At 37.7% G+C, this 144,179-nt stretch overlaps 5 protein-coding genes and 2 non-coding genes across 8 annotated transcripts; 2 read left to right on the top strand and 5 right to left on the bottom strand.

The window, feature by feature from the left end:
• The first annotated feature begins 4,047 nt into the window (after positions 1–4,047).
• LOC127983933 (PWWP domain-containing DNA repair factor 3A-like) lies at positions 4,048–5,840 on the top strand. Its single transcript, XM_052586336.1, has 4 exons — positions 4,048–4,831; positions 5,105–5,243; positions 5,462–5,550; positions 5,671–5,840. The coding sequence occupies exons 1-4, from the start codon at positions 4,794–4,796 to the stop codon at positions 5,759–5,761; spliced, it is 357 nt and encodes a 118-aa protein (XP_052442296.1). The 5' UTR covers positions 4,048–4,793; the 3' UTR covers positions 5,762–5,840.
• A 26,265-nt stretch (positions 5,841–32,105) lies between these two features.
• Positions 32,106–36,670, bottom strand: LOC127983931 (claudin-20-like). Its single transcript, XM_052586335.1, has 2 exons — positions 35,546–36,670; positions 32,106–35,030 (listed from the first exon to the last, which is right to left on the bottom strand). The coding sequence occupies exon 2, from the start codon at positions 34,901–34,903 to the stop codon at positions 34,028–34,030; it is 876 nt and encodes a 291-aa protein (XP_052442295.1). The 5' UTR covers positions 34,904–35,030; positions 35,546–36,670; the 3' UTR covers positions 32,106–34,027.
• A 7,383-nt stretch (positions 36,671–44,053) lies between these two features.
• Positions 44,054–83,297, bottom strand: LOC127983930 (rho guanine nucleotide exchange factor TIAM2-like). Of its 2 annotated transcripts, none has more exons than XM_052586333.1 (26): positions 83,132–83,297; positions 67,489–67,699; positions 66,205–67,323; positions 65,209–65,644; positions 64,917–65,089; positions 64,598–64,822; positions 64,051–64,236; positions 63,758–63,907; positions 60,672–60,731; positions 58,550–58,720; positions 58,203–58,307; positions 57,976–58,054; positions 57,534–57,623; positions 57,046–57,276; positions 55,123–55,202; positions 51,071–51,247; positions 50,901–50,969; positions 50,694–50,819; positions 50,243–50,351; positions 49,391–49,570; positions 49,159–49,277; positions 48,942–49,050; positions 48,783–48,838; positions 48,056–48,146; positions 47,465–47,552; positions 44,054–45,899 (listed from the first exon to the last, which is right to left on the bottom strand). In XM_052586333.1, exons 3-26 carry the CDS (start codon positions 67,315–67,317, stop codon positions 45,362–45,364), a joined length of 4,761 nt encoding a protein of 1,586 aa, XP_052442293.1. In that variant the 5' UTR covers positions 67,318–67,323; positions 67,489–67,699; positions 83,132–83,297; the 3' UTR covers positions 44,054–45,361. The 2 variants fall into 2 exon arrangements, with proteins under 2 accessions (XP_052442293.1, XP_052442294.1); XM_052586334.1 differs by having other exon boundaries at positions 58,550–58,717; positions 83,132–83,295.
• An 8,911-nt stretch (positions 83,298–92,208) lies between these two features.
• Positions 92,209–134,447, bottom strand: LOC127983543 (connector enhancer of kinase suppressor of ras 3). The gene is made up of 24 exons (XM_052585733.1): positions 134,260–134,447; positions 125,746–125,909; positions 119,092–119,294; positions 117,593–117,680; positions 115,933–115,974; positions 114,911–115,030; positions 114,766–114,825; positions 114,541–114,609; positions 112,943–113,089; positions 110,900–111,009; positions 109,533–109,720; positions 109,060–109,146; positions 107,356–107,645; positions 104,560–104,664; positions 104,301–104,375; positions 101,392–101,428; positions 100,992–101,161; positions 99,845–99,918; positions 98,098–98,169; positions 96,905–96,966; positions 96,677–96,771; positions 96,143–96,299; positions 95,869–96,050; positions 92,209–93,169 (listed from the first exon to the last, which is right to left on the bottom strand). The coding sequence occupies exons 1-24, from the start codon at positions 134,309–134,311 to the stop codon at positions 92,921–92,923; spliced, it is 2,898 nt and encodes a 965-aa protein (XP_052441693.1). The 5' UTR covers positions 134,312–134,447; the 3' UTR covers positions 92,209–92,920.
• Positions 134,448–135,940: 1,493 nt separating this feature from the next.
• On the bottom strand, positions 135,941–136,055 carry LOC127984609 (U5 spliceosomal RNA). The gene has a single exon (XR_008160628.1). It is a non-coding gene; the product is annotated as a U5 spliceosomal RNA (small nuclear RNA).
• A 441-nt stretch (positions 136,056–136,496) lies between these two features.
• Positions 136,497–136,612, bottom strand: LOC127984606 (U5 spliceosomal RNA). The gene has a single exon (XR_008160625.1). It is a non-coding gene; the product is annotated as a U5 spliceosomal RNA (small nuclear RNA).
• Positions 136,613–139,683: 3,071 nt separating this feature from the next.
• On the top strand, positions 139,684–143,924 carry LOC127983841 (uncharacterized protein C1orf198 homolog). Its single transcript, XM_052586198.1, has 4 exons — positions 139,684–140,032; positions 140,884–140,934; positions 141,022–141,552; positions 142,280–143,924. Exons 1-4 carry the CDS (start codon positions 139,745–139,747, stop codon positions 142,334–142,336), a joined length of 927 nt encoding a protein of 308 aa, XP_052442158.1. The 5' UTR covers positions 139,684–139,744; the 3' UTR covers positions 142,337–143,924.
• The last annotated feature ends 255 nt before the right edge of the window (positions 143,925–144,179 follow it).

The raw sequence follows: 144,179 nt of genomic DNA, 5'->3' as shown, positions 1-144,179 counted from the left end.
GGATACTTAAATCGGCGGAGTCATCGTTCTCCAAGTCCTGCTCATGTGCGTTTCCAGTCTCCTTCACATGTTCATCAGCGCCAGGGAAACTATCAGTAGTTGACAATGAGGGCCAATTGCCAACTGCTACTGACACCAGGCCCATTGGTAATGTTGTCGAGCATCATGTAACTTCAGACTCTGGTCAGGCCATGACACAAAATGTGGAACTTGTTATAGAAGACACAGTAGTGCATGCATTTTTTGATACTGGTGCTGATGTTTCGCTTATCAGTGAAGATTTCAGAATGTCTACTCCTACCTTGCGTCAAAGACCCTTGGTGAAACTGTTTATACCTCTAACATCCATTTCTGGTGACACTTTAGATTCAGTGGGTACATTGTCAGCGAATGTCACTTTGGGAAAGCATACAGTGTCACATTCATTTCAAGTAATCAGAAATTGCTCCAAAGCACTTGTACTTGGTTGGGACTTTTTGTCTATGCACAAAATTGTGATTAACATGCAGAACATGTCTTTTCAGCTAGGTGAGGACATATCCTTTATGGGTGTAGATAAGCATTCCCTTAAACTTGTAGATGTGACTGTGTGTACCACTACGATGGTTCCTGCTTTGTCAGAGGCTGTAATCACTGCAAAACTTGCATCACCCTACACAGGTTTGCAGCCAAATGGCTACACAGGTGTGTTTGAGCCTTACTATCATGAAGATTCTAAGATAGGGTTTGCATGGACTGTGACAAAAGCAGATAAGGGTTCAGTTTATGTGAAGGTGGTCAATCCCTCTGCAGATGACATTTCTCTGTACTGTGGTACTCCAATTGGTATGTTCCATTTCATTTCTAAGAGCGATCAGGATGGTTTTGTGATCATTGAGAAAAATGTGAACAATGTAAATGCTCAAAATGTGTTTGTGTCAAGTGAAGTGTCAAAGCCCGAGACACATGTACTAACAGATCTCTCTAATACTGAGCTACACAGCATAAGAATCTGACAGATTTGCTAACCTCTTTTTCCGATGTTTTCAGTCAGCATGATCAGGACTACGGTAGAACCAGCTTGGTTTCCCACAAAATCAGGACCGTAGATGATACTCCAAATTCCCAGCGAGCCTACAGGACTTCTCCTGCTCTCAAGGCAGAAATTCACCTTTAGGTAGAAAAAATCAAAGCACAAGATATACTAGAGGATAGTGATAGTCCTTGGTCAAGTCCTGTAGTAATGGTGAGAAAGAAAGACAATACCTACAGATTTTGCGTTGACTATCGCAAATTGATTTATCTAACCATTACTGATGCGCACCCGCTACCTCGAATAGACGATAGTCTTGATGCTTTATCAGGGTCTCATTATTTTTCTACCATGGACATGTCTTCGGGTTATTGGCAGGTAGAATTAGATCCAAATGACAGGAAAAAGACAGCCTTTACCACAGGAGATGGCTTGTATCATTTCAAAGTGATGCCTATGGGCCTGAAAAATAGTCCGCCCACGTTTTAAAGGCTAATGGAGCTAGTCCTTAGAGGGCTGCATTGGACAAAGTGTGTCATTTATTTGGATGAGATCATTTGTATGGGTAAAGATTTTGAGGATCACATGAAAAACCTCACAGACATCTTGACCAGGTTCAGGGAAGCAGGTCTCAAACTTAACCCTGCAAAGTGTCATTTTTGCGAGGCATCTGTAACGTACATGGGTCATGTTGTCTCAAAGGATGGGCTGTCTCTTGATCCAGCTCATAGTGAGAAAGTAAGAGATTGGCCAACTCCAAAATCAGCTACTGAGGTGCAAGAATTTTTGGGCTTGTGTAGCTATTATAGGCGTTTCGTACGAGACGATGCCTTTAAGGCTCAATCTTTACACCGACTAACCCACAAAGATGTGCGTTTTGAGTGGACCAATGAGTGTTCACTAGCCTTTCAGCAACTAAAAGATGCTCTGACATCTCCGCTTGTCATGGCATTCCCTCATTTTGATCAGCCGTTTACATTGAGTACAGATGCGTCTAATATAGCTATTGGTGCTGTCCTGTCTCAAACTCAAGATGGCAAAGAGCGAGTTGTTGCATACGCTAGTCATGTACTTACCTCGACTGAACGAAAATGGTCCACTTATAACAAAGAACTGGGCAATTGTTTGGTCATTCAGACATTTCCGTCACTACTTGAGTAACAGCCCTTTTACAATTGTCACCGATCACAAACCTCTTGTTGGCCTGAGAAAATTTGATATTGATCCCACGGGACGTAGAGGTCGGGGGGTTTTGGAGCTTGATCCGTATGAATGGGTGATCATCCACAAAGATGGCAAGAGCCACACTAATGCGGATGCTATGTCTCGTATTCCTGTAGATTCATCCACGAATTCGACACCTCTCACACAGACAGTATCTATTCAAACAGATTACTTGCCCCTCACTTCTCAGACTGATGATTTTGTTGGTGTAAATGGTACAGAAATTCAGCCTAAGGTCGAGTCACAAATTTGTCTGACCGAATGTGAAATCGATGACGGTTTGTCTGAGTCTACTGTGCAGATGCTGTGTACCTCTTTGGGTGAGGAGGACAAGGACATTACATACTATCAGAAAACAGATGCTTTGCTCTCACAGGTCTCTAGTTGGGTTGAAAATCATAGGAGGCCCAATCTTAGAGTAAAGTAAAGGAGAAATTGAGACAACTTTGGTGGCAGGTTCCCTGTATGGTATTGAAGGGTGGAGTCTTGTGTCGTACAGCCTGTAGTGCTCCAGGTAAACCTCAAACTTATCAGGTGGTTATTCCTGATGTTCTTATTCAGGCCACATTACACTATTTGCATGGTGATCCCTGTTCTGGACACTACAGTGCTGAACGTACGCTGAAGAGAGCTCAGAGTTTGTGTTTTTGGCCAGGAATGAGAAGTGCCATTGAACAGCATTGTGAGTCGTGTGAAGCTTGTGAATCTCGGAAAAAGCCTGTTCCTCAGCGAAGGGCACCTCTTCAGTCTATTAGTACTGTACGACCTTTTCAGTTTGTGTGTACTGATATCACAGAACTGCCTGTCACTTCCTGTGGTAACAGGTATGTGTTGGTGGTGCAAGATCACTTTACAAAATACGTCAACGCATATCCTATGGGGGACCAAACAGCCGGTACAGTGGCACGGTTGTTGTGTGACCAGTACATACCTGAACACGGTGTTCCAGAGGAATTGTTCTCTGATCAGGGACGTCAGTTTGAGTCAGAGATTTTGCAGGACATCTGTAAGAGATTAAACATTAGTAAAAAGAGAACTACACCTTACCATCCTCGTGGTAACGGAATGGTAGAACGGTTCAATAGAACACTGAAGGATCAGTTAGCGAAGGTTTTTTTCAGAGTGGTGGTGAATAGGACCAGTACTTATCTGCAGTTGTACTGTCATTTAATGCTACACCTCATTCTAGTACCGGGTACTCGCCGTTCTTCTTGGCCCATGGTCGTGAACCTCGTTTACCAGCACACATGTACCTTGATTCTCCATCAGATGGAGCCGTAAACACTCCGCAGACTTATGGTTCAGCTCTAGTCAAACGTATGGAAACTGTGTTTCGAGAAGTGCTTAACACTAGTGCAGATCAGAGACTTAAGCGTGAGTACTACTTTAATAGGTATGAGAAATTCAGACCCTTTAAAGTGGGTGATCTGGTGTGGATGAATGATCCAACCACACAGAGAAAGAAACTTGAGCCAAAATGGACAGGACCATATCGGGTGCTTACGGTGGACATGGCAGGTATTCTTTACACAGTGCTGAATGTGAGAAATGTAAAGGCAGAACCTAAGGTAGTTCACTATGAACGTTTGAAGCCCTACAGGTCTAAGTGGACAGAACCAGCACTTACTGCTGCATGGGATGGTCAAGATAAGGACGAAAGGGTTCAGGAGTTGAAACCATTTTACACAGCTTTATCTGGCTCAATCCCTTTGTCATCAGGAGGGCTGTGGGTTGGTGAAAAGGAGGCTCCTGTACTCTCTTCTGTTCCTCATGTACGTAGGCCTTCAGGTCGCATAGCGCAAGTTTATGAAGGTATTTTTGATTCAAATTAACTGAGCACCTGTGGCAGTGCGATTTGTAGTTGTAGAGAAAAGCCACACATGTGTATCAGTAAATTTGAAGTCACAGAGTGAAATGTTTTAAGAGTTGCAAACCTGTAGCCTTTTTTTCTCTCCCACAAATACAACACAACAGTTACACCTTCTCAAATTCTTCATTGCAGGTGCACAAATCCTATTCTACAAATCACACATTTAGAAACTCGTACGCTCACATTTTTGAAACAATTGCTGCAGTGAATGTGGTGCAAAACGCATTTACACACCCGCATCAAGAAATGTGCAGTCGTGGAGAAATGTTGAACATCCGCAAATCAGTACGTGAATTCATCAAATGAGAGTTGCACACTTGTAGAATATTTTCTCAGAATGTCTTGTATATTTTTCTAACACAAACACAAAGTACATAACTACAGCTTCTTGAATCTGCTGCGATGAAGCTCAAACACTGTTTTTTCGCTTTCAAGCGACAAGTTTCGCGCTCTCCCTTTTGCACCGAGATATTTGGTTCAAAAGTGATTTGTGCATCTGTAGAGGTAGTGGGCGGGACTGTTTAGAGATTACAGAATTTCAGCCAATCAGAAGAGCTACTGAGCCAGTAGATATACGCCCCAAGCAGTTTTACGCCCCTGTTGTTCCTCATGCGTCCAGTAGGGGAAGGCAGTATATTAGTATATGAGCCCAGTCATTTATAAGAACAGCAGACCATATCTATATGTATGATAGCAGCAGACCTTCTTGAAGCGATACGGATGAGGTATGTTAAATAATCTGCTAAAGTACTTGTTGTTGATTGTATTGTGTAATGATGCAACATTTATTATTTATAAAAGATTGATCAATTAAATAAGAAAGAATAGCGATATCAATTCAAAAGATGGATCAGTTTATTTCGAGAGGCAAAAGTACTTGATTGAGTCAGATGTTCTGTCTGACTCAAACTTAACTAACCACAGTCTATCATCAATGGACAAAAAAAAAAAAAAAAAAAAAAAAAAAACAATCAAAGTGACTTGACACTTTTTCCAAGTGTTCCATCAATATTGTTCATTGAAGATCAGGAGCGAATTGATGTTATCTACACTCAGATGACTTCAATTTTGGATGGCACACCTACACACACCCACAGTGACCAGATCAGATTCATTATGGATGTCCCTTTTCCAGAGGTATGGTCTTGTGTGTTAGTTGTGCTCTGCATGGTGTCATATTCACATTGTTTTTAATGTCAAATAGTTTATCCATAATGTTAGATAATTTCTATAAAATAATAGTTTTGTGCTTAATATAGAAAAGGAACTTTTTTATACTGGATTTTGTTGTAAAAAAAAAAAAAAGCAAAATGATGCTTGGCTTATTTGGGCTGTGATAAATCTTTCTCTGGTAGTCCATCATCTGTGCTCTTGCTGTTGTGAAAGATGTGTCCATCTTGGGGGCTGAGGAGAAATTCCTTCGAGGACCTGTCATTGACGCAAGGTACTGTAAGGATCCTATAAAGGAAAAAAAAAATTGAAACATGACATCCTGCCATTATTTATAAATAACCATTGTTTTCTACCACTATGCAACTTTTGCTTTTTTATTTATTTTTATCAGTGAGTGGGATCACTTTGACCGCAGGATAAAGAAACAATTAAAGAAGAGTGGCAAACCATTGGAGAGTCATCTACAGGAGTCATGCTGTTAAGAAATAACCAAGTCATGGTGTTAATAAATTTTTTTTGTGAACAACAATATTGTCTTTCTTTTAAATGACCCTTGGAACTTTAGAAAATTGTTAAATTGTGTTGGTCTTCATAAAATGCTATGTAGAACATGTTCTGTTGCTGTATAACGAGCAATTGTGAATTGTAAAGCAAATATTTCATTTAGGATCCATATGATTACACAGTACTGTATGTCTAATGGCCTGAATATGGTTAATATCTAAATATAACTTAATATAAATTCACAACATCATATATCAGTCAATCTCTGTATATAAAAACAGTTTATAAATATATATAAATAATACATTTTACAGTAGGTCATAGGTCTGCAGCCTCCCCCTACTGGACGCATGAGGAACAACAGGGGCGTAAAACTGCTTGGGGCGTATATCTACTGGCTCAGTAGCTCTTCTGATTGGCTGAAATTCTGTAATCTCTAAACAGTCCCGCCCACTACCTCTACAGATGCACAAATCACTTTTGAACCAAATATCTCGGTGCAAAAGGGAGAGCGCGAAACTTGTCGCTTGAAAGCGAAAAAACAGTGTTTGAGCTTCATCGCAGCAGATTCAAGAAGCTGTAGTTATGTACTTTGTGTTTGTGTTAGAAAAATATACAAGACATTCTGAGAAAATATTCTACAAGTGTGCAACTCTCATTTGATGAATTCACGTACTGATTTGCGGATGTTCAACATTTCTCCACGACTGCACATTTCTTGATGCGGGTGTGTAAATGCGTTTTGCACCACATTCACTGCAGCAATTGTTTCAAAAATGTGAGCGTACGAGTTTCTAAATGTGTGATTTGTAGAATAGGATTTGTGCACCTGCAATGAAGAATTTGAGAAGGTGTAACTGTTGTGTTGTGTTTGTGGGAGAGAAAAAAAGGCTACAGGTTTGCAACTCTTAAAACATTTCACTCTGTGACTTCAAATTTACTGATACACATGTGTGGCTTTTCTCTACAACTACAAATCGCACTGCCACAGGTGCTCAGTTAATTTGAATCAAAAATACCTTCATACAAGTTCCTCATGCTGTGCAGCAGCCACCTCAGTTGGTTGAACATACAGTACCTCATCAGTAGGTGGGGAACCTTTGTCAAAATGTGTAGTCACTCGTTCAGGGCGTGTTATTAAAAGGCCTAGAAAGTTTTCTTGTTAAAATAAATGAATGAATAAAAATTGTGCATAAATTGTACTTTTGTTATTGGTTTGAAGTTTGCTGTTTTACAATGTACAAACACTTTTTGATCTTTGATCAATAGAAAGTTCAGAAGAACAGCATTTATTTTGAAATAGAAATCTTTTGAAAAATTATTGCTTTATCATCACTTTTGATCAATTCAAAGTGAAGTGAAGTGACATTCAGCCAAGTGTGGTGACAAATACTCAAAATTTGTGCTCCGCATTTAACCCATCCAAAGTGCACACACACAGCAGTGAACACACACACACCGTGAACACACTCCCGGAGCAGCCGTGCCCGGGGAGCAGTGGTGATGCTGCCCTGAGATTCGAACCCACAAAAGAGTCCTTGCTAAATATAATTGTTCATTTCTATAATTTATTTCCCAAAAAACTCAAATTATATTGACTCTAAGCTTTTGAATGATATAGTGTATTATGTTGCAAAAGCTTTTTATTTCACATAAATGCTGATCTTTGGATCCTTATAGCTATTTAAAAACTTATTTAATATAGTTATTAAAAAGTTATTTTATATATACAAATATTTCACAATATTACTGTTTTTGCTGTACTTTGGATCAAATAGATATCTTACAGTTCAAAAACTGTTGATTGGTAGGCTATATAAATTACAGAAATGTTTGTATGTGAATGAATGTGTTTGCATGTGGCAGCCTGCTTAAACATGTCCAAGTCAGTTGTGTTGAAGGAGTCTTGACCACACTTGAATCTGTTTTTGAACTGGTTTGGCGACTTTAATGAGCGGTCTGTATGCAGGCATTAGCATGACAGTGATCTGAGGCTCCGAGGTGGGGGAGGGGGAGGGCTTTGTAAGCTCCTCTCTGTGTGGTGTAAACAAAGTCCAAAATGTTAATACCTCGTGTTGGAAAGTTAATGTGTTGGTGTATTTTTGGAAACACATTCTTTAGGTCAGCATGGTTGAAATCCCCAGCTATGATGAGAAAAGCATCGGGGTGTGCTGTCTGCTGCTCACTGATGTGCTGGTACAGTTCATTTAGTGCGTCGTTCCTGTTGCTGATGATGTTGAACTGGGGAATGTACACCGAAATGAGCAGTATAGCAGTATATTCCCTCGGCATTGACGCTGCAGGTTTTTCCTCCCGCGACAAGAGCTCTGTCCGCTCGATAGCACGTCAGCTGGTCGAGCTGAATAGCCCCATCTAGAACGCTGTTGCTGAACCATGTTTCCGTGAACACAAAAACAAAACCTTCTCTTACAGTCCTCTGAGTTGAACGTAGTAATCGAATGTAGTCCAGTTTATTGTCCAACGAGCGTACGTTAGCCAGTACGATGGTGGGGATAGATGGCTTGTGTGGGTTAGCCTTTAGCCTAGCCCGGATACCTCCGTGTTTACCCCTCATCTGCTTCCTCTCACACTGCTTGTGGCGCCTCCGCTGTGGGCGAGATGCAGTAGTGGGTGTCGGTGATGGTGAAGGCCTCCGTAGCAGACCGAGATCCCGCAGCTGTTCCGCGTGCGCAGAGTTTAACTGTAAAAATGTGGTTCTGCCGACATCAAGCAGAAACTCGCGACTGTATTTGCGCTTACAGACAGGTAGACGCGACGACGATGTACAAAAACACTGCGACTCACAAGACAAAAAACACGAAAACACCGTTCTGTCGGGACAGAGAGAAGCCGCTGCGTGTGGACACGCCGCCATCTTGGTTAAGCCAAAGATCTTATTTCTTTTGAACAAAACAATTTCAGAAATGTCATGTTTTAGATTGTAGGTCATCTTGTACCCCGTTAAGGACAAAGCTAACCAGCAAAACTTGAAATCAAAAGCCTCCTAAATGTTACAAATGTTTGCACCATAATTGTAGTGATTAACATTTCTTGTTATTTCTGCTTCAAATATCCCACCATACTCTGTAGTCTGAGCCTGTCAAGGGCTAATGGCAATGGCAGATACGTTACTAATTAGTTTCAAGGAAAATCATTTTCTTTTTTGTTTGTTTGCCAAATAACCCTTTGTCCGCCCCCGTAACCCCCAACCCCCGGAAAAAAGTTCAGGCTCAGGAATTATTTTTAACCTCGATAATATCACAGGTTTTCATTAAAATAAATGTCATTCTAAATTGCTACTCTGGAAAAAAGTTATACTGTAAAAAGTATATCCACCTTTTTCTGAGCGTGGAAGTGTCTCCTGACTGGAAACATATTTTCCGAGCCAATAATATAATGTTAAACCTATGAATTTTAAAAAGCACATGGCACCATAGTTTCATCACATTATTTTATTATTTCACACACAGTATTTTAACTTAAGATCTGCAAGCCATGCATACGGCGGCAGACACAGTAAGTTACTCAAAACAAGTATTTTACAAGAAATCCTTACGCTTTTCCCATACTGGGGCAGCCAACAACTATATTTAGTTAAATGGAAAATTTTAAATTCAGTCTATAATTTTTACCCCGTTTTAACTTGTATTTCTGAACATAAGAGCACCCAAATAGAAGTTAAAATCCATCATGGCGCTGCTTAATGGCTACTAAGGAAAAAGGTGGATAAATTAAATTCAATTCATACTAAGTATAGTTTAAATCCATTAACATTTAGTGCAAAATCGCTCAAGACATTCTGAAATAAAATTATAAGTAAACTTCATTTGGAGTACTACTTGTGTGCACAATGGACATTTCTTAATATGAAATGTTGTAATATGACTATTGATGAGTATTGTACGGTCTTTTATATTAATATTAAGTATAATATATATAAATATAAATATATTTACTAATTGCATGGTATTTTTATTGCTTATATAAATATGTAAATGTATTTGTAATACTTAGCATGAAATAAATGTATTTCAAATACATCTTAGTATTTATTTTTCACTAGGCTCTACTTTTAGTAGCAAGCAAGTCTTGAGTCAAGTCTGTTAAAGGATTTTTAGGCTGCATTAATTAGGTAAACCAGAACATTAACACTTCCCATAACACCTGATGTACTTGTTACATCATTAGAGGAATGGCATCTGCGCTAATATTAGTCTGTTACAAGACCACAAAAAAAACAAAAACAAAAAAACAGATGATTCCTCTGCACAATCTGACTTTGCTGCAGCCTGGAATTGAACTGCTGGTTTCGACTGGTCAGAGGAGAACTGGTCCCCCAACTGAGCCTGGTTTCTCCCAAGGTTTTGTCTCCATTCTGTCAGTGATGGAGTTTCGGTTCCTTGCCGCTGTCGCCTGTGGCTTGCTTAGTTGGGGTCACTTCATCTACAGCGATATCGTTGATTTGATTGCAAAGATACAATTTAATCTGAACAGAGATGACATCACTGAATTCAATGATGAACTGCCTTCAACTGTTATTTTGCATTATTGACAAACTATTTTACTAATTAATGTTGTTCAGTTGCTTTGACGCAATGTATTTTGTTTAAAGCGCCGTATAAATAAAGGTGACCTGACTTGTCTTGAGACTGCAGGATCCCCTGACATTATTTGTGACCATTTTAACTCTTAAATCATAATAATGCATCCTATTCCACACCGTTACTTTTACAGGAATTATTATACAATAGATACAGCATGAACAATGTATATTTTAAACAATACCATACAGATTTTGTTTTCAGCTTTTGAGAATAAAATTAGTAATTAAAGCTATTTAACATAACGTGTATGTCTGTGTACTTTTTATATATTTTAAATCAATGCTGATTATTAGAATGCTGTAATAAATGAATTGGTGTACTTGAGCTTTTTATGCATTCATTACATTTGAGTACATTTAAGTACAGTACAGCTCTGAAAACACTGCTTGTGAATAATGTGATATTGTAAACTTTCATCTGAATACATTAAATAAGTGTTTGATAAATATTGCTTTGCACTTTCTTTCCGACCCCACTTTTTATTGAACTGTAAAAAATATTGTGTGATTTGTTTTGCTTTCAGTTAAAAATATTTGACAATATCAAAGTTGATATTTTATGAGGATTTATTTTTGGTGTTTTTGTCGATACAGGACAGTACAGAACAGTACAGAAAGGGCACAAGGGGGAGAGAGTGGAGGGGATGGCGTCAGAAAGGACCCCGAGCTGGGACAATTTCAAGGATCACCTGAAGTACAGCCACACTATATACACGAGGCTGCTGGTTCTAACATTTTAGGGTCCCCTTCAGTAGAAATCACATTCTGCATTCCCTGTTGTAAAAAAGTCTGGGGGGGGGGTTCCCCTTGTTAGAACACCCCCCACCACCACGGGGTGCCCCCTCTCACGCTCGGCCCTTGGAATCGTCCTAACAGTCCCTCCCCATACGGCGCCCATGGTGGCAGGATCCCTTCTCAGACTGTTCAACACATTTTCACTGCACAGATGTACAATTCTTTTGTCATGAGACACATGAGTAAAACATTTTTTTACAGAAACTATAGTTTTCCACCAAAATAAGAGATCAGCTGGTTTTAGTCATAAAAGTACAAGGGTTTCTCTTTTTTTGTGCAAGTGCTGCACAAAATATACATATTATTTTACAGAAACCTTTAAATATTATTGTGTTTTGATTGTTCTTCTACAGGTTTTTAACAATACATCCATGCATAAACACTGCGAAAATAAAGTTTGGGATTATTTTCATCTGTTTTATACAGTATGTTTCGAAAATAAAACTGCAATTTTACAATTTTGAGCATGTGGTAGTTTATTAAAGTTGATTGTCAAGCCATTGCTGCCAGTCATTTGATTTTTAACGTTTATAATGTAGTGTTTATCACAATGTAAACTAGGCTATAATTGGATGTACAGTTGTATTTACACATGGTGAAAGGTACAACAGTGAAAAAATGTTGATTCACTTTGCAAAATCAACACCTAATTCAACGTTAATCCAACCCTTACGAAAAGAGGGCTATAAGTATACTTCTTTTAAACTAAGAATAGGAAAATATGTTTTTATTTACTTTTTATGTACTTCTCAGAAATGGGCTTTACATTCTCCTCAGAAATATACTTAAAAGACATTTTAGTATACTTATAAAAATTCTAAATATATTTGAGCAATACTCCTAGAAACCGTGTTTTCATTATTATACGGTAGAGGGCGCTAGTACACATCTTCTGCACAGAATAAAAAAAACAAAAAAACAATTGAAGAGCAAAAAAGAAACAACAGATACTAACATATGTAATCTAACACTCGATCATCTGACACGAAACCGCATCAAAACTGTAACGTTATGGAACAAAATGTTGACCGATGAAGAGGTAATAATTAAGTCAAGCTTTGGTGTGTAGATCGACTCCATCTACGTTTTGATTCATTCTGAATCCAATTAATAGTCTTTTCTTTTTATGTTCAGATATTCATAATATATACAAATTCAAACCTAAATAGGGACAGTAGTATACTTAAAGTATGATGTAAAGTTCACTTATAGAAAACTTATGAGTATACTTGCAGTATGAAACTACTAAACCAGTCGTTTACTGAGACTATATTTCAAAGTGTACAAAATATTTAATTAGTAAACTATCAGTAAACCTATAAGTTCACTTTTAGTATAATTGCAGTACAAACTACAAACATAAAGGTTAAACTAGTTGTGTACTCAAAGTTTGCTACCGTTATATTTAAAGTATACTTTTATATACTGGAATGTGGACCAATTTAGTTTAAGTATTGAAACAGTCCACAATTTCAACAATTAAACAACGTCACAATATCATGTTTGTAAAATCAAAAGGTAATTCAACGTTGATTCAACCATGGTATCTGATGTTGTTTCAAAGTTGAAATGCTGTCTGGGTTAATTATTGACTATTTGAAAAATTTAGCACCATCATATTTGCTAAAATGATGATTGTAACATATTTAACAATATAAATAGAATAGCAAGCACAATCATTAATATCTATCTATGTACAATATATATGTTTTATTTGATGTATTAATATTATTTTTATTACACCCTGAGCAGTGACCTGGAATGCATACTTGATCTAACAAAAGGCATTTAATGAAAACATGAAACAGTTCATTAGTTTAATGTAGCTATTTGTCTTACTGAAGGCTTAAAAAATGTTTTATCAGCTGAAAGTAAACAGCTGGGAACAATATTGTAAATATGGTAGCTTCAACAATGAACTGAAGAGCTGACTCTTACAATCGTGGTCAGTTCCGCCCTTTAGTGGACTCGATCTTCACGATTCACTGCATTTTCTACTCACAAAGCCTGGTCAGATTTTACATTAAAAATCGATAAACATGCATTAAATTGTGTCATTTAAATGATAAAAATTCAGTACTGTATAAACAAATTTAGAACCTCATTCAGAACCATGTATTTCACAAACAATTATATATATATTTATATACATTATTTTGTATATAAATATATATATATTCCTCTCTAAGTATGTGTCACGGACAGAAGAGAGAGACAACAGGTGATTCAGGTAAGTAGAGGTTTAATGAGAAATAGGCAGGAATTACATGATCGGGAACTGAGAACAGATGGTGGCAGGCAAGCTGGGTGATCAGACGGTGGGTATTCAGATGATACTAGCGAGGTTTAGGCAGTAGAGTCGTTGTTTCTCTGACGAGACCAGACAGAGAGTGACAGGAGCTGAGGGCTTATGAAGAGGTAGTGGTGATCAGGTGCAGGTGCGGTGACTTCAATAATCAGGTGATAATGAGCGGATGGGAGGAGTCGGGTGATCGGACTCTGATGGTGTGGCAGGTGTTACTGGTGGTTCCGTGACAGTACCCCCCCCTCTACGGGCGGCTCCTGACGCCCGCGCTACACGTCGACGGGGTCGGCCTCGACCTCTCGGCGCAGGGCGGTTAGGGTGGGAGTTGTGGAACTGGGTGAGGAGGGATGGGTCCAGGATGTCGTCCCTAGGGACCCAAGAACGTTCTTCGGGGCCATATCCCTCCCAGTCTACTAGATATTCTAGGCGACGGCCCCGCCGACGGGAATCCAGGATATCCTGCACACGGTGAATTGACTCTTCTACAGCAATTTCTGGAGGAGGGGGTACGTCCACACCATCAGGTCCTGGGGAAGGAGAAACAAGAGGGTCAGTGAAGGGTTTCAATAGTGAGACATGAAATGATGGTGCGATCCGGTAGTGTGAGGGAAGGTGAAGACGATAGGTGACCTCGTTGACCTGCCTCTCGATAGTGAAGGGACCTATGTATCGGGGACTCAGCTTACGACAGGGTAGGCGAAGACGGATGTCTCTGGTGGAGAGCCAGACCTTTTGACCCGGTTGGTACTGGGGTGTATCTCTCCTCTTGGTGTTGGCCTGGCTCTGGTGTCTTTGCACTGCCCGTTGGAGATGGACGTGTGCTGAGTCCCATACCCTCTCACTCGCTTCGAACCAGGTGTTGACCGCTGGGACTTCTGACGGCTCTCCCGACCAGGGGAAGAGAGGAGGCTGGTACCCGAGTATGCATTGAAATGGTGTTAAACCGGTGGTGTCTTGGCGTAGCGAATTCTGTGCATACTCGGCCCATGGGAGGTAGCGGCTCCAGCTTCCTTGGTTCTGGTGGCAGTAGGTTCGTAGGTACCTTCCGATCTCTTGAATCTTGCGCTCAGTCTGACCGTTGGATTTGGGATGGTACCCTGAAGATAGGCTGACTGAGACTCCGAGTAACCTGAAGAAAGCATGCCAGACTCGGGAGATGAATTGGGGACCTCTGTCTGATACAATGTCTTCTGGTAGACCAAAGTGACGGAATACTTGGTGGAATAGTAGGTTGGCAGTCTCAAAGGCAGTGGGAAGACCCTTTAAGGGGATGAGCTTACATGCTTTGGAGAAGCGGTCGACCACGACTAGGATGCTGGTGTGAGAATCTGAAGGTGGGAGATCAGTCATGAAATCTACGCCCAGATGGGACCAGGGACGACGTGGTATGGATAGTGGTTTCAGCTTCCCTTCGGGGAGTCGTCGTGGGGTATTGGAGATGGCACAGACTGAGCACCCACGAACGTACTGAGAGACATCCTGCGCGATGGAGGGCCACCAGAACCGGTTACGAAGGAGTGAGAGGGTTCGGTGGCTGCCTGGATGTCCAGAGCCCGGAGACGTGTGAACTAAGTCCATGAGGGGATAGGCGTAGAGAAGATGGAACGTAAGTCTTTCCCTCAGGACCTCCCGGCGGAGCTGGCTCGGAGCGGGTGGCTTCCCGGATACGATCTTCAATGGCCCATTCGATGGGACTGACAATGACGGCTGGAGGGAGTACAGTTTCAGGAGGTGATAATTCGGGTTCAGGTGCATGAAGACGGGAGAGAGCATCGGCTTTGAGATTTTTGTCTCCCGGTCGATAGGTTACTCGAAAATTGAAACGAGTGAAGAAGAGGGCCCATCGGGCTTGACGAGGATTTAGACGTTTGGCTTCCTGAAGATATTGGAGGTTACGGTGGTCCGTAATGACCTCGACTTGATGGTGTGCTCCCTCTAACCAGTGTCTCCATTCCTCGAAAGCCATCTTTATAGCCAGCAGTTCCCGATTACCAATGTCGTAATTACGCTCCTCCGGGGACAGTTTCTTGGAATAGAAGGCGCATGGATGGAGTACTGGAGGCTTCCCCTGCTGTTGAGATAGTATTGCTCCCACTCCAGTCGATGAGGCGTCCACTTCGACCACGAAGGGGAGGTCTGGGTTGGGAAGGATCAGGATGGGAGCTGAACAGAAGGCGTTCTTCAGTTTCTGGAAAGCTTGGATGGCAGTTGGGTTCCAGGACAGAGACTTGGGCCGACCCTTAAGGAGGGAGGTGAGAGGTGAACTGATGATACTGTATTGATGGATGAAACGACGGTAGAAGTTTGCGAATCCTAGGAATCTCTGGAGGTCCTTGACGGTGGTAGGTTGCGGCCAGTCTTTGATGGTGTCCACCTTCCTCCGGTCCATTTGGATTCCCTGTGGGCTGATGATGTAGCCGAGGAAGTGAACCGTGGTACAGTGGAACTCACATTTCTCCAACTTAAGGAACAATTGATGATCTCGGAGTTTTGCAGGACTTGACAGACATGGTGGTGGTGTTCAGATAGGTTCTCGGAGAAGATTAAGATGTCATCAATATAAACGATCACGAATTTGGTCAGGAACTCACGGAACACTTCATTCATGAAGGCTTGGAAAACAGATGGGGAGTTGGACAGCCCATACGGCATAACGAGATATTCATAGTGGCCAGATGGAGTAATGAACGCGGTCTTCCACTCATCGCCTCTTCGGATGCGTATGAGATTATATGCACTTCTGAGGTCCAATTTGGTGAAGATTTTGGCTCCGCGAAGTTGTTCCAGAGCAGTCGGTACCAGAGGAAGGGGATAGCGGAATTTGACCGTTTGTTCGTTGAGTGCCCGGTAGTCAATGCACGGCCTCAAGCCTCCGTCCTTCTTACCCACAAAGAAGAAGCTGGATGCAGCAGGGGAAGTAGATGGTCGAATGAACCGCTGTTGTAGGGCTTCCTTGATGTACTCCTCCATGGCCCTCTGCTCCGGGATGGACAGTGGGTAGATCCGACCCTTGGGTAAGGTGGCTCCAGGCAGCAGGTCAATGGCACAGTCCCATGGCCGATGAGGTGGTAGCTGTGTCGCTTGTTGCTTGCTGAATACATCCTGGAACGCCCGGTACTCAAGGGGAACCTCTGCTAGGTGGTTGGATTCTGGACTTTCGATCGACGTGGAGTGAAGGTGAAGACGAGAGGAAGAAGGGGATTCATCCGGAGCAGGTTTCCGACTGCAGATCTTGATGACGGGTTGTAGACAGGATAAGGAGCAGGATTCGCCCCATTGCGTAATTTCGCCTGTGGTCCAGTTGACTCGCGGCGAGTGTTCGGACATCCACGGGCGTCCCAGGATGATATCTACGGTGGACCCCTCCAGCACCAGAAATGTAATCTCCTCCCGATGAAGACATCCAATGCGGAGTGAGACAATGGGGGATTGATGACAGATTTGACCACGGCCCAGCGGTTTACCCAAGATGGTATGGATCTCTAACTTCTTCGTAATCCTTCTCCTCGGGAGGTTGAGCCTCTTGAGGAGTTCGTGGGAGATGAAGTTCCCTGAGGAGCCGGTGTCAATGAGGGCATGCGCTGAAACGGAGTGGAAACGGGTCACTAGCATGACTGAGGTACGGGATAAGGGAGATATCATGGGAGGAATCTGGATTGTACTCACCGCTGGGCGTGGTGGTCGTACTGGGCACTGCAGGCGGAGATGTCCTTCGGAACCACAGTAGAGGCAGAGACCATTGTGAATGCGTCGTTGACGTTCTACTGCAGTGAGATGGTAGGAGTCTACTTGCATGGGTTCTGGTGCTGGAAGGTCTGTAGATGGTGTGGGAGGCAGAGGTTGCACAGCGGATTGATCCAGATCACATGCGGTGAGACGTTGAGAGATGCAAATGGTACGCTGAATAAGGTTCTCTAAGCCGACGACATCATCATAAACGGCCACTTGATGGCGGATGGCAGGATTCAATCCATGACGAAAGCAGGTGATAAGCGCAGTTTCATTCCATCCACAGTTGGCGGCTAGAGTGCGGAAACGTAAAGCGTACTCACTCGTGGTCATCTTTCCTTGACGAAGGCGGTACAACTGATCATGAATGGAGAGAGCGGCAGTGTTGAGGCCAAAGACTTCCTTGAAATGGGTGGTGAAAGCTTCCCATGAACGAGTGAGGGGGCCATTCGCTTCCCAGATAGACTGGGCCCATTGGAGGGCGGAACCTGAGAGGAGGGAGATCAAATAGGCGATTTTAGTACGATCCGTAGGGAAAGCATGTACCTGCATCTCAAAATAGAGCGAACACTGTAGAAGAAATCCGCTGCAACCCTCTGCCTCGCCGGTGTATGTTGCAGGTCGGGCCATGGGACTGTGAGAGGCAGGTATTGAAGGAGAGTGAAAACGTGGTGGATCGCCCGCTTGCGCCAACTCGGGGAGAGAGACTCGTGGAGGGTTCTCTTCCAATTCAGCGCCATGTTGCATTTTGTTGGTCTGGTCTTCTGTCACGGACAGAAGAGAGAGACAACAGGTGATTCAGGTAAGTAGAGGTTTAATGAGAAATAGGCAGGAATTACGTGATCGGGAACTGAGAACAGATGGTGGCAGGCAAGCTGGGTGATCAGACGGTGGGTATTCAGATGATACTAGCGAGGTTTAGGCAGTAGAGTCGTTGTTTCTCTGACGACTCTGACAGGAGCTGAGGGCTTATGAAGAGGTAGTGGTGATCAGGTGCAGGTGCGGTGACTTCAATAATCAGGTGATAATGAGCGGATGGGAGGAGTCGGGTGATCGGACTCTGATGGTGTGGCAGGTGTTACTGGTGGTTCCGTGACAGTATGTCAGCTGCCAATCATACAAAGGCACTTTTTGCTTTATTGTATTTTAATTATCCATATCAAATAGAAAATCCAGTGAGAAACATAAGAAGAATATGTTTTTCCTATTATTATTATTATTATTATTATTATTATTTCATATAAATTACCCACTGGAAATAAGCCTGGGGCAGGCACCCCAAAAATAATCTATATTGCCTTAAAGTGTTGATAGATGTGAGTTGTCATTGATAAATAAATAATTGCAACATTTAGATTTTATTTTTTATTATACATACAATCATATTAAATCAATTCAAACACAATACACATGAATACTAAATATTTAAATATTCTGTTAAACATATGAATATACTACATAAATGCTTTAAGCCTGGCCCCAGTTGTTGATCTCTGATTTTGCTCGCCATGCACTCCCTTTTTTCTGGAGGTGACCAGCTCACACCTACATTGTCCTGTTGAAGGAACAGACATGATGTTGTAACACTAAGCAGATTAATGAGTGATTCTTTAAGAAAATCTAAAGATATATTGCTTCTACCATTTCAGTATGTGAGATATTTATGAATTGAAAAGGATATGATACGCATCCCAGACTTCTGAAAATAGAAGCTTTAGTGCTTTAGTTAAGTCAGTGTAAAACTGTGGGATAGAAGGGACTAACCATCTTCAGGGTGAGCTGGGACATGAGCTGTGGGGCTTGATGGTTCTGCTTACACAGTTTAGGCTTCAGTGGCACCTTGTCGATTTCCACACAGAGTATTTTTTGTGGAGGCTCACACACATCTATATTGTCCTGCTGAAGAAAGGGACACAACCATGTAATGCTACACAGGTTTAAGGAGTGCTTCTTAAATCCAAAGATATATCTTTCTATCATTTCGAAATATAAGTCATGAGATTTTAAATAAATGACCTACAGTAGATAACTTAGTAGCTTAGGTGAAGACTGAAGACTTAAATCTGAGAATAAGTAAAAATCAGAAATGGAAAGAACTTACTGATGCCATCTGCTGCCTCCGCTGTCTCTGCTGCTGTCTCCACTGCTCCCTCCGCTTCTGCTTCTGCTGCTCTGTGATTCTTGGATTTGCTCTCAGTCGTGGGGAGCTTCTGGTCACAAGGACTCCCCGTAAGGTCCCAGAATACACAGGTGCCACTTTTGAGGTCCTGGAGGACATATGTAGTCCTTCAGTGGAAGAGATAGGCATGCTCAGTTGCTCAGCAAGCCTCCGTTTTCCTGCCTTCATGGTTTTGGTGGGTACTGCTGCTTCCTTCAGACACCCAGTGGGCAGTGGAGAACTGGAGAGCACTCCTGATCCCTGTGAGGTCCCGGTATGAACAGGGTTCCTGTCAGGTAAAGGTGCTTCCTTTGGGGACTTGGAAGACATGGGTTTACCATCTGCAGGAGAGGCTTGAGGCTTCTGGAGCAGTTCCTTCCTCAGTGGCTCTGATATTTTGAGCCTTTGCCTCTCTGCAGTCTTTATGAGCACAGGTGCTCCCTTCTCAGAAGAGGCTCTGGGTGACACCTGAAGCAGCTCCTGCTTTAACAGCTCAGGCGTCTTGAGCCTCTGCCTCTCCTGGGTTTTTTGGGGCACGAGTTCACCCTTCACAGATGAGGCTCGGCGTGAAAGCTGCAGCAGCTCCTGCCTAAGCCGCTCAGGTATCTTGAGCCTCTGCTTCTCCTGGATCTTTTGAGGCACAGGTGCTCCCTTTTCAGAAGAGGCTCTAGATGACACCTGCAGCAGCTCCTGCTTTAATGGCTCAGGCATCTTGAGCCTCTGCTTTTCCTGAGTCTTTTGGGGCACAAGTTCTTCCTTCACTGATGAGGCTCGGTAAGACAACTGCAGCAGCTCCTGCCTCAGCGGCTCAGGGATTTTTAGCCTTTGCCTCTCCGGGGTCTTGTTGGGTACAGGTGCTCCCTTGTGAGAAGAGGCTTGGGGCTTCTTCTGCTGTAGCTCCTGCCTTAGTGGCTCAGGTGTACTTAAGTTTTGCACCTTTGAGGCAGGCACAGGTTCTCTCTGTAGAGACTTTGTAGGAACTGGTGGTCCCTGTGGGCACCCAGCAGGCACAGTTGATCCCAGTTCATTGGCGGCCTGTAGCAGGTGCTGCCTCAGATGCTCAGGGATCCTGATTTTTCCACGTTGTTGGGACCGAGTGGGCACAGGATGTTCCTGGGGGGAGTCACCAGGCACAGGTGGTCCCTGAGGCTTCTTCTGTCTCCATGCTTGCCTCACCTGCTTAGTGGTCTTCATTGAATTCCCATACTCAGCCTTCTCAGACCCAGCAAGCACAGGTGGTCCCTGAGGCTTCTTCGGTCTCCACTCTTGCCTCACCTGCTTAGTGGTCTTCATTGAATTCCCATACTCAGCCTTCTCAGACCCAGCAAGCACAGGTGGTCCCTGAGGCTTCTTCTGCCTCCACTTCCTCTGTTGCTCCGTGGTCTTGAGCTCTGCATCTGAGAATCCTGAGTGCTGAGAATCAGCCTTCTCCGATGCATTGTTGAAGACCAGAGATGAGGTGTGGTCCCTCTTTTCAGCAAAGGCAGGCACAGGTGCTCCCTTTAAGGACCTGGGAGGCATGGGTGTACTCTGTGTCTTCTTCTGCCACCAAGGTTCCTTGGTATTCAGTGTTGATTCTGAGAAGCCTGAGTGAGGGAACCTGAGTGAGGTGAGGTCCCCATATTCAGGCTCCTCAGATATAGGAGAGGAGACCTCCATAATTGCCCACCACCGTCCTGCAGCGAGTGCAGTGGTGAGCTCATCTGAGAGCTCAGAAGATGAGGACTGCACTGCACTCTCAGGAAAACTGATGGGGATGGTTGACATAGTCATTTTGATGTGTGATACAATAGTGAAAGATGATCAAAGAAATGAACAATACTGCCTTTATCTGTAAAACTCTGTTGCAGAAAAGAGAAAGGCAAGAGATATATGATAGTACACATTTAAGAGCCTGGAAGTTGATGTTAGTTCTTTTTCTTTTACAGGTACAGCTTTACAGTGTATGTCCATGCACAGTGGGGGTCCACAAGTGGAGTTTTTATTAATATTATTTTACCAATTAATGTGCATAACTCAGATGCTTATATTGTAAATGTATATCTTCTTCTGGTCATTGTAAGAGATATCTATTAAACTTAGAGGGTTAAAGCTTTCATTATCAGCTTTCAGAATTTATCATAATAAAGGATGGGTGGATTGAGTTTCTCACATAGACAAGATAACTACATATCTCTATATTAATGAATAAATGATTAAAATGGTCATAGTATTTGTTCCTTTGATTTACTGCAAAATGTTACTCAACTATATGTTAGAAAAATATATTATTACTCAAATCGGTCATAGCTTCCATCATTATTAATTTCCATATCAGCCAACATAAAAATTTCCAATTAGACCTCCAGTGTGTAGCACACCTGTTTATCAAAAGCATATTTTTCTCCAAGTTATGAAAATTGTGTAGAAAAAATCTAATTCAGATGTAAAGAATATACTCACGATCATTCGCCAAAACTCGCTACAAATGCAAGATCCATCTGCACTCATATTTATAGACTACTCACCGAACGTTCTATGGAATGCAGCGATCATTATGACGTAATAATTGACCACACCCACTGGTCTCATTGGCTGAAAATTCTCTTGAAAAGACACATCTGCTATAAATATTAAAATTATTACAAACCATTATAGAAATAAATGTTTATTTAAAAAGATAGCTTCATTTATTGCAAAAATGAATACAATAACTTACAGTAAACTCTGCAAATGAGGTGATTTTAGGTCAAGGTTTTGGCTGTCAGGCAAAGATGCCCTTTATCAGTATGACCGCTCCAGGTGACTTCACAGGTTAATGGCAGCTTGACGTCATTCTTCTTGCATGATTTATTTAATTACTGACTATTTTTTAAAAAATAGCACCGTCATATTTGCAAGAATGAAGATTGTAACATTTATCTTTAACAATATAAAAATAGCAAGCATAACAATTAATATTTATGTACAATGTGTATTTTTTTTTTTTGATGTACATTTTATTTGATGTATTATTATTATTATTACTACTGCTATTTTTGTTATTATATACATTTATTATGAATGTGAGTTGTTCATAATAAATCAGGAAAAATACCAAAATCCTACCACTGCACAAATTGATAACGGCCAAATGCTTCGCACTTTTACTCACTCAGTGTTGAGAGCTGTTTTAGTGTATGACTGCTGTTTGACTGGGAGAGAACACACTCAACGTTAAAAACTAAGAAAATCGCTACCCAACACACGATTTTGGCATTAATGGTCAACGAGGACAGTAAAAAGATTAAAACAGGATGAGAAGATATAATAATATTGTGTAATCTAACCAACAGCACCTTGTAGCTAGCAAACAGCTATTAACATAACAAGTTAGCGAAAACAGCCTTTTGTTATGTTCATTTTTTAATAGCTTGACATGGTTGCTCACGTTGGAAGTGTTACATATAGTTAGGCCGTATTACATACAAAAATATAATTTCGAAACGTGTTATATTTTTACACATAATTAATCTGCGTTTTTGAACGATTCGACTGATGAACGGTCACTCACTCATTAAAGCAGAAGTGACTCATTGCCGCCTACTAACTCTTTCGATTATCTAATGTATAATATATTTTATTGAAATCAATTCACAGTTATGCTGCAAGAATTTGAGAAAAGATTGTGCATACCTTTGACAAGGTTATAAGACGTACAAGCTTTGAACATCTGTGACCCTGGACCACAAAACCAGTCATAAGGGTTATTAATTAAGATTCTTTAAATCTTATTTAAAGGGGTGAAATGCTCGTTTTCACTCAATATCCTGTTAATCTTGAGTACCTATAGAGTAGTACTGCATCCTTCATAACTCCAAAAAGTCTTTAGTTTTATTATATTCATAAGAGAAAGATAGTCTGTACCGATTTTTCCCGGAAAAACACGACCGGCTGGAGGCGTGACGTGTGGGCGGAGCTAAAGAATCACGAGCGCGAATAGGCTTTTGAATAGAGCGTTTGGAAGCTGTGACATTACCATGAGGAAAAAAACCATCATCCAAAACAAACCATGGCTTACTGTCAGATTCAGCCGTTTATTTATGATCCAGAATCAGATCCCGAGGCTGAAACTGAATGAGAACAGCAGCAGCAACGACTCGCTCCGAGCGGGGCTCGAACCCGGGTCTCCGATGGGAGGCGGACGCACTAACAAGGAGGCAGAGATATTTGAAGCAATTTACTCACCGCCTGCGGTTCCAACACACGATCGTGACCCTTTTTCGTTGGGATTGCATCATCCTTAAAAAATAAACGATACGCAAATCCGTCGTCAAACTGGGCCTTGTTTGTAAAACAAGCATTTTCGAAATGCAGGGGAACAAACACTTGCACAACTCCGTTGATGCTCTGTAAAAATAAACTCCATCCACTGGTCCCTTAATCCTGTATTTTTTTTGGTAATCTGCAGGGTTGTCTTGCCCTGGCAACCTAAAACACACTTCTTTTGTGACATTTCGCGATGCTCTCGCTCTGATCAGTGAAGTCTGTTGTGCTCTCAGTGCTCTGCTATACGGGAGCGCGCACTCTTCCGGCAGAAGTGCCTCAGGACCCATATAAGGAAATTCTGCTCCATCTAACGTCACACAGCGCCATACTTCAAAAAAAACTTTCAGAAACTTGTGACAAACGGAAGGAGCATTTTGGGAACAAAAATACTCCTGCAAACGTACAACTTAATTTTTGAAACTTTGTCCATGTTTATCATGGGAATCCAACTCTTTAACAGTGTAAAAAACTCAGTATGCATGAAATAGCATTTCACCCCCCCTTTAAATTTGAAGTTCTTAGCAATGCATATTACTAATAAAATATTACGTTTTGATATATTTACGATAGGAAATTTGGAAAAATATCTTCATGGAACATGATCTTTACTTAATATACTAATGATTTTTGGCATAAAAGAAAAATCTATAATTTTGACCAATACAATGTTTTGTTGGCTATTGTTAAATATACCAGTGCTACCTGTGACTGGTTTTGTTGTCCAGGGTCATATATATGAATAGAAAAACAGAAAATTATCCAAAACAGAAATAATGAACAGACAATAAAGCAGTTCTGACTGTACTGACGGATGATGTATGGGCCAGGTATGTAATCATGCATAGAAATAGCCTGATATCCTCGTGTGTTTTTAGTTTTCTCCTCTCTGTCTTATGATATTTTCTCTGGGGTTTATAGTGTTCTCTGAAATCTCCAAGAAAAAATAAATGACCTCTCAGTAGATTTGTTGAGCTAGTTTACTGTTTTACAATATATACAGTATACAGTGATTTTAAAACAGTGACAACATCTTAGGCATCAAGATAGCTTAGGTTATTTCACTCTATAGGAAAAGTCACAGTTCAAAACAACAGACTGTGACGGTAACAGGTTTGAAGAGAGAATAAGTGAAAATTCTGCATGTTGTCCTAAATTATAAAAAAGAAGAAAAAACACACACACCGTAAACACAATAGTTTTATTAAATACTTAATATCACAATACGTCAGTGGAAGCAGGTTCAGTTAGCGTTAGGTTTTTCATATAATCCATTTAAATGCTAATGAACAGTGATGTTGGTTAATATTCTGATTAAAACAAACATTTATTAAAAATTAAAATGGTTTACAGTTTCTTAAGAGTGCCTTTTAACAATATATGTAACATTAAATGCCCACAAACAGGCATCACTTACTTAATATAATGTAATTTTTGTTTAAATTTTATCGACAAAAGAGACATATAATTAAGTTATCAAATAGTTCTTGAGTTTGATTTATTGGTCTTAATGTAAACTCATCTGAAACTAAGTATCTGTTGTTGTTATTTTTTTTAATCAGAAAGCTTTATCAGCAGTAGAAAGTAAACATGCTGATATTTTTGGTTATTGGTCTTGATGTAGTTTGTCATGTTCACAGTGAACTGAAGATCACAGTCAGTTACGTCCTCTAGTGGATTCATCTGCACACAGTACAGTCTTGAAGCAAGATTGATCAAGAAACAAGTTACACGAGACTGAAGGTACATCTTCTCTTGTACTTGCAAGGTCAACTTTGTCAAGGAAAACCCTTTTAAGTAGGGTAAGATGATCTGAGATTTCCATCTAGCGTCATATTTACGTAGAAAAAAAGCTATTTAAAAAGCAGTGGAGCTTTGTTATCTGCTCAGAGTAATCACTTCATCTCCATAAAAACAATATGATCGCCATATTTTTTTAAAGTCCTGTTCACACATGATCTCTTATGACGATAATTTACTAGTAAAGACCGTATGTGTGAAAGGGGCTAAACTCTTCCTCTGAAGTCTTCATCTGGGAAAACTCACTTGATTTGTAATGTAAATCATTTAAACCAATGCAAACACAGGAGAATACATCAACATATTTCTAAATATGCAATTTATTGTACATCGTGATTTCAAAGCAAAAGTTTCTGACTTAGCATGAAGCCAAATATTAAAATTAAATGAATTTAAAGGTCTAGGAATCACATGAAACATCACCAGGCTGTGGTGCCATCTGCAGTTATTTGTTATATTACAGTGTTGTTCAATAAAACCATGTGGCCTACTTAGTTTTGAAACTGTTTTATTCGAGGCCAATTATTATTGCCTCGTTGTTACTTTATAAATATAGTTATATTAAAGTCTTTTTTCCACTTTATTTGTATTACAAAAAAATATCAGATTGCTCACTTGTCAAAAGAATCAGATTACTTGATTAGCAAAATAAGCATTAGTTAAGCACTAGATTAGTTAAAACATTTCAAAATACAACTGCATTGTTTTACTTTTTGTGATTAAAAGACAAATATTTTGTCATTTGAAAGTTTCTTGAAGTATTAAAACATTGTCTTTTTCTAGTGAACCAAGTATCTGCATTTTGCTAAGTGTATTGTCACCCCCCTAGTGTGTATGAGCATGATAAAGCTCATAATTTTTCAAGTGTATGACATAGCATTTCATTTTTAGGTCAATCATATATTCATGAAAAAATAAATCCGTTTTGAAAAGAAAAGGATAACTTTGCCATAGTTTCCTTTCAAAAGTTAAAGTTGCCACAGTCATTGCATTCTTTGCATGTGATGCACTTTATTTTTACCATTTAGTTTTATTAGTTCATTTATTATTTATAACAATATTTTATATTAATTTCCTAATATTTAATTTACCATTATTTCCTCAACAAAACAATTTTAGAAATGTCATGTTTTAGATTGTTAACGCCGATAATATCACAGGTTTTCTTTAAAATAAATGTCATTCTAAATTGCTCCTCTAGAAAAAAGTTATAAAAAGTATATCCACCTTTTTCTGAGCATGGAAGTATCTCCAGACTGGAAACCAAGCCAATAATATGATGTTAAACCTATGAATTTTAAAAAGCACATGGCACCATAGTTTCATCACATTATTTTATTATTTCACACAATTTTAACTTAAGATCTGCAAGTCATGCATACGGCGCAAAAAATAGTATTTTACAGGAAATCCTTACGCTTATTCCCGTACTGTGGCAGCCAACAACTATATTTAGTTAAATGGAAAATTTTAAATTCAGTCTATGATTTTTACCCCGTTTTAACATGTATTTCTGAACATGAGATCACCCAAACAGAAGTTAAAATCTATCATGGCGCTGCTTACCGTCTACTAAGCAAAAAGGTGGACAAATTTAATTTAATTCATACTAAGTATAGTTTAAATCCATTAACATTTACTGAAAAATCGCTTAATATGAATGTGTTGTAATATGACTATTGATGAGTATTGTACGATCTTTGAATAATAGTGGCCTATAAAATGCGAGATATTTAAAGAGTTGCCTATCTGAAGTACACTTGCATTTTAGCACAATGAAATATACTTCAGTATATCTTTAGGTTGACTTCAACACTACAATTAAAGTGCATTAATTTTAGTTGTTCCAATTTACTAATTGCAGGGTATTTTTATTGCTTATATAAATATGTAACATGTAATATATATAATATATATAATAAATATGTAATATGTAATAATATACTTAGCATGAAATAAATGTATTTCAAATACATCTGTATTTATTTTTCACTAGGCTTGCAAGTCTTGAGACTGCAGGATCCCCTAACATTATTAGTGACCATAATTCTTAAATCATAATAATGCATCCTATTCCACACCGTTACTTTTACAGGAATTATTATATAATAGATACAGCATGAACATTGTATATTTTAAACAATACCATCCAGATTTTGTTTTCAGCTTTTGAGAATAAAATGAGTAATTAATCCTCTTGAAAGTATCGATGCTTCATGGTCTGTCTTCTCTTCCTTACTGATTTAATGAACCATTTACAGCTTCAGTGTACTGACTGTAAGCACTTGTACCCGCATGGCTTAATTTTTGAGGGGAAAAAAAATAAGTTATTGGCTGAAACAACCTGGTTTCCAGCAAAAACACGTGTTGGAGACATACACGTGCACTGTATGTAGTCAGTTATATTTTATATAAGAGGTGTCACTTTTTATTAATGTTGGTTTCAAATACTAGTTCTAAGCATCATTTCTGTTCTAGACTCATTCTCCTCTGTTTTAGTTTTTGGTGTTAGTTGCTGCCCATAACATTAAAGCAATAGATGAAAACGGAGGGAAAACTGTCACATGGTGGCAGAATACACGCAGGAATTGATTCTGTTATTGCCTGCAGGGAAGTCAAACTCCATTTGTCATCATGTCAAGTTGAGCTCTAAAAATACACCACTTCAACATGGCACACCTGCAAAGTGACCCCTTTTAAATGTGCTCGATCATTTAGCTGATTATGGGAGACAGATGGAGAAGCCTTTGTGTTCAGCCTCGCTGGAGCACCGCTCATATGCAGCCCGTCTGAAATAACAGCGCTTCAGGAGGCTCGCCAGCGGCAGAGCTCCACTGCTTGATAACTTGTGTTTGCTTTGTTTAGGTTCAAGCTGGTTGGCCTAAAAAAATACTATAAATGGCCAATAAATAAATCGATAATTCAATAATTCAATCAGTTCAGCAATTAAACTACTGATTGAGCTATTGATGTTTCAATCAAACATTTAGACATAAAAACAAATGTTTTTTTTTCTTCACATCTTTGTTGTAATGTGGTAATTTGTGATAATTTACTGATCTTAACCCTTTTTTTCTTTGCATTTATAATTTTTTTCATAAAGGAACCTTTGGCTTTGATGGTATGCATGCAGGTTTATATAAAACAATGAAAACAACAAGATTTGAATAATAACAGAGCAGGATGCATGTATGAACAAATGGCACTATAAATATCACTTCAAAATCTTTTTACATTTTCATTCATTTAATTATTAAATAATTTGATGATCACTTTTATTGCTGTGAGCATAATGGTACAATGCAGTAAAATGATGATTTAAATAAAAAAATATGTGCTGTATCATATTCAATACACACTAAGAATAGTTTATATAGTGTGTGTGTTTGTCAGGGTTCGTACAAGGTGCTTAAAGTGCTTGAAGTACTTGAATTTGACTTTTTGAAATTTAAGTCCTGGAAAACCCTTGAAAACAGTCATATTAATGACGAGGTAATTGAAAAGTGCTTGAATTATTTAAAGGCAATATTTATGAATTTACAAAGCAATTTTGAAGTGTATATTTTTTTTTCTATAAAACAAAATTAACGCTCAAAATTAACACCTCAGCCCATCCCCCTCCTTCTACCCGCCTTATACGTTAACTCGCTCGTTCTGACATCACTTACCTGGAGCACATTTACGAAATGGTAAAGAGTAAGACGAAGAAATGCCGGGGAAGTGTAAATTTAATCCAGCTTGGCTGGAAAAGGAGCCATATAAAAATTGGCTTCTTGAAGACCCTAAAAGTGTGCATCGTGCACATTGTAAAATATGCCGCAAATCCCTCGAGATTTCAAACATGGGCGAATCGGCACTGAAGAGTCACATGCAAGGGGAGCGTCATGTCAGTGCAGTTGCACGCACTGGACCACCATCCGTCCGAGAATATTTCACCCCAACAGTCACAGTGCAACAGGTAAGCATTTTATTTTTGTGATTAATATTTTCAGTTTAAGTAAAGCACCATCCGTTTTTTTCTGGCACTCTTTGGTTTGGTTATAGCATATGATCATGCTCTCATTCAAGTGTTTTTCAAGCGCGATAAGAGCCAAAGTAGAAATCAATTCGGTTCTGAAGAAGCGCTGTCTGAAGAGGCATTCTTTGCTGCTCACACGTACACCGAGAGAAAGGCCGCTTCTCCTCAGACAGTGCGCACCAGTACCGCATTGATTACCTGAGGACGAAACATAAAATTGTCAAAATGACAATTTTGGGGAGTATCCTCACAAGCACAGTCTTAAATGAGTTTCAAAGACTTAAATGAAGGTCAAGAGCTGGAAGAAAACCGGATTTGTGTCAGATCCGCGAAATGTGCGTCAGGTCTTAAAGAGACAGCTGTCTAATAAACCCACTGCTGTCAGTCTCAATGTTAATCAAAAGAAAAAGAGAAAATCACTTGCTGCTCATGATTGAATAACATTTGAAGCTTTAATAAGGATAAATCTATATTTTAATAAATGTATTTGTCATGACCATGTCACAGTTAAAACTTTTACGTTTTTTTTTTCTACAACATTAAAACGTATGCATTTCACAAAGATTTTTTTGTGCTCGAAGTAACTTTAATATACATTATGTAATAAGTTGTATACTGTATTTTGAATACCCTGTATCTGCAATTTGAGTGATAAACAATTTTTACAATATAAACAATAGTTTTAGTGCAAGCAAGTCATTAGAATAAATTTAAATAATTACTTTGTAACTGTTACAACCAACACTGCATGCTTGCTAGATTGCCATGACTGAATAAATTTGGTGTAATTTTATTTGTACATCTTTTGCAGAACCGTAAACCTTGTGGAACATCTGGAGAAGAGAACTGAATAAGAAGTTTATGTCCTCTTTGGATGTGCTCTTTTAATGCACAGAGTACCGTGACTTTCATGTTCTCATACTTAGAGTTGCCACAGTCATTGAATACTTTAATGTGCTGTACCTTATTTGTACCATCTTGTTTAATTTTTATTCATCTATTTTCCTTTTTTAGAATTTAAAGTAAATAAAGTATATGTTTGATAAGTGAGACCTCTGATTGTAGTCCTTGAAAATCCCCAAAATAGTGCTTGAAAAGTCCTGGAAAGTCCTGGAATTTCATTATACAGTATCTGTACGAACCCGGGTTTGTGTGCTTGTGCGTGTGTGTGTGTGTGTGTGTGTGTGTGTGTGTGCGTGTGTAAGAAATAGTAAGTAAGCATGGGTTGCTTAAATCAGGTGAATATAGATTTTTAAATTAAGCAAAAAATAAAGCCTAAAAAAAACTAAACAAATAAATATATATATATATATATATATATATATATATATATATATATATATATATTAGAGTTGCAGTAACTTATAAAAAATGTGATCAAAAATGAGATACAGTATGTGACTTTGAAGAGTAACAGTAAATGCTGATTTCTTGTGATCTTTTTAAGTATGAAACATTGAAATTGGATGGATCTCATTCATGGAAATTGCCATGTAAGAAGAATAAAGACATAGATTAGGAACATGAATATGTCACTGTTGCTGATCCCACGAGCTCATGAACACAATGCGGCACAGCTTCTGTTCTTGAGATGAGTCTCTTACTCTGAGCATTTGAATTGTAGAATCATTTTCAGTGTCGTGATCGAGAATAAACAATGTCTCCATCTGTGTAAACAAAGCACATGTAAAGTAGCAGATGAATATGACCGCTGATTTAACCTTAGTGTGTGGTGTGTGAAGTGTGCCTGGCTTAATGATGAATGCTGAGTGTAAAAGTGGCTGCGCTGTGTGATGGGCAGTCAGCTGTGTAAATGGAGCTTATTTGATGCTTCGATTCACTCACGGAGGTGTATGCAGATTCTCATTTGGACAGGCCTGACTCCTGGCCGACACAGTCAACCAAGACACCTCGTACCACACACCCCCATTATGAAGAGGCGTTTGAGGTCAGATCACGAACTCACAACAAAGAGAGGGAATGATGTGAAATAGAGGAGCCAGTTGTACAAAAAGTAATTGATGTGAGCATTAGCTCAGAAAGGGCAGAAATTAGAGAACAGAGTGTTACACTTGTGTATCCCAGAGTCAAACAAACATACATGTTCTGCTGCAGTGTACAGGCATGTGCTTTAATTGGATTTGATAGTTTCACATCATTACTGGCCATGCATCAGTTTATAAATCCACTAAATGAAGCCCTTCTGTCAAGCCAAAATAGAAAATTCAAAATGACAAATTAACACACAGCAACATTCAATGTAGTCAACAATCGCTGTGTCATGATGAAGAGTCTTCTCCGTCATTAGTATTTCTCCATCTTTATCTCTCAAAAATAATGTACATGTGCTGATATAGACACACTCCTGGAGCTACATTCACACAACAAACCAAACCCAATTTTTCATTTTTGTGCAGTTGTCCACATTACTTTTTGCATGTGACCTGGACTGAATAGGTGACTCCTATGGAAAACACTGGAAAACCTGGCATGTTCATCATAACATCAACACATTTTATAATATAGATTAAAAATAATATTTTGCTAATTTTATAGGACATTAGAAGAGTTTTGATTTCTATTAACATCAAAATAGCTAATATATATATATATATATATATGGGGGGGAGGATAAAAATACCATTTACATACAAAAATATGCAAGAGAGGAGTTGAAGATGTCTGAATCGATGTCATAGTTATACAATGACTATATTAATAAGAAAAACCCATATGTCACATGATCAAAATAAGATTTGGGCAACATTCAACTTCATTGTGAACATAGCCAACTGTTTACAGTACAGTTCAAAAGTCTGAGACCATAATGGAATTTTGAGATTTTTTTTTTTTTATTGAAAATAAAAATATTAAACATCAGAACAAAAAACCAGGGAAGGAATATTTATTCTTCACTATTTATAAATAAGTGATACGTGATCAGACATTCAAATTTACACTTAAGTTGTTATGATGGTATAATTTGTTGATATAATTTGATTTAATTTATAATGGAAAATATATTAATTTAGAAAATAATGCGAAACAACGTAATTTTCACCATTGGTCTTGGATTTTTGGACCCCAATAACTATATCAAGCTTACAGCACATGTACAAGACATGGACCATTTGCACTTTGTTTAAAAAATGGTCTTGTTGCTCTCTTTCATTGTCACTTTCAACCATTGTTTCAGTTTCTAAAGCATTCTGTACATGCGTATCAAACACAAAGAGCAGTATGTGTGCTTATTTGTGAGACAGAAATGAAAGGCACAGAGAGTCTTGTTGTGGCATTCCTCAGGAGACAATAAGAGCCCTTGACCATCGTTACAACAGAAACAGCACACACAATGACACTTAGCATTAGACCGAGTCAGATGAGGTACATTATATCAAACATTGCTGTCAGCATTTACTGACTCTCTGAAAAAATACATTCCTCGGCTTGACTGTAAGTGAAAAAAGCTTAGCGATCAGAAAACACTGCAGATGGTTTGAGTGAATTGAGATGCAGACCAAAGGTGTAATTGTTGCCCAGCGGGGGAGTCTGAAGCCATCGCTGAAATTTCTGTCACCTTGTTTCTACTTTTCGACAAAAGTGTGAACAGCGTGTTACTGCGTCCTGTTTGCCCTAGAACCGGACCGACTGCACTTCCTGCAGGCACGACTCACTGATGCACAGCATCATGATGATTGGGTGCAAGCCCCCTTCACCCTTCTAGCAGGAGTACGAGGGAGGGAAGGAAAGCTTATGTGTGTGTGTGTGTATCTGTGCCTGCTCGCAATAAATGAGCACTGTGCACCCATCCGTAGCGAACCTAATGGAAAAGCAAAGAGCATCATTACCTCAGACGATCTCTGGCGCTGTGCCTCCCCCCATCACCATTATTTGAAAAATATGGACTGGACATGTCAAAATCCCTTTTCTGAAGGACACGCACCATTTAATGGACAGCTGATGGGGTGAAGCGTCCTCAGGTGCAAGCTTGATTATCCCGTTCACAACTGGCACAAAAAAAGCTTTTTCTGCTGCATTATTAACAGCATTATCTAAAAACAGCATGCACATACTGCCTATCATCTACAAGCTTCTGAATTAAAACTTCCCAATCTCACATGGTTTTCCAGTTATCAAAAGGCTGATAAAATTGCTCTTGAGAATTTGCGTTTTAGTTTAATGATGGGACAACTATAAAATGCTTTTGTTTGTTTTATCAAGCCAATGCACCTTCAGAACTTTCCTTACATTAATATCTTAAGAAATTCCCCTTTCTTATGTTGCATTTTTATGATGACGTCACCATTTGGCCCCCTTTTTTACTTGCAGTTGCAATAAAAACCATGAACCCGGGGATTCGCAATCCTTACTTTGTCTGATCCGGGGCTTTGGAAATACCTTGCTGTGAGTGAAAGCACAGATGAGAAGGGTTGATAACGGCATCAAAGTCATTATTCCTCTCGCTGCTCCACTGCTTTTCCCCTCCTCTTTTTGCCGCTCACAAAGAAAGGCAGTTTGTTAAGCAAGTACACTCTAAATACTCGATTGCTGTTTACACGTAGTCGTGCAGACAATAGACAGCCTTGGCGTCTTGATTTCGGGTTCTGGATGGAGAGTGGTATTGCTTGTCCTTCTCCAGGTTTAACCTGTCCAGCACCGACTTCTCTTGCTGACGATCGTCCGCTTGTAGCTTTTCCTGGTGTAGTTTCTCTCGATGTGACTGCTCTTGTTCCAGTGGTTCGGTCTGACTGTGCTGTTCGCGGTGCTGCTGTTTCTGTTGGTTGCGGGTCGGCTGCTCCTGGCGCAGCTTCTGCTGTTTTGGCTTGTCGGGGTGGGACGAGCCCAAATCCAATGGACCGCCTCTTCTTCCAGTGCATGATAAGCAAAATATCACGCCTGCGGCTAAAAGGAATCCTGCCGACACAAATGCCACATACACCGCCGTACCTGGTTCGTACTTGCTGCTTTTGGGCACTTTGGAGTCCATAAACGTAGTGATGACCTCATTGGTGAACCAGGATGCGGGCACCAGACACAGGACCCCTGCTATGACGAAGCAAGCCCCTGCGGAAATCGCTGTATGTCCCTTAGAGCGATAGCTGCCACCCCAGCGAGTACATTTCAGCCCTAGGGCGGCCAGACAGAGTCCCATTGTCGCCATCATGCAGGAAAGCACCATAGTGGTGCGTGCAGTCTGGAGATAAGCCGGCAACGCCAGCACCGAGGACTTAAGCGAGCAGCTGAAGACTCCGGTGCTGTACCAGGTGCAGTCCATCCACAGCCCCTGCATCTGCGAGATGGCAGTCATGATGTTGGAGCCCACATCTGCGCTCACCTTCCAGTTGGGAAGCAGTGTGGCCACCGTGGCACTCACGACTCCCAGTACAGCCAGAATGAAGGCAAACATTTGCATGGTGGAGGATGGCATCTTCGGTCCCTTCCCCCTGCGGCCGTCCCTCTCACCTTGCAGTGGCCCTCGATGTGCTGCGTTTCCCTATCAGCCCGGCGCAGGACCTGACAGCAGATAATTTCTCCGCATTGGCTCCGCAAGGCTGCTGCGATAAAAAACGGAATGAGAATTGAACTGAGCGAACAAGCGTGACGGTCTGACAGATGAGGCACGGGGTCTGATGACTGGAAGGGAAAGCTGTAATTTTTTCCCACCCTATCCTTATTTGGGACAATTATGTTTTAGCACACCCTGAACCAGTCAGCGTTTTGGGGGGAAGTGACTTTGAAGTGTTGTTGAAACGCTAATTGTTTTTTTTTTTTTTGAGTCCACCACTGCAGAAACACCCTTTGGCATGGTGATGCTGTTACAAGAATGCATAAAAATGGCACACAACCGCTGCAAGGTAGAAATTTAGCCAATTATCTGGACTGTTTTGTCTGAGTTAATTGATTTTTTCTTCTTATCAGTGCAAACCATTTGGCAGCTTGGAAATTAGAAGGGGAATGGAAATTACTCCTGTCTTTTGTTGTCCTTCAAACGGTGATGAATCTTGTTAATTGATCAAGACAAGTGCATTCTGTTTCATTCATTTCAGGACAAACAAAAACCTTTACTTACCCTTTCACTGGTGCGCTATGCTGATGTTCTGAAGAGATTTCCTCAAGCTGCTGAAGAAAAGGGAAAGAAAAGAGAATTGCTGTAAAAAACAAGCAAAAACTACTATAAAACTGCCTCTTTCTTTTTCAAATAACATCTCCTTGGTAACCCAGCACAAGCCTAAAAGCTTTTCAATGTCCTATAAAAGAACCCCCACACCTTCCCGTTGTGAGTGACTGGATGTTTCACCATGTGATCAGTAATCACTGTACCGCTGGACTCCTCACTTGAAGGTCATTCAGTCAGAACACAGAGTAGAGGGAATGTCATGCAAGGAAAAATGCAAGGAGAGGTGATGAAAATAATAAATACTTTTTTTCGCCATAAAAAAAACCCCCAATGTGCAGCTGGAAATCAATTCTTATTACATGTGGCAGGCAATTATCTATGGCTGCACTGGTGTGATTCATTTTTGATAAGTAGCAACGGAGGAAATTGCATATAAGACTGCTACAAAGAAACACGTCTTCTGTCACTCTTTCTGCCGCAGTAAGAGAAAGCTGCTAAATGGACTAAGACAGTTTTTCAAAAATAACCTATAATTAAACGTTTATGTTGTTTAAGTTTTGTGCAAAGCGGCGTTCACACCAGCAGCAGTTTTATCGCTGGAGGTCACTGCGTTGTTATTTAGTAGTATGTGCTCTTACTACTGGGTTCTCTGGTGCTATTGGTAGACTGCACTACTGGCTTTTAAAGATCTGATAACAAATTAGATCTATTGTCTGTAAAAAAATTGCAATTTATAATGTGTCAATTTTATGCTAACAATGATATAATGCAGGGGAAATGTATTCAGTTTGTAAGTAAATTGCAGCATTGCATAATGCATCATATCATGAAAGAGGATTATTAAGGAATTACATGAAATGCCCATGAATTTTTTGTAGCCTACTTTTTTTATATTTTTTTTAGGACGTCACTGCATGTGGACAGAGACAAATCATGTAGATGAATCATGTCTACACTACAGTATCTCATAATATATAAATTAAAAAGTAATCTAAATTATTACTTTATGCACTATATATGTGTACCCTCCAAAACAATACAATCAGTGTGTCACTGTACTATTAGTCTCATTCCTTACATCTGAACACAGTGTATACTGTACACAGAGCTCAGCAACAGAAGTTTATAATGTTATGCACTGAATTTAAATTTTTAATAAAATTTTGCTGGCAAAAAAAAAATGTTTAAAAAGAAACAGTGGGACATTTAGATTTTTGGTATTCAACAAACAGACACCTTGTAGTAAACGTGACACTGCAGAAATCATTGAAGTCTTTCTCATACTCATGCTTTTGTATTGATGGTTAGTTTAGAAATGTTCTGAGTCTGTAAGCACATGCACAGTGCTCTTTTTGAGTCACAGGACTGAGCATGTGTACTAGCAGCATGTTTAGCCTCTGGCTGTTTGCAGGGCGTGGGAATGAGAAAATGGAAATGTACTTTTCTCATGGGGATGTTTTTCGCTCACCACAACTTACTTGTTACTGCTTATAACTGCTTCTTTTATTTTTATGGTCATTATATTATCTGTATTTTCGACACGCTTATTAAAGTTTAAACTGGAAATTTTAAAGCTAAAAAAAAAAACAGCTGTTGAAAAAGAAGATGAACGTTTCTTATCTGTAGTGTTGTGAACAAAAATATCTGTCATGACTTCACCTCAGTGACAGATTTGTCTTCTAGCATGTTTTTATCTAGGTGGTGACATGTCATGAAATATTCCTTGTACAAGCACACTAAAACAAATATGTCAACTTTTATGTATATGTCAATATAAAAAAATTAATTATAAATAAATAAATAAAAATAAATAATACATTAAATTATTTTTCAATTATTTATCTAACAATACACAGAGGGAAAAATATTTAAGTTGGTTTGTAAATATTTTATTTTATTAATAAAATAATGCAAAAAAAAACATGTTTAGTTTAATATTTTTATGGCTGATACATTTTCTCAATTTAGCCTTTCAGTCTATAGCGCAGTGGCAAACGTTTTCATTTTGGTCTCTATATAGGCTACCTATTGATTTTTCATTATTCTTTTTAAGTGCAGTTAAAAAACACATCAGCATAATAACGATTTAATGGCATGGTCTAAAGCTCAAGGTGTGTCCGAATTCAATTTTCCTAGTTGCATGATGGGAAAATGGTCAGCACCCAGGTGCATGGTCTAAATGGATTGTCCCTATTCTCTTAATGAGTAATGGGTGTTTTTTGGGCGTAACATGCAGTAAACCAATTGTCTCATCTCCTATCCCCTTTAAAAGTCAGTTGGGCTCGCGCCATGGCCTGTTCGCTATTTACATTGCGCAAAGTAATTTAAAAATTTGTAAAATGTTTATGGGCTGCTGTGTGTCCCTGTATGTTTAATAAGCAAAGTGTATGTGGGTTGTGCACCCGCCATATAGGCACATATTACTAACATGCTCTTTAAGTAACAAATAAAAAATATCGGGCCAGACATAGGACCAGGTTTGTGTTAGTCTATGGCACAGTCTATTTTCAGTTCCTCAAAATAGCAACGCACAACAATGCACCTAAACACACCTATTTTTTAGACCAGCACATCCATGGGCGCACAAATGGGTTCAAATGCATTTGCTATTTAAACAACGTGGCGCAGGATGGGAAAATGAGAACTGTGTGAACTAGCGAACTAGCATAAACACTTACGCCACATTGCGCCAAGTTTGATGGGGTCGAAAGGCTTTGATTATCCAGAATGTGTTTGTTTGTTTGTTTGTATTGTGTGTGTTTTATGCTTTCCTTTGTAGAGTAAGTATACAGTAAATGAAAAGGCCATTGCACACTGAGTCAAACATTTTTTCATGTTAAAAATAAATACGACCTCGCATGAAAAATAGGAAAAAATAAATAAAATCTGACTCAGCGTGCAAGGGCCTTTACATTTGTCAGAATTCCTATATAAATCTTTACATTTAATACAAATCTGTTTGATTTTCTTGTCTAATTACTTCTTATCACATCTGATACAACTAATAAACCTAAATGAGTTTTTAAGAGCTTTTTAAACATCTTGAATTCAAGGTGAACAGGGTCAGTAATGAAAGAGCATCTCACAATAGCGGCCCACAGAGCAGTAGCACAGACAGAGACTGTATATCTGTCGTTAAACAATGAGGGCTGTTTGTTCCAGCCGGTGGTGGAAGCACATCTGCACAGCCCTGCACCATCACTGCTCCTCCACAGTCACAGGCTCATTCACATTTACCACTGTCAGTGCTGCCGTCACTGTCACCTACCATCAGATGAGAAGCTGCCTTGTTTGGACTGATCTTTAAATGTCTAAAATGTTTTATAGACCTACAAAATTCTTTAAGATGATTAAGACATCTTACCCAGATCCATACAGCACACTCTGGTTAAGCTGTATTTATTAAAGAGAAAATCTCAACTCATTAAATGTTTGCATCATTGCAAAATATATACTATACTGCTTTTTATAGTATTGGCATTAACATCGTGATTTTCTGTAAAGCTGCTTGTGCATAAATAATTTGACTTGACATCTGACAAACTTAAAATCACTGTAGTGGTTTAAAAAGAATCAGTCCAACTTTATTTCTATACTTTCTAAAGAAAACATGAGTGTTGCTTGCCCATGCAAAGGTGAATTGGCATCACAATGCATGGAGCTCATCTGAATGGGTTTTTAGCACATTAAGCGGTAACTAAAGGTGTTGGATTTTTTTTTGAGGTGTTGCTATGTGGTTTCTAAAGTGGTCTGAGTGGTTTTTAACACAACATTGTGCAGACACAAGGTGTTCTTTTTAACACGCCACTGTGCCATTGCTGCCGTGTTCACAGTGGGTTTGAGTACACAGGTATGTTGTAGCAAATGGCGCTTTTCCACTGCGTGGTACGTTTTGGCTCGGTTTTTATTGTTGCGCCACCTCTACTGCCGCAACTCACGCAAAAACCTTTTAATTTTCAGGTCGCCCCTTCAAGCTCTCGCTGGATCCGCTCCTCTGATAGCAACGAGAGGAACGTCTGTACTTCATCAACAGACAACAAAACAGCCATATTGGGTTGATAAAAAAGATGCGTTAAAAACTGTTGCATTCGATCCTTCGCAGACCGTGCTGATTTAAATCTAGCGGTTCTGTTGTGATTGTATCGCAAGTTCAGTGACGCAGGTTGTGAAGATTCTTTCCGGCCAATCCCTGATCAGCAGAGTTTTCACATCATGTTTTAGTAACGGTACGGTTCACTTGGAACTTCAACCGAAGTGGTACTAAATAAAGAACCAGGTACTTTGTGAACCGTACCGAACTGTACCATGCAGTGGAAAACCGCAAAAAGGTACTTTGAGTGATTTTTTTTTTTGGCACACATTGGTGTGATTGCTAATGTAAGGTGTCCTAGGTGGTTTTAACAAGTTGCAGTGTGGTTAGTTAGGTCCATGTATATTTGGACACATGGAGCAAAGTTGATTGGGCGGCTGTCTATACAAAAGGATGGTGACCCAAAACATACTGCAAAAAAAACCAGGAGATTTGGAAGGTAAAAAGGTTATTATGCAATGGCCAAGTCAGTCTCCTGATCTCAACCCGATTGAGAATGCATTTCACTTGCTGAAGACAAAACTAAAGACAGAAAGACCCCCAAAAAAACAACGACTGAAGTCATCTGCAGAAGGCCTGGCAAAACATCACAGAGGAAACCAGTCTCTGGTGATGTCCATGAGTTACAGATTTCAGGCAGTCATTGTCTGCAAAGGATTCTCAACAAAATATTAAAAACTAACATTTTATTTAGGATTATAATTTTTGTCCAATTACATTTGAGCCCCTGATAATTGGGGGTCTATATAAAAATAGTTGTAATTCCTAAGCATCTATATATTATATTTTTGTTCAACCCCTACAAAACAGTCTGCACTTCAATTTAATCTTGATTTTTTTTTTTATCTACTGGAATACAGAGCCAAAATTATGGAAATGTGATGTGGTTTAAGTGGATTTTTGTATATGGCTATGCTGTTGATAAGGTGTTTGGAATAGTTTTTGGATTGCTTGATTTTTAGTGCAACGTTGTGTGGTTGTTAATGTTTTGCAGTTTTCAACTCATCACTATGTGTTTGCTTAGATGTTCTTTTTTACACATTCCTAGGTGATCGCTTACTGCTCCAACTCTAAAGGTGAGACCATTACGAAAGGTGAAATCACATTAACAAAACTTAGGAAAAAGTCAGAAGGCAAAGCAGGTCCATTGTTCATCATCAATAGTTGGTGTTTAATAAATCAGTTTTTACTCCGAGGTCACTTTAAAACTTATTTGAATTACAGTCTTCTGCATAGCCAAGGCTGCATATTTGATAAACATATATATGTCTGTGTGTGTGTGTGTGTGTGTGTGTGTGTGTTTGTGTGTTACAAAATTTAATTTATTCCTTTCAATCATTATTCCAGTTTTCAGTGTCACATGATCCTTCAGAAATCATTCCAATATGATGATTTGCTGCTCAAAAACATTTCTTCTTATTATCAATGTTGAAAGAAGTTTTTGCTGCTTAATATTTTTATAGAAACCATGTTAGACTACGTTCAGTCTGGGGTATAATACATATATTTTTATTTTCTCTTTTTTCAATTAATAAAAGTGACAGTAAAGACATAAAAAATACTTACATTTTTCTATTTAACATAAGATCATGAAATAAAAGTTTTAGCTTATTAAGCAGCAAAAATTGGTTTCAACGTTTTTTAATAATAGAGCACTAATAATAATTAAGCACCACATCATCATATTAAAATGATTCCTGAAGGATCCTGTGACACTGAAGAAAGTAGTAATATCTGCATATACTGTATATATATATATATATATATATATATATATATATATATAAATTATATTTTCAAATGTTAATTAAATGTTATTTTAATATATTTTTTAAAATTATATTAATATTTTGCCATGTTACTGTTTTTGTTGTAATTTTTTGTTGTAATTTTAATCGAAACATGCAGCATTGGTGAGCAAAAGTTACATTTGTTGAAAAAACTTGATTGCACTGATCCCTGTTGAGACGAGTAGTTTGCTTCTGATTCCACCTTATTATTCCCTTATAGCCAGGCCCTTCCTTCAATTTACGTTTTGTTTTTTGTGTTTAATCCACAAGAAAAAGGTCTGAAAGCTTAAAAGCAAAGTTATTCAGCATTGCTTCAACTAATATACTGTATGATGTGTCCAATAAATTGCTGAATAATAAAGAAACAAGGAAAAAATTCAGTATCGCACTAACCTGTTTGTCTGAGACCACTAAAGCCAGAATATGCCAACGCACTTACACAAGTGTAGTCAGCAAGAGCACACACAGTAGTGGGCGAGAGGGGCGCACTAAGGGTGACACGGAGTGGACATCAGGCTGAGCACAGCACATTCCAGGAGCTCCACACAGACGCTCATAGATATTTCCTCAGATATCTCCTCCAGTTCTGGATGCAACCTGTGTCATGTCTATGCTCCTCGAGTCCAGAAGGTCCAAAAACTATGAATGAGATCCAAGACAGCTGATTCTGGAAACCCAATGGTGGGCTCTGGTTTTGAGCAGTGCCGGGTCTGATTACTTCAACACTCTGTCAGTTGATTTGGGAGCAGACAGAGGGCAGGGAAGCCCAGCTTCGGGATCTGTGTACTGTGAGATACAGCTCTCTCCACTTCCCACGCTTGTAAAGATCCGTCCCCAGAGTAGTGTTTGCTGCCTTCCTCTGGCTGCTTCTGTTGATAAGGATGGAGTGTCATTCACAGTCTATGTGCTGGAGAGGTGGGCCGTCTTTATGGTCCTCCACACAGGTGTTACTGTGGCAACTGGAGCTTGGGCTGCTTTGCCCTTTCCCCAACATTAGTTTTCATTTTGCTCTCCAAACATATATTCAATTCATGATTCTTAAAAGGCTCATTTTGACATTTCAGTAGGCTGGATTTTAAAATGCATTTCAAATGCATCATGGAAAGAAAGGTTTATTCTTTGTTCCTGAAATTTTCTGCATTTATTAAACTAACCGCTTGAGAGAGTTCCATGTAAACTTCTTTTAAATCAAATAAAATTCAACTCAAATTTAATTAACTCAAAAATTAAGTTTTCCTGGAAATGTCCAAATTTCCCCTTGCTATTCGTTGGCAAACAAATACCAGCCCCAAACTCCCAGAGTACAATCGTTTTTTAAAAAATGCACTTTTATGTTTTTACATTTAAACTTACAAAAGAGGAGATTTAGTAGTTCATTACAAAGCCAGAAATATTAATAGTGTATAATGCCAGGTTTATTTAGAAATCTACAAATGGTCTACTTATACGAACCGTATTAGTAGTAATGACTAAAAGTCACATTTATTTGTATAGCACTTTTTGCAAGGCACATCATTTTAAAGAAGCTTTACAGAAAGCCTTTTGTATGCTTGTGTCAATAATGCACTACTGCTTTACCATTCTTAAAGGCTGGGCGTTGACAATATAAAAAGATGATACAAGTGATTTTTCTAAAGTTTCAAAATCTTCCATCAATCTAATCAACTGGCACCACTTTTTCTACGTCTTTGCATTCTTTGCCAATTGACTCATGCCCGAACTTTTCTTTCTTCCAGATATTTAACTGTCTATAGCCATTGATTTCACATTTACACTGGGTAAAGGTTGGCTTATTTTAGGAAACACTTAAGAGCAAACAGTGTAAACAAACACAAATCACAACAATATGAATCAGTTTTGGAAGACAGCTTACATAAAATGTACTTATGTGTAAATTTCTTGAAATAACCAACGTTCAGTCAAGTCAACTCATACACAGTCAACAGAAATAAAGGTTTTGCATCAAAACAACTGCATTTCATGTACGCAGAACCAAAGATTTAAACCTAAGCTTCCCTAAAACTTTACCATGTTCCTCAGCTGTCTGACAAGCACTGGCACAGCTTCTAGAAATGTAAATCAAGTTTTTTTTTTTTTGTAGTACAGAACACCCCCTCACTCCCCCCAAAAAGCCTCTTTTCAATCTAAGAGACAAAGAAATGTGCTATGAAAGCCCACGCACACAATGAACATCGCCCACAATAATCCTCAAAAAAGAAAGCTAGAGAAAAAGGCTAGTAATTACGACTCAAGTGAGCATAATTCTTTTATTTCATTTCTGTATCCCTGCCTAGTATTTAAAAAAAATACGGTTGGTGTAGCGAGTGTCATTCAGAAAGAAAAAGTGACTGAAAGAATCATCTCTAAACCTTTCCAAAGACATTGCAGTATACAGGGTGATCATAAAAAAATTAATTCAGCTCTACATAACTACATATTAAACGTATGTTGTGATTGGCTGCAAATGTGTTTTTATGAACAGAAAATGTAGTTTTCACTGAAATCGTGCTTCTGCCCGCCTGGTTCAGTATGGTTTATGATGTTGGAGATCGATATTTGCAAGATTTCAATGATATCAATACATATTATAGAACACAGTTTTTATTAAATATTAAAACAAAATCATTTTCACAAAGTATGTTTAGTTAAGTCATACAGTATATTTTTACAAATAAATTACAGTAACCATAACTGAAAACAGAGCATATTAACATTCATATTCAGTAATAACAGTATTTTCAAGATTTTAACTACAAAGAAATCTTAAGCTTTTAACTTAAGGAATGTAAAACATGCCTTTGAATAATAATTATAAAAAGAAAGAAAACACACACACACACACATTACAAATGTGCACACAATTCTGTGAGAAACATATACAAGCATTATTTAGACAAAATATTTAATATTCAAATTCAGATTCAAAACTTGGCCAGCGTATTGAAATCAAGCTATTTCAGTCTTGAGCTGATAAAAGCCTTTGTCAAACAAGCAAATACAAATGTAAAGCTACAGTGTTCACGGACAGTGAAACAGTCGTTGCTCGTGTGTTAATAATACATGTGTCGGCTCACATTGGATGCTCTGGATAAGTGAACTGCTCTGAATTTAAGGAAGGATCATCCATTTGTTCATCCACATAGCGGCTCTGTCCCAAACCCTAGTGAGCTGACTACACAGATGAAACTCTGATAAGGGACACTTTTGTCAGTTGCACAAAAAAAACAGAGTTTACAGGAACTGTCAGTGTCCAGAGGTTAAATTAACTACAGTAATTAAAAAGATTCAGAATTACAGAAGTTATGTGACTTTTCCAGTTTTTCACAATTCACGATTCATTAAGTTTTTCATTTCATATTTATTATTTTAATTTCCATGAATTTTCCAGGTCTATAAATCTTCTTTTTTATGAAAATGTGAACAAATATTTTATTATATTTTCTCATGTATTCAAGTTTTCTAACACAATAAGGACGCTGGTTAAATTTTAAGCTTTATTATAAACTATTGGTCAAAAGTTTGGAATAATTACGATTTTTTTTGTTTTGTTTAATTAAATGTTTTTATTTTTTGATCAAATAAGATTTTTTTTTCTTACATTACAAATCTTAATTACTTTAAACTTCCCAGTATTGGATAAGTATATTTATATACTTTCTTGGATAATTTCTGATATGAATACATGTGATACTGCTTTAGAACTTGAGCAAAGATGCCTTGGACGGCAACATAATTATAATGGCTTTTATGCTTTAACATGGCATCCAGGTAGGCAGCTCGCTAGATTTAGTGACAGAGCTGATATAAAACTGGCTGTGTAAAAGCTCTTCATATCAAGGCACAATACTCATGTTTTAGTGCATTTAATCTTTATAGCACCAGCTTCCTCTACAAGGTGGGAATGGCAGCTTTTTGGATGCCTGTGACCGTATCGTAAAAACAATCCTCATTAACTACCGATCCAAAACTCTGCACGCTGTAGTCCCTGGCCAGCAGGGTGTTGAGGTCCAGACCTGGAGTGTCGTCCAGAAGAGTCACCTGACTGCCCTGAAGGCTGCTGGTACTGCTCTTGCTCATTCCTTGTGGCTCCTCTATGAAGTTCAGTCTCTGGAGTTGAGTTTCCAAGACGCTAGTCAGGGAGCACAATGTGGATCTCTGGCCTCTGGAGGGCCTGAGGGGAGGTTCGGAGTGAGCGTATCCATCAAACAGTCTGCCCTCATCGGAGTCTGAAGCTGTAGGCCCGTTAGACTGTGGTGGCAGCCGCTGCCAGGAGTTTGTCCTAAGCGCTCCTGGGTGGCTTCTTCTGGGGAAGGTGAAGTTAGAATTTAGGTCTTTAAATCGTCTGTCGACAGCAGCCGTCTGCTTGGCGTTCTCTCTCAGAAGAGTGCGGATTGTCCTCACCGCATTAGCTTTGTTCTCCAGGTTTCTGCACAGAAATTAAATTGCATTTAAAAGCTTAAAATAATGCAAATCATGATACTTGCAGATATTAAATAAAAGGCTCACTTTGAAAGACACTTTTAATATGCGCACTTTTTTGACTTTCAATTGCTATCAAAATTAGCATGTTAACGTTGATTTTTCCAGTTTAACGGCGTTAAAAATATAATGAGCATGGAAAGGGTACTGGTGACGTGGACCTTCAGTATAAGTGTACTGAGGACAGATGAGATGTTGTCAGGCCATTTGTCAGTAAGTTAGCCGCTACACTGTGCTCGTAGCTAGGAATGTAACGATTAACCGTGAGCCGGTTGAAAATCGATTAAGGTGTGTTATGGTTCAAATCGGTTGAGACGCCAAACAAATTCAAATTCAGTTAGGGGTATGAGTTTATATGAGTGTATGTCTCAGGGGAACTTACTGTCTTTAAAAAAAGTTTACTTTTTTTTATTTTTATCTTGCCTCTGTATAATGCATGTTAAAGGTCATAAGTGCAGCGCTGCTTTGTTTACAGTGGAAACCAAGGTAACGCTTGAAGCGCCACCTGCTGGCAGAGACTGAATCAGCATCTCATTCAGCTCATCTGCTGTTTCAGTTTCATGCAGATATTCTTTGTTTAGTTCCACTAAACTGAAGTCAAACCATTCTGTTTTTGCTTCAAATTTGGAAATTATACAATCTAATTTAGATTAAAATCTTTTCATGTTGAATGTATGCAGCATCTTTGGTTGAAGTATTTGCCTCACAGAAAAAGCCTTTTTTCTATGAAAAGATTTATTTTATTTGTGTTATTTATTTTGATTTGAGGCTTGTTTTAAAGTTTTAATTTAGTTTTCTTATTTAAATTTGATCATTTAGCAGATGCTTTTCTCCGAATCAATTTACAAATGAGGACGATAGAAGCAATCAAAACCATCAAAAGAGCAATAATATGCAAGTGCTGTATTAGTATATTATTATAGTGTTATATTTCAATTTCACAAAAAAATGTGCCGCATTTTGTCCATGCAATAATAAAAGGACACATTTAATTTATAATTTGTCAAATCTAATTGTGTGAAAAAGAAAAACGTGAATCAAATCGAAAGGTTACATCCCTGCTCGTAGCGCCTGCTCTTCAACAGCATGCACAAATACAGCTGTGCACGCTATAGCCTGTACCATTTCACATTAAAGCACAAATGAAACTACGAGCATGCGTGTCAGACTGGCGTCACATTCAGCAGCGGCAGCTCTTAAAGTGATAGCAGCCAAATAGCCTTATAACCCAGCTGCTGTGATGTCTGTTTATCAAAGAACAAAAGAAATCAGGAAAGAGGAGCTTTTAAGGATTCATCTATATTTCATATAGAATTTAGTCTTTGATAGCATTAATCATTTTCTGTATAATTCCTACTTGCTGAAGAGCACAGTTAAATATGACATTTATTATAATGGTTATATGTGATATTGTTTTGTTCACTCAATTTAGAAGTTGTTCTTTTTTAAAGTCTAATAAATGTTAAAATGGATAGCTCTGTAATGTTGAATGGCTGGTACTTTCAATATTACCTGCTGCAGAGCTGAAAGGACATTTCTGGTCGTCCCTCCACTTCCGACTTGGTGTGAACCACTTCCCAAAAACAAGGGTTTTCTGACCCTGAAAGAGGCAAGAGTAGAGAGTTTAGTCAAGGCTGATTTTAATTTTGTCAACTGGTCTTTTAAACGGGCTTTTCTATGATATATATATATATATATATATATATATATATATATATATATATATATATATATATATATATATATATATTGTTTGTTTGTTTGTTTTGTTTAATTATGAGCTCTGATGTGACACTCAAGCGGTTCTTAAAATCCTCCATTTAAATTTGAATTAAATTAAATTTATGCATTTAGCAGACACTTTTATCCAAAGCGACATACAGTGCATTCAGGCTCTCAATTTTTACCTATCATGTGTTCCCGGGGAATCGAACCCCCAACCTTGCGCTTGATAGTTCAATGCTCTACCAATTGAGCTACAGGAACACTTTGAATACCATATTCCTCTTGATCTACACTCGGACAGAAACCAAGCTCTTGTTGACTCCAGGTCAAACTCATGTTCATCTCTTAGTGTACACAGGAAGGTCATGTTACACAAACCTGCTGCATTTCCAGGTCGGACCTGAAGGGATGAAACAGGAATGAGCCAGCGGAATTTAAAAGGATCCAGATCCCCGGGCCGTGAAGATGTCTAGTTGGAAAAACATACAAATGTCTGTTAGCTGTCAGTATGAAACAACCAAAACATAACTTTTAGTTACTTAAAAACACTTTAATCATGACTTCAAACCCCTATGGAAATTCTATAATGTATACATGAAGTATATCAAAAGAAAACAAATAATATATTTGTTTATATATAACATATAATATGTGATAATGATTTTCACAAACATTCTGAAAGATTATGTGACACTGAACACTGGAGTGAAAATACAGCTTTCTGCCACAGGAATTAATTACGTTTTAAAATATATTAATATAGAAAACCGTTATTTTAAATTGTAATAATATTTTACAATAATGCTGTTTTTTTTTAAAATAAATTAAGCCTTGGTGAGCATAAACAGACATCTTACAAACCCCAAAATTGTGGGCAGTAGTGTATATTTTGATTTCTAAATAATTTTTGTCTATTTTGTCAATGAACATACCCATCTAATAATGTAATGTCTGTTCATGAAATGGTCTTAAATTAAGGCACTTCTTTAATACATAATACATTAATAATTCAACTAATAATTTGGCATTGAAAGTGAATAAATATTATTTTATCAACTGACAGACCTAATAAAATTACACCATGTGCTTCTTTTTCACAACTCACCATTCTTTTCTTTAACTTGCTTTCCCGATACACCAAAATAAGTGCTCTCTTGAAGACTGAAGGAATAAAAAAAAAAACACTTACTTACAGCACTGACTCTTTTATATTATACATATACTGCACAGCATAAACTGTTACAGTAAATCAGATCAGACTTACGGAAGAGGGTGAGTTCAGGCTCTTTTCTCATGCGGCCCAAAGAGGGCAGAGGGTTTTGCCAGAGTGCTGAACTGTGAATGATGAACTCTCCCATGGAGATCTCAGTGACCTGAGACACACAACACACAGGCTTCATACTGAGATCATAAAGGGAAAATACACTGCATATAATACCATCCTTGTATGCCTTTAAAAGTCATTCTAGAATAGTATGCACCTCCTTCTCAGGGCCGCTCTGCTCTGCTACTAATTGGTCGAACACTGTGCCGTAGTCCTCGTAGATCTTCTGCATCTCGTTTATGTGACTGGCCACCTTCTCCATAGCCTTTAATGCCTCTGCACCAGAAAAAAAGACCCACACTGTCAACTGAACAACTAAATTGACTGAATTGAAAAGAAAGTCAAAAGAGTAAATGGTGACAGTATTTTGGTTTTAGGTGGTCCGTCACCTGTGAGGTGTCTGTGCTCGTCGCTCTCGGGGTCGGTGAGAGACACCAGCTCCCTCAGCAGCAGAGGATACTTCAGAACCCTCTGCACAGGTTTAATGAGGTACGACTCCAGGGTGGACGAGTGCTGTTTGGTGGGGTTCCTCGCCTCCAGGAACTCTTTGAACGCCCGGTCTGTTTTTACTGCCATCAGAAAAACCAAAGAATGATATAAACCACAGGCTCGTTATGCCAGTTACTCGAAATGCCAGTTAATATACAGTACAGACCAAAAGTTTGGACACACCTTCTCATTCAAAGAGTTTTCTTTATTTTCATGACTATGAACATTGTAGAGTCACACTGAAGGCATCAAGGGCTATTTGACCAAGAAGGAGAGTGATGGGGTGCTGCGCCAGATGACCTGGCCTCCACAGTCACCGGACCTGAACCCAATCCAGATGGTTTAGGGGTGAGCTGGACCGCAGACAGAAGGCAAAAGGGCCAACAAGTGCTAAGCATCTCTCGGGGAACTCCTTCAAGACTGTTGAAGACCATTTCAGGTGACTACCTCTTGAAGCTCATCAAGAGAAAGCCAAGAGTGTGCAAAGCAGTAATCAAAGCTAAAGGTGGCTACTTTGAAGAACCTAGAATATGACACATTTTCAGTTGTTTCACACTTTTTTGTTATGTATATAATTCCATATATAATTCCACATGTGTTAATTCATAGTTTTGATGCCTTCAGTGTGAATCTACAATTTTCATAGTCATGAAAATAAAGAAAACTCTTTGAATGAGAAGGTGTGTCCAAACTTTTGGTCTGTACTGTATGCCATGAGGCATGGTCTGATGAGGCTTTTGTTTATGTTTTACCTCTTTCCAGCACTTTCTGCACTTTAATGTGATTGGCACAGAAGCCGCTGTAAAGCTTGAAGTGATCTGCATAGTACAAGAACGATCCGCCCAGGGAGAAGAGCAGCTTCTGGATGTGAGATTGAAAGAGAAAGACTCACAATGTGCCTCAAACCGAAAAAACACATCATTTATTAAATGTGAATCAAATTAGCAGTCTAATTCAAGCATGGCGTCTCTAAAGTGGACCGATTTTGTGATGTTATATCCAAAAAACCTAGAGTGAAAACATTTGTCTCATTTTTAAGTAGTTTTTTTATACTATAAAAATCATGCAAAAAGGTTAACAAAGCACTTCTGGAATATCTAATTATGTCTTTTATTACCGTTGATCCAGACTAGGCATTGAATATTAAATGCATCAGAGATTTAATCCTACACCTCTATAATTTCACCACCCCCATAACTTTACCTTGAGTCTCTCTGGCGTCTCTAGGGCATGGTACTCCGGTGAGGAAGTTGTCCTCACCTCTAAGGTTTGTAGGAAAACCCTCTGAAAGTCCAGCATCTCTGGCAGGCTGCCGAACAGAGACTCCATCTACAGGAAGAGGAAAACCACCATAATGGACATGATACGCAAAAATGAGCTCAGGTCTGACTCAGACACTGCGAAACGTACCTCGTCATGACCCAGGAAGGTTTCTCTTTGTAATGGCTTCAGATAGATCTCAAACAGAGATCCTAGGTCCTAAACACAAGGGACACAAGTGATATGACAATGTAAATAATAAAGAAGAAGGAATTATGCAAGTCACAATGTCTCCATGCACACATGTTGTGGTTTTGTACCTTGACATAAGATTTCTCTGTTTCCACCAGCTCTTGAATGACCATGCGCAGGCGCTCTGTGACGGACATGTTACGGGGAGAGGACCTGGAAAGAGCATTCTCAGTGGAGTAAGGGTTCCTGTGGGTCTCAGAGGATTCTGGGAACGTCTGGTAGAGATTACACACCGTCTCTGGGTTCTGCGAGGTCAATAAAAGCAGGAGATCAATGTCTTGTAGTTCTCTGTTTTTCAGGGTTGACACATTTCTGTGTAGTGCAACAGGTTTCCTCGACCGAAAGGCAATAGGATTGTTCCAACGCTTTTAGGATTACTGCAAAAAAAATAAGCTCAGGGATCAACAAAAGTTTATGATTATTAAACAACCGTTTATCAAGATAATCTTTTATCAGCGCTATGAAGGAACTACAACAGTTGCACGACTGTAATGTCACTGTCATTTAGCTTCCCGCAACTTTTTCTGTCTTCATTTAAAATCTACAGGTTCACAAAACCCACCGACTTTACATCTAACCAAAAGTTAGTACTCATTTCCAGGTTTTTATGACTCAGCACTCTATTGATGTTAAAGTAAAGAGACAAAAACAGTTATTTTGTAACTAAAAAATACAATTTCAGACAGCTTCATCTGAAAAAAAAAAAATGCAGAAACAGCCAAGAAAATAATTTACTAGTGACACATTCATCAGTAATATTTTGGTTTGAAAAGTAGAAACCTAAATATGAACAATCTTTCATTGTTTATACTGTTTAACCTTAACCTGCTCCGAACTCTCCTGAATTATTAAAATCATTATTCTCTTTAGTTTTGATAAATGTTTTGAGGAATCTTCACACCGCTCTAACATTGACAGAAACTCCATAACAAGAAGTTTTTCACTTAAAAATCATTCAAAAATCTCATTCTAAAAATGGCAAGATGTAACATAAATGACATAAAATCACAAGCAATAAATCAAGTTTGAATATATTAAAGTGACAGCAAATAATTACACTTTCAGTCTATCCTGAATTATTTTTTTTAAATGTATATATATATATATATATATATATATATATATATATATATATATATATATATATATATATATATATATATATTTTTTTATATATATTTTTTTTAATATATATATAGTATATGTGGATGCATGGATCCATGTATGTACTAAGAATGCTAGTCCCGCCTCCACTCGAGGTTACATGATTGTGACAGGAAACAGGAAACTTTCAAACAAGTTTTTGAGACTTATCTTTGATGCATCACATGTTAAGGAGAAAATGCTGTGCAGTGGTGTTGACTGATGAAGTAGCAGATTGTTTGACTTTAAGAATACTATAAACAGCAGACAGACAAGTACATGTTGGAATCATAGGGATTTCAACACATTGAGTGCTGCTCTCACTGTATGCTGTATCAATGACCAGTGCAATCCAGCGCTGCTGGATAAAACAACCGAACCATTAGAAAGAGGCTCCGGCGGCGCCTGAGGGCAAGAAATGTTGACTCAGAAATGCAAACGCTCTCCTAAAGGCTTTATCTCCAGAGCGCATGTGGTGCGCTTTCACCGGGCTGCATAAAAAACAGCATCAGCGGTGAAAACTCAAGCCATTTGTCATCGTAATCTGTGCTGTCAGAGGATAATAAAGTGCTGACAAACTGATAAATCCCTCTGGGCGGCTCTGCAGAGCTGCTCTCAACACAGAGGATGGAAAAGATCATTCTTTTCAAACCTCAGTACAATCATAGTGTGTACAATCATAATGAAATGCAATTGAGTGTTTGAAGGTCATAGATAAGTGTGCGTTTCTGAACAAATCTTCTATTTTGACACACAATGCACAATCAAGTACATCATTTGTATGTCCAGAGTAATCATAGACTACTAGAACACAAGAGGATGAGATGAAGCGGCCCAGAGACACTGCGTGCATCCAGTAGTTATAGAACCATGGAGCTAACACTAAATCATAGCTTGTAATAATTACTCTGCGTTCTGGAAGGTCATGTGAAGGACGTAATCGATTTAAATGAGGTAAGTGGAACTACTTTATTTCTTGCGTAAAATATAATTTTTAAAGATGACACTATTGTGTACAATATAATGTATGAATTGAATGTTTAATTCCTTATAATCGTGCACAAAATGTCTTGCACCTCAGATTGTATATCAGAAAAAAAAGTTTTAAATATGAAGTTAAATGTTTTTATTTAGACAACTCTAGTTAACTCTAAGGATAAATATTATTAAAAGTAGCTCACATAATAATTATATTTACAAAAAATATTGTTTGTTAATATATAATTAATAATAGGCTACATATTTTAATAGTTAACAAGCGCAGTGAAACTTAAAGTAGTTTAATCAATGTATATAGGCCATATTCTAGGAATAATCAACTAAATATTAAATATTTAGCTCAGTGTTATTATGTAAAGTCCAATTAAACAAGTTATTAACAAGAAGATATAAGATGTGAATGTGAAAATAGATAGGAAAATCTATTTATATCCAAATTTCTGCCATTGGTCAGTAAAACTGAAAATGTACAATTAACTCCATTTCTGCCAGAGAGCATAAATAATATAAAAAGTAGTTTATATAATAATTAATTATATAAATTTTTACTTCATCCACTTTATCTCATCATATTTGTCAAAAATAGTTAACAAGCACAATAAAACATTTTTCCCCTCGATGTACAACCTAAATTGTTATTAAATATTACTATTAAAAAGTATTATTTAAGTTTTATAAAATTAACATTATATAATGCATAACATTTCAATCGGATTATTATTATATCTGATGAAATTGCATTTCTGATTATACACATCTGATAAAATATGATATAAGATGAAAATATATTAATCAGATTTTGAAAGATCTGGCATTGGTCAGTTAAGCAGATAGTCCCGCCCCAAATACATGCAATCTACAAATGGCTTACTTTGACTCATGCTTTGAGTCAAAAGTCTGGAGTAAGTTGCTCTGCTGTTTCTGACGTCCCATAAAGCAGCATTGAAAGCCGATCACTGTTCACTGAGATGCCATCCTTCAGAACACTTTTTTTTAAACTAACAAATAGGAAACGTCAAAGCGAGAAACCTCAATCAACATTTCACCACAAGAGCTGTTTGATACAGTTAAAAATATATATTGAGGCTTTATAAGCTTTTCAAAATATTTGATATACTTCTGTTTTCAGCCCGGAAATGTCCTGCAACGGCGATTTCTTTAATCAGATGAAATATAAATGTAACCAAACTAGACTGAAAATGTTTAATGCAAGACATGTTTCCATAGTGTTTAAAAGATATGTGTAAATATGATATTAAATCAAATGTCATGTGTATGCCTCAAATGAACTATGCATGATCATAAAACACTGAAGTTAAAAAGCTTTGGGTCGGTTAGAGATTTGTGTTTCATTAAAAAAACTCTTACGCTCACCAAAGCTTATTAAAGCATTTATTTGATCTGAAATATAGCAATAACGGTAATATTGTTCAATATTTTTTTACAGTTAAAAACAATGCTTTTATTCTTTTTAAAATATTTAAAAATGTAAGTAATTCCTGAAGAAAATGCAGAATTGTCAGCATCCTTCAGAAATTGAATAAGCTGATTTAGTGATCAAGTAACAGTTATCCTTATATTTTTTGTGGAAATAGTAATACAACTTTTTTTCAGTATTTGTTGATGAATATAAAGTTCGGATTTTTTGGGGGGGATAATTTTGTAATCATGTGAACGTTTTACTGTCACTTGTGATCAGTTTAATACATCTGTGGTACCTAAAAGTATTCATACAATTTTTTTAAAAAAAAACTTGCTGACCCCAAACAAAAATGTGTGTAAATATTGAAAATCTAGATTTTTCTAGATGCCTATCCCTACACGCCATGCATTTTACATTTTAAACCTGTCAAAGCAGTTAAAGTCAGATTAGCATCTGAGACTGTGCTGTTGAGCACGACCTCACACCAGCCAGCGTAATCTCTCAACACAGACAGCTCACGCATCCCAAATCTCATTCCTCATCCCCTCTGCTTACCCTTCCGCCCCGCTCGGCCTTATCGGTCAGCTCCTCCGAAGCAGACGCTACAGAGACCTCGGGAAACTCCTGAGCTGGAGCTGAGGAGAGAGAAAGAGAAGCACAAGATGTTACTGAAAGAGTGTGCTGGTTACTAAAGTAAGACGTGACTGCGAGTGAAATAAACACACTCGAGGCTCATTAGCTCTCTCTCTCCATAAGCTGACCCAGTTGATCTTTATTAACCTCCATTGATCTGATCTCACTAACTCTGCGTGCAGGCTGTTTGTCTCTGATTCTACAGAGCTTGGCATTGCAGCAAATGAGAAAACATAATATGTACTGGGTTTACAGTTAGAATAATGTTACAAAACCCTCTACAGGAAACAGCGTCCTGTAGGGAATAACAGTCTATTCGTCTGCGAAGGGCCCTGTGGTATAATAGTTTATGTCTGGGCATTGTGACAGCGTCATGCTGAGAAACAAGCAGTCCATCGTTAGGTTCTCATCATAAAAACAGCAGGAGTCCTTTCATTGTTTGCAGTATGTCTAAAGAGCAGGCAGTTTCTTCAAACTGATGGGTAACCAAATACATTTTAAATGCTATTTACAAAATAAAATTAAAGTTGATTCATGTTGGATAATATTTACTGATGACTGTAGGAAAATGCATGCTTACCGTAGGTGAATATAAATAAATAAAAATAAATATATAAATATGTGAATATGAATATGAACATAATATAATATACTATAATAATAATATATTATAATATAATATATAAAATAATATGAATATGTGCTCATTTAAAAATGTAAACCATTCAAATGTTTGTTGTTGTTTTGTTTTTTAATAGCAGCATGACACCCGTAGAAATAATATGTGCATTCATATGCCCAGATCACCAATAAGAGTCAAACACAAAGTTTGTTGCCCTCTACAGGTTATAAAGGGTTAATGCAGAAAAAAGGGCACATCCAATTTTATGTGCAAAGACATAAAGGCAAAATATAATACTATTCAAAAGTTTGGGGTTTATTTATTGGTTTGTATTTTTGTTTGTTTTTAAGAAATTCATACTTTAATGCAATAAATTGCTCAAAGTTTACAGTAAAGACTTTAACATTGTTGCAAACATTTCTATTTCAAATAAATGCTTGAAGTTTCAATTGGTCGAAGAATCCTGAAAATAAAAATGTATCACGGTTTCCACAAAAATATGAAGCGCCACAACTGTTTTCAACATTGATGATAATGGGAGTTCCGATGGAGTTTTGGTTCCTTGCCGCTGTCGCCTCTGGCTTGCTTAGTTGGGGTCACTTCATCTACAGCGATATCGTTGATTTGATTGCAAATAAATGCACAGACACTATTTAAACTGAACAGAGATGACATCACTGAATTCAATGATGAACTGCCTTTAACTATCATTCTGCATTATTGACACACTGTTTTCCTAATGAATGTTGTTCAGTTGCTTTGACGCAATGTATTTTGTTTAAAGCGCCGTATAAATAAAGGTGATTGATTGATTGATAATAAGAAATATTTATTGGGAACCAAATCGGATTATAATAATGATTTTTGAAGGATTGTATGAAAATGAAGACACTGTGGAAAATTCACACTTTTTACAATATATCAAAATAAAAAAACAGCTATTTTAAACTGTAATAATATTTCACAGTAATACTGTTTTCACTGTATTTTTAATCAAATAAATGCAGCCCTGATGACACTTCTTTCAAAAACATAAAAAAGCAATTTTAAAAAATAATGATTTTTTAATGAAATTTTTAACATTAATCTTTTATTTTTTTAATTAAAAAAATCTGAAGCAAACAATAATAATAATAATAAAAAAAAACTAAATTAAGAAATCTTGTCTGATCCCAAACTTCTGAATGGTAGTGTTAACATAAACATCTCTAATGCTTTTCTACCTGTGCTCCATTGCTCCAGGTGAATGGTGTTGGCCCGAGGAGGATGGGGTCGCTCAGGGTCACAGGGGTCACAGTCTGGCCAGACAGAGCTCTGGTCGTCTGTGAAGTTATCCTCGCGTCTGAGGATGAGATGGAGTTCTTGTTGGCTGAAGAAGCTCTGCATGAAGCCGAGGTCGAGAGAAGCCACGCTCACGCCATTGAGAGTCAAGATCTCATCTCCAGCTTTCAGACCTACAGAAACAATACACATACAAATAAAACACAACACATTCAACCAATCAGAACAGCATTTAAATTAAACTTATGCATTTAGCAGATGCTTTGGAATTACAGTGCATTCAGGCTATCAATTTTTACCTCATGTGTTCCCGGGGAATCGAACCCACAACCTTGCACTTGATAGCGCAATGCTCTACCAATTGAGCTACAGGAACACTGCATTTAAAATTAAAAATTTTCAAGCATTAGAAATATAGAAATGTTACTACCTTCAACACATGCCAGGCCTTCAGGATTCACCTCGCTCACATACACATGACTTCTCCTGGCACCATCCACATGACCTGTGACCGCAAAACCTGCACAGAGCCCTACAGTTCAATCAATCATTGCCAGAATTCATTCAACATATTGGCAGGAAAATTGGGTCACAATTGCGGAAGCTCAGCATGATGCCAAAGCTGCACTTTCCCATACAATGAAACTGAACGAGTCATCTTAGCACTTACAACTCAACTGGTTTAAAGTGACTAAACTATCTCTTTAAGTACATTAAAGTGCCCTTTTTTCATCAATATTACATGAAAATACAGTTTAATCAGGTTCAGTTTCTAAACAATACAAGAGTGGGGAGATTATCTAATGTGAAGAAATATTCACTTGTCAATGAACTATTTCTTTTCTTGCTGATCCTGCTGTACAGCAACTCACCAAAGTCTACGGTCGTGTCCGGTCGGGACATGTTTACGGTCAACACATTCACAGGCCAAACTTCCAGTTCATCATAGACCTGTTAAACAAGAGCAGAGCATCATTATTGCTTTATCATAAAGCAAGGTTTTGTGAAATGAATGTGTATCACAGAAAAAAACTGGTTTTGACATGCTTCCAATCCAACTAGTTTCAGATAAGCAATGTTAAGTGTGTTTTTGTCTCACCAGGGTCTTTAGGAGGTCTGTGGGCGCTGGAGTGCTTCTCTCCACATCTTGTCCCAAATGTCTCCTCATGTGCAGGCAGTGCAGAGCCGGGTCAAGCTGCTTTATCTACACAAAACAGTAAAATCCACATTCATATAAAAATCTAAACGGGGTACAGAATGTGTAATGAGTTACTGAATGATCATAAAGCAGATGCATCCTGTGACAACCTCAAACTATTGTGCACTCTATCTGTCTGAACCAGTCAGAGAGGACAGAAAATGCGAATGCATGAACTTTAGTAGCTGCTATGTTTCTGGTCATTGCCAGTTGAGGTCAGTAGGTCTGTGAACGGTTGACTGGATTACCTTGCAGGCCACTGAGAGAACATCAGCAACCACAGAGTCCTGTTTGACCGGCACACTGACCACCTGAGCGTCCGGCATCAGCACACACACCCGGCTTTCCTGACTGCATTCCCACCGGTGACCTTCAGGTGGCGCTGTTACATGCAATTTGGGAAAGCTGTCCAGCTTCTGCTAGCAACACCCGAGAACAGAAATTAAGAAAAAGAACAAACATTAGTTTAGCCCATATAGTTCAAGTAGGCTACAATTTAGTATCTTTCTCAGTACGAGTTATGATATTGAGAATTTACTTTATTTAATATTAGTTGCTTTATGTAACTTATCATAATTATTTAACACTGTAAATAGTACAAATATATACCGTATATATATTTTTTTTGCTACTAGCATAGATATATAACCAGCAGCTATATTAAATATTAAACACACTGCCGTGTGTTGCAAAATTAATTCTTCAAAAATATACAATGTTTCAATCTTATTTGAAACTCTATTCAGTTTCTACATCTGCATGCAATGCAATTGATACGCACACAAAAAAGTTGAATATATTTTTGGGAAATACCTGAAAGAAGCAATGCTACAAATCTGACAGTATCACAAACGCATTTTTCCAATAACAATATGATATGACAATCGTGTTTTATGACGTCATTTGTGAAAAAGAAATAAAAAAGATGTGCTTAATTGTTCTGAATGTGCAGCTGTAGTGTCCTTCAAATCTTAAAAGTATATTTTTGAAAACTGTACTTAAACATATAGTAGCTATTCAAGAATTAAGTGTGCTCGAGATTAGAAGATTACTTTCATGAACAACACACTTAAGCACACTTTTAAAATGCACTTTGTAATAATGGCAAACTGAACATTTTACAGTTGTACTGATTTCTTGTCACATTTTAAAGTACAATTATTTTGATGTGTTGACTAACATACTAAAGCATATTTAAAGTAGCCTACTTGATGCATAGCTTTTAATTTTTCAGCTGCCTTTTTAGCAAACAAACATGAGGGAAAATCCCCTCCGTCTTCCTCTGCTCTCGTTCGGAGCCAGCATGCTGGGTCAGAGCCAGCTGCCAGCAACACTATGCATCTTTAGCGCGCTCCTCATTCTGTGAGAGAGAGAAAGCCGGGTCACACGTCCCTTTTCACGGACTCGACTCACACAGCTGTCACAATAACCTGCTGATCTGTTGACATTATGCAGCGCTAACAGATCAGAGGGTGGAGAATGGCCAGAATGGGGGAGGTTCGTTCAGAGCAATTCTTTTGTCCTTCAGCTCCATCCTCAATATAAGGATTTGACATCGTAAGAGCTGCTGAACAATATAATACGTCTTAACAGACTTTAGGAAGCTGCTTTTAAACTGTAGCTTGCTAAGGACAATCAACTGATAACTTTATAACAGTCAAGCTACTCTTTTTAAAACAGCAGTTATTTAAAAAGCAGCTAATTAAATTGAAACATAATCATCGCAGTTTGTTTCTGGTTTAAAAGTGGGATTTTAAATGGACAAAAATACTAATAAAAATAAACAAATGTAATAAAAAATATTCATTTAAAAATATAAATCAAAATATTATTACATGATGATTTTAATTTCACATTATTATAATGTCCACTTTACTAAAAAGTGTCCTTAAGTGTATTAAGAAATAGTCTTAAAACTTTAAATTAAAAAGTATACCTGAAAGGATTATTTCATATTATCTGCAAGTACAGTTTTCAATAATTTACTTTTTTTTATTACTTCTTTTTCACAAGAGCTAACACTGAAGAGGATGTCATTTTAGTGCTGTCAAATGATTAATCGCATCCAAAATAAAAGTTTTTGTTTACATAATATAAGTGTGTGTACTGTGTATATTTATTACATATATATAAAAGCACGCGCATACAGTATATATTAAAAAATATATAAACATCACATATTTTTCTTGAATATATACATGCATGTGTTTTTTTATTTAATAATACATATTAAATATAGACAGTACACTACACACACATACATTAGGTGAGCAAAAACTTTTATTTTGGATGCGATTAATCGCGATTAATCACTTGACAGCACTACTTGTTACTTTATGATATGTAGTCATTTTAGAGTGGTGTTATTACCTCTGAGCTGCTTTGTGTAGATGGATGACCAAATGATCCAGAAGAACATCCTTCAAATATCTGCATCACAAAAACAAATACAGAAACATTAAACATTAAACATTAAAATCCAGAATCAAAAAAGCAACATGTTTCTATCTATGTGCCTTAATTAGAAACCATCAATCTGAGGCGCCAGCTTTGATACTATTCTGATTGCAGATCACAGCAGAAATAACCCTGGGAAATAATGAGAGGTCTGGAAGATGCTAAAATTATAGGTCTATAAAAGCAGACAGATGGATCAGCCCAAATCAGACACGGCCTCCCCTCACCCAAGACACCAGTGCGCTCAACGTCCTCCTGCTAACACGTGAACACATTCTTAATATAGATGTAGTCTATACAAACAGACAAGGGGATGTTGTGTCCTCTACAATTAACTGAAAAAGCAAAACCAAACATACCAAAACCTGACATAAGCGTTGTTCCTGCAGTTAGGTGGACTCCTCACTGTACACAGGCAGCTAGCTAAAGCAGCATCCTATCTTTCAGTGAATAAACCGCACAACTGACAGAATTAAAACATTCTTTATGAGCGATAACGTTACCATCGCTAATAGTACTACTCATCATGTGGAGCACACAAGAAACTCGACTTACAGTTACAGAAGAATATGATGTTATCATGTTGCTAAGCTAACAACACAACAAACCCTGATAAAAAAAGAAACTATAGCATAAGAAATAGCATAAGCCTGGTCATACATAGCTGGTTTTAGAGGGGAAAAATAGCGTTTTCCTTTGTAATGCTGTACACAAAGCAGCACTGCGCTCACAAACACTGCTTTATCAGGTATTACAAGCTCGTGATGAAATGAAAATGAGACCAATCGACCAATCACCGCAGATTAGTGTCACGCAAAGGAGTTGTTTGGAGAAATGAATTGTTGAGCGAATCGTTTGGGAGTCATTGAGCAAATAATATAAAAATAAATGCATTATTATAAGACAATGAAAGTGTTTTTTGATATTGCATGCATGTCGACCTGTTGTTGGGGACTCCTAAAACCAAAATATGAACCTTTCATTACCCATAATAGGGGCACTTTAAGATTATAATAATTTATTTTTAAAGCATGGCCTCCACAAAACCAGATTTAGCACCTCGTTTTACTTTGAGATCGTTCTGAGGTTATTTACAGATTTAAAGCCATAACAATAAATAGTTTCATAGCTATGATACTGTTTTTTAAATCAAATCTCATGACAACACAAGCAACTAACAGTTAAACTTAAAAAATAAAAATACAAAACACAATTAGGAAATAAAATTGAATTTTATTTCCTAAAATTGAATTCTGGAAAGAAATCAATTAAATCTGTATGTGTTGGTGTGTGTGAAAATATACAGATGTAACCCCCTTTGTAATCGTTACATTTTTTTCCAAGTAACTGTGATTTAACTACGCATTTTTTCTCAGTAACTGTTTATTTATTTTGTAATTAAATTATGTAATTCCGTTACATGTAACTAGTTACTCCTTAACACTGACTATTGACTATATGACTAATAAAGAGGTAGACATCCACATAATAGTAGCAACTCCACAACTGAGTGGTTTATCTGGGGATGGCAACTCTTACTGGACTCTGACTAAGGCATCTGAGCCCTCTGGAAACAATCACACTGCCCCCAGTAACCCTGTGAAATCACACAGCATCAGACTCTACATCTGTGCAGTAGAAGCTCTCGCTCGTCTCAGACTGCTTCCAGCTTGCAGCAGTTAACCGTCTTTGGACTCGTGCACTATTAAGGGCTGTTTGCTCCATTTAAGTCTGCATGATTATGAGGCTGGAGCCGCTGAGCGATTGGCTCCAAACTCATGTGAGGTCGTCTACATTATCATACATGTGGATTTAGAGCTCATGCTCGGTGTTAACACAAAAGCCCTTCAGAGAAGGAATGCTGATCTGGGCTTAATTACAAGAACTGATCTAGAAACAGCATTTCCCAAACACTTTGACGAGAGAAAGGAACAGGACTGCTGTGTGTTTTCCTGCCATTTGACCTCCAGAGAAAGCTTTGCGATGAGTGAGTCAGTGGTTGTTTGTTTTATCCGGCGAGTGTGACGGTGTTTGCCACCCTGACACCTGTGGACAGCATTAACACACTACTGTGAGACTAAATGAGTCAAATAGGCCTGCGTCTTAAATGACTATTCAGTACTGAAGTCATAAACACTGGCCGGTGAACCTCAGAGTAATACGAAATCACAGCTCTTTTAATATGTACCCGTTCATGTCAATTAGGATTAACACTAATGAAAGGAAAAACTGCTCCTTTTATTTTTATTTTCCCTAAGTGTATTGTTAGGGTCACAGAATATATAACTGTCTAGCCAAATAATTTCCATTCTTTTTCTGTTGTTACTGATTACTGGATAAATTAATTAAATAATAATTGTATTTAAGTTGCATTCACAAGATGTATATTGGCTATAGAGACTGACATAGAGATATGTTCTGAAAAGTGCAAGGAATCATATTATAGCACTTATGATACTCTCCTTTAGATTAGATCTGTACCAAAATCAAATAAGTAACAAATAAAATAAATATCTTCATTTAAACAAAATAAGGCTTTGTCTGTGCTCTTAAATTAAAGGCAACCACTGCATATTAATCATGATCCAAACAAAGATGCTGCGTACATGCAACATGAGCTGTTTTTAATTTAAATTAGTTTGTAGAATTTCGATATTTTGTAGCAAAACAGAATGGTTTGACTTAGTTTTGTAGAACTATACATAAAAATATCTGCATTAAAACGCAGATTCACTCTCTGCCAGCAGGTGGCGCTTAAAGTGTTTCCTTGGTTTCTGGTGTAAACGAAGCAGTGCTGCACTTATGAACTTTAATATGAATTATACAGAGGCAACATGAAAAGAAAAAATACCATTTAAACTTTTCTAAAAGACAGTAAGTTCCACTCAGACATGCATTCAAATAAATTCCTACCCCTAAATGAATTGTGATTTGTTTAGCATTTCAACTGAATTGAATTGTCACAAATTTGAATTGATTTTTCATGCTGTAACTCTTACCTGGGACAGGGACTGTCTCTTTTCCCGGTTGCGTTTGGTCAGACTGTCTAATCCCTTCTGTGAAGAAAAAAGCAGCCCTCGTTTGTTCCGCATACCTCGAGGATGAGAGCGAGATCGTCTCTTTAGGGTGGCCTCATCACGAGTGCATATCTGCACAAACACAAGCTCATTTCAGTTATTTGAGGCATCATCTTAATTACATTTTTGTGGTGTGTCTCAATGTTAGATTGTTTTAATGAGGTCCTTTTTTGGTATCTAACAAAATTCACTCAAAGCATGTGACAGATCCTCACCAGCGCATGAAAGGACGAGACAGAAAAAATTCCCAGACGACCTAACGACATTTTAGATGGACGTCCCGCAGTGGCTAGCAGGCTTTTCGGATTGGGCAGCTCTGTGCCCTGCAGGCTAGCCAGGTAACAGCGCATGCGGAAGAGCTCTAGGTTAAACTTCTCCAGGTTCTGTTCCCATTGCAGGATCTGTGGGTCAAAGATGAAGAAGAGAGAGAAACACATTAATAGACATACATTTTGTAGATACAACAACACAAAACATTGTCAGTAAGCACCCACACCCATCAAATTTTCTTTGAAACCTAAACATTTAGATAAAATGTTGATTATGCGAATCTGAAGGATATGGGAGTCAAGTTGGAATGCATGTACTATATAATTGGATGCTCTGAAGGCACTGTGCTGTGGTTTCGGTTCAAACTCCAACATCAATGACATAATTGCCCAATTTAGCAAACCCCTCATCTAAACTACCTGGCCTTTAATCTTTTGAAACAAACCACACACATGCATAAACATCCACACACACATCCGTTTTGTTCCTCACCTGGTTCTCAATAGCCTTCCTGTTCTTCTGGTTGCTGATGACGGATAGCTGCAGCTCTGCCATCTTCTTCATTTTACCATCCATGTCGATCTTCTGCAGGAGAGCTCTGCTCTGGCTCTTCAGCAAACGCAAAGTGTCCTCCTTCCCCTGACGCTTAGCCAAATGGGAAGCACTGGCAGAATGGATGGCCGTCACCCAGTTCTCAAGCTCTGTTTGATTTGCAGCCTGCAAGTAAGAGGCGAGAGATTAGAGGCAACTTGTAACTAAGAGTGTGGAAATTCTGTACTGTGTATTATATATTATGATAAAGACCACCTGCCTGAAAGAGATAAACATCTCCATAGGCATTGCTGAGGCAGAAGACATGCTCTTTCTTGGGATGCTCAGGAACTGCCTGCACAATACTGTCTTCAGCAAGCACTGCGTATCGTGGTGTGCATTCCTGCTCAGGGGAGGTCTTTCCATTGGATTCACCCAACAAAAGTGTACAGCCTACAGAAGACAGGAAAACCGAGATAGAGCTTCTAACAATGAAGAAGAAACTTTATCCATTGCAGCTAAATTTTGAAGTCTTATAACTGAGATTGGCTGTGCATGTTTTAGCATCTTACCTTTGAGCGTGACCCAATACTGCCTCCACTTGCGTCTTGCTACCAGCTCCAGTTTGCGGTCCTTGTGGAGCGTAATGAGGGGCTTAAAAGCCAACCAACCGGCCCTCCGCACAACACCTTGCTCCTTCTCAAACAGGAAGTCCATTTGCTCTAAGGAGCCCATTGAGCCACTGCTGCTTTCTCCTTCACCCTCCCAGACCTGGAGTCCATCAGCAGTTCCACTGCTGCTTCCAGTCTCTAGGCCTTGCATAAAGTTCTCATAAATGTTCTGCCTCAAGGCCGCACTCTGGTTCTGTTGCCCAAATGGGCCCGTTGAGGAACCAGAGCAGTCCAACTGTGTCTGGGAGGACACTGGATTCCAAAATGGTCTGGATTCCTCTAGTGTTACCCCAGTTCCACAGCTGGTAACCTCTGTAAAGTCCAGAGTACTAGGTTCCTGAGGTTGGGCAGACGTCAAGTGAGAAGAGAATGGCAAATGTTAGCATGTATATGTTTTACAAGGTTGACATAATGTTGTGAAGCATTTTGCACCCTTTGGTCAGTCTTTACTCTACCTAAAAACTATGCAAATTATGGTCAGGCCAACAAGCATACTATTTCAAAACATCTGTAATTTGTTATTTTAGTGGAATGTGTAAAAATCTAAGAATGCTTTACAGCACTGAGCCCTGTTGAAAAAAGAAATCAGCATATGCTGGTTGGGTATGTTTTGAAGCATGGCAGCTGGTTTGAGCCGGTTTAAATTGGTTATAAGCTGGTTATGAGATGGTTTAAGCTGGTCAAGCAACTATCACCTGATCAAGACCAGCTCATAACCATCTGTCATGCTTCAAAACATACCTAACCAGCATATGCTGTTTTTGTACATGGAAAAATGTCCAGTTCAACTAAAACTGCATCTGCATGATAATTCTGGAGTCAAACAGGAAGGCCTGCTATGCTGACAGATTCACACTAATGCCCAACACACCAAAAATAAAAAAATAATTTTATCACCTGCAGCCTTCGCTTTTTCCTGCTTAGACTTCCTGTCCAATCGCTGAGGCGGCGGATGCGACTCTTGAGCGAGTCCTTCCTTGTGTTCCCATCGGGAACTGCTTTTCTGCATGGCAGGGTTTGTGAGGTGTAATTCTGGGTTTTCGGACCTTCATCCTGAGAAGAGGTTAGTGAGGCTTGGAGTTGAGGAGCATCCTCAAGTTGGTCCGCCGCAAGGATGCCCACAGTGGGGAATGGCACAGTCATGTTGGGGTTTGTGTAAATGTCAGATAGTCCATTATGCTCCAAATGAAGTAGCACAGAGTCTCCAATGCCACTGTCCCCCTCAGTGCGGTTAGCATTGTACCCATTACTATTGCAACCACTGCTTGTATATTGACTGTCTTGAACTGTGGGTTGGCAGGTGAGGTTACCCATAAGGTTCTCAGATTGCTCTGTATTGTAACCATTAAAACATCCAAAGTCCACCGTACGTGTGGATGAGAGTGTGGTATATCCACTACTGTTGTCCGAAGGTTGGCCGGTGGTGAAGACGTTATCACACAGATCTTCTGTCCCATTCCCCCATGGCGAGTCATACCATGAATCCTCAGAGCTAAGAGAGCTCCCATTACTGGCCCTTTGGCTAGCCTCAACAGGTCCACCGAGACAGCTGCCCAATGACAGCTCAACATCCGGATCCCTCCGTGCATTGGTAAACTCAACCCTTAGACTTCCATCTTCACGAAAAAGAACTTTGGGACTGCTTTTATTGTCTTTAAGTTCAGAACTGGTGCTCCTCGTAGGGGCCTGGAGGCTTCCAGTCTGTTGTCTGTAGCCTACAAAGAATCCATTTCCCTGGAATAAAAGGTTGTCATAGTCTTTGTGGCTCTCTGAATGTACTTTATCACTAGATCCCCCCTTAATGCAGTCATAATGCCGGGAGATGTACGGTTTGTTGTTCTTGTGTGGTGAAAAACCATTTTTGTCCTTGTATCCAGAGGTGCTCTGGGAGCTCCTCCACCAAGAGTGTGGAGAGAGTGTCTCCTCTTTAGAAGTGTGCAGCTTCAGGGAGCTAGACTTTCCCTTACCAGGGATGAGGAAATTGCTGTACTGACTATCTGTATTTCCCATTCTGAACTGTGAGAAAAATGATAAAGAAACATCAAGGTCATTCCCTTCATCTATCTATAAATCCATCCAACTTTCTATCCATCCATTCAACTATCCACTTCAACCACCCATCCACGCACTTACACACAAACTAAAACAACAGTATTACATAGTAATAGAGTTTCTTTTTACCTGTTATTAAGCCAGCACACAAAGAAATTCCTTCATATTTCGTATTCCTTCGCAATGGTCATCCTCTTTTCCGAACGTTGTCTATGGTTCTGTCTACTCCTGCCTGGTGCAGCATCTGACTCTCACTGAGATCCTCCTCCCTTCACTGTCTACCACAGCTGTTCCTCTCTCTCGCTCTCTCTCTCTCGCTCTCTCTCTCTCCATCGCTCATCTGTGGAGAAACAGAGGAAGGGAGGGGCATGCGTCAGTAACACAGTCGGCTGTTGTGAGTGCAGCCTGCAGTGGGAAGCCCCACTCCAACCCACAACCCGAAATCTAAACAGACCTCACGCTTCTGTCCTGCTGCCACATTCCATGACGTAGCACAGCAAGCTTTCACAAGGACAGACTTCATACAACCTCACTGTTTATTTTCAGGCTAGGAAATTCTTCACAATTTTCTTTATTTTTTTTTTGTCTGAACCATAATGGTTAAGTAACTCAATCTCTCCAGGCGATGTGTTTAGACTGTACACAAAATCTTTTGAATATGTCTGGGGTAGCATTGTTTTCTCTTAAAGCCAGAAGAGTATTTGGAAAAGATCCGTAATGAGAATTTTATTAGTGGCAGGATGAAATGCTCCTCTGCTTGGGAATTCTCATATCCTGTGAACTTTACTGAGATTTAGGGGTGAGAAGGGACTTTGGGGTTCAGAGGTAGAATAATCATCCTGCCGGAGCAGCTCAAGAGGATATGGATAAGGGGGGTTGGGGAAGGAATAAAAACACACCACCCTAACCATGACCTCTAACCCTGGAGTGAGCAGTGAATGCCACCAACACCATCTTCTTTCACACGACCAAGCTTCATTGAAGCAAGGAACAGTGCGCTTGAGATGGAGCAGGGAGGCGGACGGCTGCTTCATTATGAAAAGTACCAGAAGGCGTTGTGATGTTATGCTTCCAACACTGCGGCTTTGTAAGAGACGGAACACAGGAACAGCCAATGAGCTTTGCTGGTTCCAGACGCCAGGGCTGAACCAGGGCATTGTGGGATGTGTGTCCTTTCCCATTCAGAAAAGATGATCTGAATGGTAGTCGCTCACATTGTGAGCTTCTTTGTGTGTCTGACTGGCCATCTGCTACCCCAAGGAGTAAGATCAGTCACCCTCGACCCGCGCAACTCACTCGTCCCAAAAGAAGCACAAGACTTTGCAGTGCCAAACTTTTCTAGAATTCAACAGACTGAGCCAAGACCTCCTTGTTGAAGGATGCATGAGTGTGTTTTTTCATGTATAGCTATTTTCCATCTGCTCTTGACACTAAGCATCACCAACCTTTCAGGAACTGAAATTGTGGCACATGTCTGCCTCTTCTCATTCTTAGTTATTCTGACTTCGGAATATTTCCCACCAGTCATATGGGCTGCTTTCATGACACTTTTTTGAATATTGTAAGAAAAATATTCTACAGACATTAAGACCTTGTCCACACTAATATGTTTTCGTTTGAAAACATTTTTTTTTCTCTTTGCTTTGTCGACAAAAACAAAGCCTTATAAAAATGGTCTCCAAAGTGGATACATTTGAAAATGCTGTTTCCATGTTGTAGTGTGGATGGAGAAAACGAAGGTATTTGAAAATGATGATGCATGTTTAGTCATTTGACACATATTGTACAGATAGACATCTAGGTTCATACCAGTATTGTGGCTGTTTTGTGCTATTAACTTCGTTGCTATAATATGTTACTTGTACACTTTATATTACAGTCCTGCAAAGATGACAGAAAATTTACTTGCAAATGCTGTCTTAAAGTAAACTTCAGAGCAGTTGCATTTTAGATCCAACATATAATAGTGCGACATGTCAGTGAATTGCCAGAAAATTTATGGCTGTACCGTCTCAGTGACCTTTTAATGAGGTTTTACGTGTGAAAAGCAAGGTGAATTTAGCTTTTTTCTACATTTCAGTGTGAATGATAAAGTTTTAGGAAACGCTTAAAAAGATTAGCGTGGACAGAGAGCGTTTAAATAAAAAAAAAAAAGTTTTCAATGTATCCGGATCATTGTAGATGTAGCCTAAATCTTTCCGCACCATTGACAGAATTTTCTATAATTTATGAGACAACCCTCTCCGGAATTTTCCAGCTCTCCGTGTTTTCACTCTTATACGGTAGGTGGCGCTATTACACGTATTCTGAAAGTGCATTGAATCCCTAGATCAAAACACAGCGAAGAAGCAGAAACAAGCGATCATACATGCAAGCAGATGCAAAATACTGTGATCATCAAGCATTAAACAGCACATAAATCAAAACTGCCCCATGTTTCCGAATTAAAATACAGGAAGTGATATATGATATATTCATGCATCAAAATATTCTGAGGCAATGACATTTTTGTGAAAATGATAAAACAATGCTGGTAATTTTTTATTCTATCCTTTTATTCACAGAGACACAGGGTGGGCTCTTTGACTTTGGCAGCAAGCAGACACCCAGAACCCCCTAGAATTTTACACAGGCAAGTTCCATTCACATTTAATTTCGAAACTATAAAAGTATAGTTACCAGTTAAAGCAGGACAGTTTTATTGATTTATTGTTTTAAAGTTTAAATGCTACCAGGTGCACATTCACATAAGCTTACTTTAAGAGCCCAAGACACACAGTGAATGCAGTCTTGCTGCTCCAAACTAATGAGCGTTCACAGTTCTGCAGCCTTATATAAAACACGTGCACATCTACAAACACATTTCACCCAGCAAACAGTTATTATGTCTTCGTGGCTTGAAGAATGAGGGCATTATAAAAGTATGTATTTTTATAAAGAACAACTCAAGCGGTTTTGGGAGGGGTTGTTTTGCGTGGTGGAGGCAGCTGGCCGCCTGGAAGACCATCGTGACTGGGCCTCTTGTTTGACCCAGCATGCCATAACTACCAGCACACCACGTTTAAGACAAACTACCACACCAAAGACAACACACAGCACCAAGGAGAAGGGAGAGAGAGAAACCATTGTTGGGTCCAGGTGTTGGGGTACGATCTCTTGATAAAAGTAATAGGTTGGATCAAAGTAGCAGACAGGAAGTGTGGAGTTGCCCTTGCACACATAGAACCCACACACACTTCCAAGATAATTTCTCTGAAACATAGGGGTATTTCACAGCTCACAGCAGAGCGAAAAAAAAGTGTGCTTATTGTACTCAATGTGCACTTGTTGTAGTGAACTTAAAATCTTAAAAGTATATTGGGTTACACTTAACAGTGTTACAGCGTTATTATACCTTAATGTACTGAGAAATATTAATTAAATACATGTACTTTTTATATGGTTAGGGTTAAGATGGGTTTGGCTTAGGGATACTTTCATGCACTTATGCATAATTTAATGTTATTATAATAGTGAATACATGTAACATGTCTAACTAGAACACTTTAAATATATTGTCATGCAGATAGTATCATGTTAATGACTATATATATATATATATATATATATATATATATATAAATTAACTTTTAGAGAGTTTACAGTAGGTGATTACAAGCACAATCAACAAGCACCACAAATTGAAGCAGCCCACCTTTCAGATCTGTAGCTATGCGTTTAATACATATTGAAAACTAGCGCTTAGCAAATGTAACAAATTATATCTACCTAAATGTCATTGCACCAAAATCCTTTATTTCACACTGCAGCTGTGAACCGTTTGCTACTTTTTTATTGCTAGCCACATCAGGTGGTATTAGCGAGAGGCACATTCTAATTCTAGAAATCATGTGATTCTCATAAGTGCCAGAGTGTCAAAGTTATTTTCTTCTGATTTCCTGAAAGAGAAAGGAAGAGTGTGTAAAAAGTTGGTGCTGTCAGCTTTTAAGTGTATGCTAGCATACAGATGGTCTCAGAGCTGACAGACTAAGACTAAAAGTCACACAATTTCTTCAAAATACATATACATGTGATACAATGGAAAAGAAAGGAAAAAAAGAATATATGCTAGAAGGTGTGACGCATGCCTCTTCCTGACAGGAAAGCAGTTGTGTGCGTCACAGAACAATCCGTAGAGGAAGGAAAGCACTGCAGGCCACTGTGAGCGAGTTCACAGGAAAACCATACTGAAAGAGGGTAGATATGGGTAGGGGACCATGTCTGTGTGCACTGGCTACTTCTCATGGGAAAATGCAGGGATGCCTGGATAAAAGGGGACAGCGCTAGGACACACTAAGCCAGGCTCGACCTGTTTCCTCCCACTTCCTGAGAAAAAGACTCTTATAGTCTCAGAGCACTGCATGGGTCAGGACTGTGATGGGTGTGTTCTTCCAGCTGCTTCCGCCGCTCTTCTGCTTCGTAATGAACATTCATCACCTCATTTTCTATGAGGAATTTGTCTTGGTTTTGATTGTTCTTTTCTGAATTGCATGCCTTGCTTGAATTCTGTGCACATCTTTAAGGAAAGTCCAAATGGCAGTACATTTTGTTCACCTATTTTCCGACTTCGATACACAAGACCGAAATCTTATTTTAGCTCAAATTAGACCAGAATCATTTTGTACACCTAATGTTATGATTATTTCAATTGCGGAAACTACAGGATTATGACGTCTTGACAGCACTGAACGTGTTTTAGATTAATTCTGCTTTCCATGAGAGTCAAATATTCCTTGAAAAAAAAGAAGCACATAGTATACTTAAGAAAAACTCCTTTTTATGGAATTTAAGTGCAATTATCCGAACTTAAGAATTATTTTATTTGAAGACTAACTTTACTCTGGAAGACTAACATTTGACTTCTGCAATGTTTTAGCACCTGACTCCCACACAAACACACAGTTGCTGCCCACTAATGGGCAGGATGCTGCGGTTACAGCTAAACCCAAGTAAACACAGCAGTCCTACACCTTAAACACACCGCAACACACCTAACACACAAAATCAACAAGCTCCAAATGCATCTTTCTTTAAAAAAAGTCAAATATTTTATTATTTGCTTAAACTTAACTGCTTGTATTAACAATGTTAATTAACAAATAGCAATAAATTGCACTGTACAAGCCTAAAGCCCAGTTTACTGCTGGTGTGTACATCCCTCTCAGGGAATCCAATCACGAGTGATCGAACAAAACATTTTGCTGTTTAAACCTGGTAGTAACATGGGTCTCAGATGTCATGTGAGGTTATTGATGCACGTTTAGGCCAAATATTAAAAAAGTAAATAAAAAAAAAATGTATAAAAAGCCCATTTGACTCATTTCCAGATTCACTATTCAAGCTCAATGATTGACTCATTTGCTGACTTGTGGGCATTGGTACATCTGGAAATGCAAAAGTGTTTAAAGAAACTCAAAAAGAAACTAAAATGTGTTTTTTCTGAGTAAAGCATTTCATTACACCAAAGACAGAAGTTATGGAACGGAAATGACAATTCTCTTCACTACTCAAAGACCAGTCTTCCAGTTCTTTCTTTCTCATATTGACAAAGAAAAGACTCATTTGCTCAGGCCATACACTGTTCTAGAGCCATTTCCTGTCAGTGAGCTACTGACCAATCAGAAAAGGCCTTTTCTTTTTAAGTGTCGCAGAGAAATCAGCCCACCCTTCCATGTCAGTTCCGGTTATGTAGTCTGGGTCAAACTTGCATGGGAATAATGTTGGTGTACTATTCCTTACAACACTGACAGCTCTGCATCTTAAAAATATAATTGTAATCTCAGCTCTTCTTCTTCTTCTTCCCATCCGAGAACATCCACAGTAAGAACAGACACAAAAATCAATCTGATGATGAAAATGACATCACACAGACTCTCAGTGAGCAAAACACAGACAAGGGGGAAAAGAAAAGTCATCTTCTGAACTAAAAGACACCTTTGTTGGTGACATGGACGTTTGTAGAGTCGGCCGCACCCTTGTGGGCTGGTGCTCATTAAATGCTTCGTTTCAAACGTTTGCTGAAGTTGTTTTCACATTCAGTCATCCTTCTGCAAAAGAACCTCCTCTGGGCTGAACGGAAACATGTAAACAAACCCAAACGGACCCTTCGCTCTTACATAACAGGCCTGCAGAAAAATCTGATCTCACCACCGGGAATTTAAGAGGCGTTCCTCTTACACAACACAGCACAAGCGCTGGACAGAATGGAAAATATTGTTGGAGAAACACTCAGAAGAGAGCACGTTGAATCAGAACAGATTTCAACAATGCTGCACACATCTGAATGCAATACTAAAGCAAGCATCACAACTGCACATGGGTGTTTCCATGGCATATTTTTGAGAAGCTGACATGTCTTCCAATGTGATATATAAAGTCTTATTGTAAGATATAGACGTAATGACGAAAAAAATGGTAATAACAAGAAATAAAGTTGCAGTTCTGAGTCACTTGACAAGTCATAATGACAAGAAATAAAGTTGCAATTATATGAAATCAAGTCAATGTTGTGAGATTCAATCGCAATGATCAGAAAAAGGGTAGTTACAAGAAATACTGATTGATTGTATACAGGTACACACACACTACAGTTAAAAGTATGGTAGGTGATTTCAGAAAGTTACTTTGCAATTCCACGCCTCATCCAAAACACATAAATTTGCACAGACAAACCAGAGACTAACCTACGACGCAATGAGAAACTGCGTTAGTGGAGGATTCAATTTCTCATGTCTCAGTCCCCGGTGAGAAAACATTACAGTACAAATCGCATAATATTACAATAATAGTCTCACTGGAACACACTGATGGTGTATCATGTCTGCGAAAAAGGGTGCGCAGAGGTATGAAAATACATATTTGACAGGCAGGCAGGACAGCCTATCGTAATGTTCGGACCGAGCTTTTTGATTGGACGAACATTTTATGCTCCTACGACTTCCACAGATGATATAAAAACATAAATACATTTTGACCACTTTACTTAGTGATTGCTATCAGGATGTGAAGAGACTTTCAACCAACATAACAGATAATGTTTTGAACCAAATCACCTACCCAGCTTTTAAGAAGTTGTCCAAAACGTTGTTTTATAGACAATAATGATACAGCAGATTGTTTGGCTTGAAACCGAGGAATGTACTATTTTATTCCAAGCTTCTGCACTTTCACGTGTAAGGCAATAAAATGAGCAAAAAATTCCATGAACTTGCATTGAATGATACATGCACTATGAGAGGGGCTGGGCTGTTTTGACTTTTGCCATTAATAAACACCCATAAAACCCTCACAACCAATTAGTAACACCCTAGCAACTTCTATATGAGCAAACAGCACTCATATTTCCAGTTTAACAACCATTATGGGTCAAAGAGGTTCACAGAAAGTCTTTATGGGAAATAGGGCTCTGTTTAATGCACATTAAATCCTTAATCTCACCGGATTTCGGAGCTCCAAGACTCTGGGTTGGCCATAAAACCACATTTCTCTCGCATTCTAATGATATATCTGTAATATGAAAAACTATAATGACGTGATTAATAATATGTTCAATATCAATTCTTATTCAAAGTGCCAGAGTAACTATTGCTGTGGTTACTGTGGTAGACAAACGGGACTCTTTTTAGCACAGGGTTAAGATATGCAGTCGGACTACCTTGTGACCAAACGTTTGTGGTTCGTTTGAAAATGCTGTTGCAAACCCTCTTATTCACACCCTGCACTTCCAGCATATTTCCGCAGGCTTGCTGAAGCCCTGATAAACAGTTGTCTGGATGAGGGAGAGAATAGGAGTCGTCTGTCCTGGAAACTGACGAGAAACGCTGCATGTGTAATTAAAAGCAGCTGTGGCTGAAGCCTGATCATTATACTGGGGGGGGGGGGCCTGGGAAACGTGGATGATGTCATGAGGAGCCCATCTTAAAACACTTATTCTGTATGAAGCGTTCTGCGCTTTACTTAGCGATGAGAAAACATTTCTGTTTATCACCAGAGTGTTGGAGCACACTAAAACCATCTCTTAGTCTGTGGTAAATCTCATTAGGGAAACCAGAGAAAACAAACTGTTAAAATAGTGACGGCCTGTTTCTTTTCTCCCACTGGAAACTGAAGCATTTCTCTTAGAAGTCGTAGTCGCCTCGGAGTTTACAGCAGATTATTTGATAATGAGGGGCACAAAGACGACACGCTGGCGCACAGCTTTCCCAAGGTCCATTATTAAAACACAAGCGGGATGCTGATAAGATCATATTTTACAGTTAAATGGCAGAGCTGCTGATTCGAGGTCCTTGAGTTTCCAGTGTGGTGTGACCACAGTAAGCCCCCGAACCTCTCCGAGCCCCCCTCACCCACAAGGACGCCTAGACTAACCGACAAAATTACAGCGATGGGCACACAGCACTCCTCATTACTATGTGCTACATGACTAAAACTCACCATTTCTTGGACTCTTGTGTGTCCGCATGAAACACAAATAGCATGTTAAACCATAACTATACAGGCTGATGTAAAGGCATCCATGCATCAGATGAGAAAACTTTGTCTTTACCATAATGACATGTCACGGGATTGGGATTTTTAGAAAGGGGGTAGCGTCTCCTGTCTGGATATGTGCATATCTGAGTTTAAGAGCCACATTCACTAAACATGGCAATCACAGTCTCGTAAAAGCTGATGGAAGAGGAAAGTTCTGTTGGTGATCTGCTCACAAATGCACAAAATAAAGAAGAAACACAGCCAGCTCATTTCCATAAAAGACCAACACATCCTAACAAAGGCAGCGCAAAAATGAATGTAAGGTCACGAACAAGCAGAGCTGATGATGATCAGGTGCAGGTAATCTACTAATAACATAGGCCTTAATGTGTTAATGCTTTATTGGGCATTAAATAATGGTGCAAATACCAGTAAATTGACAGTAATCACCTTGCATGATTAATTGAAATACTCTCCTCAAAAAAAAATGTAATCTGAATGGGAAAAATCCTACAAACACAATAAAGTCAGCCAAAAATAACTGTGTCCATGCTTTTCATTGCTATTTTTTAGTCACTGTGTTTTTAGTAAATCATGACAGTAGTTTTTTTTTTTTTTATATATATATATATATATATATATATATATATATATATATTTTATGCAAAATTAAGGTTTGTGCTAAAGCTGTGAGTAAATCTAGCCCTAACTGTATATTTAGAATATTATGTAGTTAAGGAAATTAATGCATTGACTTAATTTTCTGAAATAAGATGAGATGCCAGCAGTATTTAAACCAATAACTATTATTTCAATCAAAACGTTCTAGAAGCGTAGCGACCGTTCAGCAGGCAGTGCAACAAGAAATGTTGCTTTAGTAACGGTTTTCAAGTTAGGTCAAAATAAACAAACACAAAAAAAGACATTTCTATCCAGAAAGCATTCGATTTCCTGAGTTTGCCAAAAGCAGGCAATTTTACCAAGGTTGTATGAGAAAAACAGTGACCTGTTCAAGAAAGTGCGTCAGGAATGACGTATTTCTGTAGGCCAAAACCCGGAAACCAGCAATTTAGCACTTCCAGTAACATTATCCAGAATTCAATGGGTTTTTTGAATTGGTAATTGATTAAATGCATGAAACAAGGTCCGTGGTTAAGCCAACCTCAGTATATTTACACTTTTTATTCTATTAAATAAAACATAACTGTAATACTGCCTAGTGTTTTTCAAAGTTTGAATTTTTTGAAAAAAGAAAACAGTTGCTGTCTATATTAAACAATATTAAACATTATTGCTTTCACAGTCTCATTGTATATATAATTGTGATGTTGCAACCTATTTCAACTCAAAATTTCAGGGAATATGTTTTTTAAATGAAGACTAAATAGAGTTGTCGGGAGATGATGTTGGATTTTTTTTTCTTTTTTTTTTTTTTAGGAGGATTGTATTCCAAACTCATAAATGTTGTGTACATATATGAAGTTTATCATGACGAACATATAATAAAAGTGCATTTTTTTGGTAACAGAACTTATTTTCTGCAACAAACCATAAGCTGCTGGAAAAATCATATGGGTTTTTCTTGAGGGGTCTCCAGGTGATGCTAACTTACGGGATTGCCCACAAAAATACGTCATCAACGAAAGCAGTCTATTCAAACACAATTAAAATCATAAAGTACATCTGTGAAACATGTAGGATTAGGTATTGATTTTTTTTTACTATTTTTAAAAACAATTGCATTCAGAAACAGGCCACACTGGTTGCGCAATGTTTATTACTGTTGAAGAATTGTCTCATAAGAGTCATTTGTTCAGAATCTGATTACATTAGTTGTGTTATTTGTTTGTTTTTGTGGATTCAATTATGTTCGGAGACACGTAGTCCCCTTGAAAACGAAGAACACATGGACTTGCATAACTCAGACGTTAAACAGAAGCAAAGGTATCGACTACTTAAATTCAAACTATTCTTGCATTCTGTCACATTTGCACCTTTTCACTAAAGTGGTTAGACTGAGTTTGGTCCAGACTACAGAATCAGCAAATTCACCCTAATCCGCACATGCCAACAAATTAAAAAGGGGGCTCAAGTTTGCCAAGGACAATGTCGGCCCTGTTTGATTTGGACTAATGTGAATTCCCTTTCACCATATGTTGACTTTCCACATACGATCCCTGCTGGATGCTCAATGGCTCTTTGGCTTCCCGAGCTGTGGGTGTTCAGCTGAGCGGTCGGGCACGTGCTTGAGCTGGACTCGGTTTCATACTGGTGTTGAATGAGAAGAAGGAATAAGATGTCAGACTTTCTACTAAATACAGATTTACTTTGGCTTCAGTTTTGGACTTGCCTCATCTTTGATGATGTCCGTGTCATTGATTCAGTTACTTTCCTGTTTAATGCTGTGAAGCTACTTTGAAAAGTGCTATGTGACAATTATAACACAATTTGTCCACCATTAACAATATTTCAGACTGTTTTCAGCCTTAAAAAGTGCATTTTATATTATTCTTTTACAATTTAAGGACATGCAGGAAACACAAATCTAGTTTAAGATATATTGCATGCTATGTGCAAACATCAAATTATCTTGATGCATTCAACTCAGTTACACATCTTTTAGTCACAAGTTTAAAAAGCCACTGGGTTCTAGTAACCGGCCTCTACAAATTTTAGCAGCGCTGGTATGAGGGCATGTCTTATTGAGGTGAGCTGGGCTAAAATAAGCTGTGAAGATGTTATCACACCTTCTCCAGTGTTGTACCGTCTTGTGCAATTACATGCTTCTGCTGGGCTTCAACAAGCAACCCAATGTTGAGTTTGAGCCAGGCTTAGCGAAAAACAACAGAACGCAAGGAGCACCAATGCCTATCGCATTCCTCCATCACAAAGAAATTGGGTCTCTGCACATGAAAATGAGGGTTAATTAGGGAGAAAATCCAGCAAAAATTCCATACGGCAGCACTTCAGACAGCTGGAAACAGAGGGTCCTTCTTCCAGCTCACAGCACAAAGGCATCAAGGCACTTTAGAGGGTGGATTAGGGCTGAGAGCCTGCAATGACTAGCAGTGGAAAAATGAAAAAAGGAGAGAGACACGTGACACACGCCAGGTCCAGTCTCTATTCTCTCTCTGCTACTCTCCTCTCTCCTTTTCTTGGATGAAGGCTAAATGGCATGGCAATACCTTTTCCAAACACAAACACAAACAGTGCTAACCTAGTCAAACAATTCACACAAAAAGCCAAATGTTTGTTTGATGGACATTTGGCAATTCAGTCTGACCTGAGTTAATTATCCTTCACATCTACAAAACAAAAATACATAAATTATACCCTCAGATGGAAAAAGTTTATGCACATTTTATTTATATATTTTTCTTGCATATAAATGTTATAAATTCATTTCATTTAAATTCAGACCACAAAATATCTTGATTTGATTTGGATTAATATACAATTAAGTGTCAGGAAACATTTAGTCTTAATATATTCAAATTTTAATAAGTACATATTTTTCTACAGGGATTTTTTTTTTTACTTTGCCCAAACGTAGACTAAAAAGGTGTGTGCTGTTGAAACAGTAGGACAATGACAAACCCACTGCCCTTGCAATCACAGTAATGTGACCTTTGCAGCTGAGAGCTCACAATGCTTTCATTGGTATTCCAGCGGAAAGGCGGCATCAACTCTGCAGCTCAAAAGGTCATCAGAGAATACCTCATTATTACAAACAAACAAGAGATACCGACATGATCTAATTTTACCTTGCTATTTGGAGCATACTGTTAGAAATGTAACAAATGCACACAATGTAAAATTCAATAATGAATATATGATGCCCGTAGGATTATCATTAATATATATTTTTAGGAACATGCAAGTTTACAATAGTAATATAAATTGACTTATCAACTTTTAAAATGGAAAAGGTTAACAACTTTTTGACGCTTTTGTCTGAATAACTTTGGTACAGATTTGGGCCCACTGTAAAATCTGGGTCCAAAAGCAAAACCATAACTAATGAATTAGCAGACAGAGCATAACTAGCAATATCATTTTTCAGGCAGTTATAATAATTTCCATGCGAGCCGCTTGCTTGGTTGTCATTCACTCGGTGAAAGACGTCTAGAAACTTTGGAAAGAGATCAGATGCACAAAGACATTACAAGCCCAAATGACGCCTGGACAGACTTCAACCTCAGAAACATTAGAATAACCTCAGCATTACGTTTCTACACTGCAGCTCCATGTGCTTACAATTCACCAACAATTATCAGGTGCATTAGCGTCACTGAATAAACTTGGCACGCAGATGCCACACTGTCAGATGTCCAGTTGCAGTTCCCTGGCTCTTACGCTCAACTGAAATTGAAAAAGAAAAAGTAAATTTGTCACAAACAAGAGACCAAATCAAATCGCTTGTCAGCAGTAAATTTAGTGTGACTGCAGTAGGCATGAGACTTCTGTGCCAAAAGGGAAATGAGAATGCGTCGCGATCAGTTACGAGAACCAATGACGTTCACTGATGTCATACTTGGATTAATGCATTGTAAACAACCACACTCCAGTGGTTTGAGTCTTACCTCTCAGAGAGGTCCTTCAAGGTGTCTTGGAGAGGTCAGGTGTCCAAGTCACAACATCTAACTACTGGGGTGCCTCAGGGCTCAGTTCTTGGACCACTTTTCTTTTCTGTCTACATGGCATTACTAGGTTCTGTCATTAAGAAACATGCCTTTTCTAATCACTACTATGCTAATGACACTCTAGCTCTCATTCCATCCTGACGTGGCAGCAAGATTCGTTTTTAATGAGCCGAAAAAAGCGCATGTCACTAATCTGTTCATCAATTTGCACTGGCTACCAATAGCTGCTCGCATAAAATTCAAGGCATTAATGTTTATCTAAAAAACCACCACTGGCTATGCACCCCTTTACCTCAGTTCACTACTTCAGACTTATGTGTCCTACAGAAGCTTGCACTCTTGCACTGTGAACAACAGATTAGAGTGCCGTCCTAAAGAGGCACAAAATCACTTTCACAGACGTTTATCTTCAACCTGTTGCATTTTATATTAAGTGTCCCTAATGTGTACTTAAATAGTAACTAGATGTGTACATGTAACCAAAGTGTAAGTACACATTGGTGCATAGTATGTAACTACACATATGTAAAAACCAACTGAATGGTATGTGTAAGTACAAATGTGTAACAGGACATAGGTAACAACACTTTTTGGTAATAAAAGTACAAGTGTGTAATGAAAGTGTTACACTTTATATAGAATGAGGGTTTGTCATTGACTGAACTTTTTTAATCAATCTGTTCCTCATACAAAGCTACCATATGACATCTGAACACTTGGAATAGCGCACATGAGTCACGTGAACTTTATTCATGATATTTTGACAGCCCCTGCTGCCCATCTACTTTAGCACTTGAACAGCCTTTTTCCAAAGATGTATGGGTAAAACTGATGCATAAATGATGACAGAATTTTTTTTTGGGGTGAACTATCCCTGTAACTAAACATTTTTAGAAGACTATGCCAGATATAGTATTTCTGATGCATACTGTCATAGGCAAAACTCCAATTAAAGCTTAAAATATATCAGAGTGCATGTGGCCGCTCTGATCAAAAAGCCGGTTTGGTAGAATGCCGGAGGAGTGTGTGCTGGTGATTATGGGGTAGTGTTTCCTTGACAGAGCCACTTTGATATAAACCTTCTGCTGCTGCTGCTGCTGAAGACACTTGTATAATGTTCAGAGACAAGCTTCCTCTACAAAATCCATGGCTTTATCTGTGATAGAAGAGTCTGCAGCTGATGCTCTGAGCCCCATTCACCTCAGCACACTCTGGCAATCCAGCTGCTCTTTGGATGCTCTTTGAGATCCATTACAAACAGTATGAGGTGGCAGCAACAAAGAAGTGTGTGTGCGCGCAAACACACACACACACACACACAGACATCCTGCATATGGGAGGGGGGGGTGAGACTATTGAAGACACAATAAAGAGGCATGAAGACTTTTCGTGAGCAACATGCGGTGGATTTCGCAAAGTAAATAATTAATCGTTTGTCCTATTAAGGCCACCGCTATTAAAAAACATATGGGTGGACATATGTTATAAAATTAGATTAATTATACAATTTGCTCTCAATGCTCTTTCGGCATGTAGGCCTACACTGTCAGCAGTAAAAAGGATCATCATCATATTTAGTATAACAAATTTGACTGACCAAATGTTTCCAAACAGGTTTCCCAAACACTTCCTTGGCCATTGGCTGGGCAAACAGATAGTCCTGCCCAAACCTCATACTATTGGCTGAGCCAGTGTTTAAATTCGATAAAATATACACACTTTACCTTTAAAGGGTTGGTTCACCCAAAAATTACATTTCTGTCATCATTTACTCAGCCTCATGTTGTTCCAAACCTTGAGTTCCTTACTTCTGTAAAAAGATATATCTTATATCTTATATATTTTGAAGAATGTTGATTAACAAAGAGTTGATAGCCATTGACGCTCATAGCATATTTTTCCATAATCCTGAAGTCATGGCTATTTGATAATCAACATTCTTCCGAATTTCTTCTTCTGTGTTCAACAGAATAAACAAAATCAATGAAAGAATTTTCGTTTTTGGTCGAAATAAAGTTTGAGTCCGCATATTTATGTCTTAATTTTGAAAAATATATGTTCCTAAACATTTTTTTTTTTGGAAATATTATGCTGTAGGCGTGTTTAAGCTGCCCTTTAAAATAAATGACACCTGGTTTGATAAATACATTTTTAACTGTTGCTCAAGTGACCAAATATTTGGGGGGCCACTTTGTCAATGATTTGCAGCTCTTAGTAACAGAGACAGAGAAGCTACTAAAAAGAAAATTAAGAGCACAGTATTGTTTTTGTATCTATCTAGGGCAGAGAAAAAGAGAGGTTCATGACAAAATCATTATGCATTCATATTCTATAAGAATGATGCTGCTACATCGTTCTGTTGAGCCTGTCGCATGCTGTTTCATAATACTGTGAGATGCAATATTGTGATACATCTTACCGCAGAAGCTGGTTGTTTTTGTATAATATACAAACTAAAATAAAATCTATATTCGGGAGGGAAAAAAAGAAAAGAAAAAAAAACAAGTACGTCTGTTACGCTCAACTCTGACACATTCAGTCTCAAATTTCACTGCCTTAACACTGAACCAGATATCAAACGCATAGCGGGAATATTAAGAAAGTTTATATCCACTCACCCCAGCTGAAATGATGACAACTATTGGACAATTAATAATTGTCATAAGACAAACTTATCTTTAGACAACAAAATCCTTCAATATGGCATTATCTTCCAGGACAAGTACATGTCGTTCTCTCCTCGAGCGCGCAGAACGCCAAATGAGCATCAGGAGCTCAGAAACCACACCTCCTTCTTCCCCAAACTCTCTGAAACAGCCCACTGACTTGGTATTCACTTTCCTGATGCTGCTATTCATTAATTATCCAGCTTTAGATCATACATACAGTTTTCGTGTTGAGGAATGTCACTTCACGCACTGTTTCCGTCTACTGTTTCTCAGCGATGCTCGCTCCTTTTTTTTTAATTCGGATCTTTTCAACGAATCTGAACAAGCAGTGCACACAGTCCCACTTAACATTTCCGACTCGTGAGAGGTGATGGATGAACGACTCAGTTTGGATTAGACCGTCCTAGGGGACTGACTGAAAGCTACTTTAATTGCTCAAAAATTATAATAATATGTTGATGAATGACAAATATGTTTTTAGGCAAGAGATTGAACTGCTAGTTCATAGACTGCACTGAAACTATAGAGTAGAGTAGAGTATATTTATATAACCTAAAAATGGTAACATCTAAATTGACTCCATTTACTGGTCAAAATATTTTTATATTGCTGAATTTATAGACCTACCTCAAAACTGCATTATATATGTTAAATCGGGTATAAATACCTATTTAAAGTAGCAATTGTAAAGTAACCACTTTTAGCAGTGTGTGACACGTGAAAATACAATGAACACCCTTATTGATAAAGCATTTGGGGGGGGGGGGGGGGGGATAATAACCAGAGATATACATCAGGCTTTATCAGAAATGTTGAGAGTGTGTAACTATGTCACAATTACACAAAACATGGCAGTTCGTAACTATTTTACACTTTGGTGAACTGGTGGCTAAATTTATCTGAATTTGTACAATCTCATTTGTATGTTTTCATACGCTCTGCTTATACCCAAGCGACGGTTATGTCTAGGGTGGCATTTATACATTGTTCTTGCTATGGTACTTTCTTGTTGTTGTGGTAAAATTTTAAAAATTTTAGTTTCCATTACCTCGTACCTCGTTACATTTTCTCTTAAGATTGGGTTGAGACTGTATGAGGATTTAATGATGTGTTATGTTAAAGAATCCCTGTTGGCATCTGATTGTGCATACTTCCCTACTATAAAGTAGGCAAAAACACTATGAAAAAGAGTCATACTGTACATCCAAATTCATAAAACAGCAGCCAAAAAAAAAACTACTCAGATGACCAATCGATTTTGAATGGTCAGACTCTAAAGTGCACATCCAATGGACACTTTACTATCCCATGAGGCCATGAGCAGTGAGGCGACAGCACTGGTGCTATAGCTCACATGATAATGGCAGCGTGGCAGATCCAGTACATCCAGAATACATTCATGCAACACACATTTATTCTACTGTATATAGAACAAAGTTGAAAAAAAGGTTTCACGGCTGCCAATTTATTGCTTATGAAGTATATACTCAAAGAGTACGTCATTTTGGATGCTGCCATTGTTTGTTTGGTTTTGTATCTGCTTTTATGCACTTTTCACAGAAATCAGTCTGCCTTCCCATGACGTCTGTCACAAAGCCAATATAACCAACATGAGCTTGACCAAACCAAGAGCATTTTTTAAATTAAAGCAGCAGCAAAGCTATTATATGGCTTATGAAGACCTAAAGTAAATCTTAAACAAGTGTTTTGGGTCATTTTGATACTTAAATGCATCAAAACCAATGCATACAGATTGTTTTATTACATGTAAGGTAATAAAAGGTATAAACAGCATGTATTCTGTAAGTATTCTTTAAAATCCCTCCCTTTGTGTTCAGTGGATTACTTCAAAGTCTTGTGTCTTGAGACGGGACATTCCACACAAACACATATTAAATTATCTAATGTGTTAACAAGAGAAACCTGATTTCAATTTCTACAAGACACTCTATTTTGTCCCCCCCAAAAAAAATCATCATGTCTAATGGTCAACATCAAAGTTTTAAATGCAGCCAAGCAAATACTCAGTGACTACAATACTAATTTATCATATTCAAATAATGCCAACCAATTTTTAAAACACATGCAGACAGGGTTTTGGGATATTAGACAGTGAAGTATCTACTCCAAAATGTTATTACTTGAAACCATTCTTCGTTTACTTTCCACATGCAGGCACTTTAATTCTCTACCAACCCTTTGACCTCTCGTCTCAGAGATTCAAATGCATGTTGTTCATGCTTGACTAGGTAAATCTTTTGAGGAAAATAGTTCATTGTTACTCCCGCCTTTGCATTTCTTTTTCCATTGAGGTCACGTCTGTTAAGGGGGTCGTCCTCATTCACACAGACACGCGTGTGTTTTGTCGTAGCCTGCAGCTCCAGCGGTGGGTGCTGATCACATCATAACACACCATTATTACCCGGCCTCCCCACTGGTTTGCCCGCATTGCAATCTGAGAGCAACATTTCACATCTCGCAGCTCCTTGTTAATGACAACAGCAATCGCTCTCACCACCGAATCATAGCCGAGGGGCCTAATAGTTTGAGATCTCAACAGCAGAGAGACATATAATCATATCATGCAATGGAAACAACATCAGAAACCTCATGGGATTCGAACCGCCCGCAGTAGATATAACCAATAACCATATAATTAATTTCACCTAGGCAGAAAGAAACTCATCTTGAGTCTTATTGACACAGAGGATAAAGGAAGATTGAAGTTTACACAGTGGGATTTGAAGACAGATTAAAGAAAAGGTTTAATATAGGTCCCAGAAGAGTAGGAATCAAGCTCTGGTTTCTTATTCAGAACTAGTTCTATGTTCCAAAAAAGCATTTCTTCTTAACCCATTTTTTACTTGACATAGCTTTGATAGTTGCTAATTTCCACTGCTCTTGGTATATTGTGAATGTGATGGTCATTATAAAAATCACACAGCTGGAGTTTTTATTGACCCTGAAGAGACATTGATCATGGTATATTGATATCTAAATTACAAACATATGGAATTAGAGGTGTAGTATTAAAATGGATTATTGGTTACTTAGAAAATAGACAACAATATGTAGAGTATATAGGCCATAAATCTAAGTTGGAAACAAAACAGTGTGGAGTCCCTCAAGGCTCTGTGCTGGGGCCTAAATTATTTACTTTATCTATTAATTACCTCTGTGATGAATCAAATATTTTACGTTTTGTTCTTTTTGCAGACAATACTAATATCGGGAAAGAATTTACAAATATTAATGAAAACTATTGAACAAGAATTGGTCCTTCTTCAGAAATGGTTTAATAAAACTAAACTGTCGTTAAACTTAAGTAAAACAAAATGTATGTTGTTTACAAAAATCAAAAATGTCCTGATAATGTTCGTTTGACTTTAAATGGAATAACTATAGAGAGAGTATCAGAATTTAGGTTTTTAGGAGTACTCATTGATGAAAAATTTAAATGGAAGTCACACATAGCTTATGTAAGAAATAAAAAAAAAGAAATTGCATCATTGTTGTTTTTGTTTGTTTAGTGTTGTTTAAGCAGAATTAATAATTATGTCGGTGAGACCATCTAATTTGTAACTTTAACGTTTATAAGATTTTTTTTTCTTCATCCTACTCCTGTTCTTCTTGTCAAGAAATGTATTTTTGTTTTATTTGTTGGATTGTTGTTGTGGCATTTCGTGTTGCATTACCATGAAAAGAGAATAAATAAATGAAATTAAATGAAAATTATGGAAATGATCTGGCAGCATCTCTGTTTAATTTGCACATTTGTCTGTAATGTATATCAACAGTACAACTTTCCACTCAAATCTGTGCTCTCGGCTAATTTGCCATGTTTAGTAAATCTGAGCCTTTATCTTTTAACTGTTATACGAAACACAGAATAAGACAAAGGTGAGAAACTGACATCAAATTTTCATATTACATTATCCTCGCACTGAAAAAAAACAAAAACATTCAGAGCAACAAGTGTAGTCAGATTCCTCTTTGGAATGAGTTCTTTTTAACGAATCTGTCAAAAAGACTCACGTAGGCCTATACTTAAGTTATTAATGCACGACTGAATGTGTTGAAACACAGCTTCATGAGAAATTGGGAATATTGTAAGGATGCTACATGGAGTCTCACCCTTAACCATGGAACTCTTCCCATTTAATTACGGATCTTCAACAACAATTCCCTGGAAAATGAACAAACCCATTACAGGCTTTTATATTTTAGTTAGAATGAGCAACATGTTCTCTCATATGCTATTATGAGTCAAACCAGAAGAATGAGTGGTGAGTTTGCTGTGCTGTGGTTTACAGTGAGTCACAGCTCAAAACCACATTTCCTCTGAGGAATGCACAGGAACCTCAGCATCTCTCCAAAATGAAGCTTTCAACCTTCAGCAGTCCAGGAGCCAATTTCACATCCACAGAATGAAGGAGGAAGAACACATACAGTTGAACATTGATGAAGCTCTGGTTTAATTTGTTGAACTGGGCTTGTTTTTTAATGTTAGAATGTCTACTGGAACATGGATCTTCAAAATATAACAGAAGACAGTCACATGATCAGAATTAGATTTACTTTCTAATATTGCTATACAGTTATGTAGTGAAAAAAGAAGAGCTTTCCGATAACTTTAAAAGCTATATGCTGCATGGATAGCATTTGTTTTAACGGAGTGTCTTTTCACACTAAGTGCAAATTGCCAGCCTTGTTATCTTTGGCTGTTCACAGTAATTCCCCCCACTATTGTCTGGTTGAGCCAGACAAATAAAACAAACCTGTCTGGTAACAGGAGCAGTAAAGAATAGCGGATATAGTTTTAGTCGTGATGATCCCATTTTTGTCTAACAGGCTTTTTTTTAGGCCTATAACAGATGTGATGCCCTTGTGAGAATCACAGTGTATACTGTTTTATCATGAAATACAATACACTGAGGTGGCTTTGCCAAATTTTAAGTATTAATTCAAATAGAAATAGGACTTTGAAGTTATTGCATGATATTTTTGCTCAGCTGACTAAAATGTCCACCTTATAAAGCAAGAACAAAAATTAAAGGGAACATTCAAACAAACAAATAATTTTGAAATCCAGGTTTTAATTATGTGAAATCAATGTAAACCACTTAAAGTATGTCTTGAAGGATTGTAAACAGATGGGACAAGACAACGTATTTGATATGTTAAAATCGATCTGTGCATTTGTGTGAACGCTACCTATTAGATCTATTTGGTCCAATATTCAAAGAGTAATAATGCTGAAGGAAAAAAGAGAAAATCACTTATTGCCCTTGAAACGGAAGATATTTTTTTTTTGTTTATTATTGATTGCAATGTGTTTCTTTGTTCTTTTTAATAACTTACTGATTTGCTTCTTTTTAATAACTGACTGATTTGCTTGAATGTTTTGATGCTATATTTCAATATTTATCTTGCTGGATCTGTTCACTGCTTTTGACACGGTTAACCACCAGATCCTCCTGTCAACCCTACTGGCAAAGGGCATCTCAGCAACTGCACTCCAGTGTTCGAGTCTTACCTCTAAGATCCTTCAAGGTATCTTGGAGATGTGAAGTGTCCAAATCACAATATCTAGCTACTGGGGTGCCTCAGGGCTCAGTTCTTGGACCACTTCTCTTCTCTGTCTACATGGCATCACTAGGTTCTGTCATTTAGAAACATGGCTTTTTATATTACTGCTATGCTGATGACGCTTAACTCTACCTCTCATTCCATCCTGATGATCCGATGATAGCTGCTCACATCTCAGCTTGTCTAACAGACATTTCTTGCTGGTTGATGGGCGATCGTCTTCACCTCAACCTTGACAAGACAGAACTGTTTATGGTTTCAGCAAATCCATGACTTCATCACAATTTCAACATCCAGTTAGATGCATTAAAAATACCTCCTTCAAGGGCAGCCATGCAGGAACCTTGGAGTTATGATTAATGATCAGCTGACTTTCTCACACCACGTTGCTAAAACCAGGGGTCATGCAGATTTGCTTTATTCAACATCAAGTAGATCAGGCCCTTTCTTTCAGAACATGCTGCTCAACTCCTTGTTCAAGCTTTTGTTCTGTCCAGGCTGGACTATTGCAATGCTCTGTTGACAGGTCTTAAAGTCAGTTCTATCATACCCTCAAAAACTAATCCAGAACGCGGCTGCAAGAGTAATTTTTAATGAGCCGAAAAGAGCGCATGTAACACCTGTGTTCATAAATTTGGACTGGCTACTGATAGCTGCTCGCATAAAATTCAAGGCATTGATGTTTGCCTACAAAACTACCACTGGCTCTGTACCCCTTTACCTAAATTCATTACTTCAGTCTAGAAGCTTGCAACTCTGAACTCTTGACTCAATCCGAGGAGCTGTATCTTTAGCCATCTTCAAGAAATGGCTAAAAACACATCTCCTCTATTTACATTTGATCCGCTAACATTAGCACTCTCAGTTCTATTTCTGTTTTATCTGCTTGTTTTCTTTTAATTTATTGTAAAAAAAAAAAACTCTTTTACTATTCTTTCTACTTGTTTTCTGTTATTTGTTATTTAAAAAAAAAAGACGACTAGACTAGACGTTAGACGACTTTTCACAACACATACATATCATTGCTCTTTTGTTGGTTTTGATTGCTTCTATTGTCCTAATTTGTAAGTCGCTTTGGATAAAAGCTTCTGCTAAATCACTAAATTTATTGTGTATTGTTTAAAATTGAAAGCACTGAAGAAGTTCAATAGCTGTAAAAAAAAAAAAAAAAAAAAAAATTGTTCAATAGTTTGATTTTTTATTCATCGTTGCTATTGAAATTGGAATCCACAATGGTTTCATGATGCGTTCAAAAATGCAACTCAACGATGAATTTAATATTTATTCATATAAATATTCCACATTTATGTTTTATTACATATTAAGAAGGTCCTATTCTGCGGAGGCTATTGCAGAAGAACACACACACACACACACATTATAAACCTGTGGATAGCACACTGTCATTAAATTTCATTGAGCTAGCCACAATTGACAGCTCTGAAGAAATATGGCCTCACAGGACACATAAAGATATGTAGTATTCCAATCTGCTTCCAATACAGACACTTTCTTCTGTTTACAGCAAGTGTCTTGCCTTCTTCCTGACCTCAGCTGTGTGTTAAACCGCTGTTGCGGAAATAGACAGTAACATTGTTATTTAGAGACCAGGAGGCATGATTTTACCCTCTCTGCACCTCACAAGAAACAATAACATGTTTTTTCAGTCTGTCTCTTTACACTGGCCTAAGGCCGGTTTGACTTAAGCAACTAGCATTGCATCCTATTCCACATACTTTCCATTCTAAATAGTATTACAAATTGAATTGAATAAATATGCTAATAGCGCTGTTTATAATTTTTCTAATGGATTATTTTTTTTAAGTGAGCATCTGTACATGCTATAGAGAGCAAAGGTCAGGTCATGCAATCAATGCTTCAGTCCACAATATTTCAACGTATATTTTTATTAAAACATTAAAACTGTTACGTCTTGTACTTTTTTTGTGTGTGTCAAATCAAAGTTGTATTAATGTTGTGATTTACCTCAAAGCTGGTAAATTCCTGGCTTTGAGCTCTTTAACAAAGACCTCTAGAAAAATCCCTTTGGGAAAAATTCATGAAAATACTGGTGTACTCAATCTGAGCTATGATTACCCACAAACCTTTGTGCAATGCACAAGGTGGACAGACTTTTCCACTTCAATAAAAATGGTGATGAATTTGAGGTCAGGAGATGCTTTTCTATATAGTAGTTTGCAAATTTACAAACCTGAAAGTTAAGAAAAATAAGGAATTTCTTTGCTAAATGCTAACATTTATATATAACTGCAACATTTTGACTGGCTAGATAACAAAAGTGGTGTGTGCTACCCAAGACACAATTTAGCACAGTACTGGTGTATTATCATACTATGCACCCAAAAGAAAAGAAATGTCCACTAATAAGAAAATCGCATTTTATGAATGTGTACAGTATGTACTTTCCCCCATCAACCAGTCAAGTACATTGTTTCAGTGTATAATATTGTAGAAAAGTTTAGAAGTTGCATGCGTTTCCGACATCAAATTATGCATCTTACTCTATGGTGCCCCCTACAGGCCTTCAGCTGAAAGTGTGCAGAATCTTCTGTTGTCATGTAAATGAGTGTCAGTGAAGGATAACAGCACAGCAGTCGGATTAACTCTCTTTGTGCTGGGGTACAAAAGCTGGCAGCAGATGGCCGAGTGTGATCGGTGTGCTGGACTCTTATCAAAAAGTTTCTGTCTGAGTATACATTCATAAACCGGTCCGTCACAGATGGCATGATAGAGGCTCTGTCTGGTGTCATGGTGCGAAAGACACGTTTGCATTTTCTGTTCATTTAAATCAAAGATGTTAAAGGGTTAATTCAGTCTTCACAGTTGTTCCAAACTAACAAGTCCTTCTTCAAATGATTTTTAACATCTTTATATGACGAACTGTTTTAATTTATGCTTTTAATCACATTTAAACATTGCCCAGTGCACTCAGGAAATATTCTGTTTATATTTATTTTAGCCTTACAGAAGGAAAACGTACTTTGTTCTTATATTAAAAACCTCGATCATTTATCTTGTACTGTATGTTGCCATTTTCGTATTGAACTTCATCCCAGAAGGTTACACGCACTGTAAAAATGCCAGATTTCTAAAGTGTTTATTTAAAACTTACATTTCTGTATGCATTTATATATTCATTATGCTTTATTTTTATAGATCACTGTGGCATATTTGAATTATATCTTTGTTGTTCTTGTATGCACTTACTGTGTATTCTGCATAAAAAAAGAGAGATTTGTTTTAGTGTATTAAGCATGTTTCTGAACAATGACTTTAGTGGATATATGAAGTCAGAAGTGTCCTTGAATAATAACCACCAGTATTATCATATTCAATGAGCATAAGTGGCTAAATGGACATACTGAGCACTTCGATATCTCAAATACATCCTAACAGATAAAACTTAAAGGAAAATATTAAATCATCATTTTTATTTCACACCTTCAGCATGAATTACTCCAAAAACATCAAGTACACATTTATACAATTAAATCAGACGTTTATACAAATAATGTACAACACCTGAGACATTCATTTTCAGTTGTAAAATGCTAAAATGTGTTCATCTAAAAGGGACCGTCTTGTTAAAACCGGTAAACAAGACGCCACTCCTAAAAACATCAGACACAAACAGGTTTAGGAACCAAAGAGAGAACGGCGCTCCGATGTGTGTGTATAGTGAGTGTGAAATGGAGCGAGTGGTAACAAATACATGCACACGCACATCCAGGAGTGTGTTTGTTCTGTGCATAATCCACAATCTGGAGAAAAAAAATTTACATTTATAGATTGCATTAAAAACTAGACAATAGAGTGCAGTTATGAATCCAAGAGTGATTCATATTCCCGTTGAACTCACAGTTTGAGTCAAGTTTACAGAACATCTACAGACATTTTCCTCTCCCACTTTTCTTTATCAAAACACGTGTCATTTATTCATTTGTTACAGTTACTCTGAACTACAAAAGGCAAAATGCAGTAACTACACGTTTCAGAAAAGAGTTATAACCGAGCTAGGCTCTTCTGTGTCCGGTTCAGAGGAATCACTGTTTGAAGTGTTTCAGCGAAGCTTCATTTGTGTCCTGGAAGCCCCGCTCCGTCTGTGTTCCTGTAATGGTCTTCTGGTCTTCACAGACTGGTCTCGGTGTACACAGCGATCGCAGCGGCCGGGCTGGAGAGCGACGGATGCTGAGGCACAGGCAGAGGCTGAGGCTGAACCAGAGCTTCCTGCGCTTGTGTCTCCACGGCTCTCTTGTGTTGCTCTCCGATCTCCTGCAGCAGGAGCACATTAGCATCTCGCCACTGTCTGTATTTACAAGCGCTCAGAGACGGCTCGCTCAAGACCTGCTCTATGGTCTGCAGATCGGCCTCCTTCGCCTGAAACAAGACGGACACAGAATCAAATGATGTTTGCTTCTGAAGCTAGGAGTGTAACTTCCAGCTGTTCCAGTGAAGCTGCTGTGGTTGTTTGATCAATAGCGCCATCTAGTGTCTGTAGACTTCAAATACAATCAACAGAGTCTGTGATTTTAAAATGCTTTTAATTAAATTATGCTCACCAGGGATTAATTTGATCAAAAGAACAGAAAAAAAGAAGGTTTAATATTGTGAACAATTTGAAATAAATTAGCTATTTAAAATATATTTTTAGCAATTTTCAGTATCATTACTCCAGTGTTGCGTGGTCCTTCATTTTAATATACTGATTTGGTGCTGCTATTGGTGCTCAGTTATTAATAAGGGGTTCTTAACATTACCAATGTTCAAAATGGTTTTAGCTGCTTAATATTTTATGGAAACATTCTGAAAAAATTATTTTGAAGTTCAAAAGAGCAGCATTTGCTTGAAGTAGAATCTTTTGTAACAGTGTATGTTTTACTGTTTCTTTAAAAATATTAAGCAGCACAACTGTTATTCAACATTGATAATATTTAGAAAATTACAATAGAAAAGTCATTTTAAATTGTAGTAATATTAGTGATTTACTGTATTGTCATAAATTCATCCTTGGTGAGCATAAGATACTGAATTAAAAAAGTAAATCTAGTAATTTTTTCAATGTTTTGATACATGTATGCACACTTTATGATCCCAAAACAATGTTCATCACTAAAGATGTATTTCTCAAAAAAAAAAAAAAAAAAATAGCAAATTGTATAATATCCAAGATATACATTTCTATGTGCAGTTAATACTCATATTGTATTTTCAAAAGGTTTTGGAATATTTGTCCTCTCGCCAAAATTGTCACTACCGAAACACACTATTAATTATTATATTATATTAATCTATTAGGATTTTGCTATTTTATAAATTTGTCAAAAAGTTGACTGTACTGATTTCAAAGTTAAGGATTCATTAGTCTGATAAACACTGAACTAAAAACCATCTAAACATCTTAGATGATCATTTTATTTCTGACAAAACATCCCATTGCTTCAGTAGCGACCACATCTCATTACAGAATTTAACTCCCATACTAAAACACTAAAACTTACTAAAATACAAAAAATTTAAATTGCATAACTATACTAAAAGCTTGTTTATTTTCCCCAAATATGAGGATTGTGTGTTCCCTTTTGTCACTACCGTAACACTGACATGTTCTATGGCATAACACAGTCCAAAAAAACAAAAACAAACAAAGATGTCACTACCGCAACTCCATGAAATGTTTCGGTAGTGACAATGTTTTGGTTAACTAGCCCAGTTCTGAACAGTGAATACATATAAAAACTAAACGTTACAGAACAACTCCCAAAAAAGGGTGTTTAAGTGCAGAAAAACAGGTGTTAGGAAGTGACATTCCTTATGGTTACAGGTTTTTCTGACTTTTGAACACATTTCAACAAAATTTCATCAAATGATGAGATCTTGTAGCTTTGAGAGAAGGAGACACGGGAATATTTCCTGATCATACATTTATAGGTTTAGTTTAAATCAAGTCTTGGTCTGTAGACTGAAAAACTTTACTTAAATTTTTAAAAGAATCCTAAAAGATACTTTTATAGATAAGAGATTAAAGTTATAGATCATATTCATGGATAAAAACGACACAAACTATTATGTCATGTTACATAACAGGTTTTGTAAAGCACTGACACTGGAAGAGCACCCAACTTAAGATCAAGGTTCAGAAATAAATGATTGCCTCATCCCAGAGTTTCTTTATATCGCTTCATAATACAGTCTGATGAGTCACAGTGCAGTGGTGAGATTGTGTCCAACCTGACGCTCGCTCGAACACAAACATCCCCCACGCCTCCGAATTATAAATACCACCTGCCTCCACACAAACACTGAACATAGTGCAAAGCAGATCATTTGAGTGAGTCAGTGTAGTTCCCCTTAATATAACAGCACACACCACAGATATTATTCTACTTTAAAACACTAGAGAGGAAGTCAAATATCTGAAACAGACAAAACTGCACTAACAAGAAGACAAAACGGGTATTGAAATTAATACTATTCAGCAATAATGCTTTAAATATGATGATAAAAGACATTTAGAATGTTACAAAAGATTTAGATTTGAGATAAATGCTGTTCTTCGGAACATTCTGTTCATCAACATAATAATAAATGTTTTTCCGGGCAGTGAATCAGAATATTAGAATGCTTTCTGAAGGATCACGTGACTGGAGTAATGATGCTAAAGATTCAGCTTTGAAATCACAGGAATAAATTAAATTTTAAAATATATTCTAATAGACAAAAGTTATTTTAAATAGTAAACACATTTCATAATTTTACTGTTTTTGCTGTACTTTGGGCAGAAGACACTTCTAAAAAAAAAACTAACTAACTTTGGTTTAATAAAAAGGTAAACTACACAAACACCAGTTTCTACAAAATTCAGATATTCCAACAGTTCACATACAGTTAAACTATATTCAGAAAACAGCCCTGACAACTTTTTTCCCTTCATTATTTTTACTATATTTTAATTTATAAATACATATTTTAATAGATAAATACATCTGGTTGAGTGTTACTGTTAACTAAAATAGAATCTATAGACTTTCTGTCATTTCCCTGTAGACTGATTAGCATTTAACCCTTTCAGGACTCACCTTTAAAGTGCTGTTTAAAGCTCGGATCAGGTGCAGTTTCTCATTGACGCTCTCGTTTTTGCAGCGTCTGATGAAGGAGGACCTGAAGTCACGTTTGGTGGTGGGCTGCAGGGCTCCGGTGGGGGACAGACTCACCTGCTTCAGGTGAAGATACAGCATCTCCATCTCATCAGACGGGGGGCCTGCTCAAACAACAACACCAGAGGATTTTATAGAGACAAAAAGCAATGTCTGGTATAAAAGGATAAAAGATCTGCCTCCAGCGTTCACTTACAGTGGTCTCCTTTGAACTCCTGTATTTTCTGGATGGGGTCTTCCTCAGAGCTGAGCTCCTGCCACGACTCACTGTCTGCACTCTGAGTCTCTGTGAGGTCACACACCGGGGGAACCAGACATGGAGAGGATGAGGAGCGGGGGGGCGGCAGACACCCCTGAAACATTCACACACACAAGTACGTTTCAAAATACAACCTCAATCTATCAGAATCATAAAGAAATTCAGTTAAAAAACACTTGTGAAATGACAAAGAAATACAATTACTGTATATAGAGTTAGTGTTTACTTCTGCACTGATGCATTTGTCCCCTCAAACATTTACATGGTTGCATACATCTGTAGAAAAGTGTCAGACACATATCTGGCCACTGCATTTTGTTGTTGTACCTTTTTTCAAACCAAGCAGTCAAACTATTGTGCGACCCATTTCACCAGGCATTAATAGCACATATAAACCACAGTGAATAGAGGAGTTATACGCTGACTTTGAGCTCTTATGGTTATGGGTCTGGACCGAGTGTGGTTACTCACATGCAGAGAGCCAGGAGTCAGCTGATCCGTGTACTCCACACACATCTCAGCAGTGTCTGCTTCATCCTCATCATCACTCTCCTCACTGTAACACTCTGGATTCACACAACCAATAGCAGAAGCATGCAGCTATTACAGTATCAGGTGTGGCTTTGGTGAAACACATCACTAAAACAGACACTCAGTATTAACCGGGTTTCTGTAACCGTTTGTGGTGGGAATCTTTACCTCCATCTGTGGAGTCTGTGGGCTCAGGTTCATTTGAAGCCTGGGAGAGTTTAGACAGCCATCTAGATTAAAAAGAAGATCAATTATAATGAATCTACTCATCAGATCTGTGGAATAATTGTAATGGATCGTGATGCATGTTCTCTGCCCACACGGTTTAATAGCAGCACACCCACAGCTTTCTCTCAAGTGTTTTGTTTCCGCTCACAGGTTTATTTTAGTACGTTACAAATAAACCTTTACAGGAATTGCTTACAAGAAAAAGATTTGGGGCTCTTGTTCCAAAACCATTTGACGCTTTGATTCCACGAAACAAAAAGGAGATATTTTGAAGAATCTCGAGGCTGCTCTTTTCCATACAAAAAGAAAAAAAAAACTTTGGAGTAAACGCATGTCAGGCACCATAACAGTATTGTAAAACGTGGTCCATATGAATTATGTGATATAATTATGTGCGATTCTGAAGCCATACAACAGCTTTACTAGGAAGAGTCACAGCCATTCATTATAAATGTGTAGCACGCTCACAGCATAGGCAACTCTGTTCAGTTTAAAATAGACATTAAGGCTAGTTTTACAACTAAAAAGTGTTCATTAGATTGGAAATGCAGAATTTTACACATGTGTACACATCGTACTAAGAAATACGGTATAAAATTGATTTCATTTGGCATCCAAAAAGCAGTTATTGGTTTTATCTGGCGATATATAACAATTAAAATGCAAAATTTGGGCCCTGTAGCTAATTGCAAATTAATCTCTTTGTATTTATTTATTTATTTTATTTTTTTAGACATTTAAATATTTTATGCATTTAAAGTAATTTTTTGTGTGAACTAGTCTATCAAAGAAAAATATTCATAAAATAGTTGCAATGCACATTTAACTTTTTGGACCCTTCCAGCAAAGCTTAGTAAAGCAATCCAAACTGTATATTTAGTACTATAGGTCTGCAAAGCCCTGTTTTCATCAAACATGCTCAACCTCGTGATGTGCTGCAGACAGCTTCGGTCCCAGCGAGGTGTTAAAGCAGCACGCCACACTGCAATGCAAACATGTCACATTGGGCCAAAAACCAGACCCACAAGTTTAGCATGTATGCGTTAAGTGCTACATGACTAAAAATGTGTCAGCAAGCGTTTTATCTCTGACCACATTTATAAACATAAGAAATTGTGTTTTTTCACACTCACTTGTTCATGTCTTTCATGCTCTCAGCTGCAAAGTAGAACGTCAGCATGTCAAGGTGGCTTGCTTTCATTGCACTGGAAAATAAGATAAAAATGCATGCAAATTAAATTAAATGGTCTTCCCCGAGACTGCATCTTTGTGGATGTGTGGTTACATGACATAGTGGAAGCATTACACAAAACTGAAAGCATGTCCGACACCAAGGTTTGTCTCCAGTCTTATCTGAGTTATCAAAGTAAAACACAGTTACTGTATGAAGGAAGTCTATGAAAAACACAGTAAGTCAGACCACATGCTTAGAGCAGGCAGTTTCCTGTGTTTTGAGCGCGCTTTAACAGGGGTATAGATGACACATTTCCAGTGTGAAAAGAAAAAAAAATCTGATTTACAGCCTGACAACTTGAACTAGATCTTCAAAATGCTTCAGTCTAAAACCAAATCCACAGCCATTTTACACTCCCTTCAGAAGATGCGAGTACTGCAGACTGCACAAGCAGTGTGTTAAAGGTGCTGTACGTCATTTTTGACTGAACTTAAAGCATTCAAATACAATATGTTTGCAGATATTTAGGAAACATGCTGAGTTTACATATTTGTTTCTCATACAGTTATTCTGAACGTCTGTTTGTGTGATTCAGTTCATCTGATAGTATTTGGACATCCCGGTTGCCAGTTGGTGGAAAACACAGCCATGGAAGCCAGTAAACGAAGAGAGGCATATTGCAAAGAGGATAAATTAACTCTTTAACTTACAGTGTAAGGCTCGTTGCCTTCCAATGTCAATTGTTCCTGATGCACATCCTCAATCTGGCAACCCACACAATCATTGAAACAACTCTCTCCAGTATTTTGAATTTGGACCGCAGTATCCATTTCAAGTGCTAGCTGTCAATATTAAACACTGCGCTTTTAAGTATGTTCCTTTTATGGTGTTGTTGGTGTTGCTGTGCAAGTAAAAAAAAAAAAAGTCTTGGTAATCTTTAATCCAAATAAGGAAAATTTGATTCCACGCTGGAATGGCATTCCTTGCTATATGGCTCTAGGATGTTTCCAGGGTTTTTCTGTGCTGTTACTAGTGTAGTTTGACCGGTTGCCATTCAGTGTTTTAGTGCACTTCTATTTCTTTCTGTGTCTCTATGAATCTAGGTCAATTCTAGGTGGTTTCTGAGGCATGGTTTTGACAGACCACTGCGAGTGTGATCTGGGTGGATGGCCAGATGTTGTTATGATGTCCTGGGGTGTTGCAATGCCATTCTGCGTGAAACCCAATGAGTTTTTATGAATCTGTGTGGGTGTTGCATATGATTGCTGTATGTTTAGAGTAATAAACTACTACCAGACTACTAAACATGGACATTAAACACACTGCACTTCACAGACTCTGGTAGTGTAGGGTTACTCTCTGCACATGTTCACATCTCTGCACATCATCTGTGTAGTAGTTTAATATATTGTGTATATTTAATCTTTTGCATTTAATGTTCTTCTTATTTTTTTATGGTATGAGAGTATGCCAGACCTAGATTTCACTGCTTACTGTATGTCATATAAATTGCACGTGACAAATAAAACCTAGAATCTTGTTACCAAGTATGAGCAACAGTTATAGCCTATATTTGTGTTTGGCATGCAGTTATTTCAGAAAAAAAAAAAACATGTGGCCACATGGGGCGAATTCTCATTTCTGGGTTCTTCTTTCTTTTACCACAAGCAGCCACAAATCTCTCTAAATAAGGAAGATGAACTTACAACTTCTTCTTGCATTCGGCAGCCTGTTCTATGGTGAAGTCTCTCATGTTGATGTATCCTTCGGCTTTCTCCGCCTGGAAAGAGAGAGAACCGAGAGAAAGACTACCCATTTAAGTTTGGGTTTTGAACAAACTCTGGTGGACTGGTTTTAGCGGTGTTCATTGCCATGATACAGAACTTACGGTACACAACTAACCAGGGATGTGAGACTCAAAAGCAACATAGAAACCACTGGCACCAATGGTCTCTACAATCTACTTAAAGAGACAGTTCATCCAAAAAGTTAACATTTTGTCTTTTTCTCACCCTCAAGCGGTTCCAACCCAAGAAGAGTTTCTTTCTTTCGCTGAACAAGAAGATGTTTTGAAGAATGTTGGTAACCAAACAGCTGGTCCCCATTGCTTTCCTTAGTAATTCTTCCACGCCATGGAAATCAATGGGGACCATTAACTGTTCGGTAACCAAACATTCTTCAAAACATCTTCTTTCTTGTTCCACAGAAGAAAGAAAGAAACTCATACAGGTTTGGATCAACTTGAGGGTGAGAAAATGACAGAACTTCATTTTTGGGTGCGCTGTCCCTTTAAGATGGCTATGCTTTCATGAAATGTAGCTGTGATTTGAAGAAGGGTTTTTTTCTGGATATGAGATCAGAAACTGAAAATGGACACAATAAAGTCCCTCCTTCGTCTCGCTTGCTCCAAATTAAGCACAGTAAGAATTTGAGAGACAAAAAAATAATAATTCAAATTTTGCTAATTATTTTATTTTATTTTATATAAATTATGTATTCCCATATGTATCTATATTTTTTAAACATGCTTAACGAATAATAAAAACATTTTTTTTTATAATTCACTTGCACTGACGCCCAGATATTTTTTCCGCAAAGTTTTGTGGGAGCAGCAATGGTTCTTATAGCCTTGTAAATGGGTTTCAACTTTTCATGAAAGTGAACTGCGAGTCAAACCTCTCATGAGATTGGCTGCATACTCAGCATCAAACCCACAGTAGCGAGAGCAGAGACTCTGCTGTCGAAATATAGAGTTTGTTTGACTTGTTTTGTGCAACAGGCTTCTAGATAACAAGTGAACTCCCAAGACATAGCGAGGCCAAAATATTGTCAGGGGAAAACCGTATAACTCACCGTGTCCGACGTGTACCAGTAGAGCGAACATTTCTTGAGCACAAACCAAAACTTCTTCCACCTCCAGCCCAAGAGCCCTTTGCTCTCCTTTCTCTTGTACAACCAGCCCTGACAGTCGCCCTGGCCCAGGTCTTTCACCGAGACCTTTCTGCGGCTCATCACATCATCTCCTATCACAATGCAAACGAAGAAACATCAGTCCTCTCTGGCTTCTTAACGCAACAGTACTCTGAAACATCAATAGCAGAGATAATAGCATCACGTCTGCATGATTCAATCACAGGGTCAAGCTTTCACTAACACTAGTTCTTTATGCACTGTGCACTTTATCATTTAAGTCTTTCAGGGAGTATAAACCATCTATAATAGTCTGTTAAAAACATTTTAATTGTCAGCTTACCTTGTGACTTCCCGGCAACAAAGTCTTGAAGAGGGTACTGAAAGCGCAAGGGAGGAGAAAACAGAAATGCAGTAAATTACGCAGCGAACTCAGCCATCAGCGCCCACAGCTCAGAGAGACAGCGCTAATGACACAGCTGCCTCTAAAGAGAGCTTTCACTTCCCTGAAACTGTCACACACACACACACACACACATGCCAGTGAGACCGTTCAAGTACATGCACACACTTCTACTGATATCCTCCCTCGCACGGGTTTAAAACACTCACATATAAGGCTGCACAGGACTCCCCACACACTGACGACGGGTTTGAAGCTACACTAATTGGAGAGTTGACATGACGTGTGAAGTAAAAAAAAAAGCAACAACAACAAAAATGGCAAAGTGTGTAAGCAGCTGAAAAGAGACTGTCTAAATTCATACATATTCAAAAACACTTTTTTAAATTCTAATATTGTAGTTCTAAACAGAAGTCGAGATAACCCAAAATCTAAATAAAGTATATAATTAAAATAAATAAAAATATCCGCATTGTGAAGGCTTCTGAAAGAAGATGAGAACAGAATTTGTGTAGACAGGCAATTAAGACTCATCTCATAGAGATTGATCATCATTCTGTCGAGGATTATGTGAAAAACATCTGGACTGGTAACAGCTCAATGTCTAGTCAATAGGAAGTGGTTTATGATTACGATGCAAAAAGTTGAGTTAAAAAAGTGATCATATCAGGTCTGAAAATGACTCCATTAAAATACAATGTTATGCAAGTCAGTAAAAGAACATGATGAGTGGCTGAACAACTATTTCTAGCATATCTTAACATTATTTACAGTTACTTTTACTCTTATGATTAAAACACTGAGATTTTTGAAGCTAACTAACTTGACTGAATCAGGTTTTTTTTTTTTTTTTTTTTTTTTTTTTTTGACAGAAATGCTGTTTGTCCGTATGGTTAGAAAACACTTATGTCCACAGAAAGAAATAAAGAATAAATTAAAGCTGCAAGCAGCCTTTCTGGGGCCAAGCCCTTATTGCTCTTTGGCTTTTAAGGGTTTTTCAAGCAACTTTTTCAGCACTTTTTACAGAACAGATAGATTCAGAATTACAGATAAGGTGAAATCAGAAGGTCTGATGAGAACGAACGCAGAATGAAGTTACAAAAACACACTTATTTTTGATCCCATATTAAGAAACTTTAGTACAGCTCTTACCCATGTAATAAAGGAATTGAAATGACAACTTTATACCCAATTTTAAACTTTTCCCATACAGGTTTCGAACCCACAACCTCACAGGTTCAGTACCAACGCCTTAGCTAAGTGTGCCACATTAGTTGACACACAACTTACACGGCACAGAAGAGAAGTTAAGGTGTGAGAATGATCTCTCTCACAAGCCCGAAGTAGCATTTTAGCCAGATTAGCATGCTACGCTAAAAAATGCTAACATTGTCAAAGTTAACCAGATTGCTCAAGAGACCCATTAGAGTGAATAGAAAAGTGTTAGCATTTTAGTTCATTAGCATGCTAAGCTAACTAGCATAAATCAACAAGCACAGGCACGGTCAACTTCGGAGCTGTACATCTCTGGAACGGGAGTGAATATCAAAAATCTGTTGAGTCATTTCTGTCAGGCCCGGTCTGAAGTTCATCTGATAAAATTTTTAACAAAATTGAACAAGATTTCAGGGAGGAGTAGTGAAAAAACTGTATTTCATTCCATTCAATATGGCGGACAGACGCCATGTTGGAAAATGACAATTGAGACATCCTCAGAATCGGCATAACCAAAGGAATAAAATGACATAAAAATAACAAAAATCGATCAACATTTACAGTAGTTATAAGGGGTTTTGCAAGAATCGTTATATCTCTTGAACACTAGGTGGCGCTGTCTTCCAACTTCCGGGGTACTTCCGGCACATGGTGTTGATGATGCCTATCGATTTTTGTGAAGATTTGTACAGTAGTTCAAAAGTTAGAGCAATTTTTGACAAATTTCAAAATGGCGGACGGGTGGTCCAGGTGGTCTTGACAAAATTGACATCCACAGATTCGAAATGATCTACAGAAACCATAGACATCAAGATCATAATTTTCTGATGAATTGTTCAGAAGTTATAAGCAAAAAAGTGCATTTTTGGAATCTCAACACCCATAGGTGGCGCTGTTCCCAAATTTGGCATGGACCCCCAAGTTATGGTGTAGATGAAGTGAACCAAGTTTGGTATCGATTGATCAATGTTTGGCCGAGATACAGCATCTCAACCCATTTGAGGTCAACCTCAGTAAGTTCACAGCATCATAACTTTTTTTTTCACTAGTGTTCAAAAAATTCTGTTGAGTCATTTCTGTGCGGCTCAGTCCAAAGAACATCTGAGCCAAATTTCAGAAGAATTGGACTAATTTTGAAGGAGGAGTAGTGCTTAGACTGAATACTGTACTTTTCAAAATGGCCGCTACTGTAATGGGAGGAGTCTTAATGTAAGATATGGAATGGAATCTCCATGAAGAGACAAAACAGATGTACTAAGTTTTATTTTAATAGAATTAGTGGTTCAAGAGTTATTAATGTTTGAATGTTGAATTTTTGAGCTGGTGGTGGCGCTATAGAGTTTGCCCTAGAGACCCCAAAGTTGGTCAGATCACTAATAATGGTCATCTCTACAAGTGTGCCAAATTTCATCATTTTCCCTTTTTCCCTTCATAGGGCTACCATAGACTCCCATTGGACGAGAAGAAGAAGAAGAAGAAGAAGAATAATAATAATAATAATAATAATAATAAAACGTACAGATACAATAGGGGCTACAGCCCTCTGGGCTTGGCCCCTAATAAATGACATTCTCGCACAAAAGTAGGTTTCTGACACGAGTCCAAACAACAAGAGGAATGAAGTGAACACTTACTGACTCAGTCCGACTCATTTGATTCACCTCTACTGACTTCAGATAGGAGAACAATATAAAGATGTCCTCGACCAGCTGAACCAAGAAAAACAAGTCAGGCTTTATATATTCTAACCAATAATAATAAAGAAACAGATATTAATTCGAGTCTTTGTTTGAAGTATCTCTGACTGACGAACATTTGTTTCAGTTCTAACCAAACGTATGCACTTTTTTGACTCTTTCTTTATGTTATTATGTGTGTGTTTCCTTCCCTCACCTGTATCCAGCATGTGAACCCCTGCAGGTGTTTTAGTGCTCGGAAGACCCCCCACGCAGACATCACACACCGGGTTTGTGAAGCGCCTCTGACTCGCGCGAGCCTCTAATAACGCCTTCCATTTGCATAATTGATTTAATCACTCGCGTCACTTCATCACGTCTTTTGTGTTTACCTTCATGGCATTATAATAAGACCATTTTCTTTCATTATATTCAAGTGTAATCTGAAGGTTTGCGTGAAAGAAGGACTTGTAAAGAAAGCTGCTTGTGTTGTTGTCAGATAAAGTCCCCTGCGCTTCAGCTATCGACCGCTGCGCGGCGCTGTCGCATTACACAGAAGACTCGAAGAAGAGCTCAAAAACTATCTTCAACATTTTATGCTTTGGAACACATTTATAATCTCCTCTAAAAATACAATTATTCGTATGATATGATACACAAGTAGAAAATAAAGTAAATGCCCTAGAAAGGCTATTCGCATAACACAGGTACTGAAAATGGGCGGGACTTTGTAGCCTGGATATTGTCTGATCTGATTGGTCAGGTATGACGGCTTTAAAAAAAAGTACTAAAGATTCTCAAATCTAGGCTACTTTTTTCTCTCTCTCTCTCTCAAATTGAAACATCTCTTTTGGGATAACTAATAAATAACTAAATAATTAATTAAGAAAAAAATGTGGAACGCTTTTTATATATATAACTAACATTTTAATTTATATTATACGCACACATAATATATTTAAAATTAAACCTACACTACATGTTTTGGACCCGTTTTAAAGTTTTATAAAAATTTTGTTCCTGAAATCCACCCTTCTGCTGGGATCAGAATGATCCCGTTTTTTTTTTTTTTTTTTATCAAAGGTATCCCAATCTAACTAAAACGTTTTTGTTTTTTTGTACAACACAAACTTGAGCATTTAATCCAGATCAAACCCAAACTTGTATTTTGTGATCTAATCTGAATTTAGAATCTGTTTTCTTTTGTTCTGTTGAACAGCCCATTTGAAAGATCTGATCCAATCTTATGGCCAAAATCAGATCAAATAACTTTTTAAGAATTGCCCTAAATCTCCTCAATCAAGATTGTTCCGATTTTTTTAAATCAGCTTTCTGAACCGTGAGCGTCCTCTGGAAGAAGACCATTAAATACAGACAGACACAAGAATCCATGGTGTGAGAGGATTTTTTATTAATAGTGTAAAAGATGATCATGATAATCAAGTATCAAGTAGTATCCTATCTTGCTCAAGATGACTTGCTCTAGTGTTACAGCAGGTGGTTTTAACCACACACGTGTTTGTAACAGTTTGTTTGCATCTGAAGCGACTGAAATGACTCAAGCGTGAGTAAAACTCACAACAGAAGACCATTTATATGATCTAAGACACTTGCACACTGAAATGTGAGTTAATAATAATCAACAAAAGATTTCAGATTTTATTATTGTGCTACTGTAGCACAATGAAGTCTTTCACACTATGATTTGGCTAAATGTACTCACTCGGCTGTGTCACTGAGAATTGAATTTAGAATTATTTTATTATTATTTAATTTCCTGATTTTGAATTGAGGTAGTAAATGCAATGCAGAATTGTAATCTGATTATATACTTAAGGAAGTAGAAATAAAATGGAATTAATAGAATAACGTAGCCAAGTTAATAAAAACATTTTGGGCTTTTAAAAAGTCTTTAAAAGTGTTTGAAAGGACTAATTTATGCTCATCATGATTGTATTTATTTGATAAAATAATAATCATATTTTGAAAAACAATGCCATTTAATATATATATATATATATATATATATATATATACATACACATACACATATACACACATATATATATATATATATATATATATATATATGTGTGTGTGTGTGTGTGTGTGTGTGTGTGTGTGTTTTAATTAGTATTATTTTCTATTTTAATGTATTTAAAAATTACATTTAATGATGAATTTTCAGCAGCCATTACTCACATCACACGCTCCTCTAAAAGTCATTCCAGGATGTTTATTTGGAGCTCAAAATGTACTATTATCATCACAGCTGAAAATAATTAATTAATATTTCTGTGGAAACATAATTTTTTAGCTACAATTATTATATGATGAATGAAGGTATTCATTTCTTAAATCTTACTGACCTCAATTAAAAAAAAAAATGTGATTGTTAATTTAATAGTTAATTTGAAGTGAGTTGTTTCTCTTTTTTCTGATCAGAATAAAGTATATTCTACTTATTAGCCATAATTAGTCAAATTTCCTTGGACCTTTGAAACTTCACGAGATTGCATTTGAAGTAAATTCAACTTCCTGTCAAATTTACACTCATGTATTAAAAAGGAGTCAGTAATAAACTCAAATCTTCCATACACCGAAAGCAAACATTTTGAATTTCACAAAAACTCTCTTGCTGTACAGTCAAGTCAATGTGCACATTTATTTTAAAAAAAAATTACATTGTCTTTTGCTTGTACATTATCTTTTCTTTTTCTCGTTTCACAATTAACATATCTTTAGCTTACCTAAAGCATATGTTTAAAAAAGCTATTTATTACATAGGAAATATGCTGGACCTGTATCTATAAAATACAATATATGCACAAAATTAAATAACTTCTTGATAACACAGTTCCAAGTGAAAATCCTTTTGATTAATCAGAGAAAGAGTTTTCAGTAGTGTCCTTAATGCTGAAGAAACCTTGAATAGTCTGAGGATGTCTTTAATACTGTCCCAGCTGTGTTTGACCAGGTGCTGGATCTGAGGTGATAATACTGCAGAGGTTCAGTGTGTGAGCAGCTTGAGGCGGGCGATCCAGCTGCTGAACACTGAGGGCTCTGAGGGGCGTCTCTTGGAGGATTTAGCTGCAGGTTTCCGAGCGACCGCCTCCTGGTAGGGTATGGTGGCGCTGTTGTGTAGGTCTGTGTTGATAAAGCACTGGCTGCCGCGGATGTGGTCGACCCCTCGGACGAGACGGCCTTCTCCTGTGGGGCGGTAGGGCAGCGGGTAACAAGGCGACTCTTCTGAGATGGTGGGGATCTGTTCGTTACTCAGATACCTGTGCAAGATCTCATCACCTGAGGACAGACGGAGGAAACACCTTTTATCAGAGCTGGTGATAATTGAAAACCACTGATGGCATTCTCAAACTGAACAAGGAATCAAAGGACAAAGACAGAAATGGCAAAAACTTGCAAAACTTGATTTAATTGGCTGACTTCATCCAAAGCCATTTTTATAATGTGAGAGTTGTATATTCTGCTTTGTATTATCATAGCTCAATTGCCATTTTTTAACCCTGTGGGACAAGAAAATATCTTCGAACTTTTCATACTGCACTAGTTCATTTCATTTATCCACTATGTCCAACAGTGCACATCACAGGAAAATGAAGTCTTTTTTTATTTATTATAATTCTTTTCATGGAAAAGTTTTTTGCCCCATCACATTGTAATTTCCAGAACATCTAAAACGATGTATTGCACGACAGATACTTTTTCCTAATTTGAAAAAATGAAAGTTTATGAAAATGACAGATTTATATGGATTTTTGCTTGTTTTCTTCTTCTTTTATCGCAAACACACTCTACTCTAACACTGTCGTGATCCTCTGTAAACATACTTTATTTGTGAAAAATATTTTTTTTAATTTGATAAAAAAAAACTTTTTTCTTTATGTAAAAATTCTCAGTGCACTGGACATGAAACCACAAATGTGGGACTAGTCACGATTTATAAAAATAAATTGTTACTATTTTAATATTATAATGTTAATATTATATATATACACACTTACTCACATATATATACATTTGTATATTTACATAACTCATATATATAATTAAATTAAGCAAGAAACCCCCAATTATGTCCATAAAATAATCCAAGCTTATTCCTTTTGCTCAAACTTTGACACACATTTTACACACCAGTGTGTGCCACAGATTACAGATTTAACGTTTATGATTTTTCAGCAAATCTGAAGATTCTTCCAGACAGATTTCCAGCAGAAAGCTGCTTGTTTTGAAAGTAACTTTTATGTGAACTGTGCTTTATTAAGTTTTGCCCTGCAATATTTCACTAAAAATGTGCTAATGTGACAAGTTTAAGTTACATTGTGACAATAAATTACAATGTTGAATTTATGCAGATTTATGCTTGGATTCTGCCAGACTACGAACAAAGCAACAACGTAAACAAAAAAATTAAAATCACGATGCAACATGAAAACTTGCTTTTGACTAGCTATGATAACAGGCTTTCTTCGGTAGCAATGAGAAAACAACTCTACATCAGTGTACAGTTCACTGTTATGTTTACTTATGGGTATACAGAGATTACCCCTTGAGCTACTGATAAACAGAGACAAAAATGCAATGCACACAGCGTTATCTGACCTTTGTCTGCTCCCGCCCATCTAATGTTGACGCTGACAGCTGGAGATGAACTCGCTTCAGCTGTAGTTTCTATACAGGCAGGTGTTGCGCTTACCTTTCCGTCCAAGAGCCCAGGGTCTGGAGGGGGAGTCCGACGTGCTCAGGCAAGTGTCTACCGGCATGGACATGGGACGCGGCTTCCCTAAAGCACATGCACAATGAAAGAATCAGTCTAATTGAGTCTTTGCTTGAGCCACGCTGGCTTAGACTTTTATTTAAAGGCTCAGAGTGAAACCATAGAACACTCCATAAAAGTCTCCTCTTTTATTTCTGATTTTATTTTGTTTTGAAGATTTGTTCACAATGCACTCAGATGCCACATAGTTCACTTAAGAGCTTTATTAAAAACTTCATATTGCCTCATCAGATTGATTCAAACCATATTATTTTGACTTCTTTGTCATAAGAGTAACTTGTACATGCAATGGACTAGTCATCCTGCATGCAGCCAACTATCAGCTCAATAGAAATACATTTTCTTGTCATTATGTTACAAAATAAAGTCATGTATGATGAACAGATACTAACCTCTCGACGGGGTCCGCTGTCTCAGTCGCGCCTTTGGGGCGGCGATCTCAGCTGGGTTTACGCTTGGTTTGCTGTTGAAGTCGCTGATATTTGAACGTCGTCTACTAGCTAAATCCAGAGATGAGTTGGGCGACTCTGAACCTTTTGGTCTCATCTTAACTGCTGCATATTCACTCGTCTCTGCACCCCTGCACACATAAAGAGATATGAATAAAAAGTTTGTATTTACAAGTTGGAAAGTCATAATTACGACGTCAGGTGAGTCACTTTGGCACCTTTTCTATGAAAAATCCAGCAAGATTTCTACACCCTACTTCTAGAAAATGAAGAATAAAGAATGTGCTTCAGGAGTGAGTTTGCTTTTTAATACATCTTTAATAGTGCTTTAAATTGAGTTGTTAGTATACAGTTCTAGCGTAGTGTCCACACGGAGATGCATTTAGCTGCATACACATATATTTTGTAGTGTATAGGCGTTTCGTCCACACGGATCCTGCATTTTGGGAGAGTGAAACCAATATTTTTGAAACCAGAACCCAGAGTGGATAAATTTGAAGATGCTGCCATTGTGTTTTCACGTACACAGCGAATCCCTATATTTCTGAAAACGGTGACGTCATCAGTCCACGTCTCGCCCCTGGTCAGACACCGCCTTTTTTGTTTTTGTCATCACGTGACAAAAACAAAAACATGCAAAAACACTGAATGATTCTCATTTTATTAACTTACATTAACATAGATTAATAAAAATGTATTGTTTCATGTTTGTTTGTATACAGCCAAAGAGTATAGGGCTTTGATACAGCATGCAAGGTTTATGCACATAGTCCAAGTCTTCTTCTCTGTTTCTAGTGTATCTCTGTGGCAGAATTACAGCGCCACATGCTGGTCTGGCATGTACACTACATCGTTTTGTCTCGGTTTTGTAGTTTCGTGTGGACGCACATATTTCTTGAGACAAGGAAAAAAAGATTAGACAGGGAAAGCGCTGGCTTCGTGTGGACGTAGCCTAATGTGTCCAACACGCGTCTAATGCGTTTTTTAGTTTGTGCCGTTTTACTTTCCACGATACCTGGCAGAGAGATTACTGCAGACAGCCACATTTGTGTGAGGAAGAGATCCCCACAACTAAATCAGTATGAGACAAATTAAAAATAGCGCAGACATTGAACAATGATGAAACTGTGCATGTGTCCAGTGCCTATATTGCATACACGTCAAAACTATGTATAAGTTAATGTCCAAGATAAACTAAGTATATCTGGGGCTAACAATAGGCAAAAAAACTATAGGCTCACTACGTTTGGAACAGAGCCACAGAATAATTGATTGAATATGAAGGAGATATCAGAGAAATAGATACTGACCGTGGGCTGTATGGCATGGAAGGAGGAGGAGGAATATAGAGATCTAATATTGCAGGTTTCTCCGGATGCTTGATTTGCACAGGATTTCTGGATGGCTCATAAGATGGGCTCTAAAACAAACACAGTTATTAATCCCTCGTTCTGCCTGGTTTAAGATATATTTACATATGATAGCTGTGAAGAAACCCTGGTTAAATAACATCTTAAATCATCTGTTAAATGAGATCAACTGGATCACAAAGCTTTTAATCTTCACTAATTGGGAATCCATAGACCTTCGATCTCAACACTAAATCACTACATTAAGTATTTTTTTCTTCTTCTCAGGGACCTGTTTTATTTTGTGAGACATGCGATTCTTTTGGTGAATTATAGACTTTGCTAAAGCAAGAATTGACCAATCCACATTATTTCAAGGTTACGGCTCTACTTTTGAAGAAAGAACCGATAATAGGCTTTTTACTCAGTACGTTTCTGTATGGATTATGTGAATTGCTTAAATACAGTAATTAAGAAAGACATTTCTTGACGAGCAAGGCTTTCATTCATTAAAAGGTACATTATGTAAATTAGATTTTTACATGTCCTGAAATACGAGTGGTGCTTGTTTGTGGAAAACTTGCTGCAATAGCACACCGCTCCTCAATTAGCAGCCTGATTTATAACTGCATTCATGTTCATAACCCAAATCATCATTGAAAGAAAATCGTTTTTCTTGAGCTGTGGTCTACAGTCTGACCTTTAAAAGAATAGCGAGGTGTTCGGGAGAGTCCATATGGACTAATATTAGCTACAGTATTTCTGAAATCAATGGCTGTGTGACATTTGGACCGGGAGTTTAATCAGGAGGAAACACACATCCTGATGTGAAACCCTGCTGCTGGTCCAGCAATCTTAACTGCCGTTAATCAGCATAAATCAGCTGTGGAAGATGTGTGACGTCAACATGCATTTTCAAAGGCAAGTTAACGTGTGTGTGTGTGTGTGTGTGTGTGTGTGTGTGGAGAGAGGAAGAAATGTTTCATTGTTTTAGTTCTGCAACACCCATGAAAAGCCATCCACTCATGTTGAAACAATGAAAGTTCATGGAGTTTGTCCAAATGTGAAACACAAAAACAGTAGAAAAGGCCTCACAAGCGGTCATTTGCATTCGACTAACTACAAACAATCTAGACTAGGTTCAAAAGTTTGGGGTTGATACGATCTTTTTTATGCTTACCAGGGTTGCATTTGTTCATTCAAAACAAAGTAAAAACAGTGATACTGTGAAATATTATTACAACTGAAAATAAAGGTTTTCTATTTGAATTTATATAAAACATAATTTATTTCTGTGATGCAAAGCTGAATTTTCAACATCATTATTCCAGTCTTCAGTGCCACGTGACCCTTCAGACATCAATCTAATATGCTGATTTGATGCTCAAAAACATTTCTTATTGATCTGAAACAGTTGTGCTACTTAACCCTTTAACTGTCACCCCCGTCCCATATACGGGACGCCTACATTTACTTCACTATATTACAATGAAATCTAATCTAATCTTGACAAAATATATAGCGTTGGAAAGGTCTAAGACTCCCAAATATATATTTTACCAATGTTTTTTGTTAAAAATTAATGTAGGAAAAGTTATAGATTAATTTATGACAAGAGTGCACCCTTGTAACTTATAACAGGAGTTTTGACCTTTGTTTTAAAAAAAAGACTTCTTCATTGCCTTTTTCTCTATCACATTTTAGAAATCATCAAAATTTATATCGACTGAAAACTTAAAATCTCAAAATTCATCCTTTAAACCCCGTTTTAAAATCAGACATTGCATTGCATATAAATGGTAGATCAATATCATGTTACAAAATATTTTCATTCTTGAACTATACAAATTTGGAGTTTGGAAAAAAGGTTTGTAACGTGCACTATAAAGTCTATGTTCCAAACTGTGAGTGACAGTTAAGGGGTTTTAATAATACTAAAATACTTTTTTTTTTCCAGACAAAAGCTTCCTGAGAGGCTAAACTACAGGAGAATGAGGGCAGTACCTGGACGACGGGGGGTCTCCAGCGCATGTTTTTCAGCAGTGCTGGTGTGAAGCCGCAGGTACCTGATGGTCTTTTCTTCACCATCAGTGTCACATTCTGAGGATCTTCTCTGAGCTTTTCCACCAGATTCTTCAACTGCCAGCCCACCTGAGAAGAAGGTGACTGTTAGCTTCGTTTCTTGTATCTACGACTTTCTCACAATTGTTCCTGTATTACTTGTAACTGCTTAAGTTCTCATAACTGTAATCGTAATTGTTCTCGTAATTTCCGTACTGTTACCGTAATTTAGACGGTAATGTTTTCTCTTGGTTCTTGGTTCTAAATAAATGCGACTTATAGTCCAGTGCGTCTTATACATGTTTTTTCCTCATCATGATGTATTTTTGGACTGATGCGACTTATAGTCCGAAAAATACGGTATAATTAAGTACTGTATTTATGTGCTGTAGTATGTTAGTGAAGACATTAAATTAGTTTTACTTCTTTAAAACATGACAAAAGCCTATTGCAACAAAGATTTAGCATGTATTTTAACAAAGTATCCCAGACAGCAACATAGTGTTGGCCCAGATCCGGCCCACATCTGGCCCGCATGAAATCCATGTGGGCCAGATGTGGGCCAGACCTGGGCCGAAACTGCTTTCTGTCTGGGATATGTTTTAAAAGTGTACTTAAGTGTGTTAAGTGTGCTCTAAGGGACAGATTTACTATCAGCTTGCGCCAGCGCAAACCCTCATTTGGCATTAAAAAAGCTACCGTCAAAGACACGCATTGGGAAATTAACACTAAAGAGGTGTGGACAGTTATTTTTGTGACTCACATTATTGAATATGCATTTGTGGGAGTTTCCCTTTTAATCTGTAAATTTATGGGAGGACAGCATTTAAATGTATCGCGATTTACTAAGATTCACGATCGTCAATTCACTAGTATTTGTGGCATTATTTAAAGCAAGTGGTCATTTGTTTCTACTCGTGGTACATTGCATTGGTATATATGTAAATGAGATGTTGCGTAAGTGTTCTTTAATATGTGTTATTTAATAAATCACACACAGAATTTTCCCCTTTTACGGAAATGCACGTAAACGCTTAGTAAATTTAGCCCTATGTATGCTAAAATGGCCTTCACTTTATTAATGTCATATTATCTGCAAGCACATTTTTAAATAAATATACTACAGGTGCACAATCAATACGATTACATTCACTTATTTTTCACAAGGGTGGGCTTTTATAGAAATGAAACCTGGACATAAACGATCATAAATGGGGGAAAGCTGATCCTACTGTAGCTGAGCAAATGTAGTCAAACAGCTTTATGTTGTACAAACACAAACGGGTCGCCACTAACCCAATGCTTTCTCTGTAAATATGAGGTGAATAAAACCAGCACTGATCCAAAACAATGATAAAGGTGTTCATAACAATATGGTTATCCAAAAGTCTTTTGAGCATATATCTCCCGCTTTCTCTCCCATGGATCAGGTTTACTCAGTCTAACACAAAAGCTCACCATCTTTCCTACTTTCACTCTTTTAGGGCAGAACAATTACCCATAATCCTCTTCACTATCATGTGACAGATGGATGGACTCACCACTGTTTGCCTGTTGACTTGTATCACCTCATCGCCTGCATGAATCCTCTGAGTTCTGTCTGCTGGAGACTGAAGGGTGAAACACAGACAGACGTCATCAATCAATCGAAGCAATGCTTGTGAACTCCATTAGTCACAGACTGTGGCTTGAATGATGCTGGACATTGATGCATTAACAGCAGAAAAAGACAAACGAGTCAAAGCGATGTTGTTCTGTTCACTCACATTTTCCGTGGTTCCGGTGATGACGTGCAGCCCATCGTAAGTGGATTTGATATACATTCCCTTTAAAACAAATTAAGCAAGCAATACGCAGTTGTTAAGCAACAGGCAAAACAATACCAACAGGTCTTAGGTTGCTGACACTCACCATTCCCTCGCCTGCTTTGATATTCGTGATGGTGACTTCCTCCAAACAGGTCATTTGACTCTTTAAGGGGTCAGAGGTCATCCTCATGGTGGAATCACAAATGCCGGTCAAAACACTTGACTGAAATGAACAAAAAAGAATAATGTTGTGGTATTTATGATGCATTAAGTGACTGGACAACCCAGGATCATTGTAAAAACATTTATGCTAAAATATGCTGTTTCTTGCATGTTTTGCAACACTTTTAAAGAGAAATGTCCAGGGAGTGGTACTGGTTGTTGTATGCACTGCAGCAGTTTTTAAATAAAATATCCTGTGATCGGTGCTAAAGGGTTAGTGTGCTTGTTTGAAAAATATACCACTTATGCCCTACACCAAACCAAAAGTGTTAACGTATGATAAAAACACATTTGCTGACACAACCATAATGTCACTTTAGCATGCTCTTACTACTCTTTAAGCTCTTTCATAATGATTAATTTCACAGGATTCCTACCCGAGTGGTCTGCATCACAAATGCAGTGCTGTACCAGGTGGGCTATTGAGCAAGTTTACTATATCAGAATGACATTTGTGATACAAATGTCAAATTGCATTTGTTTACTATGTACTAGAGAACAAATACGCACAGTTAGAGATCATTTACACAAAAAGGCAATTCTAGTGGCTTCCAGAAAGATCTGCATCTGATCTATTTTAACATTTATTCCTGTGCAATGCCTTGCAACATAGATTGCCATTGTAAGTTTTAACCCAATTTATGCTTGTTTTTACAAACTGACGCAATTATTATATTGCATCTTGAACATTCCTGTAATGGAGATTGTGAGATACTGTTATCTACCACAGGATGTTCCTAAGGAAAACATCCCGAACTGAACAATAGAGTTACATCTCCACACTTAAAATGAACCCAAATGCATGAGAGATATCAGCTGAATCTCTGACCTGAGAGACATTTAAACGCCTGAATGCTAAATATGCTGTGTGAGACATAACTGACGGCAAGACTTTCTACTCACCACTTCTAATATCTTCTCCTCCATTTCAAACACTGTGCAGTCCTGCAATTAAAAAGGGAGGATTCACATGAGATGCCACATTATGTGTAGTTCCCACAGGAAAATATGGAATGGTAAACATCAAATCAAAATACCAAAGAAAGTATTTAAGAAATGTAATATGAGGATTCAGAATATGGAATGTGCTGACAAATAGATAGAGAAAGGCCTATCGTCAGTGTTTAATTATGATTTGAGGTTTGACAGGATAATTGCTGCATAGTTTAAGTGTAGTGGCGGTGGAGACCATGAAGAGCGAAAGCAGAGCAGAGACATCGATCACAGTTATGAGCTGCGCATCCCCACTGAGCTCCGGCTCAATAAAACCACATGTTTCTCTGTGCTTCAGGAGGCATCTGTGTGCTTAAAGAGTTCATCAAGACATGCCTCAATACACTACTGCTCAACAGTTTGAAAAGCTTTTTGTGTGTGTGTATGTGTGTTCATGTGCTTATCTGTTATGTGGACGTGTTTAAATGCAACTAGATATTTTAACGTAATATAATTTAATGTCTGAGTCTTGAGAAGTGGTCAATATGTTTTTAATGGTCAATTCAGAAGAAAGTCTTATATAATATATCATTTAAATTAGAAAATACAAGTAAGATGCAGTTTTTTTAAGTATCACTGATATACTTTTATAGTTTTATTAATTTGTTTAACTTTTTTTATGTATATACAATGTTTATTCATTTGTATTTATTAGTTTTAGTTTGTTTCATTTAATTGATTTTTTTTTTTTTTTTTATTTTAGTACTTTGGCAACTCAAGAAAGTTTTATATATATATATATATATATATATATATATATATATATATATTTACATTAATGTTTATTTTATTTCAAATTAATAAAGTGTTTGTTTGTTTTTTAATGGAGGGGGGGGGGTTAAGTTAACGAAAATAACCCTGGTAAGATATGCATTAAATTTAATAACTATTTTCAAAATTTTACAAAAAAATTACGAAAAGGATGATAAAATACAATTCAAAAAGAAATTATGATTAAATTGTTATTAAAATACTGTTTTAATGGCATTTTTGAACAGTTTAATACAACTTAGTGAATGAAATTGTGTGCATGACAACCTGCACTTTTTACCTTACAGACCAAATAAAAAATAGTTTTATTGGTATAAATTGATGTATACTCACGGAACCCCGCACATGACATACAGGAAAAAATATTAGGCTAAATCGCGTGCACGGTTTATTAATTTGCTCTCTCAGTGTACTAAAACGTGCACACAATTACTATTTCGTTCACTCGATTTATAAATTGTGCGCATGATTAAGCAAATCAATGGAATGCAATAGTAAATTGAGGGAACACAATAGTAATTGTGTGCACAATTTAGTACATTAAGGCAACGAATTAGTAAATCATGCGCACAATTGATTAATTTTTTCTTGCATGTCATGTGCGGGGCTCCATAGTATACTTGTTGGTTAAGTGATGTCGAATGTTTTTTGGCTTTAATAAAACTACTTAATTTAGATTTTTGGTAACCATTTTTGGTTTGGTTATTTTTTTCTCTTTATATATATATATTTTTCAGTGTGCAGTAATGTTTTCAAAGCTTTGACTAGGACATCAAAGCTAATGAACACAGAAACAAACCTTCTGGACAGTGGTGGTCAGTTCCAGACAGAGCTGAATGATCTTGTTTTTGGTTGTGCTGAAATCACTGACTCCTGTCAGAGGAGTCCTGCAGACAAAATCAAAGAGAACAAGTGTAATTCATCCAAAAGCTGATGAAATGTTCACATGTTTGCAAATTCTGTTTCATGCAAATTCTGGTATGTGTCGTTTCAAGCCCAAACATGCAGTCTACGTATATGTACAGTATGTGTGTGTCTGAATGCCAGCTGCCTGCATGACATCACAAGGTATAAAGATCACAAGATATGAAGTGTTTTGACTGAACACGAAAACCAAAACTATAGTTATGAGACACCTGTCAGTAAAAATGTGATGCTGAAATGTATTTACAGTCATTTAAAAACCCTGTCAATGAATCATAAGGTCCTCTGCACTACAAACCATATCTAGTGTGAAAACTTAACTGTAGCAAACTAGAACTTGTTCTAAAATGTTTTCCAAACATAAAATTTTGGTTGTGGGTTCACTGGATATGTTAAGTTTTCTTAGCATGAATAGAACGTTACACGAAGGTTAGCAGAAAATTGAATTTGTCAGCCTATTCATTTGAAGTCATTTTTTTTTTTTTTGCGTTAAAAAAACCCCCCATTCTCATAGCTTCGTAATATTACAGTTGAATCACTGATTTCACATGGACTATTTTAATGATGTCCTTACAACCTTTTTTGGCCTTTAATGTGGTAGTTGCATTGCTGTCTATTAGGGCTGAAACGATTAGTCGACATTATCGACAACGTCAAAAACCTGTCAACCCCGACTTCAAAGCAAATGGCGCCGAACCTGAAGCTGTTGAGCAGCGTAAATATATGCTGCGCGCTTTACTCTCAATAATGAAATAAACACAACAAAAACTGACAGTGGTGAGAAAGCAGCGGTTAAGAATGTGGATGTTTGCACAAGCTCTGCCATTTTTGGTGAACAAACCCTCTAATTCAAGAACATCATTCAAGACATTTGATCAATGTTAAACTCTTGACACTGTGAGAACTTGGTCAGTTTTCATTATATTTACATACATATTGTATTTACAAACCCTTTAATAATGTTAGCCACAGTTGTTGAAACATTCCTTGTTTGGTGGGTTAGCATACAATTCTTCAAAACGTTCTTTCAATGTGTTTAGTGAAAAATAAATTTATATTTTTGAGTGAACTGTCCCAATATTTGTTCTAAATATTTACACATTCTTTGGATAACATTAACCGAAGTTGTTGGAACATGATTCATATTAAATCTTAAATATTCAAATAGACCTACATTTAAGGACATCACTTTTTTTTTTTCTTAAAATTCTAAAAAAGAATTAACAAGATGTCCTGTTAACACTATTTAAAGAGCATTTCTTCCAAACATTTGCACAGCCAATTTATTAGGTTAGCCAAAGTGCTTGGAACATTCCTTGTAGGTGAAGTCTGTAAGAGACAGAAAGAGTGTGTTTGTGTATAAATCTCACATACCTGTCAAGCCAGGCCAGCATGCCCTTAGCAGCCCCTATCAGCTCCACCACAGCGGTGAGGAACACGTTAGGTGGTTTGTTTGGACTTCCTCCATCATAATTAGGGTTTTTCCTGCGCTCTGAGGCACAGTTGTGCAAGTTATTGGATGCTGATCGCATCTGACCCACCAGAGTCTTCAAGTTATCCGTCTCCACGCCACAGTTCTGCCACAACAAATAAGCATCTGCATTAGTCATTTTAGATGAAACTAGATTTTTCATCTAAAGAAAGTGGTCCTTTTACATTCAATAAAAAAAACAACCATCAATTGTTTGGTTACTCATCTTGTTCCAAATATCTACTTTTGTATTTGACAGAATAATATTTTTTTTACTAAAATGAGGGGAAGTAAATGATAACTGATTTTTAATTTTTTGGTGAACAATCACTTCAAGTGCAAACTGAACTTAATGTTTTCAGACACTAAATACAGTAGCATTTTAATTAAAATGCATTATAGTTTCAATTGATGTTAAATGCAATTAGCTGAACTTGACAGTGCTTTTTCACCCACAAAGTGAACCGCAGAGCGATTATGATAAAACTAAAATATACTTTAACATAATTTCTATGGAACTTTGTATGTAATGAATTTAAATACACTTGTAATTAAACATTTGTAATGATAAAGTTTTAGTTTACTACATATACTAACTTAATATATAATTTGAAATAGCACACTATAGCTAAAATTTGTTTTCCTTTAAAGTCCTTTAAAGCAAATTGAAATAATATTAAAACATTTAAAAAATGTACTTTAAAGTAAAACTTACAAAAGCTCACTCTTTAAAACTGCAATTAAGTGTGTTAAATAAAACGTCATAATAGTGTACAATAAAAAAAATAGACTTTTAACATTTGAAGTACTCTACGAATGTAGTAAATTGGGGCAAGATATCCCATTTTATTGTCAGGTAACTTACTGTTATGGATTTGGACAAAAACCCCTAAACCTAAGTATTAATAATTTGTGTATCTTCCACTTTGGTGATATGAAATGTGAAGAATGTGGTGTTTGTAATGTCATGTGACAGTGGCTACAGCGCACAGGTCATTCTCACAACCTTTCCAGCCAAAAATCCCATGGTCACTGCCTGACTTCAAAGGTATTCCAGAAAACCGTATCTGCTCTAAACCCAGCCAGACACTGACAGACAGACTGTCTGCATGGACTTGAAGTCGGCCAAAAAGTGCACAGACTATGGCCTGGTCAACTACAACAACACAGAATACTAAAGGTGCTTGAGGGAACAACCTCACTGAGTTCAGGAAGGATGCAGGTGCTCTTCTAGAATCGTCTCCTGTTGTTTTTGTATTACAACGAAGCTTTAGCTCTGATGAGTCCACGATGGCTGAATTATTAATGGAATGATAAAAGGAAGTCCGTCCTCCAAATATTCATTTCATGTTGCCCTCTTCAAAGATGAGGAGGTATAACTGTGATAGAAATTAAAAGCAGAATCTCTCACAGACTGTAGAAACTGTTTTAGCCAGTGCTCCACACAGAGATCTGATCTGATAATCATCAGTCTGTCTAGAACGACATGAAGAATCAGAGACTGACTAAATCCAGAAGAACTGTGGCAATGTCTCCGAGATGCTTTGTGAAATCTACCTGCAAAGCTACAGTACTGTTCAAAGTTTTAGGCACCTGTGTAAAAATTCTGTAAAATGAGGATGCGCCCAAAAGTAATGTCATAAATAGATTTTCTTTATCAATTAACTTCTATTTTAAAAAAATTAATTTAAAAAATAAATCATAAATCATAAAAGAAAAATTGATAATTTTGAACTGTGGTAAGATTCTTTCATCAAGCACGGTGAGTAGTGGCTTCTCCTGCTATTGTTATTTGCACTGCTTGCCACATGTACAGTTTATCTGTCTGTGTTGGTGATGAGGGATTCACATGTGATAAATGCCGGGGAAATAGTTAAGCTGACAGAGAAGATTTCAGAATTAGAGACATGCATCCAAACTTTAATTGAGGCAGTAAGAATGTGAGGGTCCTAGACATGGCTTTGGATGCGTCTAGCTCAGGGAGTGCACTATAGATCCCCTGAGGAACAGTTCCACTCATTCTCTACTATAGGAGAGGAAGAATTGTATAAACTTTAAATCATCTAAACCAATAACATGTATGTTAGACCCTATTCCAAGCTCCTAAAAGAGGTGTTTCCAGAAGTCATAGATCCTCTTATGACTAATATTAATTCGTCATTAGGATATGTCCCCAAAACCTTCAAACTGGCTGTTATTAAGCCTCTCATAAAAAAAAAAAAAAAAAAAAAAGACCTAGTTAATTATAGACCGATCTCAAAACTCCCTTTTCTGTCCAAAATACTAGAAAAGGTAGTATCCTCACAATTATATTCCTTTTTAGAGAAAATTGGTATCTGTGAGGATTTTCAGTCAGGATTTAGACCGTATCATAGTACTGAGACTGCTCTCCTTAGAGTTACAAATGATCTGCTCTTATCATCTGATCGTGGTTGTATCTCTCTATTAGTGCTGTTGGATCTTAGTGCTGCATTCGACACTATTGACCACAACATTCTTTTGCATAGACTAGAACATTTTGTTGGCATTAATGAAAGTGCATTAGCATGGTTTAAATCATACTTATATGACTGCCATCATTTCGTAGCAGTGAATGAAGATGTATCATATCGATCACAAGTGCAGTATGGAGTACCTCAAGGCTCAGTACTAGGGCCGTCACTCTTCACACTTTACATGTTACCCTTGGGAGATATCATCAGGAAACACGGTGTTGGCTTTCACTGTAAAGCTGATGATACTCAGCTCTATATTTATTCGCGGCCCAGCGAAACATACCAATTTGAAAAACTAACGGAATGCATAGTCGATATAAAATGCTGGATGACGAGAAATTTCTTACTGCTTAATTCTGAAAAAAAAAAAACAGGTGTGTTAATTATAGGACCTAGAAACTCTGCATGTATTAACATAGAACACTGTTTAAGACTCTGTCAATTCTTCGTCATCAGTTAGGAACCTAAGTGTGCCATTTGATAGTAATCTTTCCTTAGAAAGCCATGTTTCTAGCATTTGTAAAACTGCATTTTTCCATCTCAAAAATATATCTAAATTATGGCCTATACTCTCAATGTCAAATGCAGAAATGTTAATCCATGCATTTATGATCTCAGGGTTAGATTATTTTAATGCTTTATTGGGTGGTTGTTCTGCACGCTTAGTAAACAAACTACAGCTAGTCCAAAATGCAGCAGCAAGAGTTCTTACTAGAACCAGGAAGTATGACCATATTAGCCCGGTCCTGTCAACACTGCACTGGCTCCCCATCAAACATAGATATAGATATAGATTTTCAAATATTGCTTATTACTTATAAAGCCCTGAATGGTTTAGGACCTCAGTATTTGAATGAGCTCCTGTTACATTATAATCCTCAACGTCTGCTGCGTTCTCAAAGCTCAGGCAATTTGATAATACCTAGAATATCAAAATCAACTGCGGGCGGCAGATCCTTTTCCTATTTGGCGACTAAACTCTGGAATAACCTACCTAACATTGTTTGGGAGGCAGACACACTCTTTCAGTTTAAATCTAGACTAAAAACCGATCTCTTTAACCTGGCATACACATAACATACTTATATGCTTTTAATATACAAATCCGTTTTAGGATTTTTAGGCTGCATTAATTAGATAAACCGGAACCGGGAACACTTCCCATAACACCCTATGTACTTGCTACATCATTAGAAGAATGGCATCTACGCTAATATTAGTCTGTTTCTGTATCCAGATCTGAGGGTCACTGCACTGCACAACTGAGCCTGGTTTCTCCCAAGGTTTTTTTCTCCATTCTGTCATCAATGGAGTTTCGGTTCCTTGCCGCTGTTGCCTCTGGCTTGCTTAGCTGGGGTCACTTCATCTACAGCGATATCTTTGACTTGACTGCAAATGATTGCACGGACACTATTTAAACTGAACTGGGATGATGACATCACTGAATTCATTGACCTGACTTAATGTGATGTTGTTCTTGTTTATGATGGAATTTTATTTTATTGCTGAAATTAATTTATAGCAGTAACAAGATGACCCGTTGAATACAGTTTGGGAGCAATGACTGACTAATGTATTTTTAGTCCAGTGCCTGAATATACGATTAATATTGACCAAGTTCAGTGGCTGTTATATGTGGATAAACTTACTATGTTGTGTATTTTCATCAGTTTCAACATGAAAAATAACTTTCATATCGATTCAATGGATTTATTGTATTTTGGGGGGGGAAATAATAAAATTTTACAATAAATCTTTGAAAATCAAAACCTGGATTTGAATGTTTAGTGTTATTATAACCTAAAGATGCTATGTGAATGTTGGAAGCAAAAAATTGTGGTTTTCATCTTGCCACTTTTCTTGGTAAAAATGTTTTATTGCGTTTGAGAACCAAACTCTTCAAATAAACCATTGGTGGTGTTAGAAACTGTTCAGACTCTTCTATCTTCTGTCAAGAGTTTAAAATTGCTCAGACTCTTCTATCAATGGACAAATAATGGATTCCAGATGAGACAATTTTTAGGTCTGTCTGATATTGTACTAAACTATGGTACTTTACCGCTGTGGAATCGAGCCAGAGAGAGTTGGGGAGTTTAGCACGTCCTCTAACACTCATGAAAGCGATTTTAAAAATAACCAGAGACCGAACAGATACACAGGGTTAAGATGAGGCTGAGGCGGAAACTACTGGAACAATGGCGTGACATATTTTCCTGCACTGGTTACTGTGTGTTTGACTGTATGGGTTTGTGTGTGTGTGAGTGTTGGGCGGGGGGGCTCTCTGACAGGTGGGTGGGTCACATCTGTTTCCTGCTCTCCAGGAGATATCTTCTACCCATGAGTGCTAGAGCTGACCTCTCACAAACTGTCTATCCCAGCCTTCATGTTACAGCTCCTCTGTGGTTCTCCCTTCAGTGCTGCCTTGAACAGGTGACGCTTAAAAACAAACGGTTAATCTTTTCTTCATCTTTGTGTGCAGCCACCCGGTCTGACAGGTAGAGTGCCGACATCAAACCACATAGCTTCCATTTACTGTTTGCTGCAGACACACCTTTTGTTCAATTTTTGTACAATTATGGAAGGATTTAAAGGATTAGTTCACTCAGTGTTGTTATTTGCACGGTAACATCTTTCAAACCTGAATGAATTTGTTACTTCTTGCACATGATGATTATCACGTGCTGTCAAACAACATACAATGATATTAGTAATATTACTAATACTAATTTATTATAATTGTATACAATTCAATCTAAACAAATTAAAATACAAAAACTATTTAGATTGCATATAAAATATTTGTCCATTTGGACTACACAGATTTAACATAAACAATTCATAAATCTTACATTTAGACAAACATATTTTGGAGTTTTTTGTGTTTTATTTGTATTTTGTTTAGATTAAATTGTATAGAATTATTTGAGAGCAAAGTTGAGTGAATTTAGGCATCACAATATTATAGTTTTTTTTTTCAAGTTAGATTTAGTGTTTTAAAAATGTAATTAATAATATTAATAACCCCTCCCCCCACTCTAAAAAAGGGCATCAAATCAAAATACAAAAGGCAAAAATTGTCATTTGTCATATACTTATCAATATTAGAGATTTTTAGATTTAGCTGTAATTTGTTTTAATATAATAATATATATTAATATATATAAAAATGTGTCCATATGGTTCATTTTGCCTAATGTCTCCAGTCTAATGTGTGTTTGTACTCCAGGTTTGGAACTTCATGAGGTTTAGGCTTTCATTTTTGAGTGAACTATCCCTTTAAGACACATTTGATGTTGATACACATCGTATTAGCTTCCCTTCTAAAAGTTTCACGTACAAACAAATTACACAGAGAAATGGCAACAACACAGAAAGTGTCTCATCAGTGTCTCTTTAGGGTGCAGTCTCCCATTATAAGGTCTCTGAATGGACACTGTTTGTTCCAGCTGACCCTCCCCATTCAGATCCACCACAGTGTTGGGACACAGAACGCCAGCTAGCACAGCTTCTGCGATAACAATCTGCACGGTCTACAACTTTAGCTTTGCTAACTGCACACAAAAACACACACAGGTTTATACAGGCCTCTAGTCCCGCATGTGTTTTAAGGTGCACTTTGTGGTCATTAATCCTGTCTGAATGGGGGGAAAAAAGAAAGAGAGCGGGGGAAGTTGAGAAGAAAACTTGGGAAGGAAGTGAGCGGAAACAGCTGATCGGAATGCCTGGGAAATCTCTGCTTTCCTGTTCACGGCAGTCTCCACCTAAAACACGGCTCACGCCCTTCCAGTGTTAGAGAAGACACTTGGCTATGATTGCAACGAATAGCAAACTGCCATATACTCTTACTATTTCTGTAGTAATGTTTCCTGCATTGCTGGCTACAATCACAGCACAACCACTTCAGTCCACTTGCCAAACAAATGACTCTTAAAAGAGGAGTGCAAAGGTCAGCACCTACAAATACTTCCTGACGGAGGTAAATATGATTGGACAAGGTTTCTTTGAGAAAGCTGATTGGATGCGTGTTGGGAAAAGGGCATCTGAGTGAGCTGAGGTACTGACCAATGCGCAGAGCAGATCCACAGCCTCCAGAATCAGCTCCTGGTGGCCGACGCGGCTCATCGTCAGCTCCTCCAGATCCTGATGGGAAATCTTCAGAAGCCGCTCTCCACTGATCTTCTCTCTCTCGAAGTAAGGAACGTACTGCTGGAGACTGTCGTCCAGGCCTGAGACGCAGACAGAAAGCGAGCATGAGAGACACAACACAAAGAAACTCTTTCAGGGAGAGTGTGGGTCCTTGTGTGTTTTGACACCGCAAGCGTCAATATAAGACATTTGCACTAGCTCCTCAGTATTTCTCACGCACAAGTGCCAGTTACCTGGTCTGAGAACAGATCATTGCTATACGAGGCCAAACAAATAAAGCGAGATCTATGAGATTACATCACTGTCCTGCGGTTGATGAGACTGGGGTCTCCTGGTGTGTGAGAAAATGCAGTCATGCCATTATTAATTCAACAGACTGACAGATGAAACAGATGAACAGCAAGCGTTTGCTTGGCAACTTTGCCTGTTAATCAATGTGTGATTTCAAAATGCATTCAGCAAATTATGTCAAGCCTTTAACCCTTGCATATGATCTCATGTATTGCTAACATGTAAAAATACATTTTAAGAATAACCTACATAATTTATTCTTACGTAAATAAGGGTTGGCATAAATGGGTGATTATTATGTGTCGAAACCAATTTTGGGCTACATATCACCCCAAAGTCAAAAGCCAATAATAATAATAATAATTAATTCTATTTTGTATTGATTCCCTAAATTCACACTTATATAAAAAGAGGAAGATTTATCATAATTATAATTATATATATATATATAGGACTATCATGAATTACATTTATTTGAATTATCATTAAAAATACAGATTTATAAAAAATAAATAAAAATAAACAATTAATAATTCCACCTATCAATGTGTAAATTTAATTTTAAAAAATTGTCTTACCAACTGAGTAATTCATAATCATATCATGTGATTATTTTTCTAATCAATTTTGATTAATTAAAGTTTTAATTGATTTACAGCTCTTGCCACAAGCCAAAAAACTCAATTATCCTAAAAATTCAAAGTTGTAAATAAAGCTGTAAACAAAACTAAAACCAGAGTTTACTGGAGTTTGTTTTACAAGAAAATACTAATTCAGTCTTTCTAAAATATTTAATTCAATGTGTTGCTTGCTGGTTACTTTAAAATTTCCACAAAAATACTTTCAGAGTAAATCCTACACCAAATTCTATTTTAGAGAAGGCTAAACTTTTTAATGTATTGTATTGTCTTTTTTATCTTGGAGAGAAATGACCAGGGCATGTTTTGGTAAGATTCAGCCTCACTCGACTCATTTGAATGCCTTTCACTCGAAATCTAGACTTACAGTACTGTGCAAACCAAGTCTGGGAGAGACAGAGAAGCTCTTTTCCCCCTGAAACTTTTGTCTGAATTGGGGAGGTGAGCTCAAAACACCCTTCTGTCCACTGTGTGTGAGACTGCAGTATGAAAAGGGGCTCTTTGTGGGGGGTAGGTAGCCCTTATAAGATCAAAGAGAAAGCGAGAAAAGGAGGCAAAGAGGGGTCAAAGGGCAACGTTAGGGACTCCTGAATCCCCTCCACCCTCTTTGCCCCTACTGAGAGACAACAGCTGCACTTTCTGAGCTCAAAAAGAGAGACACAGTGTCAATGGAACCGCCAGAGAAAAGCTGCCACATATGAGAAAGTGTCAACAATAACAGTCCACAGTGTGAGCCAATGAACATCAGCTTTTCTCATCTCTAATTTTTAAGGTATTCTGTGTTAACTAATCTGGCAAAGCTAAAGGGATACAGTCATGTGCCATTGAGACTGTTCTGCACTTTTGGTGATGAAAGGTTGTCTATGCTGCGATGATGTCTGTAAACTAGCGGTCGGCTTATATATCGCCAAGGCTGATATATCGGCCGATATTTAGCATTTTTCAAATATCGGCATCGGCCAATACATGTTTTTTTTTTTTGCTTTGCCGATGTGTTCGAGGCAGGACTTTTATTTTGACGACGCTGAAAGCGGAAGCGCCTGAACGCGCACACAGTGCTCACACTCTCTCTTGTTCGTCGTTAACAGTTCTGTCTAACATGAACAGAACTCTGTCTAATAATCAGCTAGAACAGTTAAACAAAGGAATTAATATATACAGAAAGTATTATAACGATTGCTTTTATATTAGGCCTATTAGTAATAGAAAGGCAAACATTATAATACTCTCTTGTTTGCCGTCAGCATTAAGCAAATACGCATTTATATAATTTAAACAAATATTTGAATGACTAATGAACATTTAATTTCACAAACCTTGCACACTTAGTTGAACCCAGCTGTGAGATCTTGTGAAGTGTGTATGTGTATCCAGCTGACCACGTGTTTTCTGTGTGACGGTCGATCCGTGTGAATTAAACTTTAAACACGTGCAATGCTTTATGCATTATTTATTTGTGAATAATACTGTCACCATAAATTATAAGCATATTTCTTTTACACATTTACTTTTAATTCAGTCAAATGATTTAAATATTGTCAAATGTCAAATTTCTTAAATATTAATAATACAAAACAAAAAAAATCGTATATATGGGCTATCGGGCCCCCTGGTTTCCAAGATAACGGCAGAGTCTGTCAAAAAACACACATCGGTCGACCCCTAGTGTAAACTGGTGTAGTAATAATGCAAAATATTTAAATCTTTAAACCAGAATAAGAATAAGATTTATTGGAAAATGTGAGGATTTTCCTCGGTGAAGCTTCTAGTATAAAAAATAAAATAAAAAAAGTATCAAGAATGGATTGACTAGTCTATCAACTCAAAATTGCAAAAGAAATTCTAAATAAATAAATTTAATTAAACAAAACAATGCTAACCTAGACTAAATAAAATGAAATAAAATAAAAATCATTTTACAAAGTATAAGGTATGTCAAATAAGACCTCAATGAGTTTAGGGTTGTCTGGTAAACTTTTGTTTTAGTGGGAAAGTGATCTGCCACCAGAAAACATTTGAGAACTACTGCATTAGCCTTATATACATAAAAAAAAATACAAATCTGTATCTTCTTCATCTCTATTCTAGATCCTCGAAACTTACAGTTTGACTGAGTCACGGTTCATAGGAGAAAGTTGAAGAAAAGAAGATGAAAGTGGATATTTGTGGATGGAGGTCTGTTTACATGAACACATGCTCTTCAAGCCTTGGAAATACGCATAAAAAGAAAGGTACATTTCAAGAAAACAGCATAAAAACCCTATAAACATAATCCATTTGATAATCTTTACCAGGGGCGTCGCTAGGCCCTTTTTAGGGGGGCTTCAGGAAAGAACTTATGCCCAGCCCCCCTAAAAATTATTTGATTAATTAATTAGTGATCGCTTCAGTCCCCTTTAAAAACTCATTTGAGACGGTGGCAAGCTGCATCAAGTTCCGGGTCCTCCCCTTATCTGAGTCTGCATGGATTCAGCGCGTTTTTCAATCCACAGGGGCGCCGAGCAGAGCGAACATCAGAGAGTACAAGGTGTGTGTGTGCGTGCGTGCGTGTGCGTGCGTGTGCGCGTGTGTGTGTGTGTGCGTGCGTGTGTGCGTGTGCTGTGTGTGTTCTCGCATCCAATACCAGTACGTCTTCGCTGCGTTCACTTTCAGCCTTTATCACAGTGTGACAGATGTTTTTTCTTCCAACAAAAATGAAGCGATTAACACCCATGAAAACATACTTTAGAAAACGATCATGATTTATCTTAAATTACTTTTTGAAATTGAAAACATATTATTGTGTATTTCGGCATTACATTATGCAGCCATGCAAAATAAATTATTAACGACACACATCATTGTCTGAAAGTACTAAATGGCACAGAGAGAGAAACATCATGTGGAGTTATTTTGTTTTCTATTATTAAACATAATTTTGTATTAAGTAATAATTAATCATTAGTGTATCATGATACATATATTAGAGTAAGAGTAAAGGGATCTGTGATTTTATTTTTATTTTTAAGTAATTGATTTATAGAAGTGGCAAATTGATAATTATGTTATTTTTAATAAATATAAATAAATATAGAACAGATTAAACATATTGCCAATAGACAATTACATTAATACATGTTTTGTCTATATTCTTAATGAATATTAGCTGGTTAGTTAAATGATTTGAAATGAAATAAATGTTCAGGGGCTGACTTGATGTATAACCAACCGTATTGTTGATTATAAAGGCTAAAAAGCTAAAAAAAATAATAATAATAATAATAATAATAAAATATAATAATTTATATTTCATTGTAGATGGATATACAACATTTTTTTTGTCGTGCGGGAGTAGGTCTGCAAATGAGCAACAGTCAGGTGAGAATAGAACAGACAGCCTCACACACACACACAATACCACTGTGTTCCCAAGATTCATTGCCAATTTCCACGTACATTTCATAAGAAAAAGCAGTGGTATCATCAAAGGATAAACATGAATGTCCTAATACTGAATCAGGAAGTCTTTATTGTAAAAAAAATATAAAAAAATAAAAAAATCTACATTCCCAATTCAAAATTTTCCAGTGACTGGTCACATGTAAAAAACTGTATTAGTTTTTTTTACAGTGTTATATATGGCTCAGTCAGTACTCCTACTCCCATATATGAAATACAGGGAATACAATGGAATAGTGGATTGCAATAAGGTTAGTAGTATACAACCCTACCCTAATAGTAAAATAATATTTTTTAATCATACCCTTATTGGGGGCTGAGCCCCCCTAAAATCAAAATCTTAGAATCGCCCCTGATCTTTACAATTCATTTCAAGTCATTCGTAGCCACAAAAGCTTTTTGTGAAAAGGAATTCAATCTGTATTTCGCAAAAAAATCTGATAAAACTAAATTAAGATGACTAAATAATGCCAGAATTTTCATTTTATTTAGATGATCTCATTAAGACAAACTAATAAGTGGAAGTTGACAAAATAAAACTCCTAAATGAGGAGGAAATAGCCCAACGGTCCCATGTCACAACAACTTCTAATCTTGTTTAGAAACATGCCTTTAGATTTACACACTTAACCTGGGAGGTCAATTTAGCAGAGATAAAAATATCTCATGCTGTAACAGTTACCAAACTTGAAAAAGTTAGTCTTCCTTGAGGAGGGAAACAGACACTAATCATATCCAGTGACCCCACTCACATCCAAATGACTAACAAGCTTGAAAGCACCATATCAGAGGGCCGAAGCACCCGAGCTTCAGTTACAAATGAGAGGGTAGTGCGTCTCCTCTCCCGTCCCCTGTCCCGACGCAGTCTCTCACTGACAGAGCTGCCCTGAGAACGTCAGCAGAAGCAGTGTGTGTTTCTAAAGCTTTCCTTCTGAGCCTTCGGAGACCTGAAGAATGTTTATTGTTCTCCGAGTGCTACTGAAACTCCTCCAAGTTTCCGAAACGGTGCGGAGCGTTACTCTTCCACTCCATATCTAGGCCTACATGAATCATCCGCCAATCCATTTTTGCCCTTTAGTAGACTTGTAAGAAGGGAAATATGCAAACAAAATATTTTCATCTAAAACAGAGCATGCATCATACGGAGGGCTCGAATGATGTCACAGTCTGCCCACGCCCTCCTGCCGGATGAATTAGATCAGAAAACCAAAATTATCCTAATTTATAATTCTTTTTTTTTTTTTTATCAATCTTACTATTAATAAATAGCATAAAGCTATTTACTATTAAACACAGACTCTTCTGCTTAGCTGGCCTTGTCATTTACTAGCGTATCCATTGTTTAGCTAGCCTTCAGTATAGTCTGCTCATCAGTGTGGACACGTGCTTAGTCGTCTGAGCTGTGAATAAGTGAAGTTTGGCACGCATTCCACAGCCTGGGGGGTCAATAGAGGGAATGTTTGCTCCGCCCCCCCTCTCCCACCAGAAACAAGTGTCCGCATGGAAAGCAAGAGTGGTTGAAAGAAACATTTGGTGCATTTAGTGTCCCTTTCAGTGGTGACGTGACATCAGTCTTCTCCATCGGCAGGAGATGAGGGACAACAAAGGCAGTCGTGGGGGGAGAGAGTTTCCTCCAGCCAAACCCTTTAGATGTCAACAAAGTGTCCACGAAGTCGGCTGTCGTGCTGATCCTTGGGGTAATTCCAGCAGTGATATAACAGCTTCCTGTTTGAGAAAGTTTGTGCTCATTGAGACTCAATTATCCTGAATAAATTCAGACAGATAGATAGATCTCTTTTGGTGGCGGGGTGGTGCTAGTGTGTGTCTGTGACTCAGAGTCAACGTTGCTAACAAAGACGAAACTGTCGTCTCCGCCTGATACGCAAACAGTTCAACCACAGTCACGCAACTCACTCATGTGTGACAATGATTCGCAGACGAGTCCCAAAAGCACCTACAACACAACCACCACGAGTCTGCGATACGATAGTGATGATGCTGTCAGGGAAGCAGTGATGTGGCCAGGATGTACAGAAGAGAATCGATCAGGAAAGATGAAACGTGTTTACTGTACTGAGTGAAGCGTGTCAGTCTGCTGAAGTACGAGGACGTGTTCCTGCACGATTCCTGCTGATAACACATGATCACATCAACATCTGCAGGCAATGCGGCGTATTTCTCCACCTGATCCGTCTGAACTGCACTGGGGGATCTACTCTATGTGATATGTGTTATGTGAAAGCATTGCTTGAGGAGGGGACTTGCATATTTGAGAGTCTAAAGGTCACGTTTTGCTAATTATCCACAAACTTCCCACAGATTGCTTCAAAAGTAAACAGTTTTCATAACTAATAAAATACACACCGCGCTGGCGACAAGGAGCTGGGGTGTGAACGGTTGGTGTAGCATGACCTCACAGGAACATGCTAACAGACAGTAACGGTTAATGCTTTATCAGTGACTCAGGATTCGAATGCAAACACAAGGCCATCCTTTAATCCTGGATCTGTGAAGTTTGCTGATACCACATCTGTTCGCTTCTGCATCGTCTGACATAACTTTTATTGTCTCAAACTGGCGTCGGGAGAGATACGCTAGTCCTTCATTAGCATGAAAGACCAACCTTTCCCCAAAGTCTGAACAGCGGGTTTGAAACTTTCAAGGTGGCTCGGTTTATAATTAGATGCTTCTGTTGTGTGTGAATGGCTTGGACCCAAACCACACCGCATGGCCAGTCATTTCTGGTTAGCAGAGAATTATAGGTATTTCAATATTGTGGCGGACCTTGACGATTTACTCAAGGTCTCTGCTAAGTGAAAATTTTTTATGGTGTTGTTTCAGGCAGTTGGAGCAAGATGGAGAGCAGGTTTGGAAGCGTACAACTCAACAAAAACAAGTATTAAAACAAAATGTGGTAACTAACTATCCTGAGATCGAAGTCTTTTGTCTAATACACATCTGATCCTGTCCTCATCAGTCACTTTTTCTAATTATAAACTTCTGATCCTGTCCTCATCAGTCACTTTTTCTAATGATAAACTTCATACCCGCTATAACTCTGGAAATGCAATGCAGTCTTTACTACTGAAATGAAACAGAGACTGAGATCACAGAATAAATACAATTACACACAGAAAGGCTTTAAATGCTAAGCACGAACACAGCTTTCTAATTTAAATGACCAACCACAAGAAGACATTTGTTTATGCAAATAAACCTTTGTCTCTTCAGTACAATAATACACTGGGAGTTAAAAACTTCCATTGCTGCCATGTATCTTGATATAAAATTTAGAACGACCCTATTATTATTGCTATTATTGCTATTAGAAATGTAGGTCTCCTTGTATGTTTAATCACCAACATGTACAAAAGCTGGTTTACAAATAAGATTATTATGGATTTGTTTTCAAATATGAAGAGTTTGACAGACCAGTTTGGATCATGCTTAGGGAGGAATAAACAAACACTGAGTTGCTGTATGTGGTTAGGGATGTTGCCTTTACAAACATTTACCATAGCTAACCAAAGTTTCTGACTAGAGTTACTATTATTTTTATGGTCACACTTTATTTGAAGGTCCTAATCTCACAATTGTCTCAATAAACTCCTCATTGACAGTCAGAGAGGTAGATGTTAAGTTTAGGTATTGGGTTGGATTAGGGATGTAGAATATGGTGCAAAATATGTGCTTTATATATACTACTAAACAGCCAACATGTGATGCAACTAATAGTGAGAATTGGTCCCTATACTAAAGTGTTACCATTTTTACAATAAAACTGTGCTTATCAGTCAAAATGTATCAACATATTCATATAAGTAATAATAGCCATATATATGAAATATTTATTTTAAGAACTATTAGTTTTCTTAAAAACTGTTCATAAAACAAAACAACTGAGTTTATATATATATATATATATATATATATATATATATATATATATATATTCATATATGTATATGTATATATAAAATTCAAATAACTATGTGAACTATGGTTATCGTGTTTCATTTTTGTAATGAATGAATTAAATGATGTATTCTGTTAAAGTTCCTACCTCTGATCCAGTCCACAACCTGAGCCGGTGTCCACTTTGTAATCGGCTCCATTCTTCTGCTCAGATATTCAGAAAGTTCTCAAACTCACTAAAGTTAAATAAAGTTCCCTAAGCTACACTTGAGCGTCCTTTCTCTCATGTCTAACCACTAAACACTAATGATCCGATCACAGGAACTCACAGACCGAGACTGAACAGAGAGAGAGAGAGAGGGAGAGAGGGTGGGAGAGAGGGAGAGAGGGTGGGAGAGAGGGAGAGAGGGTGGGAGAGAGAGAGAGAGAGAGAGAGAGATAGAGAGGGTGGGAGAGGGAGAGAGAGAGAGAGAGGGAGAGAGGGTGGGAGAGAGAGAGAGAGAGAGAGGGTGAGAGAGAGGGAGAGGATCATGTTACACTCACAGATCATATTAATCATCTGTCTGGGGCAGAGAGGGTCAAACACTTGACATATTCCCAAACATGAGGACAAATATGAAGTATGTGTTTCTCATACACGCTATTTAAGCTTTATATTACAGGCTACTTGTGGAGTTCCCTGTAAGCAAAAATAAAGTGACATGGTAAAATTGTGAATATTTGATTATATAAAAAAATATACATAATTCATGTAATGGTAAACATTCATTACTCAGTCTCTCTCTCTCTTTCTATTTATCTATCTATCTATCTATCTATCTATCTCTCTCTCTCTCTCTCTCTGTAAAAGTCTTTACTGTTACTTTTCATCCTTTGGTAATAAATATTAATTTCTATATATTATGATTATTATTACTGTCACAAAACGTTCATACAGTGTTTATTGTAAATTATATTGATGATATCTGATGCTATCGGCACTGAATGATTACAATGATTGCTGACAGTCTCCATATAATGAAGAACATTTATAAAAAGAGGGAAATATATAACGGGCACATTAAAAATACATTACTTATATTATTATATAGTAAAAAAAATATATAATGATCATTTATTGAACGACACAATAATAAACAATATGATACATATAAAAAACAGTAAAATAGGAATGTGCCACGGCCACAGATACACGCATCTTGGTTGTGAGTGTTTGTTTATCGCAGGATCTGTTGTGATGTCGCCCTCTACAGGACAGGGATCGAAAGGGTCATAACCGTAGACTGTATAAAAACAGATCATAACCTGCCTGGGGTACATTACTTCAAACCAACAGATGAACTCTCTCCAATGTTCTATATTTATATTGAATGTCAGTGTAGTTTATTTAAAGTGTGATTTGTTGTTTTAATTTCAGGTAATGGTTGGCTCAGCTTCACAGTACATACAGAGTAATCACTCACTGATTAAAACTGTTTTATTAATACATATGCAGTAACAAATAAAACACATTTTCAAAACATTTTCAGGCAGAACTATCTCGGAAAACCATAATGTCTTGTCTGACACAAACACAATAACAAAGTGATGAGCTTATCTTGGCAGACACAGTTGAAAACACAGTATAACTGGTTTTTCTAATGTTTTGGGATAAAAAAGATGCCTACAGTTGAACTCAGGACTATTGATCTTGCATCATTGACTTCAGTAACATTTAATTTACACTTATCTTTACATCGATGTAATGCGTAAAACATTAACTCTTCCTTTACGAATTAAGCTGACCATGACACCGCTATTATAATTCTGTTTTTAGACCTTGTTAAGTAGCCCCGTCATTCAACAGGGCAACAAAAAATTAGTTTATACTCATTGTGTTCCTCCCCACGGAAATCTTTAGTAAAAGGCGAAAGATTTATACGATCTGAAGAGAAACATGAGTGTACTAACTCTGAGACAGCAGCAGTACGTACTTGAGCGACAGAAACACACTCCACAAGGACGGTGAGAACATGACTGACACACACTACTCAGTATTTCACACTGACCTGTTTGCTGTGTGACGGTTACTTAGAATAATCTGTGCACTATGATAAAACAACCCTTCCACTCTTTGCTTTCTGTACTTTGAAATGAGAGTTCAGGTCAATAAAAATAATGGAGGTTACACTAAGCGATGGCTTTAAGACTGACACAGATTTAGCTGACCTAAAGAGAGATCCATCATATCACTGAATATAAAACCAATTCTGATCTCTTCAAAATTTCATAAGTAGAGTAAGGTCGTACTAACATAGTAAGACCAAGCAGGCATTGTTAGCAAACTTTATATTCATTTAATTCAATATTGTAAGCATATTTTTCTATTGTTAAACTCATTCAGGAAGCCCCGCGATTAAACAGGGCATCAAAAAATTAGTTTATACTCATTGTGTTCCTCCCCACGGAAATCTTTAGTAAAAGGCGAAAGATTTATACGATCTGAAGAGAAACATGAGTGTACTAGCTTTGAGACGTTTGCAGTACGTACTTGAACGATAGAGACACACTCCACAAGGACGATGAGAATACGACTGACATCAGTACTGTTATATATTACAACAGAACAACCTACACTAATGTTAAATGAGTATGTTATTTAAACTGTATAGTAAATTACCATGTATAAAATAAATTAATAAAAACCTAAGCGAAGTTAAATGTACCCCGTTGCATTGTGGGTAAAATAGCTTACTTCCGGATTCGTCATCACTCTCAAGGAATCAGCTATTTTTAGTTTAGTTTTCTGGCTCTGTAGAAAACAAGTGTTACTTTTTCAAAGCCTTTAGTAACAACACCAGTCTCTCTCACTGTGACGAACATTTTTAAATGTGAATTGCTTCTTTGGTTAAACACGTCTGCTAAGTGAACTAAAGGGCATGCAACACTGTATTATAATATAATAATGTATATATCATAATACAGCAAGAGATAAGGCACAATTTATACTTGTTACAAAAAACATAAATCGGATTCAATAGTTTTTAAGATTAATGCAAACAATTATTTAGACTTGTTCGGTGTGACGTCATCGCGGTGTGGGCGGAGTTATTGGTTACTGGTTAAACCATGGTTAAAACAACGTTTTGCTACACTAACCAGTTCAACCATGGTATTTGTAGTAAAACTGTGGTTATAGGCTATAATTGGTCATAAAAACTCCCAAAATAAAAAACATAAAAACCTGGCTAGCCTACTATACATTTACTATAGTAATACCATGGCTAATTTTCTTAAGGTATTGTGTATAATAATACAAAATAAATGTTTTAATAGATTATGACATCACAAAATATCAGGGAGTGAGTTTATCAGTCATATATTACGGTGCCTGGGAGAAGACATGGTCGGTTCACCTTAGTTTTGTCATTGCCACGACATAATAACTCGTGGGAACCTGATAGTATTTCATCGCCACGAGATATTAAAGAGTAACTAAACCAACTTTTTTTAGTTAATGATCTGTAAGAATGGGGCTTAATTGGTGCTGTTCATTGATTTGAGTAACTTTTTTTAACATTTGAGTATAAAGTGTTTTAATTCTACAATATATGGTGTAAAAATGTCTGAGTGCTGCATGCCCTCTTCAGAGAGTGGAAGTCTTCCTAAAGAGTGGAAACATGCAGTAATTATTCCAATTGTGAAACCAGGGAAGAAACCAGATAATAGTTCCTATAGACCAATTGCCTTAACATCTGTTTTATGTAAGATTATGGAGCGCATGGTAACAGATAAACTTGTGGATAAACTGGAGAAAAGCGGATATTTTGTGGAGCATCAGAGTGGATTCAGGCAGGGGCGGTCAACAAGGGATGCTGTTTTAGACATAGATATTGAAATAAAAAAAGCCATCGCAAACAAGGAAGCCACTGATGCAGTGTTTTTGGACACTGAAAAAGTGTATGATATGCTTTGGAGGGAAGGGTTGCTCATTGCTCTCTATGATGCAGGAATTAGAGGAAGAATGTTTAACTGGATTATAATTTTTTAAGAAATAGGACTATTCAAGTAAGGGTGGGAAGTGAATTATCAGAGGAACTTGAGATAGAGAATGGAATTCCTCAAGGTAGTGTTAGAAGCCCAGTTCTTTCTGCTTTGAAGAAGGTAGTTGAGTGGGCCAATGATTGGGGCTTTAAACTATCAACAGATAAAACGAAATACATGCTATTTGGATACAAGAGGAAAATGTCATTATAGCAGTTACACACACACACACACACACACACACACACACACACATATATATATATATATATATATATATATATATATATATATATATATATATACAAATATTGAACAAGTTAAAAATTTCTAATTTTTAGGGATATGGCTAGATGAAAGAATAACATGGAAAAAGCATATTGAGATGGTTTCGATTAAATGTGGGAAAATAATTAATGTCCTAAGGTGTGTGGCTGGGTCTGATTGGGGGGCCAGTGAAACTATGATGATGATATATAGGGCAATGATAAGATCAAGCATTGATTATGGATGTATGGTATATGGGGCAGCTCCTTCAGTAATTAAACAGCTTGATGTAGTCCAAGCAAAAGCTCTTAGAGTGTGTAGTGGGGCGTTCCAGTATCTGCGCTATAGAAACAGGGGAGATGCCATTGAAAATAAGAAGATGTAAACTTGGTCTTAGGTATTTATTGAAATTAAAAGGACAGATTGGAAAATTACCAACAAAAAACCTGTTGAGTCAGCATTAGGAGTTTATGGGAGCAGCAAGATCGATTAAAACAAACTTTATAGAGACAATCAAATCCATGGCAGGTGATATTGGTATTATGGAATTGAATGTATGTCCGCCAATATGTCGGTCAGATGTACCTCTGTGGTTGATTCCAAATCCCAATGTGGATTTATATTTTTAGAAAACAAATAAAAGAAAGAAAGATGTCAGAGGTTGTAGGGGAGGAGATAAAAACCAGGCAGTGTCAAATGTGGGGAGGCCATCTAGGTGGGGTTTTTGTGGGTTCCAGCGCACATGGGTGTGGAGGGTAATGAGGAGGCAGATGAGATGGCAAAGAAAGCAGGAGGAAAGGGTACAATTTAATTTGCAGTATGGTTCATCAGATTACACAGAAATAATAAATAGGTCAGTAAAAGAAATGTGGCAAAGGTCATGGGAGTGTGAAAGGAATGGAAGAGCTTATTATGTAGTTCAAAGAATGGTAGAGAAAGAACGATGTAAATACAGATGTCAGAGAAGAGATGCAGTAGTCATAATGAGGCTTGGGCATTGTGGACTGGCTATGATTGGAAAACATCCTGATGGACATTGTGAATGTGGAGATAAGGAAACAGTGATGCATGCATTGATACAATGCAGGAGGTACTCTCATCAAAGGAGGAAATTGATCAGGGAACTGGGAGAAATAGGAGAAACTGTTTTTAGTGTATGTTCTTTATTAAATTTGGACAGCTGGAACAAAGTGAAAAAACTGACGGAATATCTGCGAAGCATTGGAGTATACAAAAAGATATAGAGTAGTATAAGCTATAAATACTCCCAACGATTGGAGAACAGAGGAGGGCAGCAATACGCCATAGACGCTTCTAACCCAAATACAAGAAGAAGAAGAAAGATGGCGGATCAACCGCTACTCACGGAGGCCAGAAAGATGGAGTATTTCTCCTCCATCAATTCAATGGCCCGTAAGATTATGGAGGAACGGGAGAAGATAAAGGAGAGGCACGGCTCGGCTTGGGATCAGATGAGTCCGGTGGACCAGGACACGGCGATAGACGACGGTCTGCTGGATCCGCGGATCCGGGCTCGGTACGCGATGCACCGAGTGGAGCGAGAAGAGCTGGTCTGCTTCCCGAAACTACTGCTCCTCACCGGACAGAAGACCGTGCACTTCGGAGACGAGGTGCTGATGTTTGGGTCGCCAGCTGTTAAGTTAGAGCTGCTATTGTTATTTCATTGAAGACTCGTTGTTTTGATTATCTTTAGTAATACAGAGCTTGTCTTTACAAAACAATTCCGTTATGACGTGAACAAATAACGAACATTCTGTGTTGATTCATAGATTTAATTGATTTGCTACTTTTACATAATATTTGTTACAAGTAGGTCTAAATAAAATGGTTTACTAATGTCTTTCAACCAGCTGCTAAAAAAGTGAAATATATATTAATGTTTTAACTTCAACAATAGTGAAATTTAAGTTGCATCTTTTCACTTGTTAAACGTCTGTTTTATTTGCTAAACCACTTACTTATTACTTTAACTATTTATAATTTAATACGTTAACATTTTAGTAAACAGCTATTGTCAGATATCTGTACATTAAACAGTTTCTGAACGAATTTGTCACTTATATCTAATATTTAAACTTTGTTAAAATAATTTTTGAATATCTAGGCTACCAAACCAATGTGTCAACAAAATAAATGTGATTTTATTTTATTTATTAGGACGTTTACTAAATATGTATACAATATTTAAATTAAATCTGTGCCTCTTCTAAAAATTCTGGTGATGATAAAAAAAAAACTTTGCCAAACAAATCTCTTAGAAGTCTATATATATATATATATATTATTAATATTTATGAAAGATGTATCTATGAACCACTTATTAAACAAATCCTTGCACTGTCTTTATATTATGTATTATATATTTTGTGAGATTTCCTATTCAATGAAATAGAAAAGGCAGATTAAAGGAGTATTGTCACATCTTATGGCTTGTTTACATCTGCGTCTCTTTTGTTTCTAGGACTTAACATGGCAAGATGAGCACTCGGCTCCCTTCTCCTGGGAGACCAAGGTAACTGGGCCACCTCTGCTAAAAATACATATTCGTTTTGCTAGTAAAAGAGTAAACAAATGTGATTCAGTCCGTCCTTCCCAACAGAGTCAGATGGATTTCAGCCTCATCTCCAGCACTCCAGAACCGTCCGTTCCCTCCTCCGTGACCGAATCCAAACCCAAGCCCGCTCAGAGCACCAAGCTGCCCAGCACTGACGAGTCGTCCTTCTGGAAGATCAGCGCCGAGCGCTCGCGGCTGGAGGGCGAGAAGGCCGAGTTTCAGTCTCTGACGCCCAGCCAGATCAAGTCTCTGGAGAAAGGAGAGAAGCCTTTGCCGTCGTACCTGAAGTCAGAGTCTGAGGATGTGCCTCCGTCACGGCCGGTTCAGCAGAGAATCACCAAACCTCATGCCCCTCCTCCCCCCGTTCCCATCAGTGTGACCCCAACACCTCCCGCTCCCGTGTCCTCCTCCTCGGAAGGCTGGGAACGGGCTCAGAGCACGCTCCCGTCTGTGAGCACTATGGATGATGTGTTCAGTCCTGGTCTGGTCACCAGGTCTTCCTCTCGGTCCAACAGCACTGTCAAAGATGCCGAGAAGGCAGAAAGCTCACCCACCTCCAGTCCGACCTTCTCACAGGTTAGATGGACTTTCACCTTCATTTCATGTCGTTCGATGAAGACAGACAGTTGTGCATTGGGTGAATGCCTTGATGCTCGTCATATTTTTCTTTCCGTTAATTAATGCAGTGTATTAAAACGAAATTCATGAGTACAATGACTTGACTACAACTCTTCTAGAATGAGCATATGAAGAAGTTATATGAGTTATATGAAGAACATAAAGGTTCTTTATACAGAATTTTTTATTCTTTTAAGAATCATTGTTGACTGAAGGGTTCTTTGCGGAACCCAGATTGGTTCTTTTTTGTTATGTTTGTCAAAATCATCTTCTGGAACATATATTTTTAAGTTTATCAGGAGGAGAAACTAGAATGCATCAGTAAATTATTAAATTGATTGTGTTCTTCAAAAATAAAAACAAGTTGTTTGGCAGAATCATTTATTATTATTTCTTAGAAAAATGTGAGGTTTTCAGTGAAGTTGTTAGTTATATCGGTTTAAAAACATTAAAAACAGTTTTTCAGAACCAAACCAACATAAATACAAAAGTATGTTTCTCAATATGCTTTATTAACATTAAACACACACACACACACACATACAATTAAATATATTTTAATTAATGCATTTACTCTTATTTTTACTTTTAAGTCATTGATCCACATTTCCTCTTGATTTCTTTTTTTCTACTAACATTTTAACCACAAACAACATACTAAATTGATATGTCTCCTTTTTTTCAGTTTAACACAAGCAGCAGTATCCTAAAGACTGGATTTGACTTCTTGGACAACTGGTAACGCTTGCATATCCTGAAGAACCCCTTCCAGATCACAGGAACTACAAGCACCACAAGCCCAAAACTACCAAACACTATCCAAATGCTTCAGTAGCTTCTTTATAGTGCATCAATATGACTGATTGGAGTAAAATCTTCATCTGTCGGACTCCATCTCACGGGTTAGAAGTTACTGAATTCATGAGCTATGATACACTAGATAGGATTTCAAACAGAGCATATGTCGATCTTTGTTTCTTTGGTTGTTTTCACACTTGCTGGAGTCAGAAGCCATTGTCTCTGCTCTCCTGGACCTGTTGGTCTGCTTTCACACCGTTACTGTTATTATAAACTGTGGAAGGTTTGCAAAAATTCTACCAAAAGCTGTTTATCCTGTGTATCCAGGAAACGAAGTTTGAAATCTTAAAGTAGCAGAACAGTGTTTTTGTATTTTTGTTTGGTGTGACTACCAAACTGGCACAATACACTAAACCAGTACCAGCCTACTTCGGGATTGCATTCACATCCATTAACCACGAAACATATTGTGGTTCACAATAAACCAAACCCCACTTTCGGACTCAAGTAAAATTCCTTTGCGTGTGGTTTCAGAAGTTTGGAAGATGTATTAATCAAACAAGCCAGAACTCAGATCCACACTAAAACCACTAGTGTGAATGCTACATCAACGTCACTGCCGTAATTTATCATCAATATTTATCTAGACCTCAGTTACTAGTGTTAAGATGCTTCACTGTACATTTATTGATAAGGACTTTAACGAGACACTATAGTGCTAGCATGGTTTTAACGAGATGACTTGCGCCTTGCTTGTTTTGTAGACTTTTTATATGCGTGCTACTTTTATAGTATGCTTTGAAGTGAATCATTGACTTTTCTCCTCATTCTCCTGAATGCTTCCTTTCTTTGTCTCTTTCCTGTGGCCCGATACACCAGAGATGACTTAATAACTTAAAAAGCAATAGTCAAAATCTCCATTTGCTGTTAGTCCCAAAACATACTTCACACAATTACGCAAATGTGGATGCAACATTAAACGGGTGTTATGGCTACAGCAAACTCCAGAACTCAAGGGGGCGATAGAGTTCACTGAAATTGAATGTGTTGTTCAGGTAGCTAGCTGTTAACAACTAGCTATAACTCGCTCTTCCAATTCTATCTCACGACCAATTCGTACGTATTTTATGAGGTGGCTAATTCGTACGACCTCACTCGATTTTATACGATTTGTCTAAACCCCAGTGTCGGTTAGGTTTAGGGGCGGGGTTTGGTGTACGTCATTCGTATAAAAAAAATTCATGAATTGTACAACTTGTAAAATACAATTTGGCAGAAATCGTATGAATTTGTACGAGTGTGGTTGTATGAATTAGCCACCTCGTAAAATATGTACAAATTGCCGTGAGAACAGACGTGTGAAATCGACATTTGCATTTATGTACTTAGCTACCTAGGGTTCAAGATAGGATTCATTTTTGGAGCTTTGTTCCGAGATGTTTTTGTTGGATACGAATGCGTGGCCTGGAGACAGTATTTATGCATTCATATATCTGTAATACAAAATAAGTACAATAAAAAAAGTACACTTACTCTTGTAGTTCGTCTCATTCTTCTCTTGCCTGGTGGGGGGCAGAGTATCACTAATTGAAAACAGAAAGATGGAGCTCTACTCCTAAATCTCGTGACAGTTTTCTGTTTTTGTCAGTTCACTGCCCAGAGTGTTATTTATTTTAGTAAAATATAACAGTTGGATGTGCGTTTCTGTAATTGGTCACATATGTGGCATTTTCAAATATGCTTTATTTAAAAAGTTATTTCCCCAGGCACTAGTTATTATTTTGGTG

This window comes from Carassius gibelio, chromosome B20 (assembly GCF_023724105.1).
Source record: "Carassius gibelio isolate Cgi1373 ecotype wild population from Czech Republic chromosome B20, carGib1.2-hapl.c, whole genome shotgun sequence".
Classification (NCBI taxonomy): Eukaryota; Metazoa; Chordata; class Actinopteri; order Cypriniformes; family Cyprinidae; genus Carassius; species Carassius gibelio.
Note: the sequence above shows the minus strand (reverse complement) of the source record. Positions and strands in the feature narration are given on the sequence as shown.

Bases quoted from the DNA above. Each gene is read 5' to 3' on its own strand.
- LOC127983933 (XM_052586336.1), top strand. From the start codon at position 4,794: ATGATAGCAGCAGACCTTCTTGAAGCGATACGGATGAG. The intron at 5,244-5,461 runs GTATGGTCTTGT...TTTCTCTGGTAG, and splicing joins TGGATGTCCCTTTTCCAGAG to TCCATCATCTGTGCTCTTGC. The intron at 5,551-5,670 runs GTACTGTAAGGA...TATTTTTATCAG, and splicing joins GGACCTGTCATTGACGCAAG to TGAGTGGGATCACTTTGACC.
- LOC127983931 (XM_052586335.1), bottom strand. From the start codon at position 34,903: ATGCCATCCTCCACCATGCAAATGTTTGCCTTCATTCTGGCTGTACTG.
- LOC127983930 (XM_052586333.1), bottom strand. From the start codon at position 67,317: ATGGGAAATACAGATAGTCAGTACAGCAATTTCCTCATCCCTGGTAAG. The intron at 50,820-50,900 runs GTACGTTTCGCA...CTCTTCCTGTAG, and splicing joins CCTTCCTGGGTCATGACGAG to ATGGAGTCTCTGTTCGGCAG. The intron at 48,839-48,941 runs GTAAGTCTGATC...TTATTCCTTCAG, and splicing joins GCCTGAACTCACCCTCTTCC to TCTTCAAGAGAGCACTTATT.
- LOC127983543 (XM_052585733.1), bottom strand. From the start codon at position 134,311: ATGGAGCCGATTACAAAGTGGACACCGGCTCAGGTTGTGGACTGGATC. The intron at 114,610-114,765 runs GTGAGTGAACAG...TTCACCCTTCAG, and splicing joins TCACCGGAACCACGGAAAAT to TCTCCAGCAGACAGAACTCA. The intron at 96,967-98,097 runs GTGAGTGTGAAA...TTTTTAATCTAG, and splicing joins AGCATGAAAGACATGAACAA to ATGGCTGTCTAAACTCTCCC.
- LOC127983841 (XM_052586198.1), top strand. From the start codon at position 139,745: ATGGCGGATCAACCGCTACTCACGGAGGCCAGAAAGATGGAGTATTTC. The intron at 140,033-140,883 runs GTGCTGATGTTT...TTTTGTTTCTAG, and splicing joins CCGTGCACTTCGGAGACGAG to GACTTAACATGGCAAGATGA. The intron at 140,935-141,021 runs GTAACTGGGCCA...CCTTCCCAACAG, and splicing joins CCTTCTCCTGGGAGACCAAG to AGTCAGATGGATTTCAGCCT.